This window comes from Trachurus trachurus (assembly GCF_905171665.1).
Source record: "Trachurus trachurus genome assembly, chromosome: 22".
Classification (NCBI taxonomy): Eukaryota; Metazoa; Chordata; class Actinopteri; order Carangiformes; family Carangidae; genus Trachurus; species Trachurus trachurus.
Window position 1 is genome coordinate 15,714,174 of NC_139907.1, and position 142,914 is coordinate 15,857,087.

The 142,914-nt window shown below is 42.1% G+C and overlaps 8 protein-coding genes across 16 annotated transcripts in view; 4 read left to right on the plus strand and 4 right to left on the minus strand.

Moving 5' to 3' along the window:
- The first annotated feature begins 9,887 nt into the window (after positions 1-9,887).
- Positions 9,888-69,380, plus strand: asap2a (ArfGAP with SH3 domain, ankyrin repeat and PH domain 2a). 8 transcript variants are annotated; one of them, XM_083998437.1, is made up of 28 exons: positions 9,888-10,508; positions 32,999-33,071; positions 39,898-40,043; positions 40,911-40,985; positions 47,289-47,338; positions 50,090-50,219; positions 50,579-50,664; positions 50,739-50,814; positions 50,937-51,023; positions 52,122-52,225; positions 52,916-52,985; positions 53,533-53,620; positions 54,617-54,665; positions 55,027-55,193; positions 57,149-57,282; positions 57,857-57,951; positions 58,742-58,931; positions 59,670-59,755; positions 60,240-60,355; positions 61,331-61,398; positions 61,506-61,613; positions 62,285-62,510; positions 63,316-63,468; positions 64,140-64,242; positions 64,757-64,815; positions 64,989-65,068; positions 65,688-65,807; positions 67,256-69,380. In XM_083998437.1, the coding sequence occupies exons 1-28, from the start codon at positions 10,383-10,385 to the stop codon at positions 67,328-67,330; spliced, it is 2,940 nt and encodes a 979-aa protein (XP_083854563.1). In that variant the 5' UTR covers positions 9,888-10,382; the 3' UTR covers positions 67,331-69,380. The 8 variants fall into 8 exon arrangements, 7 of the variants coding, with proteins under 7 accessions (XP_083854563.1, XP_083854564.1, XP_083854559.1 ...); XM_083998438.1 differs by having other exon boundaries at positions 65,694-65,807; XR_014596365.1 differs by lacking the exon at positions 67,256-69,380 and having other exon boundaries at positions 63,321-63,468; positions 65,688-65,760.
- A 559-nt stretch (positions 69,381-69,939) lies between these two features.
- On the minus strand, positions 69,940-74,750 carry itgb1bp1 (integrin beta 1 binding protein 1). Its single transcript, XM_083999006.1, has 7 exons — positions 74,627-74,750; positions 73,132-73,247; positions 72,956-73,034; positions 71,831-71,961; positions 71,639-71,731; positions 71,104-71,253; positions 69,940-71,013 (listed from the first exon to the last, which is right to left on the minus strand). The coding sequence occupies exons 2-7, from the start codon at positions 73,201-73,203 to the stop codon at positions 70,942-70,944; spliced, it is 597 nt and encodes a 198-aa protein (XP_083855132.1). The 5' UTR covers positions 73,204-73,247; positions 74,627-74,750; the 3' UTR covers positions 69,940-70,941.
- A 386-nt stretch (positions 74,751-75,136) lies between these two features.
- LOC311006250 (cleavage and polyadenylation specificity factor subunit 3) lies at positions 75,137-80,853 on the plus strand (the record flags this gene model as incomplete). Its single annotated transcript, XM_083999004.1, has 18 exons — positions 75,137-75,207; positions 75,329-75,392; positions 75,841-75,938; positions 76,048-76,176; positions 76,261-76,438; positions 76,522-76,611; positions 76,704-76,854; positions 77,439-77,614; positions 77,714-77,872; positions 78,011-78,157; positions 78,259-78,411; positions 78,605-78,713; positions 79,028-79,126; positions 79,279-79,373; positions 79,519-79,606; positions 79,827-79,893; positions 80,038-80,134; positions 80,248-80,853. The coding sequence occupies 18 exons, from the start codon at positions 75,137-75,139 to the stop codon at positions 80,347-80,349; spliced, it is 2,073 nt and encodes a 690-aa protein (XP_083855130.1). The 3' UTR covers positions 80,350-80,853.
- A 259-nt stretch (positions 80,854-81,112) lies between these two features.
- LOC311005190 (dnaJ homolog subfamily C member 30, mitochondrial-like) lies at positions 81,113-83,156 on the minus strand (the record flags this gene model as incomplete). The annotated part of the gene is made up of 1 exon (XM_083997543.1): positions 81,113-83,156. One exon carries the CDS (start codon positions 83,154-83,156, stop codon positions 82,128-82,130), a length of 1,029 nt encoding a protein of 342 aa, XP_083853669.1. The 3' UTR covers positions 81,113-82,127.
- Positions 83,157-83,797: 641 nt separating this feature from the next.
- On the plus strand, positions 83,798-86,233 carry iah1 (isoamyl acetate hydrolyzing esterase 1 (putative)). The gene is made up of 6 exons (XM_083999005.1): positions 83,798-83,914; positions 84,042-84,094; positions 84,237-84,388; positions 84,786-84,947; positions 85,395-85,516; positions 85,891-86,233. Exons 1-6 carry the CDS (start codon positions 83,852-83,854, stop codon positions 86,074-86,076), a joined length of 738 nt encoding a protein of 245 aa, XP_083855131.1. The 5' UTR covers positions 83,798-83,851; the 3' UTR covers positions 86,077-86,233.
- A 121-nt stretch (positions 86,234-86,354) lies between these two features.
- On the minus strand, positions 86,355-99,442 carry adam17a (ADAM metallopeptidase domain 17a). The gene is made up of 19 exons (XM_083999003.1): positions 99,230-99,442; positions 98,765-98,897; positions 98,068-98,201; positions 97,682-97,770; positions 97,163-97,349; positions 95,433-95,563; positions 95,228-95,314; positions 94,443-94,568; positions 93,825-93,969; positions 93,364-93,455; positions 92,786-92,938; positions 91,669-91,868; positions 91,421-91,524; positions 91,138-91,272; positions 90,690-90,817; positions 90,503-90,581; positions 90,255-90,343; positions 90,042-90,101; positions 86,355-88,024 (listed from the first exon to the last, which is right to left on the minus strand). Exons 1-19 carry the CDS (start codon positions 99,333-99,335, stop codon positions 87,590-87,592), a joined length of 2,613 nt encoding a protein of 870 aa, XP_083855129.1. The 5' UTR covers positions 99,336-99,442; the 3' UTR covers positions 86,355-87,589.
- A 901-nt stretch (positions 99,443-100,343) lies between these two features.
- On the minus strand, positions 100,344-109,792 carry LOC311006072 (14-3-3 protein beta/alpha-1-like). 2 transcript variants are annotated; one of them, XM_083998724.1, is made up of 6 exons: positions 109,683-109,792; positions 108,700-109,141; positions 104,142-104,265; positions 102,554-102,717; positions 102,367-102,462; positions 100,344-101,420 (listed from the first exon to the last, which is right to left on the minus strand). In XM_083998724.1, the coding sequence occupies exons 2-6, from the start codon at positions 108,991-108,993 to the stop codon at positions 101,343-101,345; spliced, it is 756 nt and encodes a 251-aa protein (XP_083854850.1). In that variant the 5' UTR covers positions 108,994-109,141; positions 109,683-109,792; the 3' UTR covers positions 100,344-101,342. The 2 variants fall into 2 exon arrangements, with proteins under 2 accessions (XP_083854850.1, XP_083854851.1); XM_083998725.1 differs by lacking the exon at positions 109,683-109,792 and adding an exon at positions 109,289-109,578.
- Positions 109,793-137,527: 27,735 nt separating this feature from the next.
- The window catches only part of LOC311005345 (grainyhead-like protein 1 homolog), a gene marked incomplete at its 5' end in the record, with an annotated part of 14,102 nt that continues 8,715 nt past the window's right edge, over positions 137,528-142,914 (plus strand). The window contains 9 exon segments of the mRNA XM_083997730.1: positions 137,528-137,547; positions 139,815-140,004; positions 140,309-140,382; positions 140,784-140,818; positions 140,821-140,907; positions 141,002-141,240; positions 141,975-142,057; positions 142,425-142,578; positions 142,703-142,814. Coding sequence (XP_083853856.1) covers positions 137,528-137,547; positions 139,815-140,004; positions 140,309-140,382; positions 140,784-140,818; positions 140,821-140,907; positions 141,002-141,240; positions 141,975-142,057; positions 142,425-142,578; positions 142,703-142,814 — 994 coding nt within the window.

Sequence of the window (142,914 nt, forward strand, 5' to 3'; positions counted from 1 at the left end):
CTCTGCACTCTGTTCGTCTTATCCCTCTGTTTGATTGGTGGCTTCGGACAGAGCAAGTAGTTGTGATCTGAGGACCCTCCTCTTCGACAGTCATCCTTTGAGCAGAGAAACTTCAGGTTGCAACCGCCATCTTCGCCATGGTGGCGCAAGCACTTGAAGCATGCTCCTGCTTTCTTTAGGTGAGTCTTTCTACTAGACAAGTTGAGCCTTTTGAAGACTTTGCAGGCAAACAGTCTGCCTGCATGCACATCGTCTCCACACACGATGCATGAAGTTGATGGAGAGTTTTGAGTGTTACCCGATGTAGCCCTAGTGAATGCTTTCTTTTCCCTAAACCTCTCAGGTTTGTTCACTGGGCTGGGCTGTATTTGCAGTTGATCTAACTCCTCAAGAATGTCTTCTTGCCTTTTCAGGTACTGCAGCAAACAGTCAAAGTGATTGCGTGATGAAAAGCCGCTTGCAGGATCATTCTTGTGAGTTAGCCACTTTTCTTTTAGTGAATCAGGCAACTTACTCTCAATCGACTGTGCTACTACTCGATTCTTCACAGCATCTTCCTCCCCCAAGACTTGGAGATCGTGAAGTGCTCTCTCCACGGCCTGAATCAGTTCAATTGTCTTTCTGGGTTGGTTTCCCTTTATGGGGGGAAGTTCTTGAACTTCTTTCGAGATTAGTAGCACTATTTTTGGCTTGTTTCCGTACTTATTGTCCAGAACCCTGAACACGTCAGCGGCGGATCCACAGCTGGACAATACAAGGTCCCTCTTGACTTTGTCGTCTAGGCTTCCTAGAAGGTGGAATTTCCTCACGTTCTCCAATCCGTGTGGATTTCCTAGCCGTTGCAAGTCTTCCCATTCAGCTTTCCAACGATAGTAATCTCGCATGTCACCGGAGAATACAGGCAGCCGTGCTCGCTCCAGATTAATCAGGGGCTTGACATTGTAAGTCCCAGAGTTCATGCCAGAACCACCTTGCAGTGCATTGAAGGTTCCATGTGGCGTGCTTGCCGCATCTGGGAATACACCATAGCTGAGATTTGGGGGTTGGTTGGGCGAGCTAGGCTGGATGCCTCCCACAGGAAGTTGAGTTTTCCCAGGGTCGAACAGGTCTGGGTCAGGTTGAACACCAAGAGGCGCTGCCTCCTCACTGGGCTTGCTTCGTTGTCCGTCTTGGTTTTGTTCTACCGTTTCAACTGGTTCTTCCTCGTCGGCTCCAGACAAGACCCAGCCTTGGTTATCGCCTTGCCACGCCCACTCATCCCATAATTTCTCGCGACGTTTCTTTAGCTTCCTTATGCAATCTTTTGACTCCGTTACCTTGGGTCTAGGAATCAAACTCATCCAATCATTTGCCTCTCTTTCGAGTTCGAAGATCTCCCGTTCCAGGTTTCTATTCATCAGGTCGCGTTGTTTCCTGGTCATCTGATGGTAATTGGTTGCCTCAGCCTGGTCCATGGCTGATTCGGCCTCAGTGGCGAGGGTAGTAATTGCCTGCTCAGCAAACCTGGTCCAGAAGCTCTTTAGGACGATCTGTTCAGTTTCATCAAACTTACGGTCGCACTCTGCTGTTTTAGCATCAATTTGCGCCGCCATCTCTTCGGCGTGATCTTCGCCTGCTTCTCTTAGGGCTGTTACAAACTCGAACCCTGCATCTCTGACTCTTAAGTGCTCTGATTTAAAGCTTCTCCACTCACCTATCATTTCACTTTCTCCTAGTGCGTTCGCTCTGGAGGTGAGATGGTTGGCTCTTTTGGTGAAAGCGGTCTGAACTGCTGAACGCCTCTGCTTGAGCTTCTCCAGCTCCTCCTTTGATGCTGCCATGTTGCCACCTTTTCTTGCGTTAACCGAAAGTTGAAGCTTTTAATGCCACCTGGGTTTTAATAGTCTTTTGCCTCTGCTGGACTTATAGACTTTCTCCCTTCTTCTGGCTTTAGCTAATTTCCTTGGCTAGCAAGCAGATGAGCAGACAGTGTTATTAAGGGCTGTTGGCTCACAGAGTGGTTGAAACAGTCTTCGGGCTTTGTCCGTGTTTCAAGGTTTTCCAGTCTATTTTTTCTGTAGAGCTGGTGCCTTGGTTTATGACTGTTCGGACTTTTTAAATTCTCAGCCCTCCGAAAGGGCTTGACAGAAGCACATGAAGGAATAACTCGTGCTTTCCCTTGATCTTCTTTATTTTGTATTACAAATGATCACAGGTGACCACACAGGTCACAACACAGGTCGTAACACAGGTCATAAACCTGAAAGGAATAACCAAAAATACCAGGTTAAATAGTATTCATGAAATTATAACCTTTAAATAGCTATTTTTACTTTTTTACATTCTTTTTTACTTCACAAAACATACACTTTTTAAATATGAATTAACACAATGAACTGTAATAAACACAGCGGACCAAATTATTAAATCAGTGTCAGTACCAGCCAGCTAAACACCAACCCAAATGCTAACAACGCTAGCATAACAAGCTAATCGGGAGCTAGCGGAAATGCTAATGCTAGCTAGCGGAAATGCTATTGCTAACTAGCGGAAATGCTAACGCTAGCTAGCGGCGCTAATCGCGAGCGCTAATCGCGAGCGATAAATAACAAACACACTCTCATTCTTCTGCTTACTAACACACAAGCACCAACACATCATGTATTCACAAGCTGCTTATAGTTTGCAGGCTATTTCTTAGCTAACATCACTAGCTCACCAATGGGCCATGTACTCCTGCCGAAGTCCCGGACACAACTGATGTGACCCGTAAACCCGGAAGTCATGCCGTTTACCGGAAGTCATGACGACTTTTCAAAATAAAATGCAGAGGTTCAAAACTCTTAAATAAAATACTCAGAGCTACAAATAATGATTAAATAATGAAAGTCTTAACAGTGTTTTAGGTTAAAGGAAAAGGAAAAGCTTAGCATTTGGGAAAATGTGTTATAATATTTACCTTTGCCAAGAGTAGGCTATAAATGAGAGGATTGATACCACTCTCATGTTTGTACAGTAAATATGAAGCTTTTACCAGCTTAGCCTGGCAGAGAATGAATGGAAGAATGGAAACGGGAAAATAGAGAGAAAGAAAAACCCACTGTATTTAACACATTACATCCTGTTTGTTTAATCTGGAATCCAAAAATGGAAGTGGAGAAATAACAGGTTGTGGTTTTACAGAGGTTTTAGCATTTCTCCCTAGAGTATCTTCCAGGCTAGGCTATTCCTAAATCCCATTTTAAACTGGGCCAATTAACATCAGATTAGGTGTTCATTGTTGCTTCTTCCCACTGAGGTGATCCGATTAAGATTAATGATAGATGTCATCTTTTCTTCAAGGTGACATTTAAGCAATATAATCAATAAGGTGGTGACTTACACCACAGAGACTCAGCAAATACCTGTCATGTAGCTTAGTCTTTTAGGTTGCGGTGCATGCAAAATGTCCCCATTGGTTTAAATATTGACCGGGACACAAAAGACGGTGAGCTTCCACGTCTCCTTCACATGCTCTCATTGTTCTGTATCTGTGCTGCAGGAGAGGCTTGTCCAAGATTAGCCTCTCCTTGCTCTCAGAACTCAAATCTTGTCAGGAAGACAGATGACTGATGTGAAGGCTCCACTCTACGTAGTGTCTGTCTGAACTGCTCACTCAGGGCGGGACAGATATAATCATTGAGTTATACAGACTGAACTCACTGCCCCTCCATTAGCATTCCCAGGAGGATACTAACAGACTGACTGCACACTCACACAAAGCTGGCTGTGCATTACCCTGTCCTGTGGCACACACACTGTAGCCTCCGCTCCTCATATCGCACTTTACGTGATGTGAGATTGTGAAGTTAATCACCAATACAGTGTGAAAAGCAAACACCCTTGAGGTATACTTTCATCCTCTGCTGTCTCCCACTATAATCCCATTACTCTAGATCTTTAATACAGCTAGTTCAAACACCCAAGAGGCTTTCAACTCGTCTGTTTGTAGTGTCAGAGCAGATGCAACACAGCCTGGGAATTTTCTGCAGCGTGACAGTGGTCGCTCTGGGAGTTTGCAGGACTGTCAGTGAGGCTAATTTGGATTCACGGTGCAGCGGAGATGCTGATATAGTAAGAACAGACAGTCTGGCTGAATGTTGACATTGGGTTAAATGAAATTAGTGTGGATAAGCCTGGTAATTTTTACAAGCAGTGATCCCACCTGTGTCAAGTGTTCTCCTCTCAGAGCTACTATAGGTACAAGATAAAGGTTTTATCCCTTGAGGTCAAAGAGATTATAACTCAACGTAGGTTTTATGCTCATGTTTGTTTTTTTATGTGAAGAGAGGGAGGGATATCAATTATGCTACATGTGTATTTTCTATATGATTTGACTTGAGAAAACAACAGCGTCACTGTTCACATACCCATTCAAACAGCAGATCCTGTAAAGTAAATGATGCCGTGCCTTGGATTTTTTAATAGGCCCACCTCCATTTTTCTGATGCGTTCAAGTGCACATCAAACATAAATAAATATAATAAATGTATGTATTCTTTAGCCTTATACCTGCTTGGTGTTGAGACCAGGTGTGTGTATGGGACACTGCGAATGAATTGCTTCTAAGATAATAATCACATGTGTGTGTGTGTGTGTGTGTGTGTGTGTGTGTGTGTGTGTGTGTGTGTCTGCACGTGTGTATGTTTGTGTTTTTATCCTGTGGTTTAACAATTAATATCCTGTGGTTTACATTGCTTGGGGACCAGGGGAGATGATGAGCAATATACACAGAGGGGAGAATTCATAGTGTCTGATCTTTTATTATAGTTGAGGAGCCGGTGAGAGTTCACTGGCTGTGTCCTCCTCCTCACTCTGTCTCAGGAGACCCTGAATAAAATAGGATGCAACACTATACGATGATAAAAGGGGTAGAAGTGTTTTTTCTGCAGAGCGCAAGAGTACTTTTCAGCAGTGTAGAGGTTTTTTTTCGTGAGGAGCTGCAAAGTGAATGGAGTTGAAATGACTGATTTAGCATCTTAAGTTATGGTAACTAGGAAACCAAGAGAGGATGGGTCAGGTTGACAAGCTGCCTGTCAGGATATAATGAAGTACAGGGACACTCGATATGCTCAGGCTCATGGGGCCAAATCCTAAGAGGAGCAATAATTACTGTAAAAGCCACTTGCTCCTAATGATGATAGTGAAGCAGCTGCAAACCCCCGGCTCTTCGTGATCATCATTCAGATGGGTGTGTATGTATGTGTGTGTGGTGGGGGCTGTCTAAAAATGTCATGCAATTATTTTACAGAACATTATTTCTTGGGTGTCCTTCAGGGTGGCAAGGTTAAATGGAAACCATGAGACGGAGCATTCCTCTGGTTGAAGTGTCTGGGCGTGCTGAGATGTGGATATTAATGGAAAAGGCCGGAGCTAGAAGGTAAACCAGTAGAGTAATAACTCCTTCATCATATCTGATGGTTTTGTCAGTCGTAAAAGTGATGGAATTTTATTAAATTCCATATAAAAATTACCTCATTTGTGTGATACAAAGAAAAATGAACACAATCAATTATACAATGAAGTGTACATATATTATTGTCAGCCACTGTGGACAAGAGAATTTTTAATCTCCACCACTTAATTGGATTTCCCTTTGTTACCTAAACAGTGTGTAATTACCTCCAGTGCTGACCTTTGACCCTATTGGCATTTTCTCCTGGGTTGAAGATAATATATGAGTCTGAGCGACTAATGAAAAATTTAGCAGCTGGAATACTGTATAGTGCTGACGTGATGGTACGTTTTTCTGTGAACATGTCTGTGCAGAGCGTCCATTCATATAGAAACTTGCCTGAGTTCATTGTTGAGCTTCGTTCCTGGAAGTTTGCGGGTAAAGACAAGGTCTGTTACAGTTCACCGCCCCCCCTCCCACCCACTCGTAGCCCCTCCACCCCCCCAGTCCAACTCTCTTCATCCCTCTCCCATTAGGACTTCCTGTGTACAAGCTGCCACTCAGGTTCGCTGGATACTGCCTGTTCAGCTCAGGCCAACGTGCAGCTACCTCATTTGTATAACAAGCTCTTCTTTAATGCCGTCTTTATGTCAGTGATTTGGTCTGTGATCTGGGAGAAGTTGAGAAAGGTTCCCCACATCATAACATTTGCAGCTCAGCTTGGCCCATTTCAGCTACTTATGTGTTGGGGGGAAAAAAGTTCAGCTGCTAGATGGTTAGAATCAGGCGCTAATTATTTTAAACAAAGAAGTCATTCATTCCACTTATTTGAAACATAAGAAGCTGGATTGTGAGGTTATCCCACCTGTTACACAATCATGATGTCATGGCAGAGTAATTAGGAAAAAGTGACTCCTACTCGAAGCCCAATCCTCTTTATTGCTATGACATGTTGTCTGTTCCTGCTTACATTCATATGCCAAATCAGTAAAACTGTACTGGATGTTTGTGGCTCGTTTGGACTGAAGAATGGGTGGACTGACACACCCTCAGCTTTCCTCTTCCAGTGAAATTCACAATTTCAAATTCTAAACATCTTTTCCAAGAGTGTCTCTGTATGACATCTGCTTTGGCTATTGCTCTCTGTGGCTGTCTAGTTGCATTTGGTTTCTTTTTCTTTCTTTTTTATTATTATCACCAGATCAGCTTTGCTTTTGCAGGATAGGGGGAAAATAATAACACATTGTGCACGAGGAAAGTGAATAATATGGACGTTTTCAAGTTCGTCGAGCTCTAAATCAGTCAAAGATGTTCAAATACAGCAGCTCTAACCGAAGCAGATCCAACAACTGCCACTCTGACTTGGCTGTTAGTAAGTTGTTTGCATGCAAACAAGGTCTATATTGAGGATGGGCTCTGCTGGTGAATGAGGCCTCTGTTCGACTTAATAAAGCAGCTGTCAGCTTATGCTCCGGCACCTTTTTTTCATCAGGCACAGCAAATACAGCTTGCTTGTAAAATGCAAAATTTCTAAACTTTGATGATTACACGATAAAACAAAGTAGGATAGATCATTTATTCAAAAGCCATATTTATGATGCGGTATATTTTACAGTCACTGTTTCCTTGTCCTGCACTTTTATGACCCCCTCATTGATATGCCTGGTTGAGCTTTTCCAGATCCTATAAAATATAAAACAATGTGCTTTTCATATTACGTTCTCAGCCTTCACCTGCTGGTTTCACTCTGGTTTCCAGGGGAGATTTTCATCCAGGAGAGAATCAAAGCGACGCAGCACTTCACTCACACTTTGGATTATTTTTAGTTTGGTTTGGTCTTGATTTAAAGTTTTTGAAACCTGCATTTAGGAAGGCAGATGGTGCTGAGAGCGTGTCGGTGGTGAAAAGGACGGCTGGTGCTGTTTGGTTCTGCTGACCTCACTGACTGAGCCGCTGTGTCTCTGGATAGCAGATGTTCACTGGGGAGTGTGTGTGTGTGTGTGTGTGTGTTCATTTCATAAGGGAGTTGAGGCCTGAGTAGCCAGTCAGGGTCAGCCTGGGTCTTGGGCTCCTCATTTAGCAGCTTGCCAGGAGACGCTGCAGAGCTGAAAGAATGTGTGAACACTGCCCAGATTGTGATTTAAAGGCTGCCCAGGGTTTTTTTGCCTCGGCCACTGCGATACTATTTATACCGGTAGCCGTCCTGCCGATGCGGAGTGAGCTGGGAAACATTCAGCAGATTTTTCATCCCAAAGTCCGGGAAAGAAAAGCCCCGAGCTCAGAGAGAAGAAGCTGTTGTTTTTTAAACTCCCGTTGACAAAAATTCAGGCATGGGAGAGAGTCTTCACAAGTTTCAGGCTGTGCCTAATGATAGAATGTTTTCTTTCTCCTCCGCCTTTTTTCCCAACAGGATTTGGGGAGATATGGTCTTTTTCCACTTTTTATTTTTGGCTGTGGCCTATTAAAAACAGCCAAACATATTCTCACATGGGGCCTCTATATTGCAGCAGCTACTTTCATGTAAACTCTGGAGCACACATATAACATTGATAGCACTCTGTTAATTAGTGGTCTAATTAGCCTTTTTATCTGGTACACTGTGATAGCACACGATCAGGTCTCATTAACACAGTCATTTCTGATCCTGCCGAGGTTTATCACAAAAGTCTGGTTCCCTTTTCTCCCTTTATCAGAGGTGTAACAAATATTAGTCAAGGACAGGACAGAGGGTCACATACAGATCTGTTCTTACATCTTTTATGAGGCGGCAGGCATTTGTGCTGTTGATGCCTCTTAATTAATTCTGATTCAAGGAAAAGCAGATAATTAACCTTCTGAACATTTGACATTTTGCCAAAAGGGTATTTTATATTTAGTGCCTTCATGCATGAAAAGCTTTAAACATCTTTTAGTAGCACGTCTGAAGATTAAGCATCTTGAAAACTGGTAACTCAAAGGTTTGTTTGATAATTAATTTAAGTGACGGCTGCCTTTTTAAAGTCTTACAGTTATCAAGCACGAGAGTGGACTATTTAATCACATAGATATACTAACAACGGTGTGTCCGTGTATAATCCTTGCACTGTGATACTGCATCATTTTCAAACAGTTAATTGCTTCACCATCGCCACCTTAAGAGTGAAACTAGTAGGTTGTAATCAAGATGGTGCTTTCAAGGGCTGTCAGAAATATCAGTGTTACACATTGCCTGAACTGCACTGTATTAATCAAGTGTCTGAAACAGTGGAATAAGCCATGTAGCTTTTGTGAAATCTGTTTGAGATTTGAGTTCAAGAATTGTGATTCTTAGAGTAAGAATAGAGCTAGGATGGTGCATTTGTGAATGATGTAGGCTATTTCTTTGTAAGAGTCAGTGGAATATCATTGATCAGCTTCCCATCAGCTGATATTTGCTCTTGCACAGATAAAGGGTATAACTAATGGATGGATAGATCTTCTTCTACTACTACAACAAAAAGTAGAGCGTGTGCTTGCTAATTTTTGATGTACATAATAATGACAGTAAATGAACACTGTTTATGGTACCACAACATTTGTTATTTACCTCTCAAGTCTGAAGTGTAGTGTTTCTAATTTGTTAGCCATCAATCAAATCTCAGACTTCACAAATACCTAGGCTATAACTGCATCAAAGTCAAGTCAAATGTCAAAGTCAACTAAACTAGGGCTAAAGTGTTTTCCCCACTGGGACTCAGTATACTCATATATCAATAATATTTTCATTGGTAAAATAAACTAATGACAATGGAGAGTAGTCAGCAAAAAATAAGTATGAACATAACCACTTGATTTACTTACAAAATTTTGACCTACTGTACACCTACTTACAGAGGTTACAAAAAGAATGTGAACACTCAATAAGAAAAAGTTTGTTTAAGCTCTGAAAATGAAAAATATATCAGCACATGGGATAACCACAGGGAGTAATGCTGTCCATCAGCCATCACCTACACACTATCAATGAAAAATGCAAAATTTTAAACTTTGATGATTATATGATAAAACAAAAGAAGGACAGATCATTTATTCAAAAGCAATATTTATGATGCAGTAGCTTATATTTTACAACTGTCACCTTATTGTGCTCATGTAACACCAGTTTTATTCTAACTTTCTTGAAACATGCTGCTAATTAGCATTCAAACTAAGACTGAAAACATTACAGATATTTACTTAACTTTACTTCTAGGGTTTTTGTTGTATTTTGTTTATCTAACTCCACTGATTTAACTAACTGAAATGAAATCGCCACTACTACCAGGATATAGTTGTTTTTTACGAGGAGTCCTTGAAAGCAACACGAGCTCACGCCTTCCATGATCCTGATTGGCTCCCAATTACCAGCCGGTGCTTCCCATTGGCTGCTCCGCGTCCATTGAATCCCCTCCTCTACCTTTGTCAATTTCTTGCGCTCCCGTTGAAACGTCTGCTGCTGCTTGTTGTTTCCCCGGGCTCAGAGGAAGAAGTAGTTACCCGCTCCGCTGCTCTGTCAGTAGGTAGGCTACGGGATAAAGGAAAAACCGAGAGAGACACCGGAGGGAAGCTCTACTTTCTTCCGTGACCGAGCGGACGACCCTTGCTACCGGATGGACAGGGAGTAAAGTGAGGGATAAAGGGCGGGAGGCATATAACCTATCCATCACCTTGTAAAAACGCAGCGCGGTGAAGAGCAGGCAACGCTGCAACTCCTCCTCGAAACAGCGTGCACACAGAGGACACTCAGCAGTGTTGGGAGCAAAACACAGGGAATGACATAAGGAAAACATACCCAGACATGGTTAACTACCCGCGGGGACCTTCAGAGACATTCACCCGACTACTACAGCTGTGAACTTTTCTGTCCTAAAACTGTCCTACAGCCGAGTCGGAGGAGGAGGTGGTGGTGGAGGAGGAGGAGGGGGATATAGAAAAGTGTTTCTTCTTCTTCTGATCAGCAAAGGGATTAATTATGCCGGACCAAATCACAGTTTCAGAGTTTGTGGCAGAGACAAATGAGGACTACAAATCGCCGACTGCCTCAAACTTCACCACAAGGATGTCCCACTGTAGGAACACAGTGACCGCTCTGGAGGAGGTGAGTAGCTCTGTGGGATTGTCCTTAACCATGAGTTTACGAGGCAAATATCCACCAAGGATATTTTATTTATCCCAAACACACCTGATAATATTCTTAATCTTTATATAAAATCATCTAGATTAGAGTAGATACAGTAAGAATATGCATCTTACTCCCAGAGATGTTAAATATGTGTCTATGCCACAGATCTATTCAGTTTGACCATAAACTACTCCACCACTACACTTTTATCCCATCCCTTGTGTCTCCATGTTAACCTCTGTAAACAATTGTTCATCAGTGTGTGTGTGTGTGAATTGGATCTTTCCCCTCACAATGAGCCAGGCAGCAAATAACTCATAATCAAATCAAAGTGCTTTACAAGGGCTGGGTAGTACACAACCATCGATTTGGATAAGGGGAAACCTTCAAAATAAAAACCTTTAAAGGTGGGGAAATGGCACAGAGGAAGGATCCCTCTCTAGGATGTTAGACATGCGATAGAGGTCAGTGGACAAAAGCAAGAGAAAAGAGATAAATGGAGTCCAAACATACGATAATCGTCATCTACACATAAACTATTTCCCCAGAGAAGTCATTTCAAGTATTTTGGCCCAATAATTATTCCCACAGTTGAAGGAGGGGGAGAAAAAAACATGCATCTGCCCCAGTTTCCAGCTGTATTGCACTATACTGTAGCTGTGGACAGAGTGCACTTTGTATTCCTCCTTTAACTTGCAGGTCATCAGGAGGAAGGACACTTCCGCTTTGTTCCCTGACAGTCCTCCGCTGCCCACCCCCGCCCCCCCTTGTTATAGTTTCCCTACTTTGTGTGCTGTATGGCAGCGCCTCGCCCTGCCTGAAGGTAAAAATAGATTTTCCCACATGAGCAGCTCGGTGTGTGTTATGTGTGTTAGTGTGCCTCCTCTGCTCTCTTAAGTTAGGGTACACTTGTGGATGTTGGTGGGGTGACGTCATGTGTGAGGAAGTGGATCATTTCCCCCCCCCAGTCTGTTTTTTTTTTTTTTTTTTTTTTCAATCAGGAAAAAGTTTTTAATTGTAAACACAGGTATTTAAATGCTCGATATGTGCCAGAGCTGAGATAAGTCGTTGGCGTCCAATGTCAGTTTTACTCAGCTAATCCATATCTGGCCTCGACGTCAACTTCACTCTAAGCTCCCTGATTCTCCGTACCTGGGTGAGGGTTGTGTCTTTATTTTTAACCTGTGTTTGTGAAGGACTGAGCCAAGCAGCCAGACATACACCTGCTCAGGCTGGCAGGTGCTTCACTCGGGGCGTCAGACACTTTTGCTACACACCGTTTCATTCAGACCTCTGCTACTACCTGTTCTGAGATAGAGAGTCTAGACTAATCTGCCGTTGGCTGGGTGTATGTGTGTGTGTGTGTGGGGGGATTGATCTCAGCACCGCTCACAGAGGAATGTGCTGTTTCTGTACAAGTAAGCAAATAAGTGTGTGTGGATTTGACTCCTTTTTTTTTGTTAAAATAGTAGCCCGGCAGTAATTGCCAGCTTGCGAGGCTGAATTGTTGGGTTGAGGATCCAATTCAGCAGCTTTGTTTTCAGTGTTGAAGCTGCTGAATGGTCGCTGCAGGGACGTGGAGTGGCGTGTTGTTGTTTCACATTGACCTCCCCACGCTCAGGCTCAGGGAACACAAGCCCTTATTGTTTGGACAACAAGACCTCGCTCACTTTGGTCTGTTTGACCAATTAAACAGAGCAGAGGACGGAGGGAACACTTCCACTTATTGTCTGCCAGCCTGCCTGAAATCTCCCAACACACTCACGCAAACAAAAACACATTTACATATGTGCATTTGCAGGCAGTGGGGATCTGTTTAAAGTTTAAAAACCCTCTCTCCTCCAGTGTTATGCTTACACACCAGCGTACTGTTTATTCATGAAGGCTGAACGAAAAATAAAAATATCAGACTCTGCTTTTTTCAGCATTGTGCCGACTTTCAAACATTGTGCTGATTCTGGTTTTCTGTTGGGGAGCAGTTTGTTAAATACGCGCTCACTTCTTCGTTTTCACCCTTGAACTGACAGCTGAGGGCGGGCTGATTGGAGCGAACACGCTGTTCTGTATTGCTACAGCGGGCTGGTGTATCATTTCAGCCCACTGTGTTTTGCGAATTGACACCTCCGAGTTTTGATAATGGGCTGTCTGTTTAGTTGCTGACTTTAGGATCTTTTTTTGCTCCCAGTCTCCGGTTGTGTGCATAAATATTTTAGTTATGAGAATCCAAGGTTTAGATATATTGATGTTTGCCTGAAAATATATATTTCATAGTTTTACATCTTATTTTGCTAGCAGAGTGTGTGCTTGTTCTTCTAGCAAACAGTACTCCCTAAATCCCTAATACATCTGTGTAGGTCCAACTTGTTGACAAGGTTGACTCATTAGTTTAGTAGTAGAGTGTTCATTAAATGCGGAAATCTGCTGTTCCAGATGTTTAAGGGGTTTAGACGCTGCTTGCTGTTCTGCTCCTTAATCCTGTTACCATTGAGACCAGAGCAACAACCTCATGAGAGTCATGTTTTGAGGATGTTTGTTAACCATTTCTATACCTGAACACCAGGTTTTATATTGAACAAAAACCACCATCAATGAAATGCAACAAAATACAAGTGATGGTGCAGCTTTAATGCTGTTAAGCTACTTTTAGAAACATAATGATAATATATTATATATATATATATAATAATTAATTTTATGCAGGTAATATTTCCTGTCACTTTCCAGCTTTATGTTGTATTGTGTTGCGACAGTCAATCCTGGACTTGTGAAGTTAAAGTATGCAGCTTGAAGCTTCTGTTAATTATTAATAACTAAGTGAACAGTTCTGATCTATCCATCAAGCCCTATGTTGATTGGTTTAGCCATGAGTCTCCCTCTTCTGTTTATCAGACCACTTAACCCTTTAATAAATGACATTTAATCACCTAAATTTCCAGTTTGAGCTGTTTTAAATAGCTGGCACACTTACAGTCTCACCCACTGACCTTAGGGTCTGGTTGTTTATAGGAAGCCCTTAAACACATTAACAGAAGTAGGAGTGGGGGGGGGGGGGGGGGGGGGGCTCAGGCACTTTGACAGAAGTTTTACGTAGAAAGGGCGCGCAATGCTGTGTCATTATTTCTTTCTAAACTTAATTGCGTTTGACATAATCTTAATTAGGCTAGTAGTTTTAAACTGCTGGCTATTAAGAAGCCATCTAGAGAGATTCGGGGCATGTGTGTGCATGTCTTATGTGTGTGCTGGTAAAACCACAGTAATAAAAACCTGTTTATCCAGTAAGAGGATGTTAGGCTTTGGGTCCTGACCCCCCTCCCCTTCCACTCCCCCACCCCCTGTGCTCTGTAAAACATGGCTTTCTTCCTCCACACTTGTGTTGACTTTGCTTTGGCAGGAGTAGAGTCAATACTTTAGGAAAAAAAAAAATGTATTAGGTTTCTCTCCAGTTTCATTCACAGTGATCTGAGTGGCAGTTTCTGGTGTGAAGTTAAGTTTATTTTATTCACCATTGTTGTTGTATTCAGAGCTTCATAAATGGAGATCGCTCTAAAACTTACAATGCAAAAGGCTTGTAGAAGCTTATGGTTTTTTTGTTGGGAGTACTTTATTAGTTTATAGGTGTGCCATTGAACTTGTGAGAGCTCAGTGCAGAATACTCCAGATTTGAAGAGGTACCATTCATTTTTGTGGTTGGTTGCTTAACAACAGTGTTTTCATGAGGTAAGCCACTTTAACACAAGGCCAACTGTGTTCTCAACTTTCTGTGTGAAAACCGTCACCTCGGAGGCTTCGCAAGTCCCACTGGAAGGAGGCATTGGGCCCCCGAGGGCAGAGCCGACCTCCGAGCACTGATCCTGCTGAAAATGCCTCTGGACTTTTATCTCATCTAAGAAAACGCACAAGGACGTCTGCAGGATGTCTGTCTGAGGCCAGGAGCTGGCACGCTCTGTGGTTCGTCTATTTTTTGCATCTGTTACTGTTGTTATGCCCCAGTTACTGAATCCTGCCAGACCAGAGAGAAACTCTAAAAATGATGCAATCAATAACTTCGTCTCTCAGAGCAAGTCTCAAGTGCATCCACTTCTAGCTCAGGTATGAGGACGGGCCTAGTTGTGGAAAATTACAGTGTTGCCCTTCCAGTTCAATGCTTGTGGCAGTTGTGGTATATGGTAATGGTATATTAATTCTCTGCCAGAGTGGGCCAATCATTGTGATCAGTTTGTGCTACATCAACAGCCCTTTCAAAGTGGCAACTAACTGAACACAATGGGTATGAAAACAGATCTGAGTCATGCACCAGACTGCAGGAGACTGCTGAGTATTAGGGCTTGTGGCTGCAAAACAACCATCACAACTTGACATTCAATACAAGCTTTTGCGTCGTCAGCAGTGTAACCCTTTGATCAGCCTGTCAGCTGCACAGACAGAGACACAATGTGTTTCATGATATTACAGCTGCTTTGTGATTTAAAGTTGTTCGACAGGTAGAGGGCTTGCTTGCAACGCAGCCTGAACACTGTTCCTTATTCTTGCATAAGTACCAGTTTCCTGAAGTTGTTTTAAGTTCTCCCCTTGATGTCCCCACCAAGCCTGTCCCTCTCACTCAGCGCTGCATAGCATTCATCACCTAGTGAATCCCTAGAGGCTTCAGTGCAAAAACACAAATTCACACTGAGCACCTAAGGACAAGGTCAGGGATGTCTATAGTTGAACATTGCATGAATAAGAAACTATAGTACACACAGGCAGGAAAGTAGTAACTTTATTCTTCTAATCAAAAATACTAACATAAGCAATCCCAGGGAGTTGTTAAATCTGGTTCTGTCAACGACACAACTGTACAGTTTCGAGCTGGTCAGTGCTGAATTGCTCAGGAAAATAGTGAAACAAAACTGAAGACTTTCACTTGAGCTCTTGACCCAATTCCTATCTCTTTTTTTTCAGATCCCTACAATTATTAATGACCCTCAACTGGGTGTTTTTCCCTCCATCATTTAAGATGCACTCGTTAAGCCTCTTTCGAAAAAGCAATCTAGATTCATTTCTACCCTGTAACTGCAGTGCAGACCAATCTCCAATCGTCTGTGTTAAATGGAATTTTAGAGAAGCCACTATAATTGTGTTTATATGTGATATGAGGACCAATATGCCAATAAATTCTCATCCGACCATCACTTAATTCTTTGAAAAGGCTGAAGGATTACTTTGGTCTGTGGAGAGCAGTAGTAGTCTAAAGTCCAAGTGAATATAAGTTCTCCAAAAACTTGTGGTATTTCCCAGGGGTGGATTTAAGGGCCACATCTTTTTCATCACTGTATGTAACCCCTTGGTGATGACCTGGCGTTGACAGACATGGAATGGACTTTATGGACATAAACGTTTTCATAACCATGCTGATGATACTCAGCTTTATATAGCTGTGTCCTGATGACTGAAAACCAACTCACACTCCTTTTATAAATGTATTCTAGAGATAAGTGCCTAAATGTCACAGAGGATTTTCTAGATCAAAAATTTAAAACCTAAATTCTCCAGAACCCAAACCAGCGAATAAGAAACCCCTGAACTTTAAGGTTGGGTCAGATTTGTCACCAAATCTGCTGTTTGTCATCTGTATGATTAAAGGCTAAATTACAACAATTTCTCACTCTGAGTGACACAGACAGAGCAAGGCACTGTTTTATACCTGGCAGATACTCTCCCAAACAACTGCAAATCAGTTTCCATTGATTCTGAGCTTTTCTGCCAAAGAAAACACATGATACTGTTTTTTAATTCCACTGGCTGCCTGTCAATTTCTGTATTGATTTTGTGGTCTTGCACCAGCCTACTTTTCTGATATAAACCAGCATGGCCTCTCAGGTGCTTTGGCGTTTCTTTTAGTTGTTCTTACAGGACAATTATTAATGTGCTACCATTTAAAGGTTTTCATGTTTTTATGCTTCATTTCAAGTTTTGGGGCTTTCGTCCATCCGACCGTCCCATCCCCATTCACACAATATCTCGGGGCCTTGATGGAACGTCTCCAAACTTGGCACAAACATTCACTGTACTTCGAGGATGAACTGATAAGGTTTTGGTAATCGTGTTATCTCTGTAATGCCTTGAAGGAACTTCAAATTTGAAACAAATGTCCTCTTAAACACAAGGGTGACCTGATTAGATTTTATCAGTCAAAGGTCATTGTGACCTCACAAGATGTGGTTGTTGTAACTTGTTTTAGTTTTAGTTAGATAGGTTTTGTGTGAATCCCAGACTGTTTGTCCTTTTGCAGTGGAGAGATCTTATTTTTGGCTTCCTGTCCAGAAATTTTAATTGCATGTTTTTTATGTTTGTTATCTGAAGTAGTTTAATTATTGTGAAAGCTGTCTGCACAAAAATCTATTGACAAGCCTGTATCTGTATCCCAGGAGAAAAAGTGGAGCTTCATGGTATACCCTCCATTACAGAAACTCACCCAGCCAGGCAGCCTCTCCCTCCCATATTCCTTTGTCCGGTTTGTTCATTTTTTGCACATGAATAATGGTTATTTATAGCCAACTCAGCTTTTCATGGGCCATTATTAATGTTGATGGGGGTTGGGGGTGCCTGAGCCCAGAAGGCTAGCATCATTAGTCTTCCATCTGGCTATTATTTAATCCAACAGTGGTCTGTGACACTGGTATGCCAGCTATGCACTGGTAAGGCATGTTGCCTAGCTGCTTGATTTTGTTCAGAGATTATTTAGGGGGGTACCTGTGGGAATGGTGATGGTATCCGCTACATGCCCAGGTCGCTGCTGGCACTGGTTGTGCAGGCTCTACCAGCTTCCAGGTCTGTTCTCACAGACTGTGTCTAGCTTTGGTGTAAGACAGGGTAATATGGATTGTGTACGTAAGTAGATTCTTAGTGAACCCAAGTGTTAAAAGGCAGTTGATGGCTGCCTGCTGTGAGGGGGCTTTAGTCTCTCATCTCCTATAGCACCTCTACACTTAATCTCAGACCACTTGTTGTTTGGGGGCGTGTTTCATTTTGACATGAACTCTTATCTTGTTTTAACACGGGATCATATCTTTTTTCAATTTCCATTTTCCTGGTGGCTACGCTGCTGTGTTTGCATAACCAGTTGTTGTAAAACAACACACATGTCCCTCTCTACTGCTGCTTTGTGTTGTAACGTCTCATTTAAAGCACAGTGATTTATGGCTGATGTGTTAACATCTGAAGACAAGTGTGCTCTCGTAACTCTTCTCCCGAGTGTCAGTCTGCCAGCTTGTTTTAACGCTGGAGTTGTTCCCGGGCCAAATCAGGGAAGGCCTGGCTGTTTGCGCCTCTCCCACCCCCTCAACCGAGGCCCGGCTCATCTGTGGCCTGGCTGGGAACAACAGCTGCCTCTCGTGGAACAGGTGGCCTGGAGGAAAGTTTTAACAAAGCTTCAGACAGTGGGATTATCGATGCAGGCTCAATCCACATCTAATAGCTTTAGAGGTCTCACACACACATGGCCTAAATGTGCGGCCTGGCCCAAGTGAGCAGCCCGAGCCCCTAGCCACTCTGGCCAGTCTTCAGTTTGCCACCTAAGAAGCTTAATGCTTCCTATAATTGAAATGGGAATTTCTGGCAGGATGACTAAGGACCTGTTTCCTCCCTTCACCCTCACTCTACATCTGCTGTCCCCACTGTCCCTTGACTTCGCCTTTTTTTACTATAGTTAATGCACCAGAGTAGGCCAAGTATCTTGAAGCAAAGCCAACGACAGTCATTCCTCCAAATCCTCAATGAAATCACTTTGATTTTATGCAAGGGGTCGTTGATGAGTTTCTTTTTTTAACTGTTCCAGATCCATTCGCTTTGGAGTGGCACAAGCACTTTAAACACATTTAATTTGTGTTCTTGTTTGACATTGCTTTTCATTCATACTGATAATGCTAATTGTAAGACCTGAGCTAATATAGGATTCAGTTGTATTAATGTTAAGATTGGTAAAAGCAAATTTCCCTTTTATCTATTTTTTTGTGTGCCACCACTACCTCAATTGTTCCCATGGGATCTCTGTTCAAAATGAGAGGTGCCTCTAGGGCCTGATAATGCTGTGTTTGTATTATCATTGAGAAACAGGCACTGACCAGGGGCCTCATGTATCAATACTTGCGTGGATTTCATACTGAAACATGGCGTACGCCAAAATCCAGAAACTGTCGTACGCACAAAGAAAATATGATGTATCAAAGTGTGCGTACGCATGGATCCAAGCACGTTTCCTTTGTACATCCCAATCAACGTGGAATTGAGCGCACATGCCGAAGTGGTAATCTCCTCCCTGCCCACGCCCCCATTTAAATATGCAAATCAATGTAAATAAGGCCTGCACCAAAGATTCCCTTCTCTTTACGGTCAGAAAACACCATGAAAAACTGTGAGGAACAGCAATTTAACCAAATTTGAGTTGAAGGTGCTCCTCGATAAAGTTGAGCCGTGTAAACATCTTTTTTTTTGTTTTTTTTTGCCGTCCTCCGGCACCATCACAAAGGGGGTGGGAGAGTGTATGTGTTATATAAAGGTGAATGTGAGGCGGAGGACCGCTGTCATCCCAAATGAAAGCAGACACTGTACTCTAATTAAATTATGTGAAATGGATTTACAATTTTATTTGCCTTCTTTTATACACAGATCGCGTAGTAAATAAATGCAGAAGTGCGCCAGGGAGGCTGATAAAGACACATGTCCAACTTTACGCATGTGTTTATTGACATTAAGTACTTCACACAGTCTGTGTAGTTTAACCAGCAAAAAGAAAGTCACTGACAGTGTGATATTTCGGCAGACATGCTCAATGTGCATCGGGGCGGGGGGTTACATAGGACAATTAAACAAATACATTTACTTTGCGCGCATACAGTCCCAGGCTGTAATCTGTACCCAGCTATGCTGAATGAATGAATCGTGCGCTGAACCAGCCACCTCGCCACAATGTATGTTAATATGTGATGCATTTACGCATCACATATGATCTGTACATTTATAGTATAAAAATGCTTCCTGTTCACAGTGTGGTCAGCACCTGAATGGAGGCGATGGCTCCCCGACGTGTCGCGCTCTCAGGCCGGTTGCAGCGCACTGCGCTCAGTTCCAAGAGAATTGCCCTCGGAGTCATCATGTGCAAAAAAAAAAAAAAACCTCCGGGACTCGTGTGCACTTCGCACTGCAGCATCTGCAATATCTTAAGACTAAAGCTGATGCTATTTTCTGCACCACTTTGCGCATGCTTTTCTATCCACCTATCTAATTGCAACATGTGGATGGGTTAGTTGTTCATAAATGTGTCTCTGATGTGCACATTACTCTGAGGACTAATTGTTTTCACATTATTAACAGTTTCCCAGCTTCACCTCTAAGTGTCGCCAAAGGAACAATAGCAGTAGAAACGTGCGTACGCCAGCTATGGAGTTGGCGTGGGCCACCGCACTTTTCCACGGTCATTTCACTTTTGATACATCTGAACGTTGGCGTGGAAAATGACGTACGCCACTTTTTTGTGCGTACGCAACATTGATACATGAGGCCCCAGGTCCTCATTAGGATGCACAGACCCTCCCAATGGATCTACCCGGGGCGAAGGTCATGGTCCTGTTCCAGTCGATTCAAAGCCATGGTCTCTCTTATCCTCCATTGGGCTTTAACTGTTAGGATGTGATATGATTTCACTCACTTAAACGCACCATCCATCCTCGTGCGTGTATTGGGACGTGGTAGTGAATTGATTACCGGTAGATGCAGTCTGTCGGCCATTGTCAGGCCTGCATGGTGAGTCTGTTTGACTTTGAAGAGTGTGAACATCATGAGGACTCTGTCCAGCAGGAGGATTGAGGTGAAAGGGGACTGGCTGCTCTTGGTCCTACAGGGGTTAGGGGGTTGGAAACCAGGGGCACTCGTGGTAAATGGGACCCTAGAGCTCATCTCATCCATCAGAGTGTCCTGGCCCAGATTGCCCGAGACGGCTCCTGTCGACGGCTTTTGTTCCCCGACAGGCCCTGCCTCTTCATTAATGAACTCCACCATTGATTTGTAGTCCCGGCCGCTCGGCTTCGCTTGGGGCCAGGGTGGGGTGGAAGGGGTGAATCCTCACAGTTGTGTTGTCCTGCTGTCACTTTCACTCAGAGAACACACCCGGACTTCTTCTCTATTTGGGGAATGTTTTAACACAAACTCCTTGGAGGCTCTCCAGGCAGTTTTAGTCTGATTGCTTTGAACTCAGCTGGGACCAACAATAGAAAAAAAAATCAGTTGTATGATGTTGGGAATTAAACAAGACGACTCCAGGAATTGAGCTCATTAGCATCTGAATGTATCCTGCTTTTTCTTAATGATCTATCTGGTATTCCCAAATTGCTCGATAATCCCAAAACTCCTACGTATTGCACAATAGGCAGCGGCACTAAAAGCAGTGATACCCCCTCTAATTTTCTTAATACAGCCACACACCCTGCAGATTGTCTCTGTTTTGCAGAGGGGCTGAGTTTATTTAAACTAAAAAGCCTTTTCATGTCATAAATTCCCAGCAAAGTTCCCTCAAAATGACTTGTTTTTAATGAGGGTCTTCTTTTGCAACTGTAGTGCTCTCAACAGCCCACAGTCTTGGTCTCTGTAGCCTTTTGCTGCAGTGTTTTCCAGGAGAAAGCGGGTCATTTTCCTTCTGTCTCATCCAGACATCATCATACTGCTTTTTGTTGTAACTGCTGGGCACTTTGCCTCTGGCACTACAGCTTTGACACCCTCAGCCTGACACACGCCTCTATGAGGAAAGAACCATAGAGAGACTCCAAGGTGAAGTCAGAGGAGATTTTCCCCTTAAACTGGGCACATTTGGTCCTAATTTCCCAGCCCCTCCTTCTAACTTGTTTTTTATCAGCCTCCTGCTATTTTACAGACTTCATTAAATACTCCCCTCTTAGTCGGGGGGGACCATTTTAATAGATTTTTAAACCTGGCGCCATTTGGCATCCTTTGAAAATGGTATCCATCATGTTTTAGGGCTTTAGATTGAGGTCTGTTTTGTGTGCAGAGACCCCTCACTTATCATTTCTTTTAAAAGTTTTCTTCCAAGGATGGGTGAAGAGAAAAAAAGCCAATCGTCAGATCAAAACAACTAACTGCAGAGAATTTTAAAGTTAAGATTGAAAATGTACCATGAGGCGATGCAGTCGTTTGGGAAACCCTAACGGAAACAAAGGTTCTCCCCAGGTCTGTCACGTTGTAAAATGTAAACCGTCCTGAAAAACACCTCGGCAGTTAACATGAAAGTGTGTTTTCTTTGACACTTAAATTACTGCAGTTGATGTTGTCATCCCTGTGTGATTTCTGGCAGCTGGCGGTCGAGACACTGGTCCAACAGTGATCTTTGTAGCGCTCAGTGAGGAGCCGTAAAACACACCAAGTGTCCTGGTGCTAAAATACCAGAGTGCTTGAAGGTAGATGAGATGTTTGAAAGACCTGTTTAGAAACTGAATTTAAATGTCCCTATGAGCAGTTAAACTCAGAGTTCAGTTTTTATTCCTCTTGCAGCTTTCTCAGTACACACCAGCTTTGCCGCCACAGTGCGTGTGCGTTAATGAGCTTGTGTCAGACGGTCCTATGACACAGTAAAAAACACACTCCCTCATTCCCTCTCTCTGCATCCCACACTTCCCGTGAACTTGCAGCCTGGAGTTTTCCACAGCGCCCCAGGGCCGGCTGACTACACACATCTCAGCTGTCTGGGAGCACAGAGACACCCTGCAACCGTGGCCTGTTAGTGGTCGCCTGAATGGAACTGACTTTTTATACAAATATTGACTTTACTCACTCAGCATGGAGAGAAGTTGTGAATGAAACACTTGAAAAGATCGTTTCAGTTTAACTTTTTTAATAGTGGATTTGTAGTTTTGGAGATATTGGGTGGATTCAAAAACTGCAGATAAGAGACGACTCAGAAAAAGTTTGTGTTACAGCGAACAGCTTGACTTTAGCACAACTTCCTCTGGGACCTGCCCTCTCTTTAATGCCCACAGGGCTGAACTGTACTGTATATTTGACATGTGTTTTGAATGAGGCACAGTGGATGTTAAAGTGGAGTGAGTGCTCCACTTGTATTTTTACCATGACTTTGCCACATGCGGAGCTGTAGACAGCAGCTCTGTATCTGGCTAGCCAGCCATTCATCAGACCAGGCGGCTGCTTTGACGCCACACCTGCAGAAAAGCTGATGTGTCTCATTCCGCAATGTGGCGGACAAGACCGCCTACTAATGATGTGATGTTTTATTTATTTTGCTACGGGGGAAAACTTGCCACAGATTGCTTACAGGTGACCTAAAATAACTGCGGTCAGCCATGTAGGAGAGCAGAAAAATGGTCCAGTACATCAATATTTCACACCAGTGTGTCGTCACAGCATTTTATACTGGTTTATTACAGTATGTGTTCCCTCCTGGTAACACCTCAAACCTCTGACCTTGTGCTGCTGTGCCCACATCCACACTGCTGCGTTTTCATTTTAAAAACCCATTTCTGTTTCTGTGCTGTTCTGGTATTCTCAACCACTGAAAACTGTGACTTTTAAAATCACTGCTGGCCTTGCCTTAGTTTGAAAACTCAGGGAATGTATTGTGTTGTAGCCTGGTTGGGCAAAGAAATGACCGTTGGAAATGACGGCATAGACACCCGCGGTGTCACGATTGGGGTTTGTCAGCCTGGACTACCAGTGGCAAAAGCAACATGAATAACAAATTACGAGCGTTACTAACCTTGTTGCATTTGCTAGCAGCTGTTGTCTACTTAAATAATGAGTTTTAACACTGCAGCTGTCTTTGCTGTTCCTTGGGCATAATACTTTTACAACTAACGTTTTGCGGAGACACTCTGCTTCCTGTTTACACCAAAGTAGTGTTTAGTTATCATGACCGCTCAGGTATGTTGTCAGGTGTGTTAGCCTAGACGCCGGAGATGATTTTTATATGGAAACATTGTTTTGAAATCAAAATGGCTTAGTATGGACTAATGGTACATAATCCATTATGACTAATTGATGATTAATGATTAAGTTTCCAGTCAGTTACGAAAACTCGGGGGACCTTCAGTAACCCCAAGCTTGATATTCAGTAGTGAAAAAAAAGCTGTACATTACTACATTTACACTTTGTCTTGTTTTTTGTGTTATTGAATTTGTCATGATGACAGTATTGTGCAGCTTCTACTTGTAGACATGTTATCATGTTGTTTTCATGCAGAAATTATAATGTTGTGAGGGTATCGGCTGGGATAAGCTAACAATGCTAACAACAACAATATCTTATAAAGCGGCTGCTTTTCTGACTTCTGATGTCATTCATGCCCTAAATCCTGTTTTCCAAGGTAAATAGCTGGCTGTAGATAACTGGTAGAAGGACAGCCACAGTGATGGACTGTGCCTTTAAAACCACAGTGGTTTTAAAGGAACTGGCCTCTAATGGCGGGAAGGTGTTGGTGGGTGGGTTTCACTGGCTGCTTGGCGATCCCACAAACGCGTCTGAAGCATACTGACACCTTTACAGCCAAACCAGTGTGGAGAGAAAACTGAAGCCCCGACTCCTCATCATGTCATGATGTATTGCTGGTGTTCATGCTGTTATTTTTACTCGCATGTCGTTTGGCTTGTTGTGAAAATATCACAGCTCATCTGGAATATTTTTGGAGCGACGGTCCGTGTCTGAGGGACAGACGCTGTGAATGTGCCGCCGTCGGTGGAAGCATCTGATCCCAACGTTGATCAAAGGGGAAGATTGATCACATCTGTCTCGCCGAGAGCTCCGGTTTCACATTTTGCTGCCTCTCCAAACAGTGTGGGCTGACCGCAGCACAGTGGTGAAATAAATGTGATTAACATGATGTCGAGCCTGTCCCAAGATTTTCACATCAAAACCAGAGCCGTTTATTTATGAAGTGTGCGTGTGTGCAAGTTACACTGGAGCAGGTCCTCTTAAAACGCTCTTCAGAAGTTTCCTCAGTGGAGTAAAGTTTGTTTGTTTTCATCTTGTAACATCTGGTACCTCAATAAAACACGGATTGCAACCCACCACCGCACACGCACAAAATAAATTGGATAATTACATCCCAGACTGCTGCCTTTTTATTGCCTGATTTCCACCGTATATGGCAGACAGTCTCCTCACATGACTGTCGCAGCGGGAAGGCTTAAAGGGTGATGCAGGGTTAGTAGACACGTTATTAAGAGACACCAGACAGAACCCAGATGTGTGTGAGAGAGAGGGAGAGGGAGAGCTTTCAACGAGTGTGTGGTGATGACAATAGCAATACTGCAGACGGGGAGGATTTCTTGGATTGTCTTTTGTTAAAATTGAACACGTGTGTGTGTGTGTTGTATGCCGAGGGGCCTCTTTGAAAAGCGGGAAAGCATCTTGCTAAGCAGACATGCTGTCATCAGCACAGGGTTTGTCGGCAGGAACAATGGGGCTGGGACTCTTGTCTTGTCTGTCAGTCACTCCAACGTGCAATCAGCCAGGAATGTCTTTTTTCCACAGACGGTCACGGTGGAGAAGGAGGTGGAGAGCGCTGCGATGAGATGAACTTGTCAAGCCGGACTCTCTTTTTGTTGTAGTCGGTGGCTCCTGCTCTCCTGCCTTTCCCACTGTCTGCATGAGAAGTTACTGATCTCTTTTCATGTTCACACAAGCTTAAATAATCTCTGGACTGGAGTGCTTAAATCGAAACATTGTCAGTCAGGAAGGAAAAGTAAAATGATTTCGATTGTCTTTTTTTTTTTTTTAGGACAAATAAAGGTTGTTGATTCCAGCTTCGCCCTGCTCTTCTGCCTTACACCTTCTACTGTAAACTGAATATTGTACAACACAAACATTGTAATGAGGTCTCTGGGAATACAGTATCTCTACTAACCAGTATGTGGCAGATTAATTACATTCATTTGCAGTGGCAGCCTGAAGTCACATCTCGTAGCTTTGTTCTCCACAACTGACAGAAGTACGGTGAATAAAAGATAAAAGTTACACCAGTGTATTATAATGTAGAACAAACCTCCCTGACATTGGTTAGCATCCAAAATGAGCTTCTTTTTTTAGATGTATAAAGCTACCTCAGTGTTTGACCCAGAAAGTGGACAGCTGCTGCGTCATGAAACGTCTGTGTGAACCTCTCTCTTTTTTTTTCTTACTAATTTCCCTCTCTCTTGTTTTGGTTTAGAAGACATTTTTTGGCAAAAGCTTTGCCCGACCACGTTGAGTTGATTCGTTCTGGTTTGGTTCTTTGTAGCTGTGCTCTGTGCTCACCCAGCCGAGCTTTGTCTCATGACAGCAGCCGGGGGAAAATGCAAGTTTATACAGAAATTTGTTTCCTGTTCTATGCTGTGTTTTTTTTTTGCCAAAGTTAGTTGTGGTTACAGGCCAACAGGAAGTGGTTGTGAAAACTGAGAGAGTGGTTGACCCCCTTTTTATTGTATTGCCTTTTTTGGTCCACACTTATATTATGTTATACTCTCAAAAGTAGTTGTAAATTCTGGTTTGAAAAGACCAAACTGTTGTATAGCGAGGATCGGCCTCTAAATTAAATTACACACTGTGCTGTAATCTATTCTGAACATCCTCAGCGTTAGTTAGGCCTTCTGGTATCTTCTTTCTTTCCCCCTCCTCTGTCTGTCTCTGAACACACATTAGATATTATCTCGCAAAGATCCGTAACCCGACACACGTTACTCTACAGTTCAGTACCATAAGTGAATGGATCGCCGTGGCAACGACCTCCACGACCCAGCAGCGTTGTGATAGTGTCTGTAGACCGGCTGCAGCAGATGGTGCCCGTTTGTAATCACACTGGTGATGATGATGATGATGATGATGGTGATGGTGATGATGATGATGTCATGCATTAAGAGGAGGATTAATTCAATTCAGTTTGGGGTTTTTCCTCCCGCTCAGCGAAGAGCCTCTTTGGTTCGTTTGCTTTGAGCCGCTATCGGGACAGTGAAAAGTGCTGATGTCGCAGTACCGCTCGTATGAAGTGTGCTTGTGAAGCGGCTCCAGGCTCAGAGGCCGCGTCCATTGTGTGAGGATTCAGCTCTGATCCGGCGCCGTTGAAAACGCCGCGGCGCTGGAATTCCCCTCACGCTGACTGGGAGTGGGGTTTTTTGGGGTTAAAAGTGTCTAATTTTAGAGCAGCCTGCCTGCCTGCGCTACGAAACAAGAGGGCTCCAACAAAAGGTGGTCTGGCTGCTCAGTGAAGAGTCACTCATGCTCAACCCCGGAGAGCACATCAGAGTGGAAACGTGTGAAAGTGGCTGAGGAGTCCTGTGTGTGTGTGTGTGTGTGTGTGTGAGAGAGGGAGAGGGTGATTTAGTGCTATGAGTTTGTTGTGTTCAGCTGGTTTATTACCCTGCCTGGCCGCCCACCCCCTCTCCTCTCCACCTCCACCACTCTTGTCTTCCCCCCTTTCCCCCGGCCGGCAGACCACTCTGTGCAGATTGAAAGGGTCTGCTGAAGCGTGATACTGCTTGATTGTTAGTTGTGTGTGTGTGTGTTTGTGTGAGACTGAGGCTGTACTTGGGCTTGGAGCTGTGTGTCAATGTTCATGTAAATGTAAATGCTTTAGTGGGGTTAGATCCACCGATGTCCAAGCACAATGTGGTAAAGTGTTGATGGCTCAATGATTTTACACAGGAAATGAGGCTGTAGCATCAGTTATATCTACCATAGGAGCTTGGCATTTCTTTACTTTACATTTGTTATGGTTTATGTTTTATATACCACTCTGTACTTTGTCCATGAGAGAGTAATGACAAGTTAATGTTTCAGCTTTGAAATGTCCACTACATTTTGTATTTGTCGCAAATGACATCTTATCAGAACATGTTTGTTCTGATAATCTATATCATCTATCTATATCAGTATCAGCCTCAGTGATCCTGTAATGGACAGGCCATGAAAGCCAGCAGAAGTTAATCAAAATATGTGCTGCATTTTCACTTTTTCACTGCTTCACAACTCACTCAAACCCAGGAGCTTCTCAGACTAAACATATTAATGTACTTATTTATAGATACATGTTGAGTTTCTAAAGCTCAGCTGGTGCATCGCTGCGTCTGATTATGGCATCATGAGGTTGACTTAACCCGAACTCATCTGAGTGTAGGTTTCTGAGTTTCATAGTGTATTTACAACGTAGAGCTATTCATATTCAAGCTGTTACAGTACATACAGTAGCTGCAGCATATGCACAGAAAGCTTTAGTCACAAAGGGAACAGACTGCTGTAAATCTCTTGTCCATTTGTCGTCATTGACAGAAACATTCACAGCACAGCTGCTCAGAGTGCTGCTTTCGCTTTTGACACATTTATTGCCATTTTTATGCGCACAGTGGTGAAGGTATGAAACTCTGCAGTGACACTCTGCTTAACTACATGAGTATGTGACTTGTGTTGAAATGACATTTTAGCACAGGCAGGCACTAACAGAGAAGCATGTGACATCACATCACAGTCAATTTATTGTCAAACATGTCTCTGCACGATTTTGCGGCCTGGTGTCTAATTGATTCTGTGCCCCAATCAGCCATTTAACAGTGTTACATGCTTTTTTGACGTCAGTGCCTCACCCTTGTTTGACCTCACGCAACATCAAATTATCCATAAATACATGGAGGCAGTTTCAAGTGCATTTTATAGGCACGTGTTGAAAGTCCTCCCTGCAGTGATTAATCACAATGTGAGATTAGAAATCCTGAGAATTACATATTGATTTATAGTCAAAGTGTAAATGTTGTAAATGCTCAAATGTTGGATTTTTGGAAATCTTTTGGGGGAAAAAAAGATGTGCGTCTCTTCTGATAATCTGTTAATCATTTAGATCTTTTGTTTCTTGCAAAAATGCTAAAAGAGCCATTGACTTAGCGTGTTAGTATTCAGGGTTTTCTGGACAGTTGGTTACACAAAAACCAGGACGCCACAAACAAGGACATTTGAGGACACCACCTCGGGCGAGGAATGGGCTCCTCTGTTTTCTGACATTTTGTAAAGCACAAGATTAATGGATTAATTTAGTAATTGGGAGATTAATCAATAATTACAATAATGAATGAATGAATGAATGAATGAATGAATGAATGAATGAATGAATGAATGACAACAACTGATGAAATGAACAATAATCTCCTCCAGGACTCTAGTTGAACTAGAGGAGGAACCTGCCAGAAGCTTAGATACAGCGGAGGTGCTTTCAGTGCTCTGGAGCCTTTCATTTTCAACACGAGAGCAGACTCCATGTCCGGAGCAAAGGTGATTTCTGCTTTGCTAAGACAAAACACTCTTGAGTGGTCATTTGCAGTTTCTTTTTCAAGGTGTTTGTGTGATTGGCCGGTTTTTCCGTGCAGACAGAAATCTGTGAGTAATGTTTTTGTAAAACAGCTTTGCTTTTGTCAGTCTTTTATGCATGCATACCTACCTACACATGCATATATATATATATATATGTATGTATACACATGCATGACTGTGTAGTCTGACCTACTGTCTGTCTGAGCCAGACAGAGCTAATTGGACATGACTTATGTGGCTGATGAGTCATTTATCATGAGCTGTAGGAAGTAAAACCACAGCACTGAAAGTCCCACTTTTACTCAGAAGAACAACTCACTTACAGGACAGCTGGCAACAGTTGCTCTGGAAAATAACATCCGGTTATAGTTTTATCATGTACTGTTGGAGGTTTATTTTTTGTTAATTGAATTAATTTGTATTTGTGGAAACATTGTTTAGAAGGTTGTTTTTTTTTTAAGCTACCTGCTCCAATTAATATTTACATGAATTCAAATCACTTTCCCAGTGTTATTTGTACGTGAAGTACATGAGCTTCATGGACTCTTCAAGGTGAATATGGCCTCGTACACAACACAAAGAGGTCGACAGTGGTGATGATGTTGCTCTGCTGCTGCCTGCATGACACTGGCTGTATCTCAGAGGTCAGACTGAGGACAGGTCTGGGTGATTACTGCTCTGCTGGTGTGACTGCGCCTTACTTTGTTTTTATTTTTCAGTAGAACGACGTACTATGATGTAATTTTAAAGTTCTTTGTTAAAGGCAGTATTGTGTAATTGGGAGTTTATGTTGTCTAAATGAGGCAGTGGCCAGATCTGTTGATGCAGTTCATGAGTAACATGCATTGATGATCCATCAAAACGCACTCAAATCTCACAGCTTTCTGTGCAAGGGAGTCAATAAAATTCAATTACAAAGGTATGACTGTGTGGTTGTTCTGTTCAGTTGATTCTCTGCCATTTTTTTAGGTGGTTCTTTCTCTGAGCTCTGCATTCCTCATTTATTCAGCCTGTCCCTCCACCAGTGGCTCTTAATTTATGTCGTTTTCTCTTCAAAGTCATTTCTGTCTCTGTTTCCTTTGGATGTGTGTGTGTGTGTGTGTTTCACTGTGAAATACAGACCCTGGGAAGGAAAGGTACTGAGTGCTTCTTCAATTTTGTAATAGGAAAAGCTCAAAACTTGGATGTTAATACAGCAGATTTATAGATTCATGGTACGTTTTGTCATCACATCTAGTGGTGCAGAGAAAGAGAGGGGAGAGGGAGGATGTGTGTGTGAGTACAGTATTACTGTGTGTATATTGCAAGGGGGCAGTTGTCGGTCTGAGAAGTGAAGCTCACTTCCGCATTCAAAAAGCTGCAATCCCCTCGGCTGTCGCTGGGGGCTGGCTCCAGAAGGGAGCAACTCCAATTAAGCCCCATGTTAAAATAGCCGATTTTACAGCTTAAAAAAACATATTTACAGCCTGGTACATTTTATTTTTTTGGTCTCAATCGATAGTTTCTACCCCCGCACACACTCTGAGGGGGGTGAATTTTTTTTAAACTCTACCGTTTTACTATTATTAGGTTTAAAGTTCTGGCCAATTAGGGAGCAGAACCGTTGAGTGACAGGTCCGGCGACCGCTGCTTCGAGGCCAGTGGGCGGGCTCTCGGCCGGCCAACCGCCGCACCGCTCCAAATATGGCAAGTAGAATCCAACATGGCGCGGCTCAAACCCCCGTAGTAGCGGCACAAAACAGACTCCCCCAAACCAATGGGTGACGTCACGGACGCTACGTCCATTCTTTTTACAGTCTATGGTATATTGTAGCTGAATGGGAACCATTGTGTGTTTTTTTGTTTTCAGAGGGTCTAGGGGATCTGATATGTGTCAGTCAGACGGGGAGTGGGGCAGGGGAAAGTGGCGCCGACTTTGGGCCGGTGGGCCGGACGGACTTAATAAAGTCCCTGAAAACTAATTTCCCCAAATCCCCCTCATCCCTAGAGAGTCCCTCACTCATCACTGATACAGTGGTGCATTGTCTCTGCTGAGCTCTCAGTGTTTTGTTCTGGTTACTGTGTTAGTCTGTGCTTAATACTAGTGTGTGTGTGCAATGTTTGTGGGTTATTCATAGGTTTGCACTACAACTCAGGGAAATGTCCTTCAGATGCTCACTGCTCTTGTCCTACAAATACTATTATACTGATAAACACACACATGCTGACACACACACACACACACACACACACACACACATTCACATTCACATTCACATACACTAACACAATAACCGACGAGGGAGCTCCGGTCTATTCTTAGCTCTGCCTTGAATAATGCATTACTTGCAGCTAGAGTGGAGCTGGCATAGAGACAGCCCTCCACATGGAACGTGCACCGAGGGTGTGGACAAAATAACAGGAACACCAAAGAATTTAATTAATTTTTGCAGCAACATAAACTGCAACCTCAAATATTACGAAAGGTTGAATGAATTAACAGCCACAAAGACAGTATGAACTGTCAGTGACTCTTGAGTCAAAGGAATAATGGACAAATACCATAACAACTCAACTATTTTTCAATGCACCAGTCCAATGATGACGTGTTAAAGGGATAAGACTTACAGTTAAGGTCAAAATTATTAGCCCCCATGCAACTTTTTAACATTTCCCTAAAATAATGCCCAATGTTAGCAATATTCATAAAATTTTATTTAGTAAATCATTCATCAATGATATGACCCCATTTTGGTACACTTTGGAATGTGAAATAAATATTCGAGATTTATTTATGAACAATTTGGTAAAAATTGAGATGGTCAAAATTATTAGCCCTCTATGGGATTTTTTGCTTGCTTTTTCTGCTAACTCGGTTTGAAACCACACCTGAGCAGTCAAAAAACACAAGATTTCCAAAACTTTGGAGCGCAAAATAATCAGAGATGTCAACAAGAAACCCTGGAGCTCTGCAAAGACGATTGTTGCTGAACTGGCTTCATCTGGACATGATGTTTCATGCAAGACTGTTGTGAGGGATCTTCATCGTGGTGGACTTAATGGTCATCGTCCAAGAAAAACCCCTTTGCTCTCACGGCAGCACATCAAAGTCGGACTGAACTTTGCCAGAGACAATTTGAAACATTAGGGTGAGTTTTGGAAGTCTGTGCTTTGGTCTGATGAAACTACACATGAGCTGTTTGGGCATGCACCACGATGAAGAGCCCTCACAACAGTCTTGCATGGAACATCATGTCCAGATGAAGCCAGTTCAGCAACAATCGTCTTTGCAGAGCTCCAGGGTTTCTTGTTGACATCTCTGATTATTTTGCGCTCCAAAGTTTTGGAAATCTTGTGTTTTTTGACTGCTCAGGTGTGGTTTCAAACCGAGTTAGCAGAAAAAGCAAGCAAAAAATCCCATAGAGGGCTAATAATTTTGACCATCTCAATTTTTACCAAATTGTTCATAAATAAATCTCGAATATTTATTTCACATTCCAAAGTGTACCAAAATGGGGTCATATCATTGATGAATGATTTACTAAATAAAATTTTATGAATATTGCTAACATTGGGCATTATTTTAGGGAAATGTTAAAAAGTTGCATGGGGGCTAATAATTTTGACCTTAACTGTATGTCCAACCTTGACACAAGGTGATGCAGCAACCCTGAACAACAGAATCCTAAACCAAAACTGAATCAGTGCAAACTGAACCATAAATAAATACACCTAAACACAACAAAAACAAGTACAATTTAATTTATATCATTTCAATTCAGTATATAAAATTATTTTTGCCTCGATTACCTTGATATTTTATTAAAGGCTGTTCCACAGTATAACATAAAAAAGAAACTTCTGGCTGCATTATTTACTTGAAGCACTCAACATGAACTCACACTGGCCCTGGTGTTGGATGCTGAAAATGAACGATCGCTGCCTTTGACATTCAGGAATCAGGAGAAAACCCACTGCTCATTTTGTACACCATGATGCTGCACCCTGTGCTGCTCTACCCTGAGCTCAGCTGTGCAGGCAGCAGTAGTAAAATAAATTCAGGTTAAACCAACAGTCATCTGTCTCTCTGGTACTTGAGTGATTTCCCCTTTCATCCACCTCTTCATCACCAGCTCTTTGTTTTTTCTCCTCTGTCCAGGCTCTGGATGTGGACCGCAGTGTTCTGTACAAAATGAAGAAGTCTGTGAAGGCCATCTACACGTCTGGTCTGGGTGAGTCCTCCCGTGTGTCCTGTCTGTCTGGATTTTCACTTCCCCTCACTTTGGACAGGAACCTTCAAAGATGTCAAGATCAATCTGATGAGGAACAGCAGCGGTTAAGAAGTTAATCGAGTGTTACGTACATCTAGAGTTTTGGCCTGCAGGACAGACTAAGCCAACAATTTGAAATGATTCCTTTGAGCTGTGGTTTTTGTTTTGTTCCAGTGACATTTTTTACACAGAAATATTACTTTGATTAATGCACAATAGATTAACGATGAAAATAATAATTAATCGCATCCCCACTGCCTTTGTTCCCCCTGTCTTTGAGGCAGGGGTAGGAAGGGTGGTTGTTTTGCCTGCATGTGTTATTACCATGCTCTTTGTGACTGGTTGTGCCAGTGTTGGGTGTTTCCAGTGTCTTTTGTTTGGCTTGCCTGACAGAACCCCGCTGAGAGAGAGAGAGAGAGGGAGAGAGAGGGAGAAAGGCAGAGAGAGAAAGAGAGAGAGGGACCTCCGAACAATGTGCTGAGCATGTCTTTTTCAGAACAGTGTGAGCTCTGTTCAGGCCAGAGGGACAGCTGTCTGGTCCAGACCCCCAGAGGAACAGCTGGGGAGGGGCACACACTCTGTTTGTATGTGGGTGCTGAGGCATAGACACACAAGTCATGTTCTCACTTCACTGCACTGTTAAACATGCATTTACACACATACGCCGCGCATATGTGCGGCCAGACTCCCAGGACACAACAGTCTGATATTGTTTATACTGTATGCAGGTACACCTGCGTGTAGAAGATTAACCTGTGCGGTTTTCTCACACTGGGCCGCTGCCAAAATGAATGGCCCCCATTGTCCATAACCGGCCTTCATTTGCGTCTGTGTGCTTAGTGCAGCAAGTTAGACATCTGAGAGTCGGAGGTGTTTCAGGCAGCTGAAGTCTGTTTTCATTATGAACACGTTTATCTGCAGTAGGAAAAACTGGGAGGAAAAAAAACAACCATTTGCCTTGAAAACTGAAACTTGTCTAGATTTCTGTCAGTGTTTGCAATATAAACACTGACGTGTCCGTGGGAATTCCTGTGTGAACGCTGTTGTTTGCAGAGCTACCAAGAGAAACCCACTTTAACCTGGGTCACCTTTTCTTATCAAGGGTTATTTACCGTAAAAGCTTTGCAGTCTGATCTGTTTTGTACACACCTGGGATGACTCTAGAGCAAGACATGGAGACTTGTGCTTGAACAAAGATTTGATGATGCCTTATGATCTATATGTAGTCTGCTGTTTTACCCTGTTAACTAGAAAAACGGTGTAGTTAAAGCTGCATTGATCAACATTTTCATACAAACAATGATTCAAATCAGTATTTGTATGTGATTGGTGTTTCTCTTAGTGATGAACCTCTAGAGAATTAGTACTTCACTATTCAGCTCTCCTTGGCCTACAAGTTGTTTGTATGCTCCACGACTTTAACATTACTTAGCTCTCAGTGCTCCCAGCAGACAGCTGTTGACAGCTGTGGTGCTGCGTATTTAAACGCAGCAGCAGCTAAAAGGCCAGGTATTTCCCTCAGACCAAAAGAGGGCCACAACCTGAAGTAGGTGTGCCAGATGTGGAAGGCGGCAAGTTTTCCCAACACCCCCAATACTCCCCCAAGGGTTAAAAGAAATCAATGATGCTGATATTTTCCCCCCATCGTTTTAGACATTTTCTACTTTCCATTATGTTTCACTTTGTGAAAGTAACAATAATCGCAAGTCAGTGCTGTTTGGATTCATATCAATCAGCAGTTCAGTCACATAGAAAATCTAAGTGCTGCTCTTCAAATTGTTTATTAGAATGTAAATATACTGCAAATGAAATGTAGCTCAACCAAAACCTGCAACACACTGTTACTAAGTCTTCAGCCCTGATGCTGCAGCTTGATTAAATCAGCTGTAAACACTTCAGCATGGGTAAATACTTCTATACACAAAATGTAATCAGTGGAAATTTCCCCCAGATCTTAAAAATAAATAATCTACGCAGGTGAGATTTATTATTCAGAGGATAATTACAAACGACTTCCACAAAACCATAACAGTAATCAGAAAGATCTAAATACAGCTAAATTGGACTGCAAAGTGTAAATGACAACATGCATTAACTGTAATGCTGACATGCATGGAGGCGTTCGCGCCGCAGCATCTAAAGCAAATCTCTGCCATCTGTGTGCTTAAAGAAACTGAGTGAAAGCACTGAGTCTTCTTCATGTTCTCCAGAGACGGTGCAGGGCTGAAGCCTGAATAATGAGGCACACAACGGGGAGCCTCAACGCCGACCGCCTCGATACACTCCTGGTGTCACTGACACTGTCATACTCCAAAACCCCTGAGGATTTTGGGCTCAGGCACGAGGAAAAGTAATGACGAGGAGAGGATGAAGGGCGAGAGTGATGTCAGAGGTTTTGCTTACAATGGCGAGGTAAAATAAACATGATTACGACGCTATAGGGAGAACTTAAAGGGCTGAGAGAGAGCGCGTACTTCTTTGTATAACAGTATACAGCTTGTACCAGACAGAGGAGGAAAAAGCTGGGGAAGTGAGAGAGAGAAAGAGGTGAGAAAGGGAGATGCGAGAAAAGCTTTGCTGGTGAGCGAGAGAGAGCTCCGTGTTGCTGCAGGGACCTGTCAGGTTGTCAGCTCGTGGGTTTTGATGAATAAACCAGCAGCAGCATCTCAACACCCTCCCTCCAAAAGAAAGAAGCCGGAGCTGATGGAGCAGAGCTGCTAGCACAGTTCTGCCAAAGCTGCTGAGCAGATAACCACCTGAGGCGGACGAGTGAAAACGCCGCCGTGTTCCAGCTGTTGTTGTTGCACCTATAGGTGGCCAGAGGAGCTGGACGGGGTCGGCTGAATAATGCAGCACACGACCCCCGAGTCGCTTCAGGGAAAAAAAAAACACTGAACTTGATGGCGTCTGGGTTGGACATGTGCTCCAGGTCACAGCTGCACACACACACACACACACACACACACACACACACACACACACGGACAGAAGCATTTCTCTTTTAGCTGCCAGGTAACCAAGAAAATGAGACTCCCAGAAGTGCTAATGTAATTAAATTGGATGGATGTCTGAGGAGAAGAACCCAAGGAGGCAGTGAAATAAAGGAGGGAGAGGACAAAAAAAAGAGAGTGTAATGAAATGAGACAGAGTCACCTCTGTTCATACAAGTTAGATTTAAATGAAAGTTTGACATTTTCGAAAATATACCCGCAATAAACCGAGAAGATTGATTCTACTATGGGTAATGCTTTGACAGAGCGATGCTAACCGTTTCCGTTTGGATTCAGCATCATGTTTACAGCCATGACGATGGCATGGATGAGCTCATCCTCTGTGACTCTTGGCAGACCCTGTGTCTTCTCTGCATGCTGGTGACCATTACTGTCGAGCGGACATGGAGCCTAGTGTTGTTTTCACAGAGTCCGCAGAGAGATATGGAATTGATCTGAGGTCGGCTGCACATTGTGTTGGTGAGCGTCGGCGTGTCGGCTGACCAGGAATGAGTGTGTGACATAGGGAAAGAGGAAGCAGAGGCCAGCCTGCTACCTGGTGATTAAACTCTGTGTTTGTGTGTGTGTGTGTGTGTGTGTGGGAGATAGAAGAAGCGGCAAAACAGGCCTTTGGGATGTTAGGTAATCCTCAGCAGACGCCTGGAGGCCACAATTTTCCCCCTACATGTATGTTTGAAAGGGAAAATACAGAAAAGGATGTTGTACATAACTGGGTGTTAGCAGGCCGGTTGTGTTGGTTCTAAGTGTGTGTGTGTGTGTGTGTGTGTGTGTGTTCGAGTATTATGCCTATTTTCTGCAGTAAACACAAGGTCATCTCCCTCTCTCCCTCTCACACACTGTCACAGCTTATTGCCACAATGTTTTCTGAAGCTTAATCTGTCTTTTAATTTTCTATTTATATCCCTTTAAAAAAACTATTTATGACAAGAGGTCAAAAGTAGAAATTGCTTCACTTTAAGAGCTCACAGGCTAAAAAAAAAAAAAGTCCTTGTGATCCTTGGGCTGGATCCAGGGGAAATGAGAAATCATCTATTTTTCACTTAAATTCCTTCCATAAGTTAAACAATGACATAATTTATGACTAGTTTGGGTTCAAAACACTCATCAGATCATTCATCAAGGACCCTGGAAGAAACCCTCAGAGTCAAAATGATACAACAGACTTATCATTTTGACTCTGAGGGTTTCTTTCACTGAACGTCCTCTGTTGAACAGGGGATGTACAGTGTAAAGAGGAGACATGTAGAACTGACGAGGTTTGACTCATCCAAAGCTGTCTCTTTAAGAAAGGCACTCAATGTGACCTTAATGTATTGTTGTTAATATATTCAGTTTTGTCCTGCACATGTTGCCTGTTTTGTTTACAGTGTGGATTATAGAAGAGACCACTGCTGTACTTGTGTTTCGCTTCAGGGTCTTTTTCCTGCCACGTTCCTCACAAACTGGCTCAGTGTGTCATGCAGCCCTTTGAGGTTCAAAGCTGCTCTGTAGTGAAGGCTGCATGTGTGATGTGTTTAGGTCATGTTACAACAAATACGCATGTAGTCACCAAGCAGCCCAGGGGGGTTTGAGCTGTTTGTCGGAGCTGAGTAGCAGCGCTCGGCGCTCTCATGTGCCACTTCAAAAACAAGAGCAGGCCACCGCCCTGTTGGCTCGCAGCCTGGCAGAGCCACAACCAAACAGCTGGAGCTGATGTGTAAAGGAGACTGCATGTGTGTGGTGAGGGTCGCTGTCTGACACATGACAATGATTGAACATTATTATGTCTTTCATGATGCATCTCATGCTCATGCTTTGAATCAGTTTGAACTGAGTTACAACTAAGGATTAGTTTTCTACATCAACAGGGTGAATTGTCTGATCTGCAAAATGTCAGAAAATCTGAGCTGACAAGAGCGAGAAATGAGGATTCAGAAGAAATTTAATTTACACTTTAAAGGCTTGAATTAATTCTTTAATCTACTAATTGTTTCCACTATATTCTAAATGTGTCATATAATGATGATGTGGTGTGCTTAGTTTGTATTTGTCAGATTTTTTTTTTTTTTTTAATGTGCTGGGAACCGATGCTTAAAAAATTAATTGTTCCCTTTGTCGGTGGAATATTATTTATCAACTGTTATCATATTGTTACTTGGTGATTTTAAACAAAGAAACTGTGAATTTCTTGCTGGTTTAAGCCTGTCACATGTCTGTTTCATGTGATAGTGGATGGTGCCATATTTTTTTTATTTTGGCTTGTTGGTCACACAAAAGAAATTATTTGCTGTTTCACTGTGGGCTCCAGGAACTTGTTAATGAGCTTTTTATAGAGCTATAGTATTTTCTAATATGTTCAATAGTAATAATAAACATATATTCATGAAGTAGGTCTTGAGTTAAATCGCATCTCTCTCTGGTACTTAGTTATTACCGCTGGCTGGCTGTTCACTCTCGTTTTGCCCCTTGTGCGCCGTGTTTCGTCGGAGCCTTATCACCCAGCTCACCTATTGCATCAGTTGATATTTCAAGGCTTAAATTAGATTTGTCTGATGTGAGGAGGTCTGTAGGTAGTGACTCAGAGGCTTTCAGCTCTCCCCTTTTTAATAACTTGATGGATATCTCTCTGCGGCAGAGACATGAGCTTATCCAGCTTTATTTATAAACCTGCCACATCTGTGAACTAGTCTGGCTTCTTTTGATCAGTGTGTATGTGTGTAAAAAATAAAATAAAAAAGCTGACTCATGGTGCCTTTCAGTGTACATCCTCACATTTCTACACACTCTCTTCTCCTTGTTGTGGTCCTTCCTTCATGCTCCCTACCAATCGACTGCCCCCCCCCCCCCCCCCATCTGTCTCCGTCACGTCTCTCAGTGATAGTCGTCATAGCAACAGTCCCCTGCGCTCCCATCCCTCGCTCCACCACCATCCCAATGGCATTAGCTGTCATCAGCTGCCTAGTCTGGCGTGAAGTGTATTAAGTGGAGTCATCTCGGCCCAACCTCGTGGTAGATTAGGTCGACTTTAGACACGGTGGGCGACTTCGGTCACGGTTAGTTTAGGGGTTTCCCACCTCCACTGCTGAATGGGGCCGGGAATATGTTTGGTCTGAGGGACGGCTCGGCGTATTTTTCTCTTTGACTTAATGTTTCCTTTGCTCCCTCTCATTTCTCTCTGTCTCCCCATGGGTGTTGATAGGATCTGTCTTGGTACAGATATTATTAAAACAAGGATTTCCATTTTTTTTTTTTTACCCCTGGTGTTTCTTGTCACTTTCAAGGACGTGCAAAATTTAAAATCAAGCACAGCACACAGTTTCTCTAGTCACAGCTAAAGGAGGTGGATTTAGAAAGCAGTGAGCTTACCAGACCTCTGCAGCTTTGCTCCGAGACCACAGGCATGAGGCGACTGTCATGACTCACTTGACTCTTTGACTGACATGTCTAAGGTCAAGTTGATGTAGGTGCTGCCTTTTGACAAGTAAGAAGAATATGCAGAGTACAGATGTCATCATCTAACAATTAAGAAAGTAGAGACAAACAGTCCAATCAGCAGAGCGCAGCGCTTCTCACCTCCATAACCTCATTTCCTGGGGCAAAGCCTGAACTGTAATGGAAAGATTGATCAGCCAGAAAAGTGGATCTTTGTTCGCTGGAAAGGCTTCCATTTATTATTCATACACACCGATTGATTTCCGACTTGTAATGATCAGAGAGTGAAAGACCTTGGTTTGATTCCCGTTTGCTTCCTGTTTCACCTGACCTGTGTGTGTTTTGTGTTTGTGTGTGTGTTACAGCTCACGTGGAGAATGAGGAACAGTACACTCAGGCCCTGGAGAAGTTTGGAGAAAACTGTGTGTACAGAGACGATCCTGATCTGGGTTCAGCCTTCCTCAAGTTCTCCGTCTTCACCAAGGAGCTCACTGCGCTTTTCAAAAACCTGGTGAGTCTGCACTGAATGGTTTGTATGTGTGTGTGTGTGTGTGTGTGTGTGTGTGTGGGTTGACGAAGAGTGAATGGGAGTTGGGAGGGGAAAAGTCCTCTGGGACAAAGAAAGATTTCCATCCTGTCCCTAATTGTCTCAATCCCCTTGAGTCACTGTGTGTGTTCTCTAACACACACACACACATACACACACTCTTTCACTCTGAGCACAAACTGAATCCAGCTGGAACTTAAAGCCCCCAGGAGGTAGCTCTAGTTTTCCATCGAATCAGCCAGAGAGACCCCGAAACACCAAATATCTGCAGGATCTGCTTCATCCTGATCCCGCTCTGTTTAAAGACAGGATTGAATCAAGGTCGAAGCTTTACTAGAACAATCAGACACCGTCATCATGTGAGGTCTGTGTAGACTCGCACTGAGACCAGAAGCTTGAGAGTGTGTTTGTTATCTCAACACCTTCATATTAAAGAAACAGCAGCTGCCACCTGACCTGGATGTGAAGATGTAGTGTCTCAAAGCCACAGCAAGACTTTAACATCTGCAGCTTCACACAGATCATTTTATAACGGTGTGATAATTAAATTTGTGAATGATTAAATGGTACTGTGTGGGCAAACTTAAAGTATAAACTTGGTAAAGTAATAAAGTCATTAGACTCCCATTTCTTCAGTTTTGAGTGTTTACTGGCATCATTTCATTTTACCTTATTACATTCACCCTCTTATCACTGTTGTTTACTACAATAACAACAACACACAGGACACTAAAACGCAGGGAGATACAATCCTTTTAGTCTCCTGCTGGTTTAAATAATCTGATTCAACCTGTCGGCTCTTAACCCGTCTCTCTCTTCACTCTCCTCCAGTTCCAAAACATGAATAACATCATCACCTTTCCTCTGGACAGCCTGCTGAAAGGAGACCTGAAGGGAGTCAAAGGGGTAAGACAACAAACAGCATGGTCTTGTTTTACTCTGCAACTCAATGGCAAGTGTGTGTGTGTGTGTCTGTGTGTTTTCTTTTCTTTCTTTCTCTTGATTTAAGTAAAGTACGAGAAAGAGGACCATCTGTTAATTAAACTGGTGCAAGTACCGACTCATCCATGTGTCATTAGCAGGTCATTTATTCCAGTCCTGCGCTTTGATGATGACATGCAGTTACACCAAAAGTGAAATACTGGCTCTTAATTTGAAGACTTTTTCCCGATAATTCATCTGAAACCTCTTCCTTTGTGAGGAAGGTAAAGAAATTAACACAAAAACAGTAGATTAACACCAACACCAAATATCAATTGAAGTGTGCGTACCTGGGCTGTGGTTTAATCCTCTCCAGGAGACTAGCAGTAAGAGGTAAGAAGTGGTGTTGGCCTGAAGCACCTACTTGACAATCATTGCCCTCTGAAGTACTGAGCTCTTGCTCACTGGGTTAATAACAAGCCGCTTTGATCTACCTGAGGCCTTTTTGCAAGGTTTCCATAAAAAGCGAAAGCTGAGTCAAGTAGAGAGCAAAATACGTAGTTGATGAAATAGTTGCTAGAAAACCACAAAGACTTCAGCCGAGTTAATTTTTGAAGCCAGAAAACTAAAACCTCAAACTTGACCTGTCATGGGAGGTTATGATCACTCAACTGGATGTGTGCTTAAGTGTTAGCACAGAACCTGTGATCAGTCAAAGGGATATATTAAAAAGTGTGAGCATAAACTCTACAGTCACACATGTTTTTGCAGTGAGCATCAGATTAAACCATTACAAAAACTTCAAGGGTGTAAAATCGGTCTCCATCAGATACAGGTAAATAGCTAGAGAGAGCTAGTGAACAATAGGTTTGTTGCCACAAAACATTATTTCTTTTCTTTAACCCGTTCAAAGTCAGATAAAAAGATATTGTTTGACATTGCAACACCAATACTGACACAATACAGTTTTCTTTTCTTAAAAACGTGTTTACTTTTCACAGAGTCTTTAATATTAAATGTTATAAAAATACAAACAAGCCAACTAAACCGTTATTTAAATTAAATTGTGTAATTGTCGTCAAATCTGACGAAGAGTAACCAGGATCACAACACACAGCAGGTAACTGGTTTCTCATGGGTTATCAATGCTACAGACACATTTTGGTCTGTGACACATCAGTCGGTCAGTGAGTCGACCCACTGGACTGAACCCGTTGACAGTCTCTGCAGCTCTGTGATACAATCAGGACTCGTTACTGTCCGTGGCAGTCTGTGACCTTTCACTCTGGAGTCACATGATCGGATGCGGCTTCGACCGAGGTATGATGCGATTAAGCCCGCTCCCTAATGAGTCTGGTTGCCACAGAAACGCCAGTTGTCCCCATGACCCTTGGCCACTTGGCTGTGTCTCGACCTCTGAACTGTTTGTCCTCTTTTGTCCTTTCTTCTCTTTTGCTCTTTTGATTCTCTCTCAAGTGCAATGTCCTCTTTTCAGGCTCCGTCGTCCTTTCCCTTCCATGATTTCCTTTCTTTGTCTTCTTGTCTCTCTCTTGACTCCACTGCTATCCATTTTCCTTCCCCCTCTTGTCTCCTTCGCTGTGTATCCATCACCACCCCCCTCACTCTGCAGCCCGACTTTGGCAGCCAGTCACATCTGTAATACTTACCCACTTATTGCTCATTAGCCTTCGGATGATTCTCATTACCCCAGTGACATGGGGCTAATGAGCTGCCGGTTATATTCTACCTCTGGACACAGACACATTCGCACAGTCATAAATGTCTCCACTGCTGTAACTGTCAGTAAACCTGAGAAATCAGTCTGTTGGTGTCAGGAAAAGCAAAAGGGAGAAAGAAAGTAGAGGAGGAGGGGTCATCCAGAAATAAAGTGATGGATCATTTCTTGCCTTAGTGAGCAGCTACACCCTCCCTCCCAACCTGTTGCTCACCTCCGCAGCCCAAGGCCTTTCCCTTGTCTCTCCCTCCCTCCCTCCCTCCCTCCCTTCATCATCTTCCTCCTCCTCTGTCATTATCCTGTTCTTCCACTCCTCTCCTCTCCCAGGGGGAAGTACCTGTTAAGAGAGGAGGGTGCAGGAAGAAGTCCAGACCTGCATGACAAACTGTTTAGACTGCAGGGAGAGGAGAGGAGAGGAGAGGAGAGGAGAGGAGAGGAGAGGAGAGGAGAGGAGAGACGATGATGAAGTAATGGTTTGATGTGCACGACATGAAAGAGCAAGAGAGACGTATTTTAAAGGTTAAATAAGTCTATGAAAAGAAATTTGTGTCAGTGCTGGTGACAAATGCATGCTTCATGAGTCACACATAAAGAAAGCTCAAAATGTGTGTTTTGTATGATGATTTGTGACTAATTTAAGGTGTTGTTAACCCCCCACCCAGTTTGAGCAACTATAAAACAATTTGACAAATAAACACTCCTCTATAAAAGGCTGTCAGTATTCTGCATGAATGCATTTACTCAATCTAGCTTTAGAAAAGCTTCCTGTTTATATTGCTGAAATATTTCTTCTCATGCCAATAGAGGTCACGATGGCCTCTATATGCGTGACAAGATAAAAACAGTGCAGCCAGAGAATTTAAAGTGACCAAAATTAAAGCCATGTGACATATTTGAAATTCTACATGACTGTGCTGAAAAGCTGGACATGTTAATTTTCAAAAAGCACTTAAATGGAGCATGCTTTTATGGATCAGTGCCTGTGTGTCAGCCACATGCGTTAAGTAAGTCATTTGTAAATAAATGGGAAAATCAAGGTTAATTTAATTGATTAGGAGGACAGTACTAACAGGGCTAGAATAAAGAAAAATACCTGACAAAATGCTTCAGTTTTATTCAGTGCGGATAAAAAGCACAATCTGGTATTTTAAAAAGCTCCATAATGACTTCTTCTCTTTGGCAGCCACAATAGTCACCAGTGCTTTCATTTGAGTTAACTCGGGACTTAATGGCTTTCTGGTGGCTCCCTCCGAGCTTGTTAATATTCTGCCAGCGCTGTCGTTGGCAACGCGTGCGATGGACTAACCCCGGGGGGAGGGGGAAGGGGGGGGGGGGGGGCAGCCGCCGCTAATGGCTCTGTGATTAGAGGGCTACTACCTAGCAACCTGTCACCACTGTTACTCAGCTGAAAACCCACCATTTTCCACCTCATCTACTTCCATGACCATCTCACCACAGAGCACGGCGGGATTTCATGTGTAGAAACAAAGTGAGTGCTCTTTTTAAGGCTGCCATCAGTTGTCACCTTGTAATTTTCATTCATAGTGTAGTAGTGGTGATGAAGTGGACACATGTAAGCAAGTTTAAGTGTTTGGGGAAATAACTGTAAATTATCCCTGAAATAGTCTTTGTCAGGGTCCAGTTCAGTCAAAACGTTTGGGGTGGGGTCCCTGGAAGACCCAGTAAGTGTTATTGCTGAGGATAAACACTCGCACACACACTCGCAGTCGGAGGAAAATGGAAAGTGCTGAGTCCACGGGACCGTTCTGCTAACAGCGGACGTTCAGAGTGGACGCCAGCATGATGTCATGCCTGCAGCGGACACCCTTCATCCTACGCTTATTGACCCGTCTGTGTCTCTAACCCGCCATGAGTCCTATCAGCGTTTCACTATTGAGTCCCAGTGCCTGGATGGAGGCTGCAGAATCTACTGTGTTTGTGTGAGGAGGGGGACCCCGGCGCTCTAATGCCTCTGGACTGAGCAACGTGAGTCCAGCTGCGTCCCGCCTCATTGTGGTTCAGTGGAGCGTGAGCTCCCGAAAACCATTCGTGCATGGCCGCTGTTTGAGATTTTAGATGGGAGCACATCACTGGTGAAGGGTTTATACGTACTAAACTCTCTGCTATCAAGTGTAACATCAACAACATTAGTGGTTACTGAATCAAGAATTTACCAACAGCAGTAAATAATACAGTAGAAATACACTAAAGGGCCAGTTCACCCAGTTTTACTAACTTACTGGTTTCTAGTTGTGCAGAGAGACACAACTCATTGTGTATTGACCTTCATCCCAGTTCAGTGTGCACACAGTGGAGGTGAATGCGTTTACCACGTTGGTAAATGTGGCAGTTCTATGTGAGAGAGTCGGTTACTTTGCTTGCAGTGCCTATTGCTCTAGTCACATAAATAATTTCATGACTATAATCAAATTAGAAGTCTGTTCACCTCTTTAGCCTTGTAACACAGCAGCCGTGATCGTGAGCCGGCCGGCACAATACCACGACCTTGGAACTGGAGCAGCTAAATGGAACTCATCCATAGCTAATGTTATTATTCCTACTTGTGCTTTTTATACTGTGTCATGTCACAAAGTAGTCCTTTTGTATGAGGGTGGAGGAGGAGGAATAGGTCAAAACCTGGGACAAACGCTAATAGTATCTGCATGACTAGACACAACTGGAGTACCTCCGATCCAGGCGACGGTCTGCCTGACCAGGAGGCTCGTTTGGTACAGCAGTGGGAAGAGTTGAGAGGAATGTGTAACAGGAAAAGCAATTCCTAGACATGTGTGGTAGTAAGTAGTAAGAGGTGATAAGTTTGCGAATGGAGGCCTTGACATTCCTCCTCTGTCCTTTAGACTCAGTCGGACGGGGCACCAGGAGCTCTCCTCTCTCTCAGGGAGTGCTTTGCCCTCTGCTCTGGCCTATTCTGCTCTGCCCTTCCCTGCCCAGCGATGCCTGCGTCTGGTATTTTTAGCCATTGTTACCATTTTTCTCCTCTCTCTGCCTCTGACATTTCCTTCCGCTCACCCTCTCTTTTCTCTCTGGCTCTCTTTTGACCTGCAGTTCGTTCTTTTAGCGGCTTCCTCCTCTGCTGTGGCTTTTCTTTTCACTGGCTCGTTTTTTTCTCTAGAGCTTTTTCTTTTTTTTTTTGTATTTCTATGGTCCTTTATGCTCTCTTTCCTCTGGTGATTTCTGCCCTTGAGCTCTGCCTGAGTGAATGGCTGAGTGCTCCTTGACTTGGCCTCTGGTGAACCAGACCGTGATCCAGTGGGCTGACAGGTTGGGCCTGCCACTCCTCTGCTCCTGAAGTGGAGGTTAACAGCGAGATCACGGCCCTCTCTGCAGCTCGAACATTTTGCACTGTGGATATAAGCTGTAGTGCTTTTCATCTGTAATGAACAGACTTCACAGTAAGGTGGACAGGAGGATGTAGTGCTGAAGTGTAAACATTCAGTCTGGTTTCAGCAGGTGCTCTGAGAGAATACAGCAAAAAGAGATCATCAAGAAAATGATGTTGCGTTTCACTCAAACAGTTTTTTCCCGGTGGCCTGGTTCTGTTCGTAGGCAAGGCACCAATTGATGTTGTCGATTTGTGTTATTTAGGAAGCGACACAGCCAATTGCAGCCAGTGATGTTTGCTTCCGCTTGTCCTAATCGCTGTTTAATCAGCAGCGCAGCGGTAGGGATGCTGTTTAATCAAGCATTCTGCTGGAGCCGCTGTTGAAAGCACACCACCGGCGTCCAGAGGAATTGCGTTTCAAAAGCCGTAAACAGTCGCACCGTGCTCCCGCTTTCCCAAAAAGCCTCCACGTAAACTCGCCCGCCCAGTTCCCTGCTGACACAGCTGCGACCTGCTCAGCAACTGTGAGGGAGATGATTCACCGAACTGATTCATATTTTGGTGAAACACACGCTAACTCACGCACACACACGCACACACACGCACAGTAACTTTTGTTTATTACCAGCAACCAGGTCAGCCAAGAAATAGTTCACACATAACCTCTTATGAAAACACAAAGTGTAGTTTTTACACGGCTCTTTGGAGCACATGGAGTTCAATGAGGTTTTTTAGCACTTAATTAGCTTTTTGCAACTTTGCAAAAAGTTCAGAGTATTTCAGCTCAAGTATTCAAATTCAAATTTGAGAATTTGAATTTGAATTTGTCATTCTTTTATTAGTGGCAATAGCTGACAAATCAATGTTACTGTGTATTCCTGAAGCTCTGTATTGTTGTTCACTTGGCATTGTATCATGTATCATGTATGTTTGTAATACTTGAATATGGTTATGTGTAGTGTGGTGATTGGTCACTAGACCAAGAAGTAAGCTATTTAGCACACATACACCTGTATAATTATCACACATGCGAGTGAACCTGAAGAAGCTGGAATGTGAAAAGCTCTGTTCGCTCCGTTCGCTTGATTTTAAAACAATATTACTGTTGAGCTCTGTTGATAAAGTAATAAATAAATTAATTAATCACCTCAGCAGTATATTCCTTATTCATATTAACAATTGCACTTTCTTCTTTGTGTTTTTATCGCAGGATCTGAAAAAGCCTTTTGACAAAGCTTGGAAGGACTATGAAACAAAAGTGTAAGAAACAAATCACACAGCACTCAATTTACAGCTCTCTTGTGTAAATGTAACTATTTGTTTCAGTCACTTGTTTTAAATAGTGCAACTTGTTGATGTAATTCCTTAAACCATCATTACTAGTTGTAATTTAGTCAGTTCAGGAGTTCTGAATAGTTTTATTTAGTCAGTCTCAGTCACATATGTGAGGCAACATGTTAAATTGAAATGTGCAGTCTGTGTCATGTCTGTGTCTGACGTGTGATGACTAACCGCTCTCCCCCTCTAACCTCCCCCTTGTGATTATCTGTCAACACATCCGTGATAATGTAAATAACCGCTCACTGTCGCCTCTCCACCATCTCACTGACGCTCCATTGTGATTGTGCATGCAAAGTACACATGACTTTTTATAGCACTTTCATATATCTTTCAAGCTGCAAAGGACATTCTTTACTGAAAGGGTAATCCATCTTCTCTCCAAACCGTTTCAACCGGACAGTACGGACTTTGTACTGACATCGAGTTCAGCCGGATGTGACTGTTTCTCTCTGTCCCGACTTTTCTCATTATTTGACTCTATTGACGGCAAACTGCGGCCGTAAATAGAGTCCAGTTTTCTGCCTGATTGGAAAACCACCCAAACTTATCCCGCCGCCTTTCTTTATCAGTCATCCCTCTGGTCGACTCCGATCTCTCTGCTGTCGCGGTGACATTTTGTTTTCATAACACAAGCACAGAGAGAGATGAAATTAGATATTCAGTATTGATTTCTCTAATTTGGTTTGCGAGCAATTTGCATCCGACACCCAAGTCTGACTTTTGTTTACAGTCTCCAAACTGGAGATAACCTCACTTTGAATGCTGCCAAGGAAGGAAGTGCTTAATCTTTAATGTTATGACACAAAGCAGCCGTCTTTTTTCCCAAACTTATAAATGCAGAATGTGTACAGAACAATCAAACGTGGAGTATCTTTCTGGTGAATCACTTCCTGAAGTGGCAGCACTGAAAGTGAGTGGATTCTCAGTCTCATCATCTGTCGTACTGTGAGTTTGGCTGGCAGCCAAACAGCCTGGCTAACATGTGTCTCTATTAGCTGCAGCCCTGACGATGCTGTAACGCTGTCGGGGCTGAAGATTCATGTGCTGACAAAGGCCGGCAGTGTCCTCACAATGAAATCAAATTTGGCACGTTCACATCGACCAAATGGCAAGTTTACAACCAAAACTAAAAGCTGCTGGTACTTATTGTTGTCATCCATCAGGGGTTGTGTTGTTTTTTTTCCCCAAACCCTGATGATGACAAACTGCATGTCAAAGGTAGCATTTGTTTCGCAGTAGCGACAATTTGCTACAATAGACAACCTCAGAGAACATGCCAGGTTTTGTTTTATTCCTTCCAGACTGCCGACAATACCAATAAATATTAACAATGCAACTGTAGCTCAATGTTGAGCCCCAGACAAGGACGAGGTGTGCAAATGAACCCAGAATACTTTGCATGAGAAACACCTGATTATTTATTATGCAACAGGAAGAGGGAGGAAGGAATTCCTATTTTTTTCTCATACCTTCCTTTCCTTAAGTGGTTTAACATCACGGTCACAATATGAAGGTTGTAACATGACCATTAAAAGAATAGTTAGACAGTTTCACAAACAAGCTTGTTTGTTTTCTGGAGGAAAGTTAGATGAGAAAGTCATTGCCCCTGCAGCCAGGAGACAGACAACGGATAACAGTTCATTTCTGTTTTGTTTAATCCTAAAGAGTAGTTAGTTGTGATAGAATATCTGAAAAGCTGGCTCAAGCAGTCACACCACACTTTCCTCCTTTTATTTTAAGAATAGCTTCTTTTGTGTATAATTGCTTAATATTTTTGTCTGAAGTTGTACTGAGCCACGCTGTAGTTTGTGTAGATCACACAGCTGAAGATCAGGGAGCTGACTTCTGTCCAGATGCACATGAAACAGCTGTCAGACAGCCAGCAGTCACCAGCTCCGACACGCTCCTTCCCGTCTCTCTGGTAGAGAACAAACTGCTGCATCCTTTTTGCAGGGGATATGCTGTCATAAAAAAAACAGCATATAAAAAAAGAATGCCCTTTTGCATGGACTCGTGCATCCCTTCCTTATTGTGACGCGTGTTCCTGATTGCCTGTGGGAGATACTGTATGTGTAGTCAACGTTTTGTGAAAAATCAGCCCTGGGTTCTGACTGTCAGGCAACACAGACCTAAAATAATCCAGATACTCAATGTCACATAACCGAAATACTTGGTGCACATGGAAATAGATTTCTGTTGTGGAATTTGAATCCAAAATCACAACAGTGTGAGTGGATGTGGACGTCTGAGTTAAACTGTTTCCTTACTGCCTGGCATCTGCTTCCCATTTCCCTCTGCTTTGTGGACCAGCCTCATATATTATCAGTAAGAAATAACAGGTGTTGGCTAAGTTTTTCAAATATTGTCTGTGTTATTTGAAGTTCACAGGGAAATTTTTGTGTGTTCACTAGATACTTTTACAATTAGTAAAATCTGTTTCCTATGCATCTGAATAGTTTCTTCACCATGCCTCCCTATGAAAGAGCATGTGTTTTTGGATAACTGTATGACTTTCATCTGTAATATTTCACTGCTCTCCCAAAGAGTCCCTTCATCAGACAACAACAGAGCTGATTTTTCACAACGCTAAGCTTTCTGTGCGTTTTGCGGTGCTGTCGTGGATGTGTGCGCGGCGTGCTCTTTGACTCCTGTGATGTCACTTTCTGACAGCACCAAGATTGAGAAGGAGAAGAAGGAGCACGCGAGGCAGCACGGGATGATCAGGACGGAGATTAGCGGGGCGGAAATCGCCGAAGAGATGGAGAAAGAGAGGAGATTCTTCCAGCTGCAGATGTGTGAGGTTAGTTCAGCTGATCGGTGTTTTTTCAGATTAATAATGAAAAGTAAATAAATGCACGATAACACATGAAAACTGCAGCTTCAACATTGCAAAGCACTTTAAAATCAAAGGTCCTGCAAAAATCATACATTTAGGTTGAGTCATTCGAAATGCAACCCATTACATTTTAGTATGTTTCTGTTCTGTCTGCAACTTTTCTATGCTTTACAGTACTTTAATTAAGCTTCACTTGAAAGCTGCAGATTCTTGCTTGTGTGGAGATATGAGATGAAAGGGAAGTATATGTTTAAGATGGAGCTTGCGTTGCCTCTGCCTCTGACTGAACCTGGTCTCACTGGATCTGTATTCAATCTTCGCAGTATCTTCTCAAAGTCAACGAGATCAAAATCAAGAAGGGGGTCGACCTGCTGCAGAATCTCATTAAGTACTTCCACGCACAGTGCAAGTAAGACATCAAAATGTGAAAAAAGTTGTTTATTGCAGAGTTCGAAAATTGATTCTGATGTGCCGCTTGTTCAGTTTCTTTCAGGACGGTCTGAAAGCTGTGGACAACCTGAAGCCCTCTATAGAGAAACTGGCCACAGATCTGCACACAGTGAGAACCCCAGAAGCTCTGTTTACTTCGCTCACATTTTTTCCCTCCTCTGTGATTCACTCATTGTTTCTCCTCTCTTCTCTCTCCCGTCCTTTTGTTTTTCATTTTCTCCCTCACGACAGATAAAACAGGTGCAGGATGAGGAGCGGAAGCAGCTGACTCAGTTACGAGACGTCCTCAAGTCAGCGTTACAGGTGGAGCAGAAAGAGGTAACACACACAAATGTACCGGGGGAACACACACTGCAATTCACTTATGTAGGACAAAGGGTTGAGGTCCCACACCAATTAGAGATGCAGATTTCTGACTGAATATTTATATTAAGGAAAAAACAAAATAAATAGTTTTAATCTGTCTTGATTTTCAGTATTTCCTGTTTGCATCTTACAGTACATGCTTTGTTTTTTTTAAACATTTGAGTGGATTAAAGAGATTTTGCCGACCCCTGCCCTGAGCTTAGTGAACTTTAAATATGCAGCTGCAAAAAACAGCAGCAGCTCCTGGTCTCACCTGAAGATTGTTCTCTTCTCTCCTCTGCTGCCTTCGTCTTTTGTGAAACAAGTCTAGGAGAGTAAGTGGATTTCTTGAAAAAAAAACCTTTTCCTGTGTTCACGTTGGTGTCATTAAAGTTGTAGTGCTTAGATCAGTGGTTTGTCTTATTTCTGATTCATGTGTTTGTTCAATTATGACATCACCATGTTCAAATTCTGTGGTTTACTTTAGTAAGGGCAGTTAGTTGAAATTTGAATAACTGTAGTGCCAAACGCTTGAGATTATCCTGTTGGCCGTGTGTGCTTGCTGATAATGGCAGGCACACACCAATGAAATCATTCCTCGTCCTCTCTGCTTCCCGTAGTGTTTCCACACAGGAAATGACATCACTCAAACATCCTGACTGTTGTTTGGTCTTTTTTTTTCTTTTTTTCTTTTTTTGATGTAGCTGCTGTTATGTTGCAGTCAAACCTGAAAATCCAAACGATGAATCCATTTAATTCAGTAAAGATTAAATCTCTTAAAATTGTATCTGGTCTTTGGATCAAAATGTGATGTTTCTTCTGATCTTTTCAGAATTACTAATGAGAACAAAATGCTAATGACGGCTTATGTCAGGGCTCCTTTTATTCCCACCCCTCCCTCATGTGTTAAAATCATTCACTCACAGCAGCAGCCTTCTTTCTCATTGTCGTTCATACTTGTCCTGAAATTCTCCTTAATCAGCAATTGCGTAATTTTCAATATTTTAGTAAAAACTCAGTTTTTCATCTCTGTTCTCTTCTGTCTGTGTCTCTGTGTGTTTGTTTTCCCAGGATTCTCAGGTGCGGCAGAGCACCACCTACAGCCTGCACCAGCCACAGGGCAACAAGGAGCACGGCACAGAGCGCAGTGGCTACCTCTACAAGAAAAGTGACGGGTGAGTTTGTTTTTTAATTAACTGTGTGCAAAGATCAGATGTACAGTAACTTTGCAGTTGAATGTGTGTATAAATTTTATCTGTCTTTAGTGATAAACTTGTGTTTTTTATGTCATCTGAATACTGCAATCCCAATTATTTACTTGATTAATACTTTAGTTATTTAGTTACTAGTTATTTAGTCTATCAGTGTCAAAAATAGGGAAAAATACCCATGATATTTTCTCTTATTGTATACAAATGTGTACAATAAGCTACATATGTTTAGTTTGCTCTCATAAATGATTATGGAAATATTCACATGGGAAAAAACAAACAGATTTTAAATGTTTACTTAATACTCAAATACTTATTAAATACAGTGCTTCACTCAAGATGATATTTTAACTTAACATAAATCAGATAAAATCAGCAAATCTTCAAGAGAATATATATTTGCTTGAAAAATTAAAACACAAATTGTTTATCAAAATCATTTCAATTTCTCATTCAAGTGATTAATCAACTTATTTCAGCTCTAGACCAGAACCAGTGCTGCAGCATTTTTATAAGACATATGCTGCTCAGCCTGTGTCATAACTAATGCATGGGCATCCCAGTTGTAACATATGATTATTTTAAATGTATATTGACTCACTGTACAACTGAACATGTGACACTCTCATCACTGTGTCACTCTGTGTTTTGCAGGTTGAGGAAGGTTTGGCAGAAGAGGAAGTGCACGGCGAAGAACGGATACCTCACCATCTCACACGGCACAGTAAGCAAACAGTCGCACCTTCTCCTCGCTCGTCTCTGTGCTGTGAAAACTCGACCGAACACGGGACTGGATCGGTGTGGATGGTGTGATTGAGACTCACCTTGACGCACACACACACACACACACACAAACTAACCTCCACACATGCTTCATTTACTCTTTACCACCTTCACCCACATTAGTCTCAGCGTCCTGGCTGCCGGCCCTCTCTCCCTCGCTGGTCATTATATTCCCCCATTAGCCGTGAATGCATTACCGGCGAGCAGCGGAGATCACAGGCCGGGTTCACAAGTTAGCATTCCTCTCACATCGCTGCCTCAGCAGAGTCTCACTTAACTCTGTTTGTTCCCATATAAAGATTTAACTCTGGGCCAGTCCGGTGCTCTCGCCAACACGGTTTGTCTCACACAGAGCGGCTTATCAGATGTTTAATTTGGCTCCAGCAGCAGTCAGATACGGTTAAACATAACACGCTCACTCATTTATGCTGTTGCGTTTCTCCACCCTCCCTTCGTCTCTGTGCTTCATCTCTCTCTCTCTCTGGCAGGCGAACCGGCCGCCGGCTAAACTCAACCTGCTCACCTGCCAGGTGAAACACAATCCTGAGGAGAAGAGGAGTTTTGACCTCATATCACGTAAGTCCTTCCTTCCTTCCTTTTACCACTTGTGCTATTTCCTCTTCATTTTATAGGTCGCCTTCTGTATCTTTTTGTTTTTACTCCCTGTTGTTGGCAATTTTCCCGTTTTTTTCCCCCATTTTCTCTAGTCTGTTGCTCTTGCACTCAAATACCTCAGTTTAATTAGCTCAATTCTGGTAGGCAGCAGTGGCTCAACTGGAAATCAAATGTGTAGCAAGTAGCAGAAAACTGTGGATGAGCTCATTTCAAAGGAATAAGTCTTGACAAATTCTGCACACCTCAATTTAGGAGATAGTTGTGACCCTAGTGTAAAATAATTGTGGAAAAATACTCTACAGCTGAAAAGGATTAAAATGATCACTTTTTATTTTCATTAATTTTCATCAGTAATTGAATTACATTTGTGAGTATTTTGATTATTGATCATTTTACTCGTTTTTCAGGCTGCAAAACTGTTTTCACCTTTGATATTTTATTCATTAGATTAATTAACTGAAATCAGCGGAAAATTAATTGATGATGAAAATAATTGTTGGCAACGTTTCTCGGTTTGCCATCCCAAATTAATTGATTTCTGTAACAAATGAATCAAATAGCAGTTCTGAGGTTCAACACTTTGCAGACCTTTCCCACAAAATGCTATTCAGCATCAATAGTAAAGTATTTACAAAGAGATGGGGGCTGTGTGATGGAGAGATGTAACTTCAGCCACTGAAGAAACAACATCATTTATGTTGCTTGGATACAGTGGTGTAAAAATACCTCAGTCTACCTGGTTATTAGTAAGTGATTCACGTTCCCAACTGAAAGCAGAAACCGGAGCTACAAGTTCAGTTGTTTTCTGTGCAGGAGTTCAGGCTCGGTCTGACCTGTCAGTACGATATTTTAATCTCTTCATCTCTGCTGCTCTGGGATTAATGCCCTCTCTCCCTCCCTCTCTTTCCTCTCCCACTTCGCTCCTCTGTTCTGCCATTCATTTATTTTATCCTTTAGACGACAGAACGTATCACTTTCAGGCCGAGGACGACCAGGACTGTCAGATGTAAGTGCCTGTTCCTTCCTTCCCTGTGTGTGTGTGTGTGTGTGTGTGTGTGCACGCGCCTAAGTGCATCCTGTTTACCACCTCGACCACTTTCCACACACTTCCTACCTCACACCCAGTCAGACGCTTGGCCTTGTCTTTACCTCCCACCCCCTGCCCACTAAATGCCTTTTACTCTCACTCCCCCCATTTTTGTCCTCTCATTCTTGCCCCCGTCCCCGCCTCCCAGCCTACTTTTCCCTTTTCCTCCCTCTACTTTTCCCTTCTTCTCTTTCATTATTCTGACTCTTATCTTACTCACATCTTCTGTGCGCCCCTCCCTCCCTCCCTCCTGTCTTGTCTGGTGTCGTCCCTCTTCCAGCTGGATCTCGGTGCTGCAGAACAGTAAAGAGGAGGCGTTGAATCAGGCCTTCAAAGGGGACCAGCATGTTGGCGAGAACAACATCGTGCAGGAGCTGACCAAGGCGATCCTCGGAGAAGTCAAGAGGATGACGGGAAATGACGTGTGCTGCGACTGCGGAGCCCCCAGTGAGTGACACAGATAGATGAGAAAACTGACTCCTCACAAACGATGGACAGGACAGAGTCAAAACAGATTTTATTATCGTAAAAGGATCATTTAATGTATTAAATTTGATTTGTGAGAACATTTTTTGACACCGAATGTTGAATTCATAATACCAGATTGTTCTTAAACACATCACAGAACTTGCTAGCCCCGTCCCATCCTGTCATTTTTCAATAGCGACTCACTGTAGCCTCCAATCTGCCCATTTACTCCCAGCCAGAAGCCATGTTTTGCTACACAGAAAACTTTAAACCTCCTTTAAATGTTGCTGTAAAAATAATATCCTTCACATGTCACTGAATATAATCTGAAGTTTTCAGTATTGGTGTTCTGTTGGTTTAAGACCTGCAGCCATTACACTGCAGCTGGAGCCACACCTGTATTTCAAAGTGAAAGAGGTGTTGTTTTTTTAGCACTGCAGCAGTAACTTTGAATAATATGACAGGATCAGCCAGTATGTAACAGCAATTATCCACAGCTCTGTGGTTGAAATCACATTTCATTGATGTTGAGAAATCCTGGGAAAAGAGAAACATGTCACACACAAGGAGGCATCTCTCCCTCCCAGCTCAATGCCAGTTCACCATGAACATCAACACCCACTTCACAGATGCCATCACAGACGACCAAGTCCTGCCACAGGTCTGTGATAATGACCCTTGCAGAGACTGACCCTGGACTGGATCACATACCTGGATGCACACTCAAGGACTGTGCAGAGGCTTTTACACTATGTGACAGGCTGCTGCTACCAAATGTGCCAAACCTGCCACCATGATACCTGTGCCAAAAAATTCCCTCAAATGATGCCTGCGCCACTGGCCTGACAGCAGTTTTAATGAAGTGCTTCAGCAGGCTGGTCAGGCAGCACATCAGATCCATCCTGTCCCCCCACCAAGCCTCATATCAGACCAACTGGTCCACTGGTGAATAGGTGACATCTGTCCTGCTCCTGGCTTGAACCCACCTGGAAGACAAGGACAATCACATTAGAAACCTGTTCAGATTTTAGCTCAACTTTCAAACCATTATGACCACAACCACAGATGGGGAAGCTGAGTTCACCAATAACACCACGGAATAAGAAAATATAATATGGAGAGGAAGGGGCTACAAACAACCTCTCCTAAAATAGGGGGATTAATAAAGAGTTATGGTTATTGATCAACAATTGAACTGTTGAACTGTTGAAACCATCAGTGACAACTGCACCACAGCTCTCACCAAAAAGATGCAGCAACACTTTCCATGTATGTTGATGGGTAGAAAGGATAAATCCACTGATATACAGTATGAACTGCAATAGATAGTTAATCTAGACACTCTGAAACAAACAGAAATGAGTTGCTGCCTGGAAAAAAAAGGGAAACTATTCACAAGTTTGTTCGGTTGCATAGGGAAAGTGTTATGAGTGATTTATGTGCATAGTTATGAACTAAAGCAAAACCAGTGAAACTACTGCAAAACCACCGGTATGGTCCCTAAACTCCTCAATTTAGAAAATGAGAAATCTCTCGCAGACTGGATCGTCTTCATTTATGGAGATTTACTGTTCACTCAAATCGTTTATTTTTAATTTTTCTCCAGTCCTGCCCGCAGCATTTTAATGAGCTCTATATGACATACACTTACAGCCAGATATACAGTGTATCTAGGCCAGACTTACAGTTTGGCTCTCTCGCTTCCTCTGACATTGTCTGATAGTAAACCCTCCAGACAGTTATTACATTTCCAGAGTCCACCGCTTTCCACAAGGAAACATCAAAGCTGGCTCACATGCTCAAGAAATGACTTCTTGCTTTACTGCTTTTTGCTCAAGGACAGCGTGTCACACACAGTAATTTCTCCCTCTTTTCCCTGACGTGTCTTTTCTCCCCCCCCCCCCTTTTTTTTTTTTTTGTCGACCTTCTCTCAGACCCGACGTGGCTGTCCACCAACCTGGGCATCCTCACCTGTATTGAATGTTCAGGGATCCACAGGGAGCTGGGAGTCCACTACTCCAGGATCCAGTCCCTCACTCTGGATGTACTCAGCACCTCAGAGCTCTTGGTAAATCACTTTAGGCGCCTGGTCTTCTCGCTCAATCCCCTCACTTCCCCTGTTTTTCTTGAAGTTTGCGTCATCCTGTTGTATTGATTTTTCCATAGAAGTCTTTCTGGAGATTTTTAGGGCAGGATAAAATTCAGGGCTAGGCGGGGGATGAGGGGGGAAAGAGGGGGACAGTAAATCAAGACAGGAGGTGAAAGTGAGGATGAGGAAGGTGAAGAGCGTCACTCTTGGCCTTGTGTTCCCCCTCTCCGACGCCCCTGGAAAACCTCCCCACTCTAAATAGCTGAGATTTTGTTTGACTTTTCTAATGACGGTTTGGTGAAGAGATTTACTGCCCCTGGGACAGTCGGGATTAAATGCTTGCAGTCATGATTGCTTGGTGTTAAGACGTCGTCATGTTGGCCACAGTTAGACGGGTGGTGTGCAGTTTATGAAGCTCCACGTACATAGAGTCTGCACTGCATCCTGATGGAGGAGTGAGTTGAACTGGTGACTTTTAAAACTAATGAATGTGGTGCAGAAAATGATATATAACTAGTTTTAATATGTGTGTGTGTGTGTGCTCGCTCCACAGCTGGCCAAGAATGTGGGGAATGCAGGCTTTAATGAAATCATGGAGGCTTGTTTGAGTGCTGAAAATGTGGTGAAACCCAACCCAGCCAGTGACATGTAAGTCCACCCTTCATCTCTCTCCACCTCCTCCCTTCTTACATTGATACCGCTCTTCCTCTGCCTGTCTCATTTTACACTCTGCCACAGCCCACTGACACATCTAATCTTATTGATTACCCGTTCTTTTTTTTCTTAACAGTATGACTTGCAAATGAGCAAACTCACCCAGCTTTCTATTGATTACATATTTTAGCTACAACACTTTTCACATTGCAAAAGGATCATGTGACGTTAAACCTAACACAGTGCACAGCTGTTCAAATGGTGCCCATGTGTCACGTGTCAAACAAAGGGCAGGAGCCACTGATAGACATAACAAGAGGAGCATTAAGAAGTGGTGGTGTTTGCTTTTCTGCACCTGTTCCTCTTAACTAGGCTCTTATATATTTTTCTCAAATGAAACAGAATGGATTTTAGGCAGAATTTCAAATTTTGTGTTATAATATGTGTTATTTTGGATCTGCCACATTATTGATACCCTGCTAACACAATGTAGCTTCTCTCCCTCGTTAAAATATCCACCATGGGAGGAGATAAGTTTCAAGTGTATTTTAATGTCATACATTATTGAATGAAGAACAAAATATTATATTTTTATGCTGTTTCTTGCATCTTTAAACTTACAATGACACTTGATTAAGGACTGAAAGGGCAATCAATTGATCACAAGAAATCAAATTTAGTGTATTTTCTATTTTTGACTTAACTGCACGATCACACATACATGATGCAGTCTTATCTACCTGCTGTAAGTGAACACCTCCCTCCTCCACACGTCTTCCACCAGGCAGGCGAGGAAAGACTTCATCACGGCCAAATACACAGAGAAGCGCTTCGCCAGGAAGAAATGTCCCGATGCGACGTCGCGGCTCCACACGCTGTGCGACGCAGTGAAGGCTCGAGACATTTTCTCCCTCATCCAGGTCTACGCCGAGGGAGTGGACCTCATGGAGCCCATACCTCTGGCCAACGGACACGTCAGTACACATTAATGCTCGACATTTAAATTTTAAAGCAGATATCAGTGGAATGTTTTTGTTAATATAAGTCCTAAATAGTCCTATTTTCCGTCAGCAATCACTTACATGAAGTATTTCAGCCTAAACACGAGTCTCTCCGTCACTCTGCTCTGCTGTAACCCGAGGAGAAAATTTTCCTTGTGGGATACAAGTGTTATCCAATGAGGAGAGAGAACGGCATGAAGGGCTGTGTGTGCAGCCAAGGGATGCGCGTGAATGTGGTGACGTAGCACGAGGACCAATTGATGCCTGACAAGGGCGGGGGCTGCTAACTCATGGTGCGTTCAAAGAAACTCGTACTTTGTGTTTTTCCTTCCTGTGAAGTCATACCAGTTCGATCTGGTACGAGTTCACGGGTCGGAAGTTACGAGTGGCCGTTATAGGGAACTTTCACAGACAACAGGATGGTAAAAACACGAGCTACGGGTTACCTGGAACGCTACCAAGTCGTAGTTGTGACTTGAAGCTGTAACTTACGGTTTCAAAAGCCTGCCTTGAACGCAGCATTAGCCGAAACGGCCGTGAAGCTGATATCTGCTTTAATAGTTTTTCCAGGGGTTTTACTTCTAAGTCATAATAGTTTCATAATAAGAGTCTTTATTGCTTCTGACTTTCTTCCATGACTCTATACTAGCACCTCATTTTATACTGTATATACCAGGAGTTAGGTGCAAACGTTTTATCTTTTGATTTCAGGAACAAGGGGAGACGGCCCTTCATCTTGCAGTCAGGCTGGTGGACAGAACGTCTCTTCACATCGTCGACTTCCTCACTCAGAACAGGTTAATTAACACACAAGCGCTCATGCTTCACTCCAGATGTATTTTACTGACAGAATGTGAAAAGCAGGAAGGGATATTGGCGGTCCACTCGACTTTGCAAACAACACTGGAAACACCACCATAACAAAGACTCATGCAACTGAAATGCAAATTTAAGAGCTGCTTTTTAAGTTTGCTTATTGACAGAGGTTATTGGAATGAACTTTTTCTCCATTTTCAGTCCTTCTTTCGATTGAAAGGATTTAAGTATTTATTTGCCTCTTCTGTCTCTTCCCTCTTCTATAGGGCTCTGTTCTCATTTATACTTGATTCAAACCTTCATAAATATTCTGCTTATTACATAGCTGCAGAAATAAATATGGATAAGGCCTTCTCTTTTTTTTTGGAGGACATTACATATTCAGTATAGATGCTAGACAGAAGAGGTGCTTCGTGCCTGTATTGTTGTGATTGATAGTCTTCCTCCGTCTGTGTCCCCTGACAGTTTGAATCTGGATAAGCAGACAGCCAAAGGCAGCACAGCGCTGCACTACTGCTGCCTGACTGACAACAGCGAGTGTCTGAAACTACTGCTGCGGGGCAAGGCCTCCATAGAGATCGGTGAGGAAACACAGCAGCAGTGAACAGGATGGCCATGGTGCATTCACTGTTCACCTCCCCCTCCCTCCTTTCTTGTCTTTTTCTTTTCTCACACCTGGATGCAGCTGCGCCATTTATTCATCAGTCCATCACAAATTTATGGGTGATGGGTAGCTAGCTAGTTTCTAAGCAGTGAGTTAATACTATGTTTGGCTCATCTGTTACTGTCTTAGCTAATAAATACTTAAATTGTAGAAAAATGGACATAAAAATGGATAATGTGTGTTTCAGTTAGTATTATAATCAAGAGTGAGACCAGAATACTTTTTAACAACCATTTGAAATTTGAGGTATCATATCATTTTTATGTTTTGATTGAACAGCACTTTCACCATTATGTTATTAGTAGATAGATTGTATGAACCCTTTTTACCCTTAAATCTAAACTGCTCATCAGTTATCCAACATTAGCTCAGTGAGCTGCACAATTAGCCAGCTGTGGCAGTTAATAACTAACTAAAAATGCTTAACTGATAACAATTCATATCTAAACTTTGAATACATCTGCATATTAATACTCAAGCATTTGTATTACAGTGTTGTAGCTTTACTTTAACTGAGGCAGAAGGTTCCTCCACCGTTGTCTCACACTAATTCTTAATGCCCCTCATCCTCTCACTCTCACACAAACACCTCTTGGTCCAAGTCCATCAGGTTCAGTTCCCAGGCGTGCAAGTTTTACCAAAAAACCGTGGCAACTCTTTCTCACACCACTAATCTCTCTGCTTCGCTCTGACATCAACAACACAACCAGATAATGGATAGATAGAGAAGTAGGACAGAGAGACCAGAGAGCTGTTCAGTGTGGGAAACAGTCTAATTACACATTTCTCAAGTCACAGTGAAACGGGATTAAAGAAAATGGGCTGAGTCTTTGTGCTCATGTGGCATGTGGATACAACAGTGATTATATGTTTCTGTTGTTTTCCCTTTCAGCTAATGAGGCTGGGGAAACACCACTGGATATCGCCCGCAGGCTCAAACACCTACAGTGTGAGGAGCTGGTGAGCTCACTATGTTTAGACACGGCTTATTCCTGCAAACATATCGCTCCCAGAAACTGTGTCACTCATCCATGTTTGCATGTATGTGGATTTGTTTGTGTGTATAGTTGAACCAGGCTTTGGCAGGGAAATTCAACGCCCACGTCCACGTCGAGTATGAATGGTGTCTGCAGCACGAAGACTTGGATGAGAGCGACGAAGATCTGGATGAGAAGGTGAGTGAGATTTGTGTGAGAGAACGAATGGTAATACAGTATTTATGAATAGATTTATAGAGTTAAGCAAGTGCTGCACGAATGGGCAAGAAAACAAGGATTTAGGTTTTAAGAAAAAGACAAATACTGCAGCTCATGGAGGCAAGCTGAGGCGTTAAAAAAGGATTGCCTTTGATACATTTTTCAGTGAAACTGGACATGTTTGCCAGTTTAGACAAAACGTGATTTTAGAAGATCTCAGTTTTCCAAAGGATTTCCAAAGAGGCTCAGTACAGGATGAGAAAAAACTAACTAACTAATTGTTAAAGTGCAGTTTTAATCAGTCACATTCAAATTTTTGAACAAATCGTTTTATAACTGCTATTTTTTATAGGATAACCTGTTGTAATTGAATACATCTATAAATGTATAATGATTCATTTAGTGGACTTGCTAAATAATTACAATCATGACTGTTGGTAAGTAATGGTGAAAAAACAAACAAACTACAAGATTCAGAACCAGGCCAAATCATCATCATGCAAGACGGAAGTATGGCAGCAGACTAAAGTGATCAAATCTGACGAACCACATCTGACCTGTTACATTTTCACGTCATGTAATCACAATGTCATATCCTCACATGCACACTGTAGCTGTGTGTCCTCACTGACCCTCTGCTGCCCCTCCAGCCCAGCCCTCATCGGAGAGACGAGCGCCCGGTCAGCTGTTACACCCCGAGCAGTAACTCCAACCTGGGCCCCGGAGGCCGCGACGCCATCAGCCTCACCAAGGACAAACAGCGCGCCTACATGCCCAACCTGGTTAACAACGAGACCTACGGCACCATCCTTAGCAGCAACTCGCCTCAGCCCGCCGGCAACACCTCTGCTCCACCGCTGCCCCCGAGGAACCTGGGTAATGGCAGACACGGCGCTATCAGCAATTGGCGGCGAAAATAGCAGTCCAGCTAAATCTGATAACCTTACTCTGACCTCTTTGTCCTTTGGAAATGATATTTCTGAAATGTGCCCAAGAGGAACAGCCTCACTGACGAAGAAGGTCTCATTTCTGCACGTGTGTGTGCGGTTGGCATGGCCTGAATGTTAATTACTCTGTGATTTGTGAGTGACATTTTGACCTGTTTTAACACCACAGATGTCTCTGGGTACAGAAGCAGAGAAAAGTCACATTGCAGACAGATGGCACGGCTGCTTTTCCAGAGAGTTGTCGACCTCTTTACAAGGGGAAATTGGCCCTGCATGTTCAAATGATCTCAAATCAAAAGGCTGTGTTTTCTTTCCATGCAGAAAAGAAGTGGTTTTGGGATGTCACTTTTTAACTTCATAAAAAAAGACAGGTGCTTAAAAAGCTCTGATATTGATTGATTGATCTACAATCTTTTAGTCTGTATTTATGCTGCCAAAAAACAACCTCACTGTAGTTCTTTAGGGTAACCGGCTTGTGACAAGTCGGCCACAGTCAGTCTTTAACAACATTAGCGGCTGCCTGGAGAGCTGCCAAGAGAGCGGAGCAGAAACAACCAGCTGTGCTGCCCACCTCACCTCGCCGCAGCCCCCAGCCTCCACATTCTGCACATTCCCTCTCCCCATTAAATGTCGCTCTCAATTACGCTCAAATGGAAACAACTTTTAAAGTGGACGCTGGTCTTGGCAAAGTGCAGTGCATTCTCTCTCAATAATCTCCTCTCTCTCTCTCTCAGTTCAGTTATCCGGTCTGGGAGGGATCGGTCAGTCTCCAGTGTCCAGCGGCTGGAAACCTGGTGCTATAGACATGGTGGGGCGACAGAGGTCATCTTCAGACCCCCCCAACATGCACCCCCCTGTTCCCCCGATGAGACTTACCTCAACTGGAGGTATGGACAGACCTCCGACATTTCTTCCCTCTCCAGCTGGACCTTTTCCAAAGCGAAAGTGGTCGTAGATTCAAAGTCATTCCTCTGTTTATGTCTGAGGAATTAAAGGGGAACTATGCAAGATTTGCAACTTAATTAAACACCCTTGGAGTAATTGTGGTGGTTAAATGACTTTTTACAAGGAGAATGGAGGCTTGCAGGGTGCAACAGTGACAAAATATGCACCCCGAAACTGTAGGGAGAGCTCGGTAGAGGAAAAAAAGTCGACCAAAATCAAATCAAGTTAAAACCAAAACGGCAAAAAAAGGGACTGACTTGCATAGTTCCTCTTTGACTGTGTGTCATAAAAGAGAAGCATGTGAATGTTTTTAGTTTCTTAATGAGTTGGACCAGCAGTAAGGTAGGTGCTGTGTTTGAGTTTTGTCTATTCAGGAAGTTTGATTTTATATGAATTTGCCAAAATGATAATAATTCATAAAGATATAATTACCCTGTAACCCCTACAAAGGGTCCTTGTATGTGATTGAATGCAGAATGTACTTTCACCAAACACTTGATCGTGTAGACTGATGCTACATGTCTGAGGACAGAGAGAGAAACCTCAGAGATACTGGGTATAAGACAGTGTCAAACGAATTAAAGTAAGCGAGGTGTGTTGCTGTGTGTCCCAGGTCTGTGTCCTCCTGTGTCAAAGATGGAAGCTATGAGCCTACAGTCCAAGTCAAACCAGGGACCACTGGGGTCCAGAGCGGTGCCGCCCAAATCCCCTGGAGGGTGAGAACATTAAACCTAAACTAACACAGTGTTTCAGATGTGAGCTGTATCATTAATGAAATGTTGCCACGTACACAATCGTGGCCAGGGTGAGTTCAGTGGTATCGCCCCAGCAGCTTCATCAGCTTATAGTGGAAGACAGCAGTTTCAGATAATTCAATACACATACCCAGGAACATCATGCGGTAGCCCCGGGCTGTGTATCTGTCTGATGTGAACACTTGTCTTGTAATGCGCTGTTTGTTTCCCCAAGAGAAACGAGCCTGCATGTCTGCTGCTCGGCCGCTTCATTAGCTTCCAGGCTAAAGCTCAGTGACGAGACAAACGAGCAGTAACTCTCCTTCACAGTTGCTCTTTTGTCTTTTTCCCTCCCTCATGGCTGCCAGAGCTGCAATAAATCTGCCACGAAGAGGCTTTGAGAGCTGCACGGCTTTCTTTTTGACTGCTGTGTCTTCATGTGACTTTGTTGTCGATGATGATGATGATGCATTTTTCACATTCCTCTGTTTTCCAGCAACGATAAGAGCTTCAGCAGAGGCCCTCTAAACCGAACACAGTCTATCGAAAGACCAAGTGAGTCAATAGATAAAAGAGGTGAAACGTCCGCCTCGTCCTAATCTGTGATGTTCCAGTGTCCGCAAAGTTACGCACATGTTGTTTTGCTATCTGTCAGATCCTGTTTCTTGTGTGGAAACGTGGAAAGTTAAGTTGTCGTTGCGTGACATAATTTCCTCTTCCTGTTCCAGCTAAGGAAGTGCCAGGATGCCCCCAGAACTCCATAGGTCAGTCTCTGCCTCCAGCGCCCATGCCGAGGAAGGCCTACCCGGTGAGTCGCTCGTTCTTCCTCTCAACATCATCCAGATATCACGGCGTGAAGTGCTCATTCATTCATACGACTCAACTGAATCATTGGCCGCTGGTTTAACAAGTCATGGTTTGTTCTGTTATTAGTGTTGTGTAATTCCCTCCTGTCCAGCGGTGACCTATTGTCTCAGTGTTTCCAGTGTCCACTTGGGCTGTAAATTTCCTTCCTGGACTCTTCCAGTTTTTGTGGAGAAGCAGTTTTTAGTAGCTCTGTTTTTTTTTTGGGGGGGGGGGGATTTTAAAGTGGGAGAGGGAGGTTAATATTTTCTTAAACAATAACTAGGCCATTTATTTTAGTTTGTCAGCATGTGCACAACATTAAGATTACAGCAGCCTTTTCTTTGTCTTTGTTTTGTGCCTCTTTGTCTCAGAGATTGTGCTGCACCAGTTCCATCTTATCATGCATTATGGATGAATCAGTGGTTGTTAAACTCTTATGCTCCCTAAATAAAAATACAGTTTTCTCTCTGCGAATCAAAAAAATATTAATACAAGAACAAACAAAAGAGCCGGGGACAAAGGGAGAAGATATGACTTTGACTGTGTGAAGCATGTTTGGTTCATTGTGTCTCTTCTTTCAGAAACAGAGGCCGAAGCGAGTGAAAGCCATCTACAACTGTGTAGCCGACAACCCAGACGAGCTGACCTTCTCTGAGGGGGAGGTGATCGTGGTGGACGGAGAGGAGGACCAGGAGTGGTGGGTCAGTATCTCTCCAGACAGCAGCAGACACTCACTGTGGTTTTACAGTTGTTGTTGTTGTTGTTTTTTCTTTTTTACATTTCGGATGCTTGCGTATGATCTTAGATTAAAGCACAAAGAGCTCCCAGTTCATCTCATGTCCCACTCTTGCTCTGTTTTCACCATGTGGATGTGCTCAGTAACCATGGAGACTAAAAGCAAAGAAGCCATGACCTCACTCTGGCCGCTTCAACCCCCTCACCACCCCCCCAAAATCTCCTCCTTCTCCTCGTCCTCCTCCTCTTTTTCCGCCTGCTGCTGCTTCCTCTGTGGAGCCCCTTGTGTGAACGTCGACCAGCTGCAACTTGTTTTCCTCCGGGCCACCTCTGCAGATATGACCGTATTTAGTCACTCACTGTGTCTGCGAGGACCCGAAAGTCCCCCGAGGTTCCCACTACGCTTCCTCCCTGTCCTGCCGTCAGACCACTTATTACTCGCTTAGCGTCTCCGATATTGACATGAAAGCTCAGTGATGATGGGGCAACACAAACAGGATGAGCTCAGCTGCAGCGAGTGTCACTCACTGTGGCGCGTTGGTTGGAAGTGAAATTGTGAAATTCTCATAGCTGGGAAGTTAGCGGGTTGTGTGACTCAAGCTGTAAAGTTTCATTTTGAGATTCTTCCCCAAAAATATTAAAAAAGAGAATCAATCTAAATGAAAGAAGGATGTTTTCCTGTTTGATCAGACTGGATCATCTCTTCGTAACACCATTGCTTATTCTGTTTGACTTTTACCCTTGTACAGAAATTTTGTGGAGCACCAACATGTCCTAGCTTTTTCTTTTTCAGGTATAGAAGATGTTAAAAATTACTTAAAAGGACATAATAAGTAATGTCTTCTCTTGAGGTAAAAGAAAAGTCATTTTAAATGTGGTACAGAGATAGTTTTTGTGATTTAGCCTCATTTAGTAGGTCCACTGTATGAGTCCCCCCTTAGATGTGGTTTAGATGTTGGTACTGATCTCCAGTTTCAATTCAATTTTGATTTTATATAAATTGTATTGCGTATAGCAAATAAATATGGGATTTGCATAAATACAAAAACACTTACTTAAGATAAGTGTATTTTTTTATTCCTCAGATTAACAGGTGTTGTTTATGTTACTTTCTGACTGAACATAACTTTTCTCAGCCTGGTGTAATTAGTTTCCACTATGTAGAAAGAACTATTTTAGAATTTCAAGAATCAAGATTGAATCCTTGAGATGAAATATCACAGTGAACTGGAACATTTTTTTAGTTAGTCTCTGTGGTTGTGTTTTTGTGCTTTAGACGACTTGTGAGAGTAATTTAATGTTTTGGTGTATTAGTGAAATGATATTAATCCAAAAGAGCTAAATCTGGCCACTACTCTGAAAATATTTTGTCTTGTAGCCTCCATTTATCTTTGTCTGTCTTCGCTCTTCACAGGTGGGCCATATCGACGGAGACCCGATGAGAAGAGGAGCCTTTCCGGTCACATTTGTACACTTCATCGCTGACTAAAAAAAGGTCACTCCGACTCTCAGGACGCGTCCCGGGATACAGCGTCCCTCCTCCTTCACTCGTCTGTGTCTGTCGGCCAATAAAACGCCCATCATCATCATCCCAGTGTCTAGTTGTCAAAATCATCATCATCATCATCATCATCACTGGCATCATCGGTGTGCTTGTTGTTGAAGTGTTGCCGCTGTTATCATCACCTTGGCTGCAACTTTGGGAAGGGTTGTCGTCATGGCAACTGAACTGAGGCAGACTCACTCCAGGGCGCCAGAGAGTCCAGGTGCCACTGCAGGACTCGTGGGGGCCGTATGTGATTTTAATGCTTGCTGTTAATGTTTGTGACGCCGACATTTAAGATTAAAAAAAAAAAAAAAAAAGCAAAGAAAACAAAATGATTGTAGTGAATGACCTCTGGCAATAAATGCACTTTCCTTGTCTTTATCCTTGTTACAACATAAGACGACATGTGACATAATGAAGGTTGTATGTACAGTATTCATTTCTCCCGTTTTCTGTTCAGTTGCAATGTACAAACAGTCCTGAAAGTGATAGTACTGACAGACTACAGCAATGTATTATAACTTACTAACAACTGTAAAAGTGAGCATTTAGTCCACATGCCTACATTCCACCTGTGCATGAGCGATTTCTTTAAACGCCTACCTTTGCTTCTAGGTGCAACTTTTCCACTCTGTGGTCGCCCTCCCTCCTCTGTGGAGGATTTTCTAATGGTGCTAAGTTAACCCCAGAATATGCTAGAAGCTGCACCCACGGGAGCGCTTCCCTGTCCCCATTTCAAAGACAGACCGGCATTGAAAGGAGAAGGCCGCATGTAAAAATAGCCTTCAACTAATCGCACCTGGGAGAACCTGCTCTCTCAGGTGTGTATGTGTGTGTGTGTGCGTAGAGTAACAGAGCTGCAAATGAATTCAATGTCAGGCTTCTTCCATGAATGCTTTTCCACACACATGCACACACACACACACACACACACACACACACACACACTCCTGTCTGTACTATTTCAGGATGATATTCAGCCGCAACACTCCCACTTCTTCCTCCCGTACTGTTTTAGGTCAGATGATGACACTGACTGGAGCTGCTGCAGTCGGTAATTACCTTTATGTCGAGTCTGACACCTCAGGCTGTCTTCAGCTGTCATCTGCCTTATTAGAGGAATAGCAAGCGTGTGTGTGTTTGTGTGTGTGCATGTGTCGTCTGCACAGAATAAGCTGCGAATGACCGAATATTAAAGCAAGGGGACATTTTTTAAAAAAAAGTGAGCGTAATGAAAGGCGAGAGTTAGCTGTGACTTTTGTTGCTTCCTTTTGCCTTTTAGAGCTCTCCCACTGACAAGCTGATTCTCTTTTTGTTCACAAATGAGCTAAATTGAGTCTCTTATCTCCACACTCTCAATACAACCAGATAGAGAAAAGAATATCCTTCCTACAGCTCAAGCCTTTCATATTTGTACATTTCTGGGGTTCCATTATGTAGAAAGATGAGTTTATCTATAGTGTTATGGAGTAAATATAAAACATACAATGTAATTAACTTCATTTTGGTTGCAGAGCAACTTTCTTCCTGTTCATAATGTTGATATTGAGGCATTTAACCTGAAACCAGAGCCTTCCATGGATTTGTGAATGACGAGAAGCACGTGAATCACAGCTGAATCACACTCTCCTCACCATGTTGAATATGAACTCACTGGAAACAGGAGGATTTAATAATCTATTCGTGTAAATAGATTTGGTTTTGTTTTGTTGATATTTAAATGTTAAGAAAAAAAGAGCAGAGTTAACCTGGCCAAGAAATGTCTTTTAATGCACTGTGGTGAGGAGCAGTTACAGAGAAGACCTCAGCTGGACCTGTGAGTGTGTATGTGTGAGTAATGTGTGGGTGTGTGTGTGCTGAAAACACAAATACACTCACACACTACTGGGAAAATTAACTCAGTTCATTCTCATTAACTGTCACTGCATCAACTCTTAACTCTATTGTGCAAGAAAGTGGGAAAATGAAACTGGAATAATAAAATATGAAATCATTCAAGGTTGTGGTCTGATTCTTAAAGCTATTAAAATAAATTTGGATCCATTTGTGCAAATTATAATTATTTTTGTATAATGTAATTATTGCTGGCAGCACATCATGGGTGTTTTTGTGGAGTGGTGTATTTTGGTCTAAACACCTTCAAGCACAAGCCTACCACTTTAAGCTAATGACCTGCATTTTGAAACTGTAACACCATTTCAATAGTATGATTCTTTTCAAAATAAAAGTCTAATGATGTATCAAGAGCTCCCTCTTATGGCCAGTACTTGAACATGCCCGCATCCACATTTCTAAATTCATTGAAGAGAGAAAATGTGCATCATCATACTGTAGTTTGAGGAGGAAATGTAAAAAAAAAAAAAAAACAGTTAAGTAATGATAATCACAAGCAGTATCAATTATTCATAATTAAAGACAAAACAAATGTAAAGACAGCTGACATAAAAATGAGAAATTAAACTTTATTGAGTAAAATATAAAAAAAAAAAAATATTGTACCAGATCTTTCATAACCTCAATGTCACATTTTCAACTGAATCTTAACTGAACCAAGGACAAACAGAGGTCATGGGTTACTATTATATACAAGGTCAAGTCAAGTTAGTACCACAAATGTAAACATGTTTTTTTCCTCCAAAAATATTTCTCATGTTACAGCTGATTAATATATCTCTCTGGTGTCAGAAAAATCTAATGAATTGGTGCATATATAATCACTACATACAAATCAGGAATAAACAAATCAGAAAATATATCAAGTTTTTGGTACCAAGAAATTTTGCAGTGTAAAGAAATTTCAAACAAAAGAATATAAAAGTCAAAATAGTCATGAAAAAAGTAAGATTCCTCTCACATAAGTCACAAAATTAAAGCCTCTGTAACGTACTCTCTGGTCAAATAGTTACTTCTATTGTACCAATACTGTTGTTCAAAAAGAAAACACACAAAAATATTTCTGAACCACAAATGAAGACAACCAAAGTGTGAACACGTCTTCAAATCTGTGTACCATGTTGTTTCTCCGCTGATTAATGTCTCCCATGAATCACCATATGCTGACACAGCTGGGTGGAGATGGGCCGGAAAATCAAGATTTTGTACCATAATTTATATTAAACAGGAGCCGCCCTTGTCACGCTGCGACAAGAAGTGTGACAAAACCTGTTTTTGTTTTTTATGCGACTAAACTTTACCTTTTGCTCTTCACCTTATTTTGAAAGGTCGAGAAACGGGTGAGGTAAAAGAAACTGATTCCCGGGGGATATGAGTTAGATAATTTCACAGTCGTTCTGTCTCAGATGGAGAATGGTGGGAAGGTGACCGTACCGAATGTGACACGTTGCCATCAATAAAAAAAGCCTGAATCATGTTTTCCTGTGAACTAACACAGAACAGCAGAGCGGATTTACACTGGAATTGGTGAGAGAAAAGGGGAAATTGTCACAATTTTTTGGCAGCTATATGGTGGTTTTCTTATTAGCAGTTGCATTTTCAGTTGTTTCACTTCTTCTACTACTTCAGACGGATCTCAGCTCCCGTCCATCACGCCGGCCTCAGGACTTGTCTGACGTCAGAGCGCAGTCAAAAGAAGTCGACAGCACTTTGCAGATGGACTGAGCCTGCTCCTGGGATCACAGACAGGTTTTTTTAATAACTCCAAATCTTTAATTTTACTTTTTACAACCCCAATCATTTCAAACTCTTGTCCCACTTACCGAGCTGCTGCACTGATACACCCAGATGCTGCACTCCTCTTGCTTTGGATCGGTGGTTTTCAGAGCCAGGAGGTTCTTCCCTGCACCGAGGCCGTCGTCGTAACACAACATCCGCACTATCAGGTATAGAGGGTGGCGATGCAGCACATCCTGGCCGTGGGAAAACATTTTTATTACTAACTCAATCATATGTATTTCTCCTATTGTGCTAAGTGGGTGAGGAAGCTGATCGTTCTCCATTCAAGTGGTTTTGGATGTAATTCTCTGATACCGTAACTCGGCTATAGGAGATATAGGAAGCTCAGTTCACTCTGCATTAGTTCACATAAAGTGGATGGAAGATCGGGGGAATTGCTGAAATATCAGAGTCAGCAACTTCGTGCAGAACCTTATCAAAAAATATTAACTGCTGCTGAATCTCATAAGCCATGATGCTGTTTGGCTGCATTGATGACCCAGCAGTCCTGCAGAGTCTAATCAATGAGCATTCAATCTCATACACAGTATATCACTTTTCCAATCCTGCACTACTCACACACTGGTCCAATGAGGCCACTTTGACGCCGTACTTGGACACTCCCAGGACCATGTCCTCGTCTCCAGGGACAAAGGGAAGCTTTCCGTCTTGCTATATAGGAGGAGCAGGATATTATTAGTGTTTTTTCTCTGTATCTGAAAGCAGATATTGCTACTTGAAGTGTGTCCCTGTCTTTTTTCAGACTCTCACCTGAGCAGCATCGATGTAGTTGATGAGGTCCAGAGGCTCCTGGAGGGTCTTGCTCATGTTAAACTGCAGCTTCTCAATAGCTCCCACATACTTGACCCGGAACTCAGCACAAGTATCAGATGTACTGTTACCTGAAGGGGCCACATGTCAAACAATGAGTTGGTTAAAGGGACAGTTCGACATTTTGGCATTCTCCTACGGCTATAATCCCTATAGTCATAGAAGTAGGTTCATTGCCTTTAATTATCAGTGCATGTTGTTTCGAGATCCACGGGGCAGAGACGTGAGCTGCTCAGCGAACACATTGTTTATGTTTATGTTTATTAAGATCTCCATTAGCATCTGCATAGCATCTGCTATTCTTCCTGGGGTCCAAAACATATACGTGGAGACAATAAAAGAATACACATTCACACTGGACAATACAGACAATAGACATAAAACAACCCAAACAAATAAATACAGACAATGTAAACCATGTAGACAAATACAAAACAATACTATACAGTACACCCCAACAACATTACATACATTCAATAGCCTACATGACTGACACAACAACAAAATAACAAGACAAGACAGCTCCAACCAGGAGCCATAATATAATGATACCCATCCACAAATAATTAATTGACTCTATAACCCATATCCTTATATCAAGTACACATCATGATTAATGGAAGTTCATTTTTAAGTAATGTTCTTTTAGAGCTAAATTGGATCTACATTGGAAGTGAATGGTACAGGTCAAGATCAATACACAATCCAACAACACCAAAACGCTTTCGTAGAGAAGTTGTGGCCTGCAAATTCACCACGCTAAGAAATAGTTGTTGGGGATTGTGTATTTGATGAGTGTGATGAGGGACAGGTCCCCTACCTGTGCCATTCACCTCCATTGTGTTCGCTGAGCAGCTCGAGTCTCTGCCCCATGGATCTCAAAACAACATGCACCGATAATTAAAGGTAATGATCCAACTCCTATGACTATAGGGATTATGGCAATAGGCAAATTTGCCAAAATGTTGAAGTATCCCTTTAACAAAGAAGACGGATAACAGGGAAGGCGAATGGAGGATATACGCAGATAAAGACTTGTTGACTTTCATGAGCTTGTTGACTGACCTAAGCTCTTGGTGGAGTCTGTATCGAGGCTGGCGACGGTGCTGGACCTGGAGAGCCCTCCCAGACTGGAGTCCACAGACTGAAGAGAGAGACGGACACAGGACGGGGTGTTAGCAGAGTTCAACAAGACGACTCCCTCCCTCTGACTCCCTGTTGGTGTGTGCTCACTGCTGTACCTTGCTCTTGGTGCTGATCTCACTGCTCTGTGAGCTGCTGCTGCTGTGGCGCTTTTTGACTTTCCGGAACATCCTTCACCATGACGACAGCATCCAGCCCTCCAGCCCTGCCCGATCTGGATCGTCACGGAGAACAGTGTTAAACACAAGACGGAGCTGCCGTCTCAAGTCTCGAACAGAGGTGATGAATAATTAAGGGCGGTGTCGTCTAAATATTTTATAATGACCAAATGAGAGTGTAGAGCTTAAGCTACACAATCTTTTATTCAGTCATCCTTTACACGATCTAAATTATCGTCTGCTGCTACAAAACCATTCAGTATTTAAATTAGGAGTGATAGCTAGAATTGATTTAATCTGCCCTACTTGTTTTGCAGGAGAGATCTGCTTGTCATAGTTTTCATCACACACCCAGAGGAATTTAACCACAAACCACAAATATGATTAACAATATCAGAGTATAACTTTCAATTGTCAAAGAGACATGGGTGTGTCTTTTCTTTTTTTTTTCTTTTTTTTTCTTTCTTTTTTTTACAGTTGCTATGGTTATTAGGTCTGAATTCACCTATTTAGTTAGCCATGTCAATTTAAAAATATATCCAGTAGTGCTAAAATTTAAATGAACATTTCAGAAATAGTGGCTGCTGCCTGAAACGTTAAAACTAAGTGTAGAAGATAAGTTAAAAACAAAACAAACAAACAAAATAAAATGAATAAATGAAAGAAAAAATTAAGGTATGTTTTACTTTCAGTTTCAAGTGAGCATACTTTTATTTTGTAGGAGATGCTCTACTTTCTCAATGTTTCATTCATAATTTTACTTTCTAACTTTCCCTAGCTCCACATGAAACAGCTGGAGGCTGATAGAAAATATTAAAGCAGGTAAAATAAGTGAATTTTATGATAAACAAAGCAATATAACACACTAATATAACACAGTAATATGGTGCTTTCAATGCTGAGTGAATATTGACGCCCTGTCAGAGGAGCTAGATCAACTGCTGCTCATTTTAAGGTTGCATTTTAATAAAGAGAAGATTAACTACTACTGGAGTGAAAGGTTTATATATTGTACCGGTTATTATTTAACTTCTCACCACAGTTTATCATCTCAGTCAGTGAGAGTATTGCAGAATTACGTGACTGAGGATGAGACTGCACCAAGATCTTCCCTGGTGTGAACTTTAGTAGCCTATTATTAAGCTTTTTAAAAAAAAAAAAAAAAAAATGAAAGGCCTCTATTACACAAATTATACACCAGAATCAACAGGTCACATTAGTCCATGTCTTTTCAATATCTAACCACACGTACTGAGCAGAAGACACTGCTGTTAGTGTGAATGCAGTGCAGCCCGTCCTGCTCCACCTTAAACATCCCCCACCGCATTTCATCTTCACACTCAACTTGACAACCCGACGACTTTCGCGGGGGCGTTGGGCAAAAACACAAAACGCTGTTTATTATTACGTGACACCTGTATATATTACAGCTTACCTGTGTGGACTGTGTTGAGTGGGTCTCAATGTTGTGTTTGAAAGTTAATTTTTCCCTCTTCAGTCGTGGTTTTATGTTTACCTACACTTTGACTCTGCAGCTTCGCTTTGAGTTTCACAGCCTACACCCAACACCGCTTAAAGGCGACGCAGCGAAATACCCAACCAAAAAAAGAAAAGTAGCTCTCATGTTAAATACCGAGCCGGATAACACATGGGTGATATATGTTGTCGAGAGAGCGATAATAAACTGTCTTATATTTAGTTATGACATCTATATACCACTTGACATTAAAGTTTTTTTATTTATATGAATTCGTTCCGCTTGAGCAAAAACAGGCGGAACCTTTGTCAACACTCTCGATGCTCGTCGGCGGTGTTTTGGCACACCACCGGAAGTGTGCTGTCTCCGCTCTCATTCATTCAACAGAGTACAGTGCAGCTATGACAGGATTTAGTTTTATTATATTTGTCAAATTAACCTGCTAAATTTAAGGGGGAAAAAAAACACATGGCGACAAAACGTAAAGTAGAGGTGATTGTCCCTGCCGAGGAGAGTGACCAGCTACTGATCCGTCCGCTGTGAGTTCATTTATTTAGTTTTTTAATTAATTAGCTATAATGCATAATATTGAGTGGCTGTTTCTGTATGAAACTAAAATAAAAATACCAGACAGTAATACATTCGTTTTCTCATGTACAGAGGTGCTGGTCAAGAAGTTGGAAGGTCATGTATTATCCTGGAGTTCAAAGGGAGGAAAATTATGGTAAATAATATTTTCATCTTCACTCTGAAGTGATAAAATGTTATCGCAAGACCTGAGTAGATTATTAATAAAATTAGATGATTAATATAGTATCATTTTAATCAATAAATCTTTGTTCTAAAATATAATTGTCAACTGAATATTTATGGATTTTAGTTTCATAGACTACACAAATAATTGGGACAAAAAGCTGACATGAATTGATTATTGATCAATTGGTAACTGTTAGATGGTTAACAGTAGCTATAAAGTTATGTCCTGTTTCTGGGAGAAAAGCAGATTTTTATTTTCTTACCGTGTGCAGGGAGTAAAATGTTGGCTTTTGTTTGATATGTCTGAGCAGTTTTATTCCAATTTTTACACACATGCATGTACGCAGAACGGTCTGGAAAGCTGTACTGACATTTTCTGGGGTCAGATGATTGGATTAACATTTGTGTTTTCACAGCTGGACTGTGGCATCCACCCTGGCTTGGAGGGCATGGATGCTCTCCCTTACATAGACTTGATCGACCCAGCTGAGATCGACCTGCTGCTCATCAGCCAGTGAGTCCTGCCTGCTCTCCTCCATGTGCTGCACTGACTAGTTTTAAGTAGTAGAAGTTATTTTGGTTATATTCAAGAGCCATTTGATGTTTATTTATCTTCTCATTAGTTTCCATCTGGATCACTGTGGCGCTCTGCCCTGGTTCCTCCAGAAGACCAGTTTTAAAGGCAGGACTTTTATGACCCACGCCACCAAGGCCATCTACCGCTGGCTGCTGTCAGACTATGTCAAAGTCAGGTAGGACCAGAAGCGCCCGTCTCATCAGGAAACACTCTACTCTGCTGAGCTGTAATATAATCAAATTATTTTTATATGCTGCAGCAACATTTCTGCAGATGACATGCTGTACACTGAGACAGACCTGGAGGAGAGCATGGATAAGATTGAGACCATCAACTTCCACGAGGTCAAAGAGGTGGCAGGAATCAAGTTCTGGTGTTACCACGCTGGTCACGTGCTGGGAGCCGCGATGTTCATGATCGAAATAGCTGGAGTCAAGGTAACAACCTCATCCCAGTTTGTTTGATTTTCTCTTTCTTTATAGAAGCCGGTTGCTGAGATGTAATTTTTTGCCCTCTTAAGCTGCTGTACACAGGAGACTTCTCCCGACAAGAAGACAGGCATCTGATGGCAGCTGAGATCCCCAGTGTCAAACCTGACATCCTGATCATAGTATGCATTAAACTCCTCATGTTTACATTTGTACTATTATTGGTCACTTCAGGTGATCAAACACATGATACACGCTGCTTTTATTTCTGAAGGAGTCTACTTATGGCACCCACATCCACGAAAAGAGGGAGGAACGTGAAGCTCGGTTCTGCAACACGGTCCATGACATCGTCAACAGAGAAGGTCGCTGTTTAATCCCTGTGTTCGCCTTAGGACGGGCCCAGGAACTGCTGCTCATCCTCGGTGAGTAGTCATGCGTTACTCCCTGCTCTGGATTTGGTCTATAAATAGCTGATTTCACCAAGATCCAGCCATACTGATGGTCTCGATTCTGTCATTTTTTACTAGATCTACTCCCACATCTTCATCCGAGTCGTGAAGCTCATTGTATTTCTCATATTATGTCTTCCAGCTGGCAACATCCATTGCCAGAGGCGTTTCATTTCCTGGTTGTCTGTCCATATGTACATCCATCCATCAGTCCCATTCCTTTTTACACTGTATTTGAGGGAATTTATTCACTTGTGTTTTCTTTTTTATATATATATATAATGTACATTTAAATTGATTGAAATCAGTTTATCTAATTCTGCATATTTTTTATGAAAATTCATGAATTTGTCTAAAGCTAATTTAATTTCACTCTGAGTATTTTATTCAATAAATTCAATCCAAAAATCTTCACTACATATATTATAAGGCTGGACATACAGTATGTGGATGTAAACAAGACAGTAATTCCCGTAAGTTTTGTTTTTTGGATCTTTATTCCATTATTTGCATGACTCAGCGAGTCTGTGAGGTTTTGATTTCATGTTCCCCTGTAGATGAGTACTGGCAGAACCACCCAGAGCTCCACGACATCCCCATCTACTACGCTTCTTCCCTGGCCAAGAAGTGCATGGCTGTGTACCAGACGTACGTCAATGCAATGAACGACAAGATTCGCAAGGCCATAAACATCAACAACCCGTTTGTCTTCAAGCACATCAGCAACCTCAAGGTAGAAAGCTCCACCGACACCGATACAGATGGCCAAACTGTTTCTCATGTCTAGGGTCTGACCGCCACTGATGAACTATTATTACTGTGTTATTTCCAGAGCATGGACCATTTTGATGACATTGGTCCCAGTGTGGTGATGGCATCTCCAGGTATGATGCAGAGCGGACTCTCCAGAGAGCTCTTTGAAAGCTGGTGCACCGATAAGAGGAACGGAGTCATCATCGCAGGATACTGTGTGGAGGGCACACTGGCCAAGGTCAGAGCACAGTGCAGTAGAGTGGGTTAATAATTAAAGGCACATTCGTCTAGTTTCTTAAAATAAAAGTGCAGTCATTTACATCAGTTTTATGGTCATCTATAAGCTTCATGTCATGTTATGGGGCGCTCCCTGCAGCACATCATGTCTGAGCCGGAGGAGATCACCACCATGTCAGGACAGAAGCTGCAGCTGAAGATGTCCGTGGACTACATCTCCTTCTCCGCCCACACAGACTACCAGCAGACCAGCGAGTTCATCAGGGCGCTCAAACCACCACACGTGGTAGGAGAGGAAAAAAACGAATAGTTTTTTTCCCCATCTGTAAATAAAAATGCTTTAAGCTTTTCTTGACTGTAACTTGACTTACTTGACTTTCTACATAGATCCTGGTCCACGGGGAGCAGAATGAGATGGCCCGTCTGAAGGCTGCACTGATCAGGGAGTATGAGGATAACGACCAGGTTCACATCGAGGTCCACAACCCTCGTAACACAGAAGCCGTCACCCTCAACTTCAGAGGAGAGAAACTGGCCAAGGTCAACAACACACTGCCTTGTTTCACTGTTGTTATTCCCCTCTATCAAGATTTTTAATGAGTTTGTAGCCACGATGTTCTGCTTCTGGCTTAAAAGCCATGCTAAGCTGTGGTTTTTACATGCACTGCTGGTTTTAACACATGTTAACACATAAATCTACTCACAGAGATGTTTGTTTGCCCCCCTCTCTCAGGTGATGGGCTCTCTGGCTGATAAGAAGTGTGCTCAGGGTCAAAGGGTATCAGGCATACTGGTGAAAAAGAACTTCAACTACCACATCCTCAATCCCTCTGATTTATCCAGTAAGTGACTTTCATTTCTCAGAGTTCCTCCAACCTGAGGCTCAGGATCACCTGATTATTGTTAGTGTCTGTATCTTCAGCTCAAGGACACTCTCTGGAAATAAAAACCAAACAGATGTAGACCCATTTTTTTCTCCAAATTGAGTATTGAATGAATAAATGAATTAACAAAAACCACAAAACATACAAACATTGATGTCAGCTACAGAGATACTGGCCTGGATCTATGACAAATTTGTTGTGTTACCACCGTCTCTATATTCAGTTGTGTATGATGCTTTGAGCTGCAGCAATCTGATGTGTCTGTTTTGCAGCGTACACAGAGCTGTCGATGAGCACGGTGAAACAGACCCAGGCCATCCCCTTCACTGGACCGTACTCACTGCTCGTCTGCCATCTGAGGAACCTCACTGGTAAGTCCGACCCCATTAGTGCACATGCAAAGTGACTTGTCACTTTAATAATGGATCATTCATTATTATATGGAAACCTTTTTTTGGAAATGTTCTCTGTGCTCCTAAATTTGAGTACCTACAGTATATCCCATGTTTTTGTTTTGTCTCAGGTGATGTGGAGGAGCTGGATGGAACTGAGAAAAACACGTTGAAACTCTTTAAAAACATCATTCTGATCCACGAGGTCGGCATGGTGCTGCTAGAGGTGAGCGGTCTGAACACTTCAGATGCTAAGTCTCTGTTCAGTCCAGACCAAATTGATTTTAACAAAATATTATGAATCCAAGAAGTGAACTTCTGCTGTCTATAAATGCCTGGATCAACTCAACCACCCTCTTCTCCTGTTTCAGTGGATCGCTAACCCTCTGAATGACATGTACGCTGATGCCGTCACCACTGTGGTGCTGGAGGTCCAGTCCAACCCAAAGGCTCAGAAAGGTCAGTTTGTCCAAATACGGACATCTACCCGTGATCTTAGTGTTGATTTTTTTTTTTTGTTGTTGCAAGAATTGTGTAAATCCATTTCCTGCTTTACTGTCACCTAAAAAAGTCTAATGCTTTGTATCTGGTTAATAGATCATTTTTAACTATTATCTATTAATAATAGATAATAGTTAATAGATTGGTCTAATGTATTCAGTGATGTGTTTATTAACAGTCATGGAGACTCAGAGTTCCATTATGGACATGGACGTCTTCCATACCCGACTAGAGGTCATGCTGCAGTGAGTGCTACAATATATCTGTATCAACTTGTTTATAATATTGTGTAAATAGCAAAACTGCACATTGTTAATCTTATTCTTATTAAATTCCTCACATATACAGTTATTTTTCAACATTTTTATTTATCTGCTCTCTGTCTTCAGGGACATGTTTGGAGTGGAGTGTGTGGATTTCAGTGACGGTAAAAATATCACTGTGACAGTCGATGGGAAGACGGTTCACATTTGTTTGGAAACGAGGGTAAGAAAGTTTCATCTTGACACATTCACACTCAGAATAATGGTTTCAGTGCAGTGTCACTGTTTCTTTTCTACATGCTTTTGTTTCTCACTGACTTTCTCTTCCGTCCACAGTCGGTGTGCTACGAGGACGAGTCCACGGAGGACGACTCCCTGAGAGAGATGGTGGAGCTGGCCGTGCAGCGTCTCTATGACGCCCTCAACCCCGTCATCTGAGAACAGAGTCAGTCTGCAGACATAATGAGAAGCAGCTTTTCTAACGAGCCCAACTCTACAAATAACATGTGCTGCTCAGGATGAACGACTTGTCTATCTGATAGATTAGTCTGACGTCCATGTTTCTCCACTACAAGATGAAACAAAACTTAAGCTCATTCTTGTATTGCACAAAAAAAAAAAGACGAGTCAGTCACTAACTTGCTTGACCAGATTTGGTTTGATCAAAGGCCTCGGGAGCCAATCACACACAAGTCTGAAAATAGTAGATTGGCCTTTACCAGAGCGATTGATGGCTCTGGCCTTTACTACTTAGAGAAACGTCCTTGAGTCCTCGCCGGTGAAAATAAGCTACCAAGTGAAGTAAACAAATAAGCTGCTGTATGTAGGTCGGTGTTTTTAAAAAAGAAAAAAGATTTTAGTGTTGTTTTGTGTTGAGCACTTTCAATTTTAATATATTTACTACGTTTGCTGTATTTAAGTGTAAATGCTCTGTAGGTTTGTTCTAGCTTGTTACTAATGTGCACTGAAACGACTAACTTATAATGTGTGAACTGTGAATTTCCAAATGCACTACATCTGTTTATTGTATGTTGAACAAAAAGATTTTATAAAAATGTGTGTCGACTCAGTTGTGTTGTCGTCTCTTGTCTTCTTTTAAAAATCTGTTTAAATCAGTGTTAGTCTTCATGCCTGATGGAGGTTGGTACATACATATCAATAAAATAACACAAACAAAAGACTCAGGTATATTTAGTGTCACTGTGCCCTGACAGGCACGGCTCAGGAGTCATTTATTTGTTAAATATCTGGACAATATGACCACAGGGCTTTTACAATAAATATCATCCAAGGCACATTATTTAACTTATCAATCTGCATAAAGTTACAGTTCCTGAATGCCCCTGTTTAACAGGCTCTCTGATCTGATATCCCTTACATTGCCATAAATATAAATAGCAACAAATCCAAAACTTGCACCACCATTAGAAATAAAGACATCTGAAAAACAGATGAATTAAAGTGAAAGAAGCTTAACCACACCAGCACCAGGTCATAAAACCAATCTTCCTCTATCAACATACTATATCATGTTGACAATATACTTGGCACAGTGAGGATCACTGCTGGGTTATCACGCTGACTGTGACTGACAAACTCAGAGACTGAGACCAAACAGCCATAAAAATAAAATTACATTCTGATTTCTCCACATTTAACTCTTTTACAGAAAAACTAATGAATACAGTATTTTCACACACAGTGAGAAGTCATCTAACGTACTTGTCCTGTGGTGCCTTCCTGCTTGCTTTTATTTTCTACAATTAAAGATTATCAGTGATGATTGATCGCTTGTTCTGAATAATGCCAAAAGTAATATAATCTGATTTCACTTTGTTTAGTCAATTGTCCAAAACAACATGAACCTATTATCTCAAGACACTGAAAGGCGAAACTTTTTGACATGTGTTTTTGAAAATCTACAATGATAATCAATCTAGATGCCAACTCATCTTCTGAACAGCAAATGTTAAAAAAGCTCTTGCCATATTATTGATCCATAGTTCAGCTGGCAGCTGCAGGACAGGAAAGAGCTGCAACTGTGATGATGGTGATTCACGTGTGTTTCCACAGGGAGGTGACAGTGAGTTTAAAACACAGGTCAGGTCACATGAACAACGTTGCCCCTGGTTGTGTGAAAGGTGGTAATAAATAAGGGGTCCCACAGTAAAATGCATTTTCATTCCTCTCTCTCTAGGACAACATTTCTCCACTCTTCAGCCCCGTTTCAAGCTCATCACGACCCCCACCGCCATCGCCAGCAGCAGCGCGACGCCTATCTCCGTGTACCTGCCCAGCTTCCTCTCGGACATCGCCTGCTCTTTCTGCTTGATCATCTCCTCCTTCCTGAACCGGATCTCTCTCTGTTTCTGCAGCTGCTCGTTGTAGTGCGACTTGAGAAACTTGTCGAAATCAAACACGCCCCCCTTGATGTCTGCGCCCACCACAGGCCGCCGGGTCTCGGTCTGCTGTTTGGCGGAGCCCCCGCCGGCGCCGCCGTCCTTGGAGGAGGGTCTGACCGTGGCCAGCAGGTCGGACTGGCTCAGCAGCCCCCGGTCGTACTTCTTCCGCAGCGCCTTGTTCCCCAGCACCGTGTAGGCCTCGCTGATCTCGGAGAAGCGGACGGTGGCGTCCTCGCTGCCGGCGTTTCTGTCCGGGTGGTAGACGAAGGACTGCTTGTAGTAGGCTGTTTTGATCTGGGCTTGAGTGGCGTTGGGCAGCACCTCCAGGATGTCGTAATAGCCTGTTTTGGTTTTGTACAGGGGTTCAGATCGAGCCCCGTTTCCGGTGTAATCCCTAATAAACACGAACTGTCCGTGACCCCAACATAAACACCGCCTGTGAGGGCTGGAGGTGCAGAAAGTCCTCCGAAAGTTGGCGCTGCTCCGACACGGAGCGAGATTTCCCTCTACAACTCCAACCTGGACGTTATACCCTTTAAGTCCGCGATTATATGAATAGTAAGAGACATTTCCCTCTCTCCAAATGTCGCTGTGAGCGTCGGACACCGGTGTTTGAGTTGTGTAACTGCGCCGTGCAGCCCCGTCGGTCACTGTGTCCGCGGTGCTTTCGGCTCCGTAAAGTTCACAGTTTTTAATGTCACTCGACAGAAACCCGGCAGACAGAGACGACACGTGTGCTGCACCTTTACAGCGCTTCTTTGGTCTTTCCAGGACGTGGCGGTTGTATATTTTGTTCACAAAGTCGTACGCTCCTTTCCGAAAACGCTGCCTGACCTCCGCCATGTTTACGAAGGTGCGAAGAAGACACCGTTTCCGTGTAGCTGAGGGAAGCGCCGCCACATGCAGCGCCCCCAGCGGCGAGTGTGGAGAACTGCACTCAAAATTTACATTTAGGTTTTACACATGGATCTCATGGTTTTACATTGGTCTTGTGGAGGTCTATGGTAGGCAGGCAATTAAGTATAGTAAAATTTATATTTACTTGGGTCATAGTGCCTATAAACAGCACACCTATAAACAGCACACCAAAAAGTAAAATAGAGAAAATAGAAAATGTATCTGTGTTTTTCCTGTTTTCCTTTTAATTAGCACCACACCACAGTGTTCTTTTACAGAAATATCCAACTAAAAACATTAGTTTGTGTTTGGTGTCGTTTTTTATTTTTTATTTTTTTAATCCTCTGGCTGCTTTATTTAAAAAAAAAAGGCATTACATTCACTTTGCAGCTTGCAGGGGGAAAAACACGTGTGCACACTTGAAGTTGTATGGCTGGCAGGGCAATCTTACAATCTGATTATTTATGCATTATTTTAATTTTGAATGTCAAAAGTTATGCACATTAATTATTTTGTTGATTTTAATCATTTAACCAAAATCATGGTGTAAAGACTTTTATTGTGAAGTCTGGGTTTGGCTCCTCCATAACAGGAAGTTCCGTAAACACGGTGTCAGGTGTTTACGGTTTAGCAGCTTCATCATGTCTAAGTTCAAAACTGTCACTTGGCCTAAAGTGATTTTATTCGGCGACTCCATCACACAGGTGGGTTCATTCAAATTATATATTTTTATAATCGAGAATATTTTGCATTTTGCCTTGCAACCTGCTACATGCCCAGCTAGCATGTTAGCTTCAGATTGAAATGAAGAAATCACTTCTTTGGTTTCAGTTTTCATTTCAACCCAACGGGTGGGGTGCAGACATTGCCGACAAATTAGCAAGGTAAGCAATTCCCATAACAAGGGTATGGGACGGTGATTTTATATTTTGCATGCAAGTCAGGCTGGCAACCAAACCAAAGTTACTTCTGTTGTCCAATATTTGAAGATGCTATAAAACAAAATATATGTTTTTTTCCCTTCAGAAAGTGCGATGTTGTAAACAGAGGACTATCTGGCTACAACTCCAGATGGGCCAAGATTGTTCTTCCTCGCCTGATCAACAGCCAGAGCTCAGCAGAAAGCAACATCGCTGCTGTCACAGTCTTCTTTGGAGCCAACGACTGTTCACTGGAAGGTGCAGTCTGACACCGACACCATCTGTTCTCACAGTTTAACAAGTTCAGTTCAACAATGAAGAAGAGCTTTGCTGCTTCAAGATATCTGCAAATGTAGATCTCTTCTTTCTTTCTTGTTCAAAAGGCCAGTCCTCAGATTTGGCAACACTTAAAATTGTGATATACCAGCTGGCTCAGATGAAGAACAATATCATCAGGAAACATGAACCCATTCAACAACACTCAGCTGCAGGACTACCACTCTAAATGTTTCCAGATGTCACACAACTGTAATTGCAGTCAACTAGATAGTGTGCATCTTCCAGAATCACAGTCACAGTACAGTATCAGAATTTATCATGTGTCTCTATTAATGTTTCTGTACGGGGTTTTGCCCTCTTCTGTCTGTTCCTGAAGATAAAAACCCCCAGCAGCACATCCCTCTGGAGGAGTACTCGGAGAACCTGAAGGAGATCACGCAGCTCCTGGCTTCAGCTGGAGTGTCAGCAGACAAAGTCATCTTCATCACCCCCCCACCCATCCACGAACCAGCCTGGGAGAAGGAGTGCCTTTTGAAAGGTAACACTTTTACAGGACACATTTGAAATTTCCAAATTCCATACTTTTTCCAGACTTCCCAGTAAAAAAATTCAAATTATTTGTAATATTTGAGTAAATAGATGTGCATAATATAAAAAAAAAGCATGCAATTTATCGTTTGTTTTCATTAAAACACCAAATAATTTCCTGGAGATTGTAGCTAGGTACAATAGCGCATACAAAATAATTAACCCAAATAACTTCAGATGAGACCAAACCCAGATAAATATTAAGATTATTATTATTTCCATACAATAGTTTCCATTTTCCATACTTTTCCAGACCTGGAAATGTATAAAATCAAATCCCATACTTTTCCATACTTTACATACTTGCGTAGGAACCCTGCTTTTAAAACCTTCTCCCCCTAGTTAAAAAAAAAAAAGTTCCACACCAGACCTAAGTGACTCTTTGCTTCTCTTCCAGGATCTCCTCTCAATCGCCACTACTCTGTAGCGGGGCAGTACGCGGAGGCCTGTGTGCAGGCTGCTGCTCAGAGTGGCACAGACGTCCTGGACCTCTGGACACTCATGCAGAAAGATGGACAGGTGAGCACAGTGCATCAGTATTGGTCTGCTGCTGCTGCTCCTCTCTGTCAGTAGCTTTAAGGCCTTTTAACATTCAGCCATCTCACAGAAAACATATATCTATCATTTATTTACAGGTAAGGCATCTGAATCAGCAGGAAGATGTTGTCCTGATTCATCATTTTAGATTCTTAGGAAATATTGTATATACTGTAAAAAGGATGATGCACAACTGAATTACCTGCAAATAGATTTGTCTGCCTGACTCTAAACATTAAAACAAATGTTTAGATTCATCATTGGTGACAAAATATGACAATTTGCTGTTTTTTTTTTAAAGAGAAAATACCTAACAATAATTTCCTATATGGATAACTATGCCCTCTGATCCTCAGGACTACACAGCCTACCTGTCTGATGGACTGCATCTCTCAGACAAGGGAAACAAGTTCGTAGCCCAGCACCTGTGGGGGCTGCTGGAGAGACGAGTGGCCGACCTGCCCTTCATCCTGCCTTACTGGGGAGACGTGGACGTCAAGAGCCCTGAGACCAGCCTCCTCTGTGACCAGAGCTCAGGATGAGGGAAAGTAACTCTGGACTGGGCATTTTGTCGAGAGCCTGACACTGGGCTGCATTCTTACTCTGAGACTGTGAAGCAGCTGTGCACTGTGTTGTATTTGCCAGGTATGTTCAATACAAGACCATGTACTAATGCACAATAAAGATTTATATATTTTATTTTATGTGCATAGGAAATGCAAGCAAGAAACTTATTTAAAAAAAAAACTTATGGGTGAATGTTTGAAAACGAAGACAAATGGAGAATACACACATCATTAGAATACAGCATCTGCTCGCTGTGTAACAGTTCACATCCATCCAATAGTGCCTAATATTTGGCTATTGACCTACAGTTAGATATTTATTTTACGGTTTTAATGTGACACAGCAGGCAGTGGTTAGACAGCATCAACTCACATTGGCACAATGACACAAGACTAATTGGAAAAATAACATTTGAGCACCTTAGACAGTATCACTAAAACTTAAAATCAGGATTGTTCAGATTGTTGGTCGACACACAGAATTGTCTTTTTGCACAGAAATAGGTCAGAACAAGTTAGGCACAACAATTGAAAAAGGCACCATGTTGTTTCATACAGGGATCAACCAAACAGAAAAAAATACACAACAAATAAATAACCGACATTTACCTTCCCCTCCCCAAGTTTCCACAGTTGGTCAAAAAGAAAAGGTGTCATGCTATAGAGACCACCACTCCACCACTTACACAGTAAAAGAACCACAGTAAGAACGGATAAAAAAAACTTAATTGAACTCTGGTGATGAGGAGAATACTTCAAGTGCCGCCGAACTTCAGCGTCGGCTGCTTTAGAATATCACACTGAAATGTTTCTTTAGTAGAGCAAACCCATGAGGCTGCACTGCTTCAATGATAAAAACATGGTGCAAAAGTATGTAGGAGTGAAAAGGCAAAGTTGACACTGACATGCTCCTTATGGTCCACAATCAAAGCTGACTTCAGTTAAACAGGACACACTGGCAACACAGCACACAGCCTTGGAATCAATGTGGTCATTTTTTCCTGTCTTTTGTTCTTGAAAAGAAAATTGCACTAACAGAAAAAAACCCGTGTTGCATCTGGGTTGTTATGAAAAAGATAAGTGAAACTCTAGGATGTGTTTAAGGAACCGGCCCTCAGTGGAGTCATTTCAACAGATCTCGGATCTGCCAGGCTTCAACTGGTCGAGGATATGACTGGAAAAAGGCACAGCATCATTTCACACAGGCACAAAAAATGTGAAATCACTCAGCAAACTCTACCCTCTGCAGTCACGGGGATTTGAGACTATTAATGCATCATTTATAAAGTGATTCAATCCAAGTTACAGCTGAGTAATATTCACATCTAGTGTTGCCTGAAACGTTGCACCAAATCTGACTTTTAATTCATAATTTTCTGTCTGTGACTTGTGATAAGAAAAGAAAAAGAAAAAAAAAGAGCTAATGTATTTGCGTGTTCCCTAAAACACATATCAAGTGCACGTACATGTTGGTGCTGGTCGTTAAAGCTCAGCACTCGGTCTCTTTCGTATCAAAGCAGTCCTGCCTCTTGAGGCGCCGCCGGTCCCTGGCTGCCGGGCTCTGATCTGTCAGATCCTCGTAGGAGGATTTCGTAGCCGACGAGCAGGCTCCTGCGGTTGTGAAATCGTCCGACAGGCCCTCCTCTCCCAGGTGAGAGCCGCTGCTGGTGTCCTCCTGGATTGTGGCCATCCGCGGCCCCCCTGCGCTGTCCGGGGTGGGCACGTAGCTCGGGCCGGGGGCCGGGGTACTGCTGCTGCTGCTGCTGCTGCTGGAGCCGGTAGGGCCCCCGACCTGGCTCTGCTGCTGAGACTGCGGGGGCTGGGAGGAGGGCGCGGTCCGGCCGGTGGAGGAGAAGGGAGGCTGATGAGGCTTGACGATGCGCCCGCCGTACGCTGACTCGATGTTGCTCAGCATTTCTTGACTCTGCAAAGCACAGACATATTAGACAGAAGCAACTCACAGCTGTCTGTCTTCGACTGAGGTGAGATTCATTCCCTTTTTACTACACTGTTTAAATGAGACCATCAGATATTTATCCTGATCCTTACAGCTTCACAATGTGACTTGCAGTAGTTTTATATCAATTTCCAATATACTGAAGAATACATTCACTTAATATTTGCTATCTCCGCCCCATTAACATTCACTATTCCCTCAGTAAAAGTGGGAATGAATAAAACCTTTCTCACAGTGGACATTCACTCCAGTCAAGTAGCTGAGTTCAAACTAATATGAATAATGGCTGCAGTCCATTTAAGAGCACCAGGTCCCTGCTATCGTGAATATTTAGCGAACTAGCAGAATTTACTGGTATACCTAAATGGAATTAAGTTGTCATAAACGTTAGTAGTAGGACATGAAAATGTCTGCTGTGAGAAATGTCTACAGAGGAAACGTTTCCTCAGTCTCCACATGTTCCCGATCAAACCACTGGACACAGTGCAGACAGCCATCACAAAGAAAAAGAATGGATTAAAAATGAATAAATAAAAGAAACAATCACCTAATGGACATCAATCACCCTCGTCTTTTTGTGGCTTTGAACAGCAGCAGATGCAAACGTAAAATGTTGACACACACTGCATCCGATTTCACAAAGGACAACACGGTGCAACCTGTTTGGTCCTCGCTCTGTTTGAATACTCCGCAAATGCAATCTTGCTTTCCTGAGGTAATTTCTGATCAGACAATGACTCTGCACTGATGTCTTCTGTGTAAAGGACACATCTGAATAGCTCTAAGTGTGTCTTCTGCACAGTTATATTTAAGTGTTTTAGTTTGAGCCTCTCTCACATTTGTCTCAGATCAGAGACAGGTGAGTTGGAGACGTGCTGCTAGATCAGTGATTACATCAAGGAGTCAGTGACTGCAGGAGTATCCCAAACGTGGGCCACTGACCATGCATCATCATGGACTCAATGGCAACGCATCGCAACACCAAGCCATGGCACACGCACTCACCTATGGCGGGAGCTCTACTACAAACTTCCACCATCTGCTGCAGTTCCAATGAGAACGGAAAAGGGCCAAGTCAAAGAGTGATGGACAGGTCATTTGCAGCTCGAACCCAGCAGAGACAGTGACGGACAACTGACCACCGGTTTGTATTGCTTCAACTTACTGACTGTCGTCCCACCCCTGTATGTTCAGGACTGTGAGCTTATTTACTTGAACTCTTCTGGGAATGATCTTAATACAAAACTTGTCATCAGCTTTGGAAGAAATTGAACGTTAGACAAAAAAACAAAAGAAAGGCATTTCTTCAATGCTCCTTAATTCTTACATCATGTCTTCTAAAAGCATAAGACAAATTATATACGGTACTTGTCCTACCATTTATGTCAATTTTTAGAACATGTTGGAAGGAGATCTGAAGTTTTTTCACTGATTGTTTGATTTAAGTGCTACGTGTTTCTTTCATATTCTGATAAATGTTCAAATCCTGTCTGGTGAGCAGAATCCCATGACAACTTTTTCCAATATATCATTTTTCTAACCCTCATAGTGAAGAAACTGATTGAGAAAATACGTTTCAAGTACCTTTAAAATGAAATAAATAACATTCCAAAAATGACATTAAAAACAAGTCATTTACAGAAGCTATTTTAGTTTTCTCATCTTTCTATATTTAATATAACCATATTGCTTTTTAGCTTTCTTTACCCACTATCAAACACAGCGCATGAAGTATTCCTTGATTATTTCCCTGTGGGCTCACGGCTGCATTGACAAGTTGTTAACACCTAGTTTATAGTGGTGACAGCTCATGTAGAGATCATTAAAGAAGCATCTCATCTTTAACACTAAACCTTCATGCTCCCTTCACTGTTAAAGGTGTCAGTGTTGTCCAAAAGCATTGGGACTGTATTAGTTTGGTTAGTGTGGCAGCAAGGCGAGAGTTCAGGATCATTCATGAGCATTAGACAGAGGAGGAACTTACACTTGGAGGGTAGTAGAAGGCCTTTGTGTTCTCTTCATACTGCTGGTCCAGTCGTTTGTCCTGTAAAGAGAAACACAAACAGGACACAACTGTCAGCACTTGAAGCAAAAGGAGTAAAATCAACCAACTCTAAGTACAATGATAACAATCCAAAACGTTCAAGCAGTTCATGGCAGACTGACGATAACAGGAAGTAGTGAAAGTTTTTCTTACCACACAGTGAACCAGGATACTGAGAGGAATCCAGAAGACGAGGGAAAACACCACGACTGAGCCCACTATGTTATCAGCCAAGAACTTCCCTGATGGAGAGGCAAGACTCAGTTTGTACAGACTTGACTCAGCTACGATCGTCATTAGTTAAAAAACTATATTAAGACCCGTTTCCTCAGGGCTTGTGGAAATGTTAGATAATATTTCACTGCTTAAAATTTAAAAGCAGTGTATTTAAACCAACTTACCAAATGTGTTAATGTCCAGCTTGTCAATAAAATCCCACAACCTTTCGATTACATCCTGCACCTGCTTCATGCACTTTCCCTGTTTAACAAGAGGGTTAAGCAAACAAAAGCAAAATCAGTTAACGTATTGTAACATTCATACACTCACAGTGGTATCAGTCTACAGAGATGACAGTTAGTTACTCACGCCTTCGTCACAGAAGCCCACAGTGCACGGTTTTCCTTTACGAAGGAACAGGAAGTTGCCATCGTCCTGGATGAAGGGAGAGCAGATGCCATCTCTCCTGCAGCAGACTTTACAGGAGTCCTCCGTTTCTGGAAACAGGAGACAAGATCAATGGAAGTCCTTTATTTGGTTTGACATGATAACCTTCACATTGTTCTTCAGAGGAGAGATTAAACGATTCACTCAGACAAGACTCAGTCATTCAGAGATTGCAAAGCACAACAAACTAAAAAAAAAAAAATTGAATTTATTCGACAAATGTATGAAAGTGTTTTATAAAACCAGCAGTTTGGGACTAATTACTCTCTGAGCTGATCACCAGGATCCACAATGTCATTGAGACAATCTACGCAAAGCTTTTATATGTCAGAGGCTCTGGCACATGTTGAGACAACTGAACATATTTTACCGTTGCAGGCACAGGATTGAAGGTTTTGCATGGCCTCACAGAAAGGGTTGCACTCTCCGTTGTGACAGCGGCCATTGTCAACACACACCGTGTCATCAACCGCATTTTCAGGAGGTGGACATTCACTGCTGTTGCCTAAAATGACAAAGAAAGATGGCAAAGAGACAGAGTTTTTCACAGCTTTTTACTGTTTATGATCAATACAACCGGTGGCAGATGTCAGAGCAAACAGCCTTGCTGTGACCGGTGCAGTACTTGTATTTGACCAGCAGGTGGTGCTCACCTGTGCAGGAGGACAGGCCTTTACAGGTAGCACTGATGGGTTCCTGACATCTGACTCCCGCCTGCTCAAACTTGCAGCCTCTACAGCAAGGGCTGTTTCTGTCACTGTGGAGACACATGTGGATTCATCTGCGTGACTAACTAATACCCAAGACTTAGTTAGTCGACATATATGTCGACTAATTTGATGTTTAAGTGTGGATTTACACTTGATGGTTGTGTTAATACATTTTCTTTTGGGTCTCATACCTGCATTGTGCATTGACTCTGAACTTGCAGTCAGCTGAACAGCAGGGGTCATCGTTGAGGTGGAGCAGCCCGGGGTCGCACTGTTCCCCTTCCTCCACTCTGGAGTTCCCACATACCTTACTGTTCCTCTCCTTGAAGCACATTGGCGCCTTGAAACGTAACGTCTTTCCTACGGAGATCTTGCTGCAGTTGGAGAAACGCTTTGGGCGGGAAGGAGAAGTAGACAGAGGTTAGACATGAGCTGGGAGTGGAAGCTTTCTGCTCAGCTATGAAAGCTGATGGTGAGAATGATACGTTTCTTTGTAACAGCTCTGAAGAACTGCATGGATAAAATGGTACAGTGAAACAATTGTGTTTCTGGAAAAGAGCACTGAGTGCACCACGGGTGAATTTACAGCCATATAAATGGTGCCATTGTCTTTGCATGAATTTTAATTGATTCACACTGGGTTCAAAATCTACTTGTCTATCTATTAATCTGTTACATATATATTTCAAGAGTTCCCACTGTGCAGAACAAGTCACACCTGTTAATCAGAAGCATTTTTCCATCTTAAAAGGCTGCAAAAGTCAAATGCATATGAGCGGCTGAGGCCAAAAGCGGAGGAGGTACAGTACATTTACTGTCTGTCATTATAATGAAAAGCAACTGTGACTCACATTTATCTAACACACTGCCGAAGCAACCCATTTAGAGATGGCATTCACACCTCACATTACACTTTGCGTCAACTCAATGTGTTGTCTTAACTGAGGCTACATGTACACTAATATGTTTTGATTTTCAAATGGTGTTTGGAAATGAAACTGGAGCAGCACGTCATCTACTCTGCAGTATATTGCTCAGTTCCAGGAAAGTGTTAAGAGAAGGACAAATTGGGAAATATGCATCTTGAATGATGAGACCCAATCAGGAAGTGAACACAGGTGTTTCCATGTTGTCTTCAAATGTCTTCATTTTTCCCCATCAGGACTAAAATGCAACCCTGGAGGTGCATTTAGGGGCTGAAAATGTCCAGTGTATTTTAAAACCCCAGAAATATTAGTGTGGATGTAGCAAGACTGCATCCTATGAAGTTAAATATATCTTTTGAAATGTTTTTGTTGTTGTCTTCACCTTGTTGTTAACATGGTCCCCGCTCACAGCAATGGGGTACATGACAAACTTCCCCCCATGGTCGTCACTGGGAGCACAGAAAGGGATGTTGTCTGGGTCGTGCTCCGCTCCAAAGTTATGGCCCAACTCATGAGTAGTCACCAGATCTGCTTCCTGTTGGAACAGAGACACTTGCTTACAACCAGAGCTATGATCAGTGAAGATGAAATAACACAAAACTAAATGTATATCAAGCAGCTTTGCACATACTGATTTCACTTTCACTTTCAACATTTATTATCATAAAAACTGGATTATACGGTGGTAAAGCCCCAGATTCAAAAAAGTCCTCCCAACTGAAATGACTGATGAAGTGTAATACTGTGGCGTCGACTGTGCAACACGCTGATACTTGAGGTGTGAAAACTATAGCAGGTTTAACATCATTACTCATATCACCCGCACAAAAAGGTGCGTCTGCTCTACTTACGCTTTCAACTTGGCTGAGTGACACGTTGCATAACATCCTGGCTGAAACTGTGTGCACCCAGTAATGAAATTAGTCAAAGATGATGATAGAGAAATGGAGTAAAACTGACCTTTGTCAGGATGGTTTTGCCATAGTTCTTGGTGCTGGTCAAGCCTGTGTTGAGGTAACTGGGCTTCTTGGCAGAGTGAGATGGGTAGTAAGCTACAAAATGGCACAATTAAAGAAAGATGTCAGTAATAGTTCTGCTTTGCAAAAAGCCTGAGCTACCCAACATGCAGTTTTCTCTTTGAATGTCATGGCCTTTGCTCGACTTTCTTGCCCTTCCTGGCAACTCCCAGATCAGTATTCACATGTCTGTTCAACTACTTTCACTTCCTATGACTTTAGGTTGCAGAAATAGAGGTGGTTTCTAAAGTGTGACACACTCAAGCAGCAAAACAGAGCAAGGTGACTTTGTAAAATATATCACGGATGTTGTAAAGCAGGTGCTGTGCGCCATGGAGGCTTTTCTATGCATGTACTACTTAACTTGTGACTAGAGCATTGTGCCGCTTAGGGCTGTGTCCTTACGTTTGGGGCAGAGGCCACCCAGGGCCTGAGCTTTGGAGGGGGCGACGTAGGCCAGCCCCAGTGTGCCCTCATCAAAGTCCTGGTAGGTGAATAAGTGAGCCAGACACACAGTGGAGGCGTTGCCAGCTATGTCTGAGCTGAATTGCTGAGAGACACAAGAACAAAACAAATGATATGGACAAGATATTAAGCTTTGGAAATGAAAATATTTGTAACATTATCTTTCAAATCCTGAATAACTTAAATTTCACTTAAGAGCGCAATGATCATCACACAAACTGCAGATAAAATTGTATTTGAGATTAAACCATCTGATAACAGAAGGTTGATACAGTTTTTTTTTTAATTTAATGATCCCTTACATTTATTATCAAATAATTTTGGCCAGTATTTGTATAAGAGTGAAAGATTGCCTCCAACACTTCCTACTATTTATCAACCAACATAGAGGCACTGAATATATCTGTGATAAACTTGTATTGGGTGAATGTACAGAGTATTTTATACATTTGTATAAACGGATAAAATGTCCTCACTTTATTTCCCAGCCTCCACTCCCTTTCATGTACCTCCTGCTGTCTGCTTCTACTTTACTCTGTCTCTGACTCATCCTCCTACCTCCAGAAGTTTCTTCACATCCCAGACCTCTTTCCCCCTCACAGGACTGTCCTTCATGTTATAGTGGACCCAGTGGGTGCCTGCTAGTTCAGGGGGACGCTCTGTAGGCTCCTTGTTGATGATGATCTGTGAACGGTAATCAAGGATTTTAATTCCTCACGTGTTATCACAGGATAATACAATTTTAATGAAAGGATTTTATCAAATCTTATTCAAACAAATCATCATTTCGCTGAGCACATGTTTCTCAAATGACTAATGAATTACAATAAACTATAACATAGGCTGTTAAAAGTGGCCTAAACACAAACCTATAATAACATACATTTTAAAAGGATCATGTGACCCAGCCAGTTAGTATCATATTTTTTTTCCCAAAGATATGGGGAAAATTTCAAAAGCAGCTCATTACAAGATTTCCTTGACTTTGGGGGTGAAGAAACATTCAATACAACTCTGAGGAGCTAAATGAATGCATATCTTCTCAGTGAGAAAACCCGCGACTCATCGTATGACAAACAGTGTCTCCATTCATTCCCAAAGCCCGTGGAACAAATTAAATTACCCCGCAAGGCACACACAAAAGCTTTCAGTTCCTCCTACAAATGCAGTTCTCAAACACCACTGAGGGGTTGTGTTATTCTCAGTTTCACTTCCGGGAGTGACACGATGTAAAACAAAGCCATCGTGCTGCTGGGAGCAGTGATGTCTGATGTTTCAGTGCTACTAATTGCTCAACGAGTGAGATGTCAACCACATGACAACACACAGTCAGCCACTCGTACCTGATGGATCTGAACCCCATAGCCTTTGAACTCATCATCCCAGGTTGTGTTCCTATAAATGTCATCAACTCGATCAATCAGCTCAATCTAAAGTGAGAAATGAAAAAAAAGAAGAATCACATACCAAGGTGATGAAATATATAAAACCTTAACATGTGTTTTTTCTCAACTGAATTTTGCATGAAGGAAAGTCAGAAAGTCAGACCAGGTAGTTGAGAGTGACGCTCTCTTGTCCGCGGCCCATGTGTCTAAAGAATCGGTAATCAGCGACCAGCAGGAGGGGACAGGTATTCTTCTTGTGGTCGTGGACATATCTTTTGTCTCTGCGATGAAACTCTACAAGAAAGAAGCAGGGATAAAGTAAAGAAAAGCATGGATTCAGGATTACATCAAATATGAACCATATGGGTGAGTGTTTGAGTGAATTCTTGAGTTATGACTAAAAACACATTCTGTGTGATCACAGTCTGAGCTTTGACCACCAAAATGAAAACAGTTCGTCCTGAAGTTCATGTAAATGTTAGCGATAAATTTGAAGCGCCCTCATTCTATTACTGGGACGTTGCATTCATGAGAACAGGATGGATGGACAATGTGAAAACATATTGCTTCTGGCCATACTGTAGCTGTCCCCAGAGCGACGGCATTATAAAAAGCACAAACTATCACACAGCATCACATGCATTGCCATATTAACAGTCACGGGTAATCTTACATAAAGACACATACATAAGGACATCAAGAAGTTAAAACAATGAGGCCATGCTCCAGTATCCCGTCGTTAATTGCCCTCATTTTCACATTTAGCAACATGTCTTCTTTTTTGTTTGCAAATGAACTGATTTAACTTTGTTCTTAAAACCAGAATTAAACTATCATTTATCTTGAAGGAAGGCTCCTGAGTGTATAATACTATGTTTGAATGAGGGCGTCTGTATATTTTGGCCTCAAGATCAGGTCACCTTAAGCAGATTTCACTCATAAATTGTGATGTGTTGTTGGTTCAGGTGTCCAGCTAGAGGTTAAATCTTTACAAACTATGATGTAATTGAGATAAATCAACCATGGGAATAATATGAATAATTATCGCAGCTCTAATTCCAACGTCATTATACCAGCTCCAGAGCAGGCTATTAAATGCTAATAGTGATATAATATTATCATAAAATATACAAAGAACACTTGCAAATTCAACAAGGAGCTCTGGAGAAATTGCCTCAAATCATACTACATCTCTCTTTGAACATACAGTAGCTGAGGAATATGAGCACAACAGGAAGACATTACATCACACTGTGCACTTGGCTCTCCACTGTTCAGAAGCGTGGGTGTGCACGGCTCTGGCTTCCACAACAAGCAGTGGGAGACCAGTGACGAGTCAGAGTCATCTGATTGGGCAGCGGAGCCTCCATGAATTTTAATGCCTCCTCCATAAGAACCTTCACCTCGCCTCATCTCCCCAACGAGTGCTTTCAACCCAGAAGCTAGTGAGAGGTGTTTTAGATATCTCCTCTGGCACATTACCACTGTTATATGCTTTACATTTCCAATGCAGCACAAAAGAAATCAAAAGGCAGTTGGTTTTTACATAATACCCACTTGTCAGTAGTGTGTATGTGCATAATATATAGGCTAGGTTTTACAGATAAGAAGGCTTTTATTAAAGTGATTGTTAAAGTATCTAACACCCACCTCCTTTGTGTCACTACTACAGCCTCCTCCTTCCTTCTCTCCACCTTAAACATTTGTTATCCTCCCACTCTACCTACTCGTTACCATCCACAAACCGGAGCAAAGAGCCAAGGCTGCAACAGATTTTGTGATCTCAAAGCTTCATATATTTACACTTCATTACCACTACATGGGCACAAACGTGAACAAATCTGCAAGACTAGTCTCCGCCCCCACCGAGGTATAATAGACAGCAGAGCTCACCTTTTTGCTGGTTCACCTCCTGTGCACCCCGGTCTGTCCTCGCAGTTTGTGGCAGCAGGTCAACGTCCTCTGCGTGGACGTAGCCACACACTTTTGGAGAGACGACGCGACTCAGGTTCTTGATGTCGTCGGAGCGATAAACCAGCAACCTGCCGTCAGCTGGGGAATCTGTAAACCTCCAAAGGGGCTGCGCAGCCAAAAACACAGGGGTGGTATTAGAGAGCAGAGAGAGACACACGGAGGAGAGAGGTTTAGAGAAAAAAGATGGCAACAAAAAGGAAAAAGGAAGATATGGACATGAAGACCTAAATGAAAGAACAACAAGAGAAAACACGCCAGTATATCCATAGCAAAGATATCCCAGATGAATATAAGGAATATGGCATTTAAACATGTGGAATATACAAGATATCTCTTTTTCAAAAATGCTTGGAGGCAAAATCAAGTTAATTGACTTAATGAACAGCAGTGTGGTCTCTTTGATTTTGACTGAGACTGTGAATTTACAGCACTCCTTACCTCCACATTGTACTCCGTTTCATCAGTTAAAATGTGAGCAGAAAACTCGTTTCCGTCTATGTGAGCTTGAACACGTGAATTCTCCTCTCCTGCAAACACAACACAAATCACTTGCAATTACAAAAAGATGCAAATGTACAGCTCAAACCCTGTAATCTATTATTAATCTATGTGTCAGTCAGTGTCATTTTAACAAAGCATCACCAGCTAAACATTAGTTGTTGCTGATATTTAGCAAGTAATGATAATTGTTTATTCAAAAAACATCATATTATGGTCTTTAAAATCAAATCAAACTTTCCCTCTGAGCTTTACTTGTTTTGTATATACAAGCTAAGGCACTTGGAAAATGGGGGAATTCATAATCATATCAGTCATCAACTCACCAACAACATGTCCAGTAAAGTAATTCTGAAGTTGAATATCATAGTTTTCTTCTCTCCCATGTTTATCAACAAACACAGCTTTGACACTGTCAGTGAAAAGGTCTGTGTTGGTGGTTAAGTAAAGCTTGAATTGCCTGAAATCAGAAAATAGAGAAAACAGCTTTATAACACTGTGAATTCATATTCAATTTTGATTCAATTCAATATTCATTTTGATTTATTTTTAGAATAATAGGATAAATACACCGAATCACACATGTTTTAGATATTCAAAGTTCACTTGACTTTTTTCAAGCTGTCTTGATACAATGCAAGCATGCCAGTATGTACAGTTAGTACATTAACAGGTGGAGTCAACAAATGTGTGACTCTAGTATAGAGGATTGTCGTCAATATCCCTAGTCTAAGTTCTGTGCGAATACCAAAGATCAAGCTGGGAAATTACAGTGCATACATAATATTAGGGATATCAGACTACCAGTAACTAGGAGTATGCATCTCTTATGGGCCCAACCCATGGCAATACAGGATCCATTAAGTTTTTTTGAGCCAAATAAGGGCAGAATTGTTTCAAAACGGCTTTAAATTATGAGTCTGTCGTTTAAAACGTGTCCCTACCATGCAGCATGCAAAGATCACAATAACAGTAATCAGAAGCAGGCTTAATCCAGAGGTGTGGGAGGTGCTGGTGTTGTACCTGTGCAGGGCTGAGAAGCTGACCAGCCGCTCCAGGTGGGACTGGGTGTGGACGTCTCTCTTCCGTACAGAGTGTAGTTGGAGGTCTGACGCTGGCAGCACCTCAAAGTCTGACAGGACGGAGCTCAGAGCATCTGGAAGACACACAGGCGAGCAAGGAGAAACTGAGACTGATCATTTCAAATCAAACACGGTCAAAGACAGTCCACACCCCGGTGCTAACAACAATCTGCCTCCTCCTCACCTGGGATGGTTCAGATTTAAGTTATAGCAGCAAGCCTGGACTGAGTGGTTAAATGATTTAAACACAATTGATAAATAGCTGTATCGTTTAACACAGTAAAATAAATCTACTTAAGCAATAACAGCTCACATCAATCCTCGTTTACGCCTTTTATTATCCCGGTGACAGTTAACGTTACATTCAGGCTAGCGTTAGCTTAGTTTAGCTTGGTAGATTACTCACCAAACTCCGGGTTTTCTTCGTGACTGTCCTCAGTGGTAACTCTGGATTTTATAGCACCGTTGACCCAGCAAGGAGCCAGAAAGGCAATTAGCAGTATCTTCATCATCTTTCAGGCAGGTCAGACAGCTATTGTACTACTGTCATGGTCCCAAGTTTCCTCAGTTAGTCTGGACTGCTATCGGTGGCTAAGCTAAGCTACCCGGAAGTGCACCCAGTGGAAAACATCCGCTCCAGCGTCAGCGCCAGACTGTTTATAAAAAGATGTGAGTATGTCCTGCCCTCTGATATAAAAGTGGAGGGTTAATGTAAAAAGCAAAAACTACCAATTATTGAGATATTTTAATATACAGTATTATTAACAATGCCATTATTATAATTAATTTATTATTCAAGTAACAGTACAAAATACTTAATTGGCAGGAAAATGGCCACTGTCAGATTTTCTATTTTGCCTTTTTTGTACTCTGCACCTGCCCTCGCTGGTGTGATGTGCGTGTCTACTCTGGTTTGTTCACTGTCAGATTTGTATATTATTATTTCTTAAGGGTTTGTGTTATTTGCACGTTAAACAAATTATGCTAATATATTTATATGTGCTATTTATAAATGTACTAATCTAGTTAGTTACCATGACACCTCTATGGTCCTTTTCAAAGGCATATTCATCTGCTGTAAACTCATAATCTTCCGTATAATTATAAATGAATAACAGTGTTGTAATGTGAAATGTAGAGGTGGAGTATACATTACAAAATGAAGATACAAATACTAGTGGGGACACTATTTGAGTAAATATATCTAGCTTCTTGATTATGTATGTGTCTTATCTGAGACAAAGACAATGACACGTGAACATGTTTTCATTTTTTCCCCTTTTCTTTTTTTTTTTACCTTCGATAATCTAAGTAGCTACTGCTCTGAACTGTCCCACTTGTAATTATAGTTGATTACCAACAGTGTCTCTCAGAGAAACATGACTGACTCGTGACATGGAGTTTAATTTAAAAAAAAATTTCATTCCTGTTTAAAGTTGAGAGAACCATTTCAATATCACGTAAAGCACATTTTTTGCAATCATAAAAGTTACAAATACACAGACAAACTTGTATTTGGTTTATAAAATGTTTTATTCATGTTAACATAGCTGATACATAGGGTTTCAAACATTTCCACAAGGCTTTTGGGGACTACAATTGAATGAATAGCAAAACAATAGTGGTCCAAATCTCTAATGACAATCACTGGACAGACTAACAAATCACCCTCTTGTAGGATGTGTACAAACCTGCATTGAAAATTACTAAACTTGACACTTGGACTTGTGTGTGGTACAGCAATTGTTCCCATTCCAGTGTAATATCTCAAGAGACATGCATGACAGAATTGTCTTCTTCCCATTAAAAAGGTCCCTGCATTTGGTCAGACAAACAAGCACCACCTTCCCCCCCCGACCCGCAGACATGCTTCAGTGATAGAGTGGCATCATAACCAGGGCAGAAAGTGAGGATTTCACCAATGGGCATTACTTGGCTGTATTATAGTATTTGTTGCCAGTGTGTTCAGTGCACTGGCTTTCCCTGCAGTGTGAAAATTAGTTTGAAGCTGGACTTCAGCTGCTGTAACCGTACCACGTAACTGTTGAGATAGACACACTAAAAGAAAAAGTATGGGGGAAGCTAGTTTTTATATCTAACATTTCTTATTGGGGGGGGGACAAATCCAAACCCTCTCAATTGATGGGATTTAGGCTTACAGTTGTTCAAAGATGGGATTAATTTTTTTTCCTGCCTCTAAATTGAGCTAGGAGTCTGATACCATTGTCAAGCTATCAATCACTTTTCTACAGCTGAAACTGCACACATGGGAAGGCCAGGACAAACACAAACCAGAAGAATGGAGGGTTTCTCTTTTCACCAGTTGTCCAAATCTGCATTGTGAAAAGATTGATTTTTCTTTTTCTTTTAAATTTATTTCCTTACACAACTCTTTTCAGCAATGGGTTTCATTGGTAGAATGTTTGAGTGGAGCAATAAGGAATGAAGGATGTGTAAAAAGTTTTTTTTTTCCTTTTGTCATTTTTGGAGATGACCCCGACACAGAGGGCTTGTGTGTTTTAGTTCTCATTCTCATTCCCGCCCTCTCCTGCTTCTCCGCCTTCGCCCTCCTCGGGAGCGTTGTCCGATGTCCATAACTGGAAAGAGAAACAATTTCAGCTTTCATTCATGCATGTATGTATTCATAATCCTTATGCAGTGCTTTGTAGAGGAAGTGGCAGCGGTTACACATTTGAGCTTTATTAGAAATGTCTCTGAACATCTGTATGTCTCAGGCTTTTGGACAGCTAGAGGCTGATTCATCCTGACTCATCCTTTCAGGTCATGGGATTTCTTCAAAGATGTCTAAATTATGACCTCGTCGTCATTCAATTGACAGTAAACAAATGACTTACTTATTTCAAACTAATCCTTGGTCAGATCAGATTTTATATGGCTTTCTTGCAATCGGTTGGCTACATTACGCTATAATTGGCCACATGCTCCCTTCACTTTCTGTCTGTACAACAGAGTACAACACCATATCTGTGCTGCAGCATATATGCCGTGGCTACAGCTCATCTGATCTTTATGTCAGTGTCAGGTTCTTATGTCACATCAAACGTGATTTATGTCTGTTAAATCTCTCAACATAATTGAATTATGTTCTTATTAAGGTCATTTCACAACACTATAAAGATGCAGGAAGCTTCAATAGAAGCAACAGCGGAAAAAAAATCTGTCTAATGAAGCATATGTTACTGGACACTGAACTTGCCATATATGGAGCAAATCTTGTTCTAAATACCTTTTTTATTACACAGTCCATACTTTTATGTGGTCTTTTCAAATCCTCCAGGAATGACAAATACTACCGTAGCCTCCTACACCTAGAATCATACATGGTCTGTTGATTTAATTTTTAATTTTTTAACTGACAGGCCATTTGAAAGTGTGTACTTTTATCCCGATCTTGCCATTTGAAATGCATCTTGCTCGACGGCAGGACTGAGCATCATGTTGTATGACTTTAGTTTAAAGCATGAAACACATAAAACCGCACTCTAGTGATCATCTTTGTGTCATGTGGAGCCGAACACTCACTGTCAGGTTGTCTCTGAGGAGCTGCATGATAAGAGTGCTGTCTTTGTAGGACTCCTCATTTAGCTGGTCGAGCTCTGCAATGGCATCATCGAACGCCTGCAATAAGCAGAGGAAAATGTTAACACTTGGAGCGCACCACAGACACTTAAGTGACAGTTTTTTTTTTTTTTTTTTTAAGTATGCAGACCTTTTTGGCCAGCTCGCAGGCTTTTTCTGGGGAGTTGAGGATCTCATAGAAGAAGACGGAGAAGTTAAGCGCCAAGCCCAGGCGGATGGGATGTGTGGGATCCATCTCAGTCTTGCTGATGTCAAATGCTTCCTGGTACGCTTGTTGTGAGTTTTCAATGGTCTCTGTAGGAAGAGGAAGGAATCAAAAACATATATTAGTCAATGTATATTTAAGTGGAAATATTTAATTTGACCAAAATCTGTTCAAGTTTGATGCTGTAGAGACAAAAAGACATAAAAAATAAATAAAATATGAGCTGAGTGCAACAGTTCAACCGCATAAAAATCCATGTGTAAAATTTGTGGTTTAAAGGGTGTTATGAATCCGACTGTTCCACAGAGTTGCTGCAGCAGTGGCAAGTAAACCATCTGTGTATTCAGGAGGCATACTGCTGCAGGCCTACAGATAACTGCCAGTGAGACAAATTTTCATTTTCACACTTTGACAGAATTAAACGGCGATATGACATGTTAAACAGTGAGCTTCAGAGGTGCTGGCACATGGATTTTGATACCTTTAGACAGAGCCAGGCGAGACGCTTCCCCTCGTTTAGTTTCGGTGCCAAGCTAGACTAATCAGTGCCAGGCTCAAGCCTTGTATTTACTGCGCATACATAGGAGCGCAATCAATCTTTTCATCTAATTCCCAATGAGAAACTAGTCATTTAAAACCACAAAACTGGTTTTATTCTACATTCTTCTTATTGTCAACAAATCCTATGAAAAGCCAAAACCAACACTGAATTGATCCAACTAAAATCTTTTCCCTTTCTGCCATTAAGCACCACAATTTCTTTCCATTGAAACCGACATGGAGATTAAAGACTTGAATGCTCAGTAACAATCGGTGGTCTTGTGGGCAAGTGCCACAGGCAGAAGGGGAGATGACAGACGGTACTGAGAAACTGACTAACGTATTGTCTTACCACAAAAACTGTTGACAGTAGGAAAAACATAGAACAACTCCACAACCTTTACCATTTCATTTTTCAAATTACACTGTAATGACAGCATGAGGCTGCAAGATAAAGTGACAGTTGGCATACTAAATATAATACAAATCACTCAATGTCATGTTGTGCACATGATGAAAATGTTTTACCCATAAAAACAATATGAATCCCAGTGGATCAAGTGCACACAGGTAGTGGTCATAAGGCATCAGCAGCACGGTGGCCAAGCTTGTGTAACGTATTACATCTTCCCCTGAGGCAAAGCTGCTACCCACTCCTGTTTATGCCCTCCTATGAGACGGGACACTGTGGTCACACGACCGTGACACATCGACCCATTTGACGTCATTTCCAGCTCTTTGCTCCAAGACAAAATCTGACACATTCCCATTCCGAGTGTGAAGGGGCCCAGATTCAAAAAGACAGACGGAGGCTTATTTTAGCCTTTTACATACTAATGAAAAAGACGCCTGGATACCTTAAAGAATCTCGACTACAAAGAGAAGAAAAGCAGTGGCAAAGAAAAAAATTGAACAGAAAGAGAAGAAGAGAAAAACAAAAATGTTTTATCATGAAGAAAAAGCACAAACTCACTTGATTTGTCGTCTCCAGAGGCAACTTCAGCGAGGTATCTATAGTAGTCCCCCTTCATCTTTAGATAGAAGACTTTGCTCTCGGGATTTGTGGAATTTCCAATTAAAAAGTTGTCCAGCAGTTTCTGTGAAGACAAAAATGTTAAAATCAACTTAATTAGGTGAACAGAGGAAATGTTGAACGGTTAAGACTTTTCACAACAATCATTTCAACAGCAAGCACGAAGGGTGGAAATAGCCGCTCTTAACAAAACTGTGTTTACTGTTGCCAACCAAAATTAAGATAAAAAAAAAAAAAACAGATCCCCACTGCGGGGTATTCAGACACTTCACTATTTCATATTTGTGGAGTTGCTGCCATATTCTAAAAATAAATCATTAAAATTAAATTAATTTCCCCCTAATTTTCAGTATGACATGGACAGAAGAACTTGGACTCTTTACTCTTCTGTACTTAGTATGATCATAGTCCAGCCCAGAGTTTTCTTTGGTGTGACTCAACAAGCTTTGCACACCTGGTTTGGAGGATTTTCTGCCATTCTTCTCTGAAGTTTGTCTCACGCTCTACAAGGTTGGGTGGGGGACAACAATGGACATCTATTTTTATGTCTCTCCCGGAGAAGTTCCACTGGGTTCAAATCAGGGCCCTTATTGGGTTGAAAGAGGACATACAGAGCCACGGCTGTACAGTCTTGACTGTCTGTGTCTCTATGGTCACTGTTATGTTGGAAACCGAACCTTCAGCCCAGCTTGAAGGCCTGAGCTCTGTGGACCAGGTTTTTCATTCAACAATATCTTTCTACTTTGCCATATTAAGATTTCCGTAAACCCTGACCACACACTTCATCCCTGCCACTATAAAGACAAAACCACTGCATGATGCTGCCCCCACTTTTGGGAAGGTAGAGGGCATTTGATGAGCAGTGTGTGGATTCCTTCAAATCTGATGCTAATAATACCCGAGATTTAACAGTATCGTCTTGGTTTAATGAGACCAGAGTTTGTTTGTTTTTTCTGCAAACTTTTACTGATGATCTGAAGTGTTGCAGTGATGGCTGTCTTTCTGGAAGTTTCCCTTCACACAGGATGTCTGGATCTCAGCCAGAATGGCTACAGTACCAAGGCCCTTCTCCCCTGACAGCTCAGTCTAGCCAGGTGGCCAGCTCAAAGACGAGTCCTGGGTGTTCTGCTGGTTTTCTCTTCCACCTCGTGGCTCGATGTTTGCTTGGATATGCATTGTTAACTGTGACATCTTACATAAATATGTGTGTGTGTGTGTGTTTCAAAATAATAACTGAATTTATGAAGTGGATTCATGTTAAGGTCTACAAAACATCTTCAACATGCAAGCACCCAAGTTAAATCTCAAATGTCATAGCAAAGGGTCTGAATCCTTATATTGGTGTGATGTTTCAGTTTTACCTTCGTTAGAAATTTTCTCTAATTTTTAAATTTTGTTTTTGCTTTGTCATCATGAGGTAGAGACTGTAGATCGAGGGTGCAACATGAGAAAATGTAAAACAACTCGAGGGGTCTGGATACTCTGCTGATGCACTGTAGGTGGGGCTCACCCATCAGGAGAGTGGCATTAGCTTCCATCCACCAGAGAGCACTACTTTCTTTGCTGTTCATAGCCGCTCAGCTCAATGATTAATGAGTACATTTGTGCTCTATCAGGAGTCACGTACATGCGCTCGCCCAGTGTCATTTAGAGGAAACATTTTGCTCTGTGTCAGTTTCCAATAAAGTCGCCTCAAACTGTCCGCAACCAGGCCAGCCCTCTAGTGTATCCCCAGCTGTCTTCTGCCCCAGATTCCACTATCTTTTCACGAGCACTCCCCCATGTTCGCACTGTATAGCATGTCTCACTGCTGACATGAGTCTTATTGCCGATTTTAAAAGACTTTGCATCATTCTTTTACTCCCTTGTGAAATTCACTCACAAATGTTCCATTAGTAGCGTCTAAGGAAAGATACAAGCAACGCCTGCATTGTGTCATTATTCCCAATAATTAACCATAGAACTCAAAAACTGGCTGAGCTTGGAACGTGTAAATGTATTTATGTATATTAAAAAAAAAAAAAAAAAAGGAAAGCTCTTTTTGTGGCAGGTTAAATATTTGTAACCACCTGGTCTACAAAGTACACAACTGGATGAACATGACAACTAGGACAATTTAAGGTCAAATATTCAACTGGCTCCTTTTCAATTACATCACTCATTTTTTAACTGAAATAAATATTATATAGCAGAACAGTGGGAATGAATACTTTAACCAACCAACCAACCAACCAACCATTATAACCAAATTTGTGTTTCAATACAAAGGCATGGTGCAGCTTTCAGGGACTGTTCACTCTAAAATCTACAAACAGTAGCTACAGAATTTTAATAATATACCGTAGCTACCAAATTAGTAATAGCAGTAAATTGTAGTGGTAATGTAGAAAAACACAAGACAAATTGCATCCTGTGATTACACTCTAGGCCAAGTCATCCGTCTCTCAGTGGACATGAGAAGATTACTCGGGCTAATCTGTGTCAGTGAAACCAAGGCTTATGTTCAAGTTAACCGATTTAGAGAGCAGATTAATCATTTCACCCAGAATGAAAATGCTCTGTAACACCTCCAAAGCCCTAATGACTGATCCTGACTCAGAAGCAATACAGTGTTAAGAGAAGGTATAAAACATCCTCTTTGTCTTTGACTTACATAATTGTGAGTCAAAAAGAGAGAGAGGGAGAAAAGAGCTTTTCTCTCCCAAACCTGGGAGAGAGACGCTGCTCTTGTCCGAGCCAAACCCACCCCAGCAGCCACTCCCCAGTCATTTACTGACACAAAGATTGGCTCAGCCGCTACACGTGCATGTCTCAAGTGCTGAGCATTCCTCTTTCACTGCGTGCTCTGCACAATAGACAAGAAGAGGAGTAGCCTTGCTCCCAGTGCGTTCACACAAAGCTCTGATTTCAGATACCAGTGCTCATACGAAAGCACGAATAGCGTAGTGGATGAAAGCCTGACTGGTTGTGAAGACACGAGTGCCTTTACAAATCCATCGGGAACTGATAATATACTTTCCAAACGTGAAGTACTGTAATCCCTGGTTATCAATTTAATTAGCACTGACTGTAAGGTGGCTCTAGCTTTTTGTTCCCCCTCTACTCAGCAAATGTACTATAAAGGTGCCCGCAATAATTACATGTGTCGGCTGACACCCTGTCTGATTTACAAGCTCTACATGCACATCCTGTGAGGAAACCAAACATCCCCAATGCCTCTGCTACCAAACAACCACCCTGCTTCCACCTGAGATGCAAGTCTATCTGCTTTCACCGTGTACTGTGCAGGAAATCAAGAAAGAAGGGTACCAGAGCGAGACTGCTCGTCTACTGCGGTCTCTGCTCTTCTGCCTATGTGGGTACAAGTCAAGGCATGAAGACTGACACACCCTCAGTCAACACTTACTAGCACAGATACTGAAAGCTGAGTCACAGCCATGCAAGCGCACCATCCCAGGAACACCCATGGGAAGCTGGTGCAAAGTGATTGGCCCCAACAGCTTTTCCAGTGCATTTTAAAGACAGCACCACGGGGAAATTATCTCGATCTTACAGCTAAGCTTCCACACAGATCTCCTCTAATCCACTATGAAGGCAGGCTGGAAATAATGTAAAGCACCAATCTGTGCTGTTGCATTAGATAAAACAAGAGGTGAAAGCATACACCCCCCTTTCCCCTTCCATTGTTCCAGTAAAGCTTAGCCTGAAATGTCCAGAGTAATGTCCGAGTAGAAATTTAGTTAAACCATCAAGTGTGGTTTTATCAGTGATGTGTACAAACTGTGCTTAGTACGAGTCGTTTATGCATGTAAATTCTTGCACTTGGCTAACCACATTAGGCTTCTATCTGCCAGATGGGGCTGCATGGATACGGAATAAAGCACAGCTTTACACAACACAGAGCATACAGCTTATCTTTCCTGTGTGCGGCCTGAGTTCCCTCTCCACCCAGTCAAGACACACCTTGCTGCTGGAGTCATTTTGACCTTTTGTCAGTTCACGCCCTCACAAGGTTTCAAGCCCATTGTTCTAATTTCAGATTCCCAAAAGGCAGGAACAGTGGGAGGACTACATAATACTTCCTTGTCCCTCTCCGCCTGTAGAGGCCATATTTATACAACAGAGGAGCTCACAGGAAACAAGGAAGATGCCATTTGACACAGATTACTGGACTAAAATAATCACGTCACTATGGATTTTGTGTGCACACGTTCACCACTTCAATTGTGCAAATGGCATCTTTCCGCTTTCTTTAAGTGCAATAGTCCACTAAGCTAAAAAGCACTAAACGATGCCGCTAATATAATAAAAAATGGAAAACCAAGACTGAGGAAGAATTATAGAAACCACAATTAAGTTATAGCCATCCCCAATACATTTTTTTGTTAAAATAATTCAACAAACATAGCTCTGCTTGTAGAGTGCTTTCTATTTCGCATCCATGCAGCAGATTTAAGAATAAAATCAAGGTAAAAAAAAAAAAAAAAAGACACCTTACCAAAACGTTGTTGCAGATATCCTGCAGCTCCTTCTCCACCTTCTCCCGGTACTCCTTGACCAGCTGCTGCTTCTTCTCGCACCCCTCGGTCTTCAGTCCGATGCTGGACATCACCCTCCATGCGGACCGCCTCGCCCCAACCACGTTTTTGTAGGCGACGGACAGCAGGTTCCTCTCCTCGTTTGACAGCTCGCCACCCTTCTCCGTTACCTCCTTCATGCAATCTGCCATGTCGTCGTAGCGCTCAGCCTGCTCCGCCAGCTTGGCCTTCTGAATAAGATCCGTCCTATCCATAGTTTTTTTTAATATATATTTGAGGGGGACTGAGAAATCAGAAATCCGGGGGAGGGGGTGTGTGTGTGTGACAGTCAGGGACTGCTGAGTAGATGAATAGCTGCAGCAAAGGGATCGACGATGTTATTCCCCACAGTAACGTTACAAGCTGCGGAAAAAGGAGACAATAAAATGAACAGATGTTAATATGACTGTAAGTTATGCAACTGAAAGGCAACATAATTATCCGATCGTCCTCAGAGCATAAAAAGACATGCAACCTATCTGGGTACAAAAAAAAAAAAAAAAAAAAAACCTTAAACGAAAGAAAAACCTATCACATTATTATCCTGACAAATTCACCAGCTCGGTTTAACTACAACATCCAGCGACTGAATAGCTCCCAACCTGTGGTGTCTAACAGCGAACAAACGCTATGTGAGCGGAGGCTGCTGGCTGTGAGCATCGGAAGCAGAGATCTGCTGGCAAACCCGCCACAAAGCTGTCTGCTCTGCTGCAGGCAGCTAGCGGGTTAGCCACAGCTAGCTGCCGTTAGCTCCAACGGCCACTCCTTTCAATACAAAATGTCACGTTATCGTTACCCGTACAAAACACTACACCAACCGCAGTCCGTTAGTTTAGCGACTGCTTTGCGTCAATACGTTTAAAGATAGGGTAAGAAATAGTAAAAAATACTCATCGTTTCTGACCTACTGAGGTCCGAATTTGCTCCACAAATTGATCCGATTTGACAGATCAGTCAGAAAGGCAAAGAACGGCAGTAGCGGCGAAAATCCAACTGTGCGTGCTGAAATAGGGGCGGCTCTTCTGGATGTCGTCCGTCCAATGGTAAATCGTCATCTCACGTGATCGACAGGAAAGTTCAGTTGTGCGGACCAATGGCTGCGTAGCGCGGGGGAAGGGGGCGGGCCTACAGAAGTAGTTTGACAGACTGGAACGCTGCAGCGGCTGGGGCCACGGGGTTTCCTCCAATTAGAGCAAGGGATGAAGACGTCATCGCATTGCCATGGTGATGCTCATCCAATCACTCCCTGCATTCACACGCTGTAGGCTCTGTAGGCGGGTGTGGCACTGTCTCCCCTTTACTTAGTCAGACAATTTATCTCTCCTCTTTTGAAGTTTTTATCTGCTGATATTTTATATTTTTCTTATTGTCAACAAATCTCATGGAAATACTCCAACTAACAATGTTCTGGTAACACTAAGATTTCCTGTACAGCTGAAGGGTAAGAAGCTTACTTATCTGTGTCATACCTGCATTGTCCCAGAACTGTGAAACAAAACGTGAAAATTGGTAGATTATTCCTTCAGGCAGGACTTGCTCAATGCTGGGTTGATTAAATAAACATGGGTCTACCAGGCAGGCCCCAAAATGTAGGCCCAAGTGGTCTAAGTCATGGGGGTTGAGGAGACTTTCTGTTTTAGGAGAGGGCATGTCTGTGTCCTATTGCAGCCTCCAGCCTCATTATGCTGTAAAGACATACCTTCCCTTTTGATTTTAGCCATTGCAAACAGTGAAAGAGTAAGAACTTGAATTTGAGAGGTGATCTCTGACAGCCACCTGTGTATTCTTATATTCTGATTGAAATTGGGATTGAAATCCAGAGTTTTTTTAATATTAGTAATAGCCTAATAGATATGACTATTTAGAGGTCGGTTATGCTCTGGCACTTGTATTATGAGCAATTTTGATTTGTATTTGTTTGCCACTGTCAGCGCATGTCAGTGGCACTTCCCTATTATAGATGACGTCATCTGTGCATATTTTGCAGGGGGTAGTTTCCTTCTGCTTTGCTGTCAGTCTCTTCCCTCTTAGGTCTTTTGTTAGCCATTTTCTTACACAACACAAACCTTCTCACTCTGACCTTTGTGCTTGCTTGATCTCCACCTTGCTTTACCGCTCAGTCACAGAGTGACAAGCTGCTGAGGTCATCAAAAGGCGTGGGCTTACATAATGAGAAGGAACCCCTGGGCGTAGTTCATCTCAGCTGAAACCTGCAAATCATTTGGTTTCTCTGACGCTTTCCAGATCAAAGTGATCTGTGGACATGTCGTCTGCGGCGTGTCTCAGGTCGAAAACACTGGCGATACTGGTTGGTTAATTGTTCTCTCTGTTTGATACATGTGATGATTAAAATAATTAGGCCATGATATAAACAAGTCCTTGTGGATAGATAATAATTAATTACATTTATAAAAAAAAAAAATTGCAGCATACACAGTGAGCTGCTTGTATCACTCTATTATTTCTCCAATGTCTGTTTGCTTAGTCATACACTGCCAAGGTAGCTGCAGATGCATTATACAGCTTAGCTGCTCTTCCTGCCAGACAGCAGTCGACCTAATGGGAGCTTTAGCTGTAAGATGCTGTGACAGAAAAAGACAGACAGGATTAAAATCTTGATAAAAACAGGAGGACACTTTCCCTTATTTGCATTTTTAATCCCTTCTTTGTGGTAATGGTTGGATTACATCTCTGCCACACCACAACAGTCACCCCCAGACCACAGGCTAACACGGATTTGGGATTACTATTAAACTGCTAGTTAGTTACTTTTTGGCTTTTCTGTCTTTGCAGTCGACTGTGACACTGACTCCTGGATGATGATGCCAGCTGGATGCAGCCAGGGACTTGATGAAAATGAGGAGTCATCAGTGAGTTAAGGAGTGATTCAAGATGAGTCATCATGAAATCTTGGTCATTTTGACAAACATTATGATACAGATTCATGATGAATTTACCTGTAATCATAACCATGGTTTTCACCAGTAGCTATTAGCGTTATAAATATAATATAGAACACATAAACCTACTGTTTCTCTGCTTAACTGAGTAATAATCCAGCCCATATACAGAGCGTCGTATAGTTCACTGGGCTGAGCAGGAGCCCCTGGCATAAAAAAAACCAAAAAGTAAATATTTACCCGCACCTTTTATTATTATGAAAGCACAAGAATGTTAAAATATAAATAATATAATTAGACATAAATACATTTGCATTTTCAAATGTTGTCTTCAGGCTTGCTTTTGTTCTCACTGTAAACATAAACTGCTCAAACCTGCCTATGGGTGTGACTGTGCCCATGGTGAAGAACATGAATACGCCTTGTTAATACCAGGTGGTGGGGGTGCAACAATCGCATTCAAAGCCAAAACTGTGTTTAATCACTCCAGTCCCACCAAGATTAAAAAGATTTTAGTGAATTAGTTCAGTTCAGAATCAGGGTTGATTCAGGCTGAGGTAATTTTGTTATCATTTTTCGCCAAAGGTGAAGCTAATGTTGCATGCTTTTCTGATCATTTAGAAAAATAGATTTTTTTTAGAAAACACATCTGCTCCTGTTGGAACAAGCCTTGGAAAGATTGGATAAGCACTTGACCATGGTCTGTATCAGCGGTGACAACAGACAGACAGTGCATGAAGACCCTCTTTCACAGCCAGCAGTGCAGGTCAACAGCTACCACTGCTCTCAACAGGAAAGAACATAAAGGGTAACATCCTGTCTATGTCCAACCCAAACCACACGACAAGCCTTTTCTTGTTTTTACAGACTTAGAGGAATTTGCCGACTGGTGACTAGCTGCCATTCATATTTTTTACCAGCACCTGCATCAAGGAAGACAGTTTTAACGTAGGTCTGATGTAATGTACTGGTCTGAGTTTCTGGACACTTTATTAAATTCTCAAGACAGGTATTTGGTTTCATAGATATTGTATAGGTATTGCAGTGAAATAACTGTTTGGTGTGATACCAGATAAATAGGAATAATATTTTCGGTGCAAAATGCATTTTGACTTTCCAAAATAGCCAAGTCCTCATATTTCAATGACCATCTTTCAGTCCATAGGCTAGAAACTAAGGCATCTATTTCTGTCATTATGGTGTTCTCAGATGAACAGCTTCTTGTCCACAGTAGGACAGATGGTTATAAATAGTAATCGTTAATAGGGAGGGAAATCCCATGGCTTCAGCTCCACTTCTGAGCTGCTTCTCTGGATATTAGCTGGCGGCACGTCGTCTTCTATAGCTCAGGTTCACATTGTTGTCTCATCTGATAGGTGGAGCAGCCAAAATATGAAGTTAGGTTGTGCATGAATTTAAAGACTACGCAAACCTAAGCTAACCCTTGTCGTTATGCTATTCTGGGGCGAAAACTCAAACCCACCCTTAGAACTGAAGCTGCATTTTTACCTTGTTTTTCACCCACAACATCCAACCAAAGACTCAAACACATTAAAAAATGTTTAAGCCTGCTCCTTGTCGAAAGGCTCATCAAACAAAGAAGCACTGACATACTATTTAATCAAGACCCTGCAAGTTCAGGATGAGTCAGTTATGTATATACAGTATCACTATTAGTAGCCTGCAGCTGCAACATTTGGAAGTATATGTTCTTATAGTCAGTCAGTGGAGGTGTTATGTGACCTGAATAAGAGTGTTGTTGTTGCTTGTCGCTGGCTTCAGGGGACTCAAGCCTGATGGTGTCATTTTCCTTTGGTGTGGTCAGCATGTTTGTCATTACATCTTCTATGTGAGTTAATGCTGCAGACACTTCCTCATGGAACCTGGAGGCACATCATTTTCAGTCTCTTTGTTTGACAATGGTGGCCTGTGAGGAAGAAATAAAACAACTGGCCTTGTTAAAAATTAACCTCTCATTAAAACAAGGTGTCAATGAACTGCTTTTCGTGCTGCAGCCAGCAACGTATTCCAGCTTCCGGGTAATAGAGGTCTTATCTTAATACGTTATTATACGCTGCATTCTGCATCTTGGTTTGGAGTATCTGTACAACAAGCTAATGTGGCTGAGTCATGGATCTTTGCAGCTGACAGGCTCCTCTGTACTGCAGATACGTATATTTGTTCACTATGAGCAGAAGAGATGATCTTCATGATTGTCCATTTGAGATCTGGATTGGTCCACTGGAGAAACTGGATGTTTAACAATGTATGTACAGAATAGATAATGGGATAGTGATAGAATTGTTTTAAATTGGTCTGTGCAGAAGTAGTGTCATTATTATTGGCTGATTCATTGCTCAGATTAAAGCAAATCAGTTTCTAAACACCACAAAGTGCCGTCAACATGGACATTTTGCTGTATTAAGAAGGAAAAATAAAAAATGAAACAATGATTTCCAAATTAATATTTGTATGGGAAACCTCACTGTGTTTATTTAGCAGGGTTGGACTGGTGATTGACGACTCCCAGTGCAGAAGGTGGGAGGTCGTCACATGACAATTAGGCCTCTGTGCCCCAGTTCACAGCCCATCTCCAAGTTCTAATTAGAGGTAATTAAAACACACACATGTGCACTCCCTTACACTGCAGACTCATACATACACAGTTGCAAGCACCCACCAGGATTTCAACAGGGTCTCTGCTCTAATTAGATCCATCAGAGAATGTCACTGATTTATGAAGCAGACTTCAGACTCTCCTCCTTTATTTCACCAACGTCACTGTGTTTTTTTTCCCCCTTGTAGCTTGTGTGGCTTCCAGTGGCACTAAAGTGCTGAGCTGCCTCTCTACTTATCTATCCTCATGCTGGAAGTCGGCACATTTGCATGCACTGCTCTTTAAACAGAGGTGAAATGCTAAGGCCATGTGGAAAATGTACCGCATAGATTGTTGTGTGTGTATGTGTGTGTGCAGTAGATAGCTTAGTATGGAGGTTGCATTTACCCATCTCTCACTCTTTACTCCTTAGCTATATGAATAATACATCACCTGTGCTGCACATTGTAACACCAAAGCTTTATATAGACTGTATATATGTATATATTCTTACATAGGTGGACATTCATATACTGTATGCATGTCTGCCTTTCTATCAAACGAGACATGCTTACTGCAGTCATCATTGTATAGCATGACCTTCATCAAAGTCAGCTGAGTTGTATTTAATTACCCTCTCCTCTCCTCTCCTCTCCTCTCCTCTCCTCTCCTCTCCTGTCTCAATAAAACATTTAAAGCTTACTGTTAGTTGTTCTGTGCGGTACCTTGTACAAACGTCATTGCAGCTTATACTGTGGCATCCTGAGATGGCTGATTAATCACTCTGTGATGCCCAAAGGGTGGGAAGGACCTTCATACTATTCAGTAGTGAATGTCTTTTCCTGAGCATTCATGAGCTGTGCATGTTAGTCCAGACTACATCTCCCAGAGGAGGAGAAGGAGGAGGAGGACAGAAAAATGTACTACTGACCCATGTAGTTTATATTCAAATCCAAAGAAGAATCACAGAGAGACAACTGATAGACTTCTTTTTCAATAACAATATTGTACTACATACTGTAATTAAGTAGAGTTAATAAAAAAATAAAAATTATAAATGAGAAGTTTCAGTCAAACTGTTGGTAACACTTTTTCACAAAGGTGCCAAATGCAATATTTTACATAACATGCAATATTATAATAACAATAATATAATGATAACATTTCAAAAGGATATATGCAAAATACTGTAAAAACATAATGAACAACAGAATAATGGTTTTAGTAAAATCTGCAAAAAGACTCTGATTTTTCTTTTTGTAAATACTGTTTGCAAAAAGTGACCCAAGATGCTGTGCACACATCTGATTGTCCTGATTGGTGCACTTATCTTGAGATGATATTTTAAATATTTCATTCTGACTTTTATTGAGATGCATTTAAAGATGAAAATGGGATAGAGAACCTGTGTGATGGCTCTACTGCAAAAGCTTTTTAAAAGGTTTATTGAGGTTAATCAAGATGCAATAGCTTTCAAACCGTGTCCTCTCTGTGATGTTTGTCTCCCCTCCATTTCCCACCTACTCCTCTTTCATAATGTATAGAGTCTCCTCCATGCCCCCTCTCCCTTCCCATCTCTATTTTCACTCACTATGTGTTTCTCCCGACTGACTCAGCCTTTCCAGAGATGCTTGACAGGCAAACGTGTTCAGACACACACATATGCACTGGCTCATCGCTGGCAGAAAATCATGCTGCGTGTTCAGAGCTGTGCCCTGTTTTCCCCATTACGATCACTCTCCATGTCCTGTTCTTTTACTGTAACAAGCGTGGATGAAGCGTCTATAAATTAGCATGTCTATGCACCATCTTTCCACACGCACGCACGTGCACGCTCATACAACATGCTGCAGCACCTCTAGCCTCAATGTGTTGGCCGCCAAGCATCATTCCACCTCACTGCAGAGTGGAGTGGCAGTTGGCAGCAGAAGAGCCCTGAGCGAAGAGCACTCTGGCGAGATTTTTGTGCCTCTCTGTCGGGCTTCTCCATCTGAGCCAGAAAATTATATATAATAGCTGAGGGGAAGAGAAGGAATGAACAGAGGGCTCAAGATAAGATGAAAGACTGATGAGAAATGTAGGATGTAATGATTTCTGTGGCGTGATTAGTCTCACAGTCACTGTTGGCTAAGTCAGCTGTGTCACCACTGGGCTGGACCAATAAGGGGTCAATGCTGCATAGAGCGAAGTTACCATTATAGGTGCTGACGTAGAGGCTACTTTATCACTGTCTCCATTAATCCTGGACATGAAATGCAAGGGAGCCAATCTCCAGCTGAGCTCAACCGGGAGAAGTCAATGAGCCTCGTCAGGGGGAATGATTGCATTGAAGCAAAATGACAATGTGGTAGTCACTCACAGAATGCTTAATAAATCAGGGGAACAAAAATTTAATGTTTGCCCCCAAGGCAGCTTATTTTGCAAATTAAATTAATATGAAATATTCCAACAGTACATTAATGATCCTAGTTGTTTCTATATTCGTGATTATGTCAATCATATGTGTCTAGAAATTTGGTTTGTCACGGTTCAAACCCATGCCATGAAATCCTAACATTTCTTCTAAACTCACGCTCAAATTTAGAAACTCAAAAACAAAGCTACAGTACCATCTATATTTATATTCATATATATACTGTATGATGTACATTGGAAAACGAATGAGTTGTTTTATACTTCGTTTTCTTTTTTCAAAAAGTAGAGACAGAGGGAAGCATGAAAACAACATCAAAAAAGTTTAAATATCCCACAACCGGAAGATGAAAGCTGTTGTGATTCAACCTTGTTGTAGCAGAGTTTGGCGATAGTGTGGAGGATGGAAAAGGTGTTACACAACAAGTGGGCTTCCAATACTCCCACACAGGGTGCTACAGTACCAGAGACTCAGCCAAATGAAACAGTGATAGGAGTAGGCTGAAGTGCTTCTTTTTCTCTCTCATTTGCCATCTGTCTCTATCTCAGTACCTCATTTTCAGTACATGCATGATACAAAGAAAACCTCTGTTTCCCATAGAAAAAAAACATATGCAGTGTCACCACTGGAGGAAACATCTCCTTTATTTGTGTAGGAAGCATTGTCGCAGTGTTTGCAAGGTACACACCCAAATACCAACACTGAGTGTGCATCTTGTCAGGGGATCAGACGGGAGGGTTGATGGGCTCCTGTGTGAACCTGCAGAGATGAGGCCAAGCCAGTTCTGCACAGGAATGCAGCCAGCGAGAGGAGAGCGTAGAAAGAGAGCGAATGCATAATCCCAGGAAGCGCGCATGATAAGGACATGTGTCTCCTGAGGGAAGAGGCGTCGGCGTGCTGGCAGGAGTGCATTTTGTAGTAGAGGCAGGAACCAAAGCTTGTGCATGAAAAGCATTTTCTGGAAGCATTCATCATATGTTTAAATGCTTGAGTGATGAGGTTCAGCATTTTATATTATGTAAAGAATAAAAGCATATAAAAGAATTGATTCTCTCTCGGACATGAACTGTTTTTATTCTGAAAGGTGAAATCATTTTCTTACACACAAATACCACAAATCACCAATATTTTGCTCACATTCTGGAGTCATTTTTGTCATCGGCTCATTATTGTTGCACAGCAACAAGCATTTCAGTGATGGAAAAGCAAATATATTGGAAACAACAGATGCCCATATTGTCAGAAAAATAAATTGGTGCAGCATGCACTGAAAATGCTGAGCAAAAATGTTAAGTAGGCATAATTGATAGTTATGGAACTAGAATTAACACCCTGGTATGGTCCTTCAAGTTTATGTTGTCAAGGGGGTGTGTGCGGTTGTTTGCAGACAATAAAGTTGCTCAAGCGTCGAGTCTGGCTGTCACACAAGCCTCTCCCTTCCTCCTCTGTAATGAGAAATGGAAAGTTACTAAAGCTGGTTTTTATGATACGGCAGCCACTCCCTGCATTTACTCAAAGGTGAAGTGAATGGCATGCTGCCGTGTCCCTCTGCATGCCCTGTAATGTGTGGCGGGGTGTTGCCCCTCGTGTGGCTGCAGCCCCCACCGATGAGCAGCTTATTATGACCGATGACTGCAGCGATTTGCATGTGACAAACAAAATGGGAACGTTTCATCCAAGGGACGATGATAGTTACAAAGTGCACAAATACCTCACGGATGACCTTTTTAGTGAGTCTTCAGCTTAATGAGTCATCCGAGGGCAGGGCTCAACCACTGGGCCAGTAGGCAAATAGACACTGCCCTGTCTGTGCCTTAACATGCCTGAAAAGAAAGAAAGTTTCTGCTCCTAAATCAAAGATGAATAATGACGCTGTGGTTTTATATAGATGTACATACAACTGTTAAGGTTTTTAGCAGCATTCCTGCTGCAAAGAGCTGTTGATGACTTTGATGGTTTTCTGTGCCTGTTGTGTAATCCCTGTTCAGAGTTATGTCATCATCATATCTGTGAGCCACTGTATCATATCAAGCTGTGAGCCCGACCCAGCACGCCACCAGCAGGGCTGAGATCTCCCAGTCCTGGCCAGAGGGGCTTTTCCAGTGCAGTGTCGCGTTTGGCTCCAGACCCACAGTGATGATGTCAGCTCACTGCATTGAGGTCACAAACTCAATTATTCACAAGCATGCCTCATTTTGGATCAATATATTGACAGTCAGGTTTGAAGTATAATTCCAGTGCACCAGTTAAAAAAACAGTGGTGCATTAGCTGGGCTAACACTGTGGTTTCCTGGCGTTCACTGAAGGTGTTAACTTACACATATGTGTGTTTAGGTCATGTTTGCTTTCTTGTGCAAACCACAGGGTTTCAACATGGACAAAATACTTGAGGCGACATGACGAGAGATAAAAATAACAAGAGAGCAACAGGGCCGATCTTTTTAATTTGCATATTATCAATAAAAGTTGTGGCATGTGCGTTTAATAAACACATTCAAACAGCGCAGAGCTCTGTGGCATAATTAGCATGGGCCACATGAAATGGTTTGAGGGCCTGGTGTTAATTATTAAGTGGCTGAGTCGGTTCCAGAGCTTTGGAGGCAAACCGCAGCAGAAAGGTCACCGGGAACAGGGCGCTGAGCTCATTTCTAATGATTAAAAAGTACCCTGCTATCATCTCAAGCTAATATTTTGAAGCTACTGTTGTGATGCAAGTAGGGCATGCATGCACACACACTGATATTACACACACAAATTCACACGCTTGCACACACGCGCGTCCACAGCCCCTTTGGTCTGCAGCAGCTCGTGTTAAGCAGAGCAGGCCATCATGAGTTTTCATCCCCTCCTCCTCCTCCTCCTCCTCCCTCCCTCCCTTCCCTGATTATTCTAACTGACAGTGCACTCTGTCTTTTCTGGGTTGCCTCTGCATGCCTCTGGGGCACAGATTGGCACAGAGATAAACTTAGCAACAGCTAGCCGGGTCAGACTGCAGCCCTGATAGAGAGAGTGAGAGAGGGAAAGGGAAAGAGAATGCGTGAGGGTGGAGAGGGTGGAGGTGGGGGTGGGTTGTACCAGAATATATGAGACGCAGCAGGTAAAACAGGTCAGCTCTCTGTTGCTCTGTTGGCTTAAAGATAATTTCAATGCTGATAATGATGACTAAAGAGCAAAAAAGCACTGTTAGAGGAACAGAGGGGCGAATTTATGCTTTTTCTTAAAAACTTTCTTGCTGAAAGTTATATCAGAGAGAGTTAGAAGATGATTAGATTAGTTTAGCTTAGCTTAGCACAAACGCTCAGATGTGAAGATACAGTATGTGAGTGCCGTTGATTTTTTCAGCAAGGATGCAAATAATCCTCTCTCCCAAAATGTCAAACTATTCCTTTAACTTACATGCGTGTGTGTTTGTAGGGGGGTGTATTTGAATGCCACGCAGGCCCTCCATCACACCAGGCCACTTCAGCTTTGAGTGTTTGTTGTAGATAGGACGGAGCTGGTGACATTTCCTCTTCAACGTTGCACTTCCATTAGAGATGTCATGACAGCCGACTCCACTCTCTGGTTCTGTGAGCCTCTTTATCTCCGTATCTGTATTTTATACTTCTGTCCAACGTGGTTTATTATCATTTCATCAACGATCTGCTGCGCTCTCTTTTCCCTCTCATGTTTCATATTCCTGCTCTTTTGCCTTCCTTACCTCCTGCTGCGCTCTTCTCACCATAGCAATGTAAGCTGCCTGCCCACGCTTTCTATTATCATTTAACAACAATGGCTCCATGGAACAGAATTAAAAACACAGGAGAGATCATGAAGTAAACTTTAGCAGATTAGCATTTTTCTCCTCTTTGTCGTCATGGCAGCTAAGTGACTGAAAAAGAGAATTTTTTTTTATAAAATTTACCATTACCATTCATTAAAATTTACTATACCATTCACTAAGAGCTATCTTTATAACAGGCATGGAGCCACAACTGGTACAAATATCCTGTGGATATAAACACACAAAGGATATCCCTGCAGGAAGCACTGCCACACTGTCTTACTGGAAACAATGCTCCAACAGGAAGTGATTTATGACCCAAATATGGAAAATCTGATAAGATCTTTGGTGCCTTGTTACTGTACATGTTTCAGCAGTTTTCATCTTATCACTTTAGTCTTAACATATTAACAGCTTAGCACTTACAAGCCTGTGGTGTATGACAGGAGTATCAGGTAATTCATCTCTTAACTTAAGGCTGTTGTCTGCTCTGAGCGGCTTATACACGACTATCAGACTCACCCAGATGGAGCTCTGCATGGTCTTTGTCATCTACACTGGTTTTCTTCCATAAGCACAAAACTGTCGACACAAAGCTTTGTTTCACTGAGGTAATCTGGCTAAAAGGCTAAAAGAAGCACAGACGGTAGAGGAGAGAGAGAGAGAGAGAGAGAGGCTTCAATCTGCGTCCAGGCCTCAGGTCACGTTGTGCTCTGATGACTCGCTCTCTCCTCTCCTCTCCTCTCCTCTCCTCTCCTCTCCTCTCCTCTCCTCTCCTCTCCTCTCCTCTCCTCTCAAGGTGACCCTGCACTGTGATGATGCAGCAGAGAGCTTTCAAAAGGCTAATTTGTTGTGACTCCTCTTATGTTCTCCACCTTAAACCATTTTCACTATGGCTCACATACCAAATGGGCTGTAATTTATGCTTTCTATTTTAGACCATTGTGTGTGTTACATAATCAGTCCACCTTTACATTTGACCCTTTTCTCTTCCCTTTTTTGCAAATCTTTCGCTACAGCAAATAAATGAAAAATATTAGAGGAATGTGAAGAGTAAATTGCAGTGATAATACAACCTGATTATGATGCACATATAAGAAAATAATTGCGAACACTATGAAAGCCATACTGAAAATATAAATGTGTATCCTGTGTACTCTTTCATATGTATGGTGCATGCAGTGAGACTGTACAAATCGAACGCTATCGTGTTCATGACCTTACATATATTTTATGCATCTGAGGCAGTTAGAAATAAAAGGGAATAAACTGAGTCTTTTACAGAGAAGGTTACATTTTCCATCATCTGGTAGAATCATTTCTTACAGTAAATGTGGTAAATTCTTCTCGTACTTTTTATGATTTGGACATTGCGGACTCTTAGAGAAAATGTATTTTGAGTGGTTGTGCGTTGTAAGTAGATCATTTACATGCAGGATGCTCACATACATTACGCTCTGTCAATGTGCTGACAGTGATAATGATGAATGTGTTGGTTCTTAGCCACGTTTGCCGCACAGCTCCAGGGGTGGCAACGTCAGTCTTCTGGTATTAAATTTGGTTCACATTCCCATTCCCCTCAGAGAGAGTCTTACTGTGCAAAATACACCCAGAATCTAGAAGTGTACAGTTGCCCATATATTTCAAACTATGACCCCATAAATGATGAAATCTGGACAGGACTTAATCCAATCATGACACTGGAAGATATTGTGTAAAATCAAGAGATATGATCCAGATCCCTGAAAGACTGTAAAAAATAATATCTCTGGATTGTTGTGGTTTCTGCACAGTGTCTGGTTTTCATATTTATTACCTGCACCTAGTTAAGATCAATATCAGCCCTGCATTACAGTAAATCCTTGCCACACAAGGATTATAATGCTCAGCTTTGTGTCATTTCCAACGTTTTTGTCCACCTAATTTCCATCAGTGAAAGGAAGCTAAATAACAGAAAGACTCTGTTTAATCCAATCCAGTTCAACAACTAAAATGAGCATGAAGGTGAATCAATGCTGTTCTGAAAACAAAACATTGTATAACCTTCATGAAGGGTGTAATTTACCGCAGCACTGTTGTGTTGGACTGCATTCACTTCAACTATGTGTAGCTATACACAGTCATCTGACTGCACATCCATTACTGTAGAGTGAGTATAGCTTGTAAAGCTAATCTCAGCATTTCCCTGGAAGAATCCTGTCACACCCAGAGCCTTAAATGGTCTGCATCCTGCCATGATTAATTCCTGTTCTCTCTCCTTTCTCTCTCCCTCTGCATGACTTTGACTGTTGCGGGTAAAAAAAAAAAAAAAAAAAAAAAAAAAAAATGAACGGACATGCTCACTGGCATCGCTGTGGTATCTGGGCAGTGAGGTCATGTGGTGCATACAACCCAGAGAGAGGGAGAGAGACAGATGACAGGAGTCAGACAGAGACAGACAGGATTTAGGGGGAGGCAGACAGAGGGAGGATGCCAGGAGAGTGTGTCACCGCCGACTGGTCAGTAATCTGGCTGACACCTGGTACTACAGACACACATACACAGAGAGAGATGGGTGAGGCTGTGTCTTCGTTGTGGCTTCTTTTGTTAACAATACTGCTTTTTTTTCCTCCTCTCTAATCGTGAGTCTTGATGTGACTTGGACGCTGCTGTTTACATTCCTCCATGACAGCTGTCCCAGGGCGTTAACTTGGCGGCTGATAACTGGAGAGCAGTGTGAACCGTGAAGCAGACACAATGACAGAAAACCAAGACAGGGAGGTGTGAGTGTGAAGAGCTTGGTGATAAGATCTCATGGGATAATTTTTAAAACCAATTTAAAGTGTAAATTTAAAATAAATCCTCATACGTGTCATGTACATAACCTACTAGTGAATGTATGGTTATGCATACAAGCAGAAAGAAAATTGGCCAAGCCACAAGTAACAAAAAAGGTTTAGATCAAATAAAAAATACCTTTGTTTTTTGTTTTGTTTCTCATTCAATAACTCTCATCTATCTTTCATCATGACAGTCAGGTAATATATTTTCTCAAATGATCTCTCGTAGACCACTTGAACAAGTTTGGACAACCCGATCTCCAACTTGACTCTGTGAAATCTCCAGAAAAGACTTGCAAGATAAGATGTTTTTGTTTCCAATATTTAAAGTGAACAAATAAAAGCCTCAGTCTCAGGATCCTTACAAAAAGCAGAATTGCTACTCTTAATGCATTTTTATAAGAGATGAATAAGTGATGACATGAATTGATTTAAGGCTTCTGAGAGAAGCTTGCATGTATATGTTTTAGTAAATGTAATTGTGCGTAAAAAAAAAAAACAAACAAACAATGGATCCATTCAAAGCTTGTTAATTGTCTACATCTTTGATGTTTAAGACGTTGCTTGACATGAGCACTTGTGGCTGTGTTGTGAATGCATCCATGTAAGCTGTCAGAACAAAGGCAACGAGAGATGTTATTGTTGGAACTGGCCGAGTGTGTGCACTGTAAAGCCGACCACGTTAACACCCTGCGCTGCCCTCGTCATGGTGATGAATGCAGCTTCTTCCCCGTGTAAGTGGGTGGGATAGTCCCGTTTTCACGGCGTGATTGCTGTGAATGCATTTCAAGCAGCCAGCACGCAGCCGTTTCCATGGTTTCCAGCAGCAAGCCAGCATTTCACAAGTGCAGAGGACTGGGAATGAGGGGGATTACATGGGAACATCTGTGTGTGAGGAGCGCAGTGAGGAGGAGGAGGAGGAGGAGGAGGAGGAGGAGGAGGAGGAGGAGGAGGAGGAGGAGGAGGAGGAGGAGGAGATGATGTTGTTGCTGCACTTCCCCTCTTGATGTCCTGTTTCCTGTTTCCTCCCCTGCGTGGAGTGGAGTATCTGTCCATCCTACTCATTTCCCCTTTTGTCTACTGTTTTTCCAATTGATCTGCCTGCCCATGGCCTCACCGGCATCTGTGTGTGTGTGTGTGTGTGTGTGTGTGTGTGTGTGTGTGTGTGTGTGTGTGTGTGTGTGTGTGTGTGTGTGTGTGTGTGTGTATGTACATCATATTGTAAACTTCTAATTAAATAGATCCCTCATAGAAATCATCTCTGGTTGTCAAATGGAGGCTCCAGGTTACAGTCTAAAAATGAAAAAACATGCACCACAACACTGATGATGAATCAAGTAGCAGGTAGGCAGCTCATTACTGCGCTTCTCTTTCGCCCTCCTGGTGTGTGTGTGTGTGTGTGTGTGTGTGTGTGTGTGTGTGTGTGTTGTCGGTGATGATAAACCCTGTTTTTTTTTTTGCTTTGACTAGGACACAAACAGATCAATACAGACTCCCTCCCTACACACACATATACCACAGATGCACACACGCACTCCCTCCTCACACTCATCCAGATAAAAGAGTAAGAAATGGAGGAGGAGGAGGAGGAGGAGGAGGAGGGGGTGGTGGTGGGGGGGTTAGACAGAGAAGCAGCCAGCAACAGGGGTATGGAAATTGTGAAATATTCATGAGAGAGAGACAGAAGAACAGAAAGGGAAGAGACAAAGAGTCAGACAGAGTAATGCAGCTCTGCATGTGTGTGTGTGTGTGTGTGTGTGTGTGTGTGTGTGTGTGTGTGTGTGTGTGTGTGTGTGTGTGTGTGTGTGTGTGTGAGTGAGTGAGTGAGTGTGAGAGAGAGAGAGAGAGAGAGAGAGAGAGAGAGAGAGAGAGTGAAAAAGCAGATTATTATCCTAATAAGAGGCCTCCCAGCTAAGAGGCCTCATATTAAACATCTTCTTTTATCTGCAGCGTCAGTTAAAGCCCGCTGCTAATTTCCATAGACAAGAGCTTCTATACACTGTCCTACAGGAAGACATTTGCATAAAAATAGTGGGGTCAGGAGAGGCTCCGAATATATAAAGGCCTCTTCACTGGTGTGAGGCTGTGTGTGTGTGTGTGTGTGTGGTAGTGCAGATGTGTGCGCGAAGCTCGGTTTTGTTGCCCGAAGGCAGAAAAGAGCAGAACAGAAGGCGTGTTGGAACAAATCTTTGAAAAGATCAATGTTATACAACCTGTTTCTTTTAAAGCGGAGCAGAGATGAGTGGGTTCGATCAGTGTAGGTTGGTCTCACTGAAATGTTGGTGTACACCGCACTCTGCTGGTCTGTAGCTCACACTGCTGCACACTGACACACTAGCTACGCAGTGTTTTTCAACCTTGGGGTCGCCTGAAATGTTTAGTAATTGATGAAAAAAATTACTGATACGAATATTTAACTAACTAACTAATTATTATTCTTTTTAAAATTATGATTAAAAACACCACACACAATCTTAAACAACTCTATTCTAAACTTTCACTTTCTCAAATATAAATGAAGTTCAAATAAAATGCAGCATATAAAAATATCAGAGCTGGCTTGATTGATGGCCGCAGAAGAGGGGGTCGCCAGAAATTTGTGAGAAGAAAATGTTTAAATAAATAATAATAATAAGCCGTTTCAGGTGACTTTAGAAGAAAAAAACAGAAGGTCCAGTTTAGACACATGTTAAATTACAATACAGCAAGTTACAAATTATACTTTTTTTCCCCTCTCTTGTTTTGACAGTCATTGCATACTGTGTTGGTTGAGCCAAAATATTGTTGCATAATTAATCAAAATAAATTCTGCTTCTTAGTTACTAAGAGTCAGTTGCTCTTGGCTCTGGCTTCACTATGGCTTTCTATTACTGTAAATTGTTAAACTTCGGATTGAATCCAAAAGCCTTCCAACTACTTTTAAGGACTTGTGCAACATGGCTGCACCTTCTATCAGTGCGTTGCTCCCACACAGGCAGAACCGCAGGATTTCAAAGAAGAAATACAATTTTTATTCATTTTATTTTGATAAAATGTTTATTTCCGATAGTTGACAGCTAATCTATCTATCTCTCTATCTCTCTATCTATCTATCTATCTATCTATCTATCTATCTATCTATCTATCTATCTATCTATCTATCTATCTATCTATCTATCTATCTATCTATCTATCGAGAGAGAGAGAGAGAGAGAGAGAGAGAGAGAGAGAGAGAGAGAGAGAGAGAGAGAGAGAGAGAGGGGGGTCCGGTGTGCAACATGTGAGCTAATTCATGGCATAATGTTTAGGTTTAAAGTTTCATCTACCTGCTTACAGCTTTAAATTTACTACCTTATTGTCACTATACCAAAGACAATGCAGTGTGAGAAGTCTAAATGTATTACAGTAAAATGCCTAAATGTATTACAGTAAAAGGTCCGTAATGTGACAAACCCATGCTCAATATGGACCATAATACTCACACTGAGGGAAACCCTGTCACACATGAAAACAAAGAGTGGAGTCGACGGTTAGCCTAATCCAGCTTGTCAACTGCAGAGATTTCTCTGCTCCACCCTGGGATGGACCAAGGACAGAGGTGTTGCTGGTTTGACTGGTCTGAGGATCAGTTAACAAAAGCCGTCCAGGTTAAGGTGTTGTCTCAGCAACAGGTTTCACACTCCCTCTGACCCTGAAACACATTAAAGCCAAATGCGTGATGTAGTGACAGAGGGAAGAAAACTGAGATTACAGCAGTTTTACTGATGCAATCGCTCTGTTTATGCAGACTCTAAAGAATTGAGAAAATCTGATAGGATTACCTATATACTGTAGGTTACAAAAAATCTGTCATTGATGAATATCAATATTGCTCAACAATAATTCTTTCAGTTAGAGAATGTCTCAACATCAGATTAGATAAATTAAATCAGATTTAGAAACTCAAAAACTCATCAGAACAAACTTATCTCTGACTAGAAGACCTGCTTTGCTTGATTTGTTACTTGCCAGCTAAATCTCATTCCTTGTGATCAGTGTGACTGCACTGAAGAGGAACTCTCTGCCTTGTTGTATCATATATTCAATATCTAATATACATATGTGTTGAGGAATATCATCACAATCATCCCTGTTTCTCACCCCCCTCAGGCGTGAGAGTCCTTGGCTCTGGCTCAAGTGAAACTCCTGTTTTCTTCTGCTCTCTGTTGAGGCCTGACGTTAATTTTTTTTTCTTCCTTTGTGGCTGCCTTGTCACTTCACTCCGACCTCTCTGTGGCGTTCATATTCTACTTCCCACCAACACAGTGATCCTCTGTGATCCAGAGTGAACAATAGGATGCAGCATGAACACAGTTTTCCCTCCCCTATGATCTCCTAAAACCTTCTCTTGCACATGTTCAGTCATCTTATAGGGACATATAACGCTCACAGAGCGATGCCTTTCTGTACGGTGTCAGAGGAGACGGGACGATTAATGGGTTTCACTGCTGCAGTTCCTTCACAATATGAACTTTGCAGCAACGGTTGGCTTGAAGACAACAGAAACTCCGGCAGGTTCGTACATGCCCGCCGAGATCTGCTGCTGACTGTATCGACGCAGAAATCAAACCTTAGACTTTGTGTGTGAGCCAGTGTGTGTTGTGATGAATCAAATCAATAATCCCTCTGTGAAACTTCTCCCGTATCACCCACTCTGCAGCTGCTATGCTTTCATCTTGATGTTTTATAGAGGCATAAGGTGGTTTTTATGATTTCTTTTTACGAGTAGCAATCTCAATTTGTTGTGAAATTATTTTTATTAGACTAATTATTTTATGTTTAAGGGGTTTGGTAATAAGGGAGGGTTTGACATGTAATTCCAAAATAAAAGACTTTTCAAGATTGAGATTCCATTTATTCATCAATAAAAACATGGAAATTAATTTTTTTCAATCCATCTGGACTGACAATAATAACCAAAATACAAGAACCATTTAAAAAACGTCCGAACTACAGTAAAATTTTTATCAAAATTACACATGTACAAATTTCTCGGTGTGCTGTCATGTTTCCTCATGGGATTTCTAGAGGGAACTTTATCTCTTTTTGTGAAACAGAAGGTTTGTTGTTGTCTGTAGGTGATGCAACATCTCTACCAGGCAAAAAGAAGCACATTATGTAGGTTCAATGCCCCCTCAGTTAAACATGTGGAGGGGCGCACTGTTGTATCATCTTGACAGCTGTGAAACTGAAAAGGACACAATCCAACAGGTCAACGGTCCACGAGTGATGAGATCTGATGAGATACACACGCTGTCAGCATACGGTGGAAACTAGATTTATAAATAAACTCATCTTCAAGATTTGAGGTCATGCTTTTCTGTTTCCTGCTTCCTCCTGAGGACACATTCCAGGTTTGACAGCAGGTCACACACAACAGATGTGTTTGTATGTGGCTGAACTGGGCTGAACCTGAACGCATGCATGAATACATGAGGGTGACCTGTCCATCAGCACACACTAATCCACCTTTTTAACTCTGTATTTATTTCTCTCAGCTACTGACAGATTGCTTTGTTCCTGACCCCTTTGAATAGAAAGTAACACAGTAAGAAGAAACACATTCTCCAAACTACTGGGATGAGTTGCCCTGCACTTACAGATCCATGAGGCAAGCGCCCTAACAAAGGCTCATAGGATCTTGGCCGACACGATCCACCTATTCTCAGTTTCCTTCAGATCGTATTCACTTTGCCAAGGTGCAAAACCAACCACCACAAAAACTCTTTTATCCATGCTGCGATAGCTTTTTTGAATTCTTTTAGATTTTTCCACTGTATGAGTATTTATCCATTTATATTTGTATCATTGGTGTTGCTGTCTGTATGTGTGCTTGACTGTGTTGACCGCTTGCTGCACGGAAGATTGACCCTTGGGGATGATAAAGATCGACTGAACTTACAAGTTGCTTTTTACTATAATTATAATAGAATTTTTGCTAATTCTACTTTATTTTACAAAAATTATAACTTCACTCCTCCTGCATTTACTTGAAAGCTGTATTCAATTAATACAATGTGACACTTTAAAACCCTCAAATGGACAAAAAAACTTTTAAAAATCTTTTTTTTTTTTTTTTTACAGTAGATTAATCAACCTGATGGTAACAGTGTTGGGGTTGGTACAAGTATACACACATATTTTCATTGATTGTTGTTTTCACTTTCAGAGGAAACTGATGCACTTTCACTTAAATTTCTTAACTTTCTTCTCCAAGTAAAACAATAAGTAACTAGTAATTAGAGCTTTCGCATGAATGCAGCATAAAAATAAAATGGCATCAAATACAGCGGAATGAATATGTTGTAGGCTAATAATACCTAGTGAGCTGTTTTACTGCATTGTGTTTTCGTTTTCACACTTTCAACACATTCAGTTAATGACGGGCGTATTGCTGGCAATAAAAACTGAGGAGGCTGTGATTGCTGCTCGAGCAGGTGAGTTAGAGTCAATCACGGCAGGCACAGAACTGGACTGGGCAGAATGGGAGGCTGAACCAGGTGAAGACTGGCAGAGCTGGTTTGACAGAGTCTCCCACGCTTTCTTCAACAATAATCGCCTTCACTGAAGTCACCTCATTGGTCTCATCCATTAGCTTCCACTGCTGTGTTCAGCCTCCATGTGACACATTGATAATGTACATAGCCTACTGTTGTCCCTCACATGGTGCATGTGAGACACATAACTGAACAATTATCTACTGCGCTCTGAGGATTTGTCACCTTTATGGCATCACAAGGCCTACAGAATAGACAAAGATACAGTACATTTATTTTCTGAGGCCTGATGAGCAGGTTGACACATGAGATCTCATCTAATCAGCATCGAACAAAGTAATCAGTAAATTTGGTGAAATGTATGGAAGCCCATTTCCTCCTGAAAAAAAGAGGTGAAACTTAACCTTGATAATAAAAAGTCAAAATTAGTCCAGTAAGCAGATCCAGATCTTATTTTCTTGTGACTTTTTTGTGAAATACACTTCACTGTGTGGATTTAATTTTAAATATGACTAAATTTCCCATAGATGTGAGTCTTAAAATAGCTTGTCGAAGCATCCATGGTCACAGAGGAATGTTGTGCGATCTGTTTGCCTGCATTCCTCGAACAGCCACCATGTAGGTAGCCCTGCTGCTTATAAGAACCTCACACTTGTAGCTGACTGTAAATATAAAACAGTTAATGTGGTGTCACTTTTTAAAGGATTAAACGGGAATCAAAACAGAGACTTAGCCACACAGGTACAGTACAGTAGAATTTATTTGGAAAGTAAAGAATAATCCTTCACAATTTACTCGCATGGGTGATGATGATTGACGATGACTTTACTTTGAATTTACTTTGTGTGTTTTTTTTTTCTATAGATAATCCAACATGGGACGTCCTGGAGGCTTCTTCTGACATTTCTTTTCCTGGTCTTCATTTTTTATTTCTATTTAGAGGGTCTAGTTTGTAACTGTGATGGAGCTTCAGTGTTAGTTTTGAATAAACTGCACAGATTGATCAGAGGCTGCACTTCCTCTGCTGCTTCAGTGTATCAGCCAAATGCTACAGCAGCGTTAGGTGCTTGGTGGTGGCTCCTCTAGTGTGTAGGTTTTTAAGTTAGTCTGTGCCATTTAGTCAAGTCTGTGCCTGTTTTTGTCAATGAATCATTAGATCATTAATGTCCCATGACATTTTCAACATCATCTCATAATGATATTATCATTTTGAAATGTATTATCCATTAAAACCTCATATTGGCTACATGCCAAACTTGATCGATTATTGTTATTATGACCAATTAGATGATGCAACCCCAAACTGTTACTTCTCTAGTGGATACAAGCTGTAGAGACGCTGCTTTGTTTGACTGAGCCACTTGGATATTGTATCCTCTCAGCTTATCTCTGCTTTCTAATATATTACTGCAATACCATACTGTACTTGTCAGCAGTAGACACACAGTGGAATTACACACAATTATGATTATGATTTTCTGTTTCCTTCTTGATGTCAGGTTCCTGAGTTTCTTCATTATCTATCAGTAAATTCACTGATTATATCTCATTTTGAAAGTATTTTTAATACATTTATTAATAATAATATTAAATCCATCAGTAGTATTATTCTAATGCCCAAGCAAATTAACTTTATATTCCTACATCAATTAAATGTATGAACATAAAACCACACTTGCTTGTTTTATGACTTGTTCAAAAAGTAGGACCAATTTTGACTTTTTTATTATACATATTTAGCAACCCAAAAAATTAAAATATGTCATGTGCACCACACACTTGTGTTGTGAATAATAACGGTCTCTTTAATGAGACTGAATGGTCAGTAAAATCCACAGCTCAGGGCTAAAACATCAGCAGTGTTGTGAAGCAAAACACACACACACACACGCACACATACAAACACTGAAGAATCCCAGAATCCCATAACACCTGGAAAAACCACTGAACTGTTTCCTTCTCAGCGTCAGTGTGTGGTTTCCTTCTCAGCGTCAGTGTGTGTGTGTGTGTGTGTGTGTGTGTGTGTGTGTGTGTGTGTGTGTGTGTGTGTGTGTGTGTGTGTGCATGCGTGAGTGTGTGCGTGTGTGCGTGTGTGCGTGCGTGCGTGCGTGCGTGCATTAGCACATATGTTTTAGGTGTTGCTGCGCTGCATGCGGGTCTGCCGTGCCCTCAGTGTCTGTGACTGTTTTTACTGTCATCAGTGTGATAGCATCTAACCCCGGCCTCAGCAAAACACAACAAAACATCACATCCCCTGAGCTGTTGGGACTCATCTCTGCAACTTTTAAAATGTCTCCAAATGAAGCTCTTCAAATAAGAACTCATCACAGGACGATAGAGTGAGAAAGTCCCAACTGAAGAGGCTGCAATAACAAAGTAAACCACAAGTAATCAGTTACACAGGAGCGAAGACATTCCCACAATGTCAATAAAGTAATATTTGTCGATCAGACTCATCTGTCATCTTGGTAGACTTGGGTCCTACACAGCTCCCATCTCTTTCAAAGCTGCGGCCCTGTGTGTGTGTGACATATAGGCCCTATGTCTGTTAACATTTAGAGAGACAACGACCAACAAGCTGATAATGATCTTCAAACACATTACAACACTGTTTCATTGTTCATATAGGCTTGTCCATTGTTTACCCAACAACAGGGAGCTTCACTGTGAGCTCCCACACTTCAGCTGCACCACCGCTGATGGCCCTGCGCGAATCTTAACAGTCCTCAATACAGTTTCAAGCGCCCAGGCAAGTGCTTACATGCTACAAGAGTGGAGACAGATTTGCATCTTATTTCCATCCCAGTTAGATGCCTGGAGTGAGGCGCGATGGCTTTGAAAACAAGCTACCTTCCAGGATAAGGGAGGTGGAGAAGAGGGATGGGACTGGGAGGACAGAGGAGAGGTGGGGGCTGTATCCCTCTAAGTAAATTGACAGAGATGACACAAAGCATCCTGGAGGGCTTGAGTCGTTGGAAACAGTTGGAAACTGCTGTTCATCCCTCCACACATTTGGATTTTCCTCGGCCACTGGTCTGTGGCTTGTTACAGTTCATTGCGGCAGCGGTTATTATGTCGACTTGTGTGTTTGTACCTGTGTTGTTGCTTCCAAAAAACTCATGAGATCATCTCTTTGCCTCAGGCTGTTGGACACCAGTTGCAGGCATGCCATGGGTGTGGGTTGTCTTCTGTTAGAGAGCAGAGTTTAATAAAAGCAGAAATGAGCTGGCTGGATACGTTTGTCCTTGCTGTAAAACGCGTGCATATAAGATGCTCTTCTCTCCTTGAAACAGTAAATATTAAGCTGAGTCCTCTTTAGCTTTCAGGTTTTTGTAAGTGAATCAGTAAATGTTTTTTACAATACATGCCATGTGCCATATAAAAGTAACAACTGGAGTGGAGCTGCTTTTAAATGGTGTCTGGTCTAAATCTTATACGCCCTGATAATACCTCAAAGACAGGTTGGTTTTTTTTTTTTTGGTGATCCACTCCTGAGTGCAGTCACAAACTTTTCATGAACTATCCACATAATGATTCTTTTCACTTCTCTACAATATTTATTGTTATTTGTTCAAGTGTGCAAGATAAATAAGCAGGGCTCCAGGACAGAGCCCTGGGGAACACCACAAGACAGAGATGCAGATGAGGAGAAGAGGTCATTGATACTGATATCTACTGATAGGAACCAGTTCATGAGCAGAGATACTGAGGCCACTCTGCCAATCAGGATACTCTGGTCCACCATGAGATGCAGAGCTCTGTCCATGAAAGACGCAGAGACTTTCATGGACAGAGCCTTTACTTTGATATTGAAATTTTCTTCTCAATACTTCTACTCCACTGTATTTGAAATAGATGGATCGTATTGATAACGCCTTCATTATTTGACAGCCAAAGATATGAGTTATGGTTTAACATTTAAAAACTGACTAAATTATACACTGTATAAAATACGTAGTAGAGTAAACGCCTACCCCCTAACCCCAAATGTGTTAGCTCATGTCCCCTTTAAAAAAGTGTCTTGTTGAAACTCTATCTAATCTAAACTTAACTTAATTCATGTATGTATCAAATGTAAAATATTTGTTTGAGACTCAAAGACGTAAAACTGACCAATAAAGTTATGTTGTGTTTTAATTCCCCCATTCATCATCCAACAACTTCTATGTGGGGCTTATTAAAATAAATGTCCTAACAGTAAAGTAGTTCAAAGAAATAAATCAGTCATTTGACCATTTTTACTTCAAGTCAGCTACATTTTGTGTACCTATATTTTCATAACTGGAATGTAAATTTAGGACTTTTGCATTTTTGCTTTGCTGTGCAGGTAGCTTTACTTGAGTTAAGGATCTGTGTCCACATCATTGTCTTCCACTTCCCGAGAGAAACTCATCAAGTCTTTTCTCAGGTTTGATCTTGTGCTTTGATCCACACTCTGTTTTCCTTTGTCTGTTTTCCCCCTATGGTTTGGCCTTTCTGTTCTCTGTCGAGTCAGCATCTAGTCAGACCCACCTGTAGCCTCATATTCTCAGCCTCCCCTCTCTCTCTCTCTCACACACACACACACACACACACACGCACACACACACAGAGACACACATACACACACAAACACACACTCATTTTCCTCCCTGACAGTATTATCCTATGTCCTCAGTGCAAACACAAACAAGCTCCAGGAGAAGCAGGTGTCCTTCCACTGAGATAAATAAACAGTAAACCAGGATCCAGGACCAGGAGCTGTGTGTGCGTGTGTCAGGGAGACTGGGAATGAGTGAGGTGGGGGAGGGGGAGAGGTGGAACTACTGTTAGTTTCTGTCTCAGTGGGGAGAAACTTTGAATATGTGTGATAGCATCTCTTAAGTCCCTTCTGCTGTGAACAAAGCTGTTTGTTTTCACTCAGGGTGTCTCTCTTTCTCTGCTCTCTGTTTTTGGGTTTTAAGGTCTTACTGTAGATTTATGGTTATTCTTATCTCTTTTTTTTATCATAAGTGCCCCACAGCACGTTGTAAAGGATTATGAAGTACAATACAAATACAAAATGTTAAAAATGTATGTTTACTAATATATCAAAAAGTAGAGATAGATAGATAGATAGATAGATAGATAGATAGATAGATAGATAGATAGATAGATAGATAGATAGATAGATAGATAGATAGATAGATAGATAGATAGATAGATAGATAGATAGATAGATAGATAGATAGATAGATAGTATATACCAGATTTCCATAGAAAAATAGAACATTTTGGGAACCACTGATCATAAAAACAGCAGCTTCATGCAGTTTGCTGTAAAGACTTAGCCGTTAAGAGTGGTCCCTGATTTGGTTGCATGCTAATGCATCATTTCATTTGCAAACTTTTGATGATTCGGTGAGTATGAAGGGCTCATTTGCCTGTTTCTTTCATACAGCTGCAGGCTGATGTCAATCTGTCCTCCTGGAGAACACAAAACAACATTTATATCGGTGTATATAGATGGGCATATGTCTGTGTTCCAAAACACATGCCGTGCTGGTCGTTCCTAGAGTCTCAGGGGTGGGGAGGCAGGGCTTTCTGTCAAATTCAAATCCGCAGGGCAGACACTCTCTTTATTTTCAAGAGTAGACTTAAAACATCTGAGAATGGCATCTTCTCTTAATGTTTTTACGTAAAACACAATTAAAAATCTATCCTTTTTTAATTTGGCTTTAACTAAGGCTAACTTTTTACTTGTATGAGCACTATTGTTTTATTGCTTATCACTCTGTTTTATTGCCTTTTGATCGTTCTTGATTAATATTGTTTTGAATTGTTTGATGTTGTTTTGTTCAAGCACCTTGAGATGCTTTTTTGTATGAAAGATGCAATATAAATACAATTCTTATTATTCTTATTATTATTAATATTCATAAAATTAGGATTAGAGAGGTTAATACTACACAGGATGGGAAATTGGCCCACACTGGCCATGTTGCATCACATTTTGTCAGTTTGTAGTTTCCATTTGAAAACAAGAATTCAGTCTCCAGGAACCTAGAACATGATGAAAAATAGATGAAAAATCCTCCATGAAGGATATAAGAAGGATGTAGGAGTACAGGGATAACGTTATATTACTGTATTACATTATTACATTCATATTTGTTTTTCCACATTTTCTGTTCGCATATTAAAAGGTGTACTTCTCATTCTCAGATGCACATGAATTTTGACCGCAAAAGCAAGTTGACTTGAACATTTGATGGTTACATTAATTAAACACAATAAGTGATGGAAAGTATCACCAAATTGACCTGCACATCTCTATGAATCAGATTCAGATTCAGTGTTTCATTCAATTAGTTAATAATTCCATATGTTCACAAAAACAAAAAGACAGTGTAAATATGATAGTGAAAATGATCATTTGACCCTCATGATGACTGTGATTTATGTGCTTAAGCTGTACATGTACTGTATATGCAGGCGCTAGTATTTGTAGTAAATATATTGATAAATATAATTTTAACCATAAAGGTGCTGTGTGCAATGCAGTCTATACATTGCCTCTATCACCATTAACGCACATCACACATTACGTAAATCTCTGTAATGGGCTTTGCTGTTGCAACAGTCCAATACTCTGCAGATGGTGCCAGCACAGACGTGACATGAATGATCTGTGTTTGAGGATATTTTCACAATTTTCACAACTCTTGAACTCGTGAAGATATGTACAGTATGTGACGCGATCGACTGTGGAGCACTGAGGACTTGGCCTCACCAGCTTTAACATTGGAAACATATCATGACCAGGCTGAAGATCAGGAGGATTGATTACAGCATAAGAAACTGGTTTCAGGGTGCTTATGGGCACATGAATATTACTTTAAGACTTAAAAAAAAAAAAAGGTGTGAAACGTTTCCTGCATTTTAGGCTGAGTCAGCTTTTAGGGCTGCAGATTTCTGGCCACATCTGGCCACAATGGGTTGAGATCAATTCCTGGTTTCCAATACCCATGGATTCTTTGTCTGATCACTTTTGTGAGATTCTCTTCAGAGTTTATGCACAAACATCGCATGTTTGTTACACTGCAGCCACCATCAGTCCCTTCATACAGCTGAGTGAACATGAGGCATATTCTTACTCAACACACACTATGTGCTCATAAATACTGCAGTGATTAGCTGTTCCTTGCTCTTCCAGGTAAATCAGCACACACCCTCTGGGTTGTTTTGATGAATATAAGTTCTTCCAGCTCCTCAGAAGAGACATGTGTTGTGATTCAGTTGTATTACTGATCCTATATTTTCACTCCTGTTTACCTCTGACTTAACTGTGACTTCTTCTTTTCTCTCTCTTTTTTTCTGTTTGTTTGACTGTATAAAGAATTTGCATGCCCCCCGCCACTACAGTGATTAACCCTCTATGATAAAATCACATCTGTTAAACCCACTGCTTCAACGTGAGTGCCCCCTCCCCTCCCGCCCTTGCAGCCACTCCTATGGGGAGCCAATCAGGATGTCAGCGAGGGTAATTGACAGTGCAGCCCCGCCCCCTTGTCCACCTGTAATCCAATCCGCGTCCCTGTCACAGGTAAAACCGGCCTCAATTTCTAAGCATTGCCCCAAAAAAGCGAGAAAAGCCGACAAAACCCGTTCTCTTAGTAGGGGAGACCTTGTTTGTTGCCGCGGCCCTCATCCAGTGTTTTCTACGGTAAAGAAGACGGATCGGATTTTCAGTACCAACTAGAAAGTCCAGTTCGACCGACCGAGATGTCACAGGAGCATGACAAGTAAGTTGTCCTGACTCTCCACTTTTAGCCTGCACAAGGAGTAGGTTGTCACTATAAGGTTTTTAAACTATTTTCTGGATTTTTTTGCTCTTTTGTTTGAGTTGATGGCACATATGGATTTTAAAAAAGAAAAAAGGAAGCTGCGATCACACTGTGGTCCACCTCTGACCTGCAATGACGCCTGATTATTCAAGATTTATTATGATATCTGTGTAGAATCTGAGCTTTACTCTAGGACCACTGTGTCTCCTTATTCGTTTTCTTAAGGGTAAGTTTACAAAAAAAAGTGTAAGCCAGGCGGGAGAGTGATCATACAGTAGATTATCTCACAGTTTCTCCCATTGTGCAACTCCGCTTATTTCACCTGTCATGTTCAAGCCTGTACAGGTGTATCTCCACCTGTCGTGCGAGCAGAGGCGCCTGTTAGAATAAAACACTGTCCCGTGACAGCGATGGGCGGTTTAGTGTTTGATTTTGCTTCAAGCTCTAACAGTTTAAATGTGGATAGTCCTAATGATGTTTGTTTAGGAATAAACATGGTCCTCAGCGGGGAGTCCTCAGTTGAAGACAACGGTCTCTGCAGGTGCTTTTATATCCAAGTAGGCTGATGTACTATAACAGGATGTATATGAGTATGTTTAATTTTTCGGGCTGGTTGTGAGATATGATCAGTCTATATATGTATGTTGTTGTGAGGGTAATGACAAGGAGACATTTGAGGGGAGTGAAATTGTACACCTGTTAGGCGTTGGCCAGACAGACAATGTGAGCAAGCAAAGGGCTATATGAGGTTTTAGTGGATTTTACTCCACATGACTCAAATGTTTGTGTTAAATTTAAGGGTGGAAGTGAAAAAAAGTAAGATAACTGCAGATGTGTCCAAATGTTGATACAAAAGTATTTGTGTCTTTCTTATATAGGCTACTGCATGTACATTAAAAAAAAATCATGTCTGTGAATTAATGTTGCCTTAATGACTTAATTTCCTTCATGTGAGCTCCAATTTAATATCTGTTTTAAAAACAATTAATCTCTTCTTGCTGTCGCCATAGTAATGGATTACATCTCCTTAGAGGGGAGTTTAGACTTTTATTGGCTGTAAATAATGGATCCTATCAGATTGCAGTTTATGACTAGCACAATTAGATATAGGATTACTAATTATCACTTTGGTTTGACCATTGAGAGGAGAAAAGGCTGCATTTGTTGTAGACACTCAACCTGGAAACTGAGCCAGTCCGTTTACAGTTTACCATAATGACTTTGTTGTGGCAGAAAATTTGCAGGTGGATGATTGAGGATGTGTTAGAGGGGTGGGCATTTTTCAAAGTCTGACAAAAGCACCTGTGATCTGGACGAAACCATCAACACAAACGTTGGACTAATTACTTTGTTTCAGTCAGGAGGCCTAGCGCGCTCTAAGTAAATAGAAGCTGAGCAAATTTACTTTAAACTTTGCTCTTGAAATGTTCAACATTTTCTTACATGCTGAAGCTGGGCACTGTATTGTCATTTCCTTCTAAATGCAATACATCAAATCGAAGTCTGTGATCTTTAATTAATAATTGAGGTCATTACATGCAGCTGAAATACATGGAGATGCGAACTGATGTGTAAGTCTGACACTGTCCTGTTTACAAAGCAGCGACTCTCAAGGCCTCACAAAATGGAAGAGGAAGAGAAGGAGAGATATGCGGGCGGCAGTGACTGCTCATAAGAACTCATGATTATTTTCCACAAACAGGTTCCTTTACAAAAACAGTTGCAAGGCGCTGTTAACGAAGGAATGTAGCAGGGTCAGATACGTCATTTGCGGTCAGCTCCTCAGCCAATGAGCGATTCCCGAACCAGAGTGGTTGCACTGGATGAGCCTGTAGAGCATCTTTTTCTCACCCTCAGCTCGGTGGTTCGATGGCTGAGATTTGTTGCACAATCATAGAAAATCCTGAACAACTGGTCTCACAGATGAAGAGCATCTGCATGGTAGATCTCGGCCTCATAACCTGTTTGTCTGTTTTGAATGAGGCTGTGATTGTAGGTCTTGGTTTTATGAACACATTCAGTTTGCTCAATACTCAAGAGAAGCCTATAGAGGATGTGTTCATACAGTATATTTGAAATGATTCCCTCAGTTGTTGCCATTAACTTACTTTTTTCTCTTTTTAAATATCACATGATAAACTGTTTAAAATTTCATCACATGAGCTGACCTCTGACTTAGAAAAAGCACGAACATCAGTAACTTATGAAGCTCTTCTCTTTCACAGTAAACGTGCGGTCCTGGTTCTCCAGAATGACCCGAATTATGGAGGTCCACGTCGCTCCTTCACCACAGAGGACGAAGCTTGGAAGTCATTTCTGGAGAACCCACTGACAGCCGCCACCAAGGCCATGATGAGCATCAACGGAGACGAGGACAGTGCTGCTGCTCTGGGCCTGCTCTACGACTACTATAAGGTATCAGGGGGGGAAACCTTAGAAAGTCACTTTCATGACCACACTGGGAAAAAAAAGTCTCCAACTTTCTGTTCAATCAAAAGTGAAAATCGTATGTTGGGGGATTAGTTACAGTACAAATCCTTAAAGGTTTTCTCCTTTATGGTCGTCATTCATACTGACAGCCCGCCATTAAGCAACATCTGTGAGGCAGAGCTTATGTCATGTAACTGATCCAGGCGGCCATATAGACGGCACGGTGACCCGAGTTGTTGGATGTGATGTGGTCAGATGCTGAGCGGCTGTGTTTACCCTTCCCATACAGGTGCCCAGGGAAAAGAGAACAATAGGCCAGAGCAAGCCAGAAGCACTGGTCTCTGATGTGGATCCCAACAAAAGGTGAGTGACAGAGCTGTCCTAATGCAGCCGCCACCCCCCGCCACCCCCTCCCATAAAAATAAAAGCGCAGCAGAGGGAGCCGCAGCATGACGGGAATGGAGAGATTCAAGCTCCTTAGCATTCTCTCAATTTTGTGCGTGCATTTGCATATGCAGAGAGCGCTCATGTACAGAAACGTGTTCATGTTCAAGTCTGCTCATGCATGTAGCTGTGACCTTGGTCTTATCTTAAACTCATTAAGTTCAAGTTAAAAGATGGTTCATAAGGTTTTATTGACTTTAAATTGGGTGAAAGAATCTTAATTAAGAGCTGTTTGATTATCACACAATTCACCAACATGCTAAAAAAGACTTTTAATCCAATACCAAACATGTGGTATTTTCCAATCTTGCAGACACCAGATCCAGGCTGGACACCCCATTGCTCCGCACCAGGATGGTATGGAGAACAGGATCCAGGTCCTGAAGGGGCCGTTCAATATTCTTCAGCTGTCCCAGGACAAGCGCGGCCAGTTCCCATCACCAGGTCAGCTCACACTTCAGTTTCCTTCGCCTGTGACGTAAGCAGCTCAAAGGCAACAAACCTTATTGTCAGTTCCCTGATTTTCATTTTCACTCAGACACGACTGTCACAGTGTCAATTGCTGCAGTGCCGAACTACCCACCCGTCAAGACGGAGGTGCCCACCCACGGCTTCTCGGTGACGGTGCCAAACAACTGCGCCGAAAGCGACGGAGCGCACGTGAGCGTCTTTGACCGCCAGCTCACCCACAACACGGTCCAGTTCAGCCCCAGCACTCAGTCCCGCACGCCCCCCGACTCCACCTTCTCCGAGAGTTTCAAGGATGGTTCCCAGGAGGTGAGTGTTTCGGTCCCCTTCTCTCTTAACCCCCGCTGCTGCTCTCCCTGCAACCTCCTCCTCCTCCTCCTCCCTCTCCTCTCCTTCGCTTTCCTCTCTTCTCTCTGAACTTTTCCATCAGACAATAGGATATTCACCTGATCCCATGGAGCCAGCGGTGGGCTCAGTCTTCCCTGGTTTTATTTGAACATGCCAAAATAGCGGCCAGTGTGTTATTATGTCATTGTCTCACCAACACAATAAAGTGCTGTACTTTTCTCCTACAATAGCCAAATCCCTTTCTCTGTCCTCTTTCTCTCTTTAACCTGGAGGCGAATTACCTTAGTAAAAGCATAACCCAACAAAACTCCAGTACAGGAGGAGGTGGGGGTGGGAAGTGAGGTGGTGTGGGGGGGTAAGGAACAGAGTGTAAAGGTATTTTAAACCAAAAGAAAGGGTGATGAGGGGGAAGGACGATTTAACAAAACCCGCTCAATCTGTGATAAGTGGCGGGCGAAAGAGAGGGAAGTCCCTGCAGGGCACTGATGCTGATTATCCCTCAGGCCAATTATGAAAAGAACAAACTGGAATAAATCATCTCTCTATAGCTGGCATATCAATTTAAGGCATAACCTCCCCCCAAAAAATAAGTAAACATATATAAGAAATTAAATGAATTATTCGTTTTGCATCCTCTTTCTGTTGTTTACTTCACACTTCTTCACGACTTTATCTGTTTCCTGTTTGCGCTGCAGGTGTTTTCCTTCCCTGGAGATCTCCAGTTACGCATGGCCCCCATGACGGCGGAGGACTACACTCAGTTCAACACCGTGCCGGGGTAAGTCGCGCTGCTGCCGGCCCACCGCCCGACTTCCACCGCCACACCGCCATTCAGCTCTTGACACAACACGGCAGAATGGCCTCATTCATCGCAGTCTCGGGGGAGACACCGGACTCCCCTCCGTGTGAAAGACGAGAGTCTGCACACACGGGTGTTATCTGGCCCTGCTCTGACACCACGCTGATTTTAGGTCATGATTCACCTGCAGTGGCGTAATGCAGCGTGCCCCATTAAGTTTGAACGCTTACAGTTTTATTTCTGTCAGGAGTTTTCTCAGAGAGATATGCATTTCTACAGAAACAAAAGGGAGTTTATTTGGTTCTACTGCATCAAGTCTTTACTAGATTCTTTATTTCCCATTTAGGAATAATTTTGAGTACACTCTGGAGGCATCCAAGTCTCTGCGTCAGAAGACAGGCGATGGCACGATGACGTACCTCAACAAGGGCCAGTTTTACCCAATCACCCTCAGGGAGATTGACAACAAAGGCATGCACCAGCCCATCACCAAAGTCAGGGTAAGAAAGAGCAAAGAAAATAAACCTGAAACAAGCTATAATTTAGGATTATTGTCGACAATCGCACGCCAGATGTTATCGTTATATATGTGGTCATCATTTTGTGTGTTGTATCGTTTTCCAGAGTGTAGTGATGGTCGTGTTTGGAGAGGAGAAGTGCAGAGATGATCAGCTGAAACACTGGAAGTACTGGCACTCCAGACAGCACACGGCCAAACAGAGGTGTCTCGACATCGGTAAGAACCACTTCTGTCTGTCTGTCTGTCTGTCGGGGATTTTTTTTGTTTTTTCATGGCTGAAATGATCCAATGATTCATCCTGGGGCACTAATTGGCT

What these genes read in the sequence shown, in the direction of transcription:
- LOC311006072 (XM_083998724.1), bottom strand. Translation starts at nt 108,993, where the DNA reads ATGGATAGGACGGATCTTATTCAGAAGGCCAAGCTGGCGGAGCAGGCT. An exon ending in CTCTGGAGACGACAAATCAA is followed by an intron (nt 102,718 to 104,141) that starts GTGAGTTTGTGC and finishes CTCTTCCTACAG; the next exon opens with AGACCATTGAAAACTCACAA. An exon ending in TCCTCAGAGACAACCTGACA is followed by an intron (nt 101,421 to 102,366) that starts GTGAGTGTTCGG and finishes TTCTCTTTCCAG; the next exon opens with TTATGGACATCGGACAACGC.
- iah1 (XM_083999005.1), top strand. Translation starts at nt 83,852, where the DNA reads ATGTCTAAGTTCAAAACTGTCACTTGGCCTAAAGTGATTTTATTCGGC. An exon ending in ATTGCCGACAAATTAGCAAG is followed by an intron (nt 84,095 to 84,236) that starts GTAAGCAATTCC and finishes TTTTCCCTTCAG; the next exon opens with AAAGTGCGATGTTGTAAACA. An exon ending in GAAGGAGTGCCTTTTGAAAG is followed by an intron (nt 84,948 to 85,394) that starts GTAACACTTTTA and finishes CTTCTCTTCCAG; the next exon opens with GATCTCCTCTCAATCGCCAC.
- itgb1bp1 (XM_083999006.1), bottom strand. Translation starts at nt 73,203, where the DNA reads ATGTTCCGGAAAGTCAAAAAGCGCCACAGCAGCAGCAGCTCACAGAGC. An exon ending in AGACTCCACCAAGAGCTTAG is followed by an intron (nt 71,962 to 72,955) that starts GTCAGTCAACAA and finishes TGGCCCCTTCAG; the next exon opens with GTAACAGTACATCTGATACT. An exon ending in TGGCCTCATTGGACCAGTGT is followed by an intron (nt 71,254 to 71,638) that starts GTGAGTAGTGCA and finishes TCCCACGGCCAG; the next exon opens with GATGTGCTGCATCGCCACCC.
- adam17a (XM_083999003.1), bottom strand. Translation starts at nt 99,335, where the DNA reads ATGATGAAGATACTGCTAATTGCCTTTCTGGCTCCTTGCTGGGTCAAC. An exon ending in CTTTACTGGACATGTTGTTG is followed by an intron (nt 97,771 to 98,067) that starts GTGAGTTGATGA and finishes TTGTGTTTGCAG; the next exon opens with GAGAGGAGAATTCACGTGTT. An exon ending in ATGTGAAGAAACTTCTGGAG is followed by an intron (nt 93,970 to 94,442) that starts GTAGGAGGATGA and finishes TGTGTCTCTCAG; the next exon opens with CAATTCAGCTCAGACATAGC.
- asap2a (XM_083998432.1), top strand. Translation starts at nt 10,383, where the DNA reads ATGCCGGACCAAATCACAGTTTCAGAGTTTGTGGCAGAGACAAATGAG. An exon ending in TACCTCTGGCCAACGGACAC is followed by an intron (nt 58,932 to 59,669) that starts GTCAGTACACAT and finishes TTTTGATTTCAG; the next exon opens with GAACAAGGGGAGACGGCCCT. An exon ending in TGCCGAGGAAGGCCTACCCG is followed by an intron (nt 65,069 to 65,687) that starts GTGAGTCGCTCG and finishes CTCTTCTTTCAG; the next exon opens with AAACAGAGGCCGAAGCGAGT.